General features: G+C 45.5%; 1 protein-coding gene, 1 long non-coding RNA gene and 2 pseudogenes across 2 annotated transcripts; 2 read left to right on the top strand and 2 right to left on the bottom strand.

Annotated features, from left to right (window-relative positions):
* Positions 1-11,550: 11,550 nt before the first annotated feature.
* Positions 11,551-12,029, bottom strand: LOC116596997 (annotated as a pseudogene).
* Positions 12,030-41,460: 29,431 nt separating this feature from the next.
* On the bottom strand, positions 41,461-79,034 carry MARCO (macrophage receptor with collagenous structure). Its single transcript, XM_032353853.1, has 16 exons — positions 78,795-79,034; positions 65,334-65,435; positions 64,249-64,458; positions 63,067-63,102; positions 58,279-58,323; positions 57,924-57,968; positions 57,517-57,615; positions 53,799-53,897; positions 53,667-53,702; positions 53,166-53,264; positions 53,011-53,073; positions 45,810-45,854; positions 44,718-44,816; positions 44,151-44,195; positions 43,417-43,593; positions 41,461-41,735 (listed from the first exon to the last, which is right to left on the bottom strand). Exons 1-16 carry the CDS (start codon positions 78,901-78,903, stop codon positions 41,605-41,607), a joined length of 1,440 nt encoding a protein of 479 aa, XP_032209744.1. The 5' UTR covers positions 78,904-79,034; the 3' UTR covers positions 41,461-41,604.
* Positions 61,542-64,251, top strand: LOC116596757. Its single transcript, XR_004288303.1, has 3 exons — positions 61,542-61,709; positions 63,300-63,429; positions 64,126-64,251. It is a non-coding gene; the product is annotated as an uncharacterized LOC116596757 (long non-coding RNA).
* Positions 79,035-125,054: 46,020 nt separating the features above from the next.
* LOC116597936 lies at positions 125,055-125,185 on the top strand (annotated as a pseudogene).
* The last annotated feature ends 18,994 nt before the right edge of the window (positions 125,186-144,179 follow it).

Raw genomic sequence — 144,179 nt, 5'->3', positions numbered from 1 at the left:
GCCCTCACAGAGCTTATATTCTAGAGAGGGAGACGGCCAACCAACAAGGAAAACAGTTAAAAATATGGCTCATGACAAAGAGACGAAGGGGAAGGGCAGCTAGGGGGCTACCTACATGATCCAGGGGGAAGACGATGATGACTGGGGCCAAGGTGGGCATTGGCAAAGGTGACAGATACTTATATTCTGGATGTGTGGTAAAGACAGAACACATGGGATTTGCTGGTGGACCCGACACAGGGTATGAAAGAAAGGAAGGAATCAAGAATGAGTCTAAGAGCTCTGGCCAGGAAACTGGAACAATGGACTTCTACTGGCTGAGATGAGGAAGACTGTGGTGGCTGTGCGTGAGTAGGGGTAACAGCCAATTATTTATTCATCCATTCACCCACTACTTATTGGGCTTGGCAGTGTGCTAGGGCTGATGGGAGAAGGTGAGTGATGAGTGACATGGGCCTTCCACTCATCACCCTAATAGCCCAGTTGGGATGAGGAACCTTAATCCAATAATCATACAACAAATGCATAAAAATCAGCTGCTGAGAGGTCAACACAGGAGAAGAATGCAGATTTTGGAGGATATGTTGCAGGAAATGTAACTTATTCAGGAGGGGGATGCTGATTGGGGAGGGGGAGATCAAGGGGTGATATGAAGGATGAGTAAGAGTTAACCTGGTGAAAGGGTTGATGTGGGAAGAATATTCCAGTAAGAACAGTGTGTACAAAGTCCCTGTGATTAAAGGAAGTGTGGAGCACAGGACATCTGGGGAGGAGTAGAAGGTACATAGGGTCTGGAGCATAGCAGGTAAGAGAGAGCATGGTGGGAGAAAGTGCCGGAAAGGTTGATGGGGCCAGGTCATGCAGGAGTCACGGGCCACATGCTGGTAATTTTCCATTATTTTAAAAGTAATGAGAGGTCATTAGAGTGCTTTAAACAGAGGGAGAAGCTGGTCCAATTTGCATTTTGGAAGATCAGTCTGGCTGCAGAGTGGAGAATAGATCGAGGAGGACCCTGGAAATGGAGAGCCAGGAGGAGGGGATCATGAAACTCAGGGGAAGGATAGTGGAAGAGTGGAGGGAAATGGACAGATTGGCACAATATTTATAAGATATGAAAATCCGCAGTACTTCTCAATAACCTGGTATAGGAGATGAAGAGAGAAAATAGCTGAGCTATCATTTTAAATTGTGAATATAAAAAGAAAGCAGGAGAGGAGTGCCCGGGTGGTTCAGTTGGTTAAACGACTGCCTTCGGCTCAGGTCATGATCCTGGAGTCCCAGGATTGAGTCCCACATTGGGAATCCCTGCTCAGCAGGGAGTCTGCTTCTCCCTCTGACCTCTCCCCTCTCATGCTTGCTTTCTCTCTCTCTCTCTCTCTCTCTCAAATAAATAAATAAAATCTTGGGGTAAAATAAAAAAGGAATGCAGGAGATGACATTAAGCAAATAGTTGCGTGTTCTTAGTGAGAAATGGAGCACATTTCCTTATCTGTGTTGCCTGGTACTGGTTCCTGGAATAAAATCCTTGGGCCTAAAATTCTGTATATAAGACTTGGGATATCTTGGGTAGAGTCATCTAAATCCAGTGGCAAAGTTAGGAAAGGGGTGGGATGGAGGAAGGAGGTATGAAAAGTACAACATGTAGAGGCAGATATGCCTGGGTCTGCATTGAGGAACAGCCACTGGCTAATTGTATGATGTTGGCAATATTCATCAAGTCTGAACCTCAAGTGCCCTTGCCTATAAAATGAGAATAATAACATAGTACTAACCTTATAAGGCTGTTGGTGATGATTCCATGAACTAGCACATACAAAGTGAATACCCAGGACTTGATATATCATAAATAAATAAAAGGGTGAATGTTGTTATTATTCATAAAAATGTTACTGTTTATGAGACCTTTTTAGCACCTTGGTTTATAATCTACTTATATCAGTTAGCTAATGCTGTGTAACAAAATGTCCCCAAACTCAGTGCCTTAAAATAACAATTATTTCCTCTCATTCTTGCTTCTGTGGATTAGCTGGGATTCTGCTGCTCCAAGTTTGGCTCAATGGGATGACTATAAGATTTGGGTCCAGCTCTGCTCCATAGGGCCTGGGTCTCTGAATTCTCACTGCAGCTGCAGAAGCACAAGAGGACAATCCCAAATGTGCAAGCATATTTTAAGCCTCTGCAAGTGTCATGCTCACTAATTAATGATTCTGGAGAAGCAAGTCACATGGCCAAACCCAAAGCCCAGGAATAGAGAAATCTACCTCACCACCATGGGCAGCAAAACCACATGACAAAAGGTATGGATATAAGGACAATGAAGAATTAGACACACCAGTTACTCAGTGGGTCATGTCACTCTTCAATGCCTTCTGGCTTTCCTTGAGGAATCATTTAGGATCATCAAGGCATAGAAAAATGGCTGCTGAGACCCAACTCCTTTTTCCATTCTAATTTCTTCCATCTCTTTCTTCCTCCTACTTAATGTTTTTCAGGGCTGTTTGACTTCATATTCTTTTGAAAATATTCATCAAGTTTCTCTGATGGTGAGCTACAGAAAACAACTCTGGCTGGTTGTATCAAAAAGGAAATTGAATGGAGGGTTATCATGCACCTCACAAAAACTGGCAAGTAGTTGGAGAATAAGGCTGAGAATAGAATAGATCATAGGACGGCTCTGGGGAGCCAGGCAGTAGAACCTGATCAATTCTCTTTTCTAGGCACTGACGCTGGGGTGAGGGAGCTCCAGGGGTTGGGGTGCTTTTCCATCACTGTGTCCTTGTGCTTGGAAATCAAAGTCTTGGCAGAAAGAGACCCACCTCTTGGTTAGGGCGGGGAAGTCATCATGGTTTACAGCTAGCAAAGACTATTCACAATAAGGAAAAAGGAGGTTGGGACAGTGGAATGGGATGACCCAAAACAATCAGTGTCCTATTCTCAGGCTTTGTAGCCAGTGGATGTGGCAGAAAGAGCCCTGGAGTAGAGGCAGCAGGCCAGATTCTATCCCCTGCTCTGCCCCAAAATTGCTTAGAATACGAAATCCAAGGTGGATTCGTTATTCTTTAGCAAACACTTATATGGTGCTTACAAAATCCCAGACATTGTTCTAAGAACTCAAAAAGCATTAACTCAGCCATCCTTGACTTCAAGGAATCGTTAAGGAGGGTGATGGCATACCTGACCTCACAGCTCAGTTGTAGGGATTAGATGAACAACATGTGTAAAACATCTAGCACAACTCTGACATGCAGAAAATGTTCAGTATATGTAAATTCCCTTCCCTGAGCCATCACCCATTTCTATTCTTCCAGAGAGCTCTATGAGACAGAAGTCTGCCTGAGGTTTCAGGTATCACTTTGAGTTTCTGATCTTGACATTCGGAACAGCACCCCCTACAACAGCATTGCCCAACTGCCCACCAGAACCCAAGAGGAGGTACGGGATGTTGTAAGATGCTGGGCATCCAGAGTAGACTGGTGTGTGACCTCAGGATGCCCTGTTATTGCCAACTTTGGTATTTCTGATGCCAGGGAAACATTTGCTACCTTTTCTATGCTCTTAGGAGTACTGTATTGCATTGTGATGATGGAAATGTCCTCTATCTGTGCTGTCCAATATGGTAGCCAGTAGCCACCTGTGGCTACTGAGCTCCTGAAATGTGGTTAGTTTTAATGGAGAACTGAATATATATTTAACTTTAATCATTTAAATTTATGGCTAGTGGCTACCAAATGGAGAGTGCTGCTAGAGTTTTTGATGCAATGGAGATCCCTAAGGGACCCTGACACCTGGAGTGGGGTGGCAGGATGGTGTTTTAGAGAAGGATGTGATGTCTCACTTTCCATCCCTATGAGGCAGCTGCAGAAGGGTCCCTGCCCTGACAATCTCTGAGCTCTGGCTTCTGCTGACCTCTCCACCCAGGTTTTCTTACTCCCCAGTGACAACCCCAAGCAGGAATCATCCTGCTTCAATCCCGCTCAGGCTTCTCACAATAAACAGACCCAAAGGTTAATGGAGGTGAGATAAATGGGAGACACTTGGAGAAGAATTAATTAATCTGGGGTTTCAGTTGCCCCAGAGTGACTCATCCCTGCAGAACCACCTGTGTCCTGGTTGATTTCACAGGTTGCAATCTACAAAAGAAGGACAACAGAAATTCCATATGGACCAATAATAATATTTAGAATCACAGAATGTCAAAGCTGGAGGGAAACTTTTACATGCTTATTTAATGAAGGGGGGAAACTGAGGTCTAGGGTGGGCAGCCTCCGAGGCTGGCTCAAGTCCCATAGGATGGAATATGGCAAAGGAGGCTGTTTTGGTCTTGCTGAAGAAGCTAGAGGGTGGGTCCCATGGAATTCCAAAGGACTAAGCAGGGGTATAAGCAGAGAAGTGCGTCCAAGGTGGGTCATCTAAGCAGGATGGGGGGAGCAGAGTTGGGAAGCCAGGGAGTCCAAGCGGGGGAGGAAGAAGTGAGCCACAGAAGAAGGGACCCACATTCTGGACAAATAGCAGAGCCATCTCTAGAGCTGTCCTGGTCTATGCAGGCTGCTATAACAAAAATACCACATGCTGGGTGGCTTAACCAGCAGACCTTTGTTTCTCACAGTTCTGGAGGCTGGGAAGTCCAAGAGGAAGACACCAGCAGACTGGATGTCTGGTGAAGACGCATTTCCTGGCTCTCAGAAGGCAACCTTTTCTCTGTATCTCCACATGGTGGAAGGAGGTGAGGGAGCTCTCAGGGTCCCTTTTATAAGGACAGTATCCCATTTATGAGGCTGTACCTTCCTGACCTAATTCCCTTCTACAGGTCCCCGCTCGGAATACCATCCCCTTGGTTGGGGGGTGGTTTTCTGAATATCGGAGGGCACACATATTCAATCTATAAAAAGAACCCACAGCAAAACTTTTCTGGGTGGCTAAGGGTCCACTTCTTGAGCAACTGGGACCCATTTTGAGAACCCAAGGTAAGACACAGGATAGAACATAGTAGAACTTCACCCCACTTGCTGGTGGTAGTAGCCCAAGGCTCATTCCCAACTTCTCTGCCTATCTCTGTGGTGCTTCCAAGACTGTATCACCCTAGTCAAACAGGACACATATTTTGAAAACACTTCCCCATCTAGAGCTGTGTCTGACAGTATGATAATTATAATAATAGGTGTTAGTTGTTGAGCACTTCTTACAAAGGGTCAGGTATAGTGTTAATGGTTTCCTAAGCTATTATGTCACTTGATTCCCATGACAACCCTGTCAAGTACACTTCCTTCTACCCATGTTACAGATGAGCAAACAGACTTAGGAAGACTGAACTTTTTAATCCCAGGTGGCACGGATCGTAGGTGGCAGGGAGAAATTTGAGCTCAGGTCTGTCTCATTTCAGAAGCCCATCCTCGTGTAAGCAGGACAGTCTCTCTGGCTCCATTCGACAGACTTGAAAGTTGAAATGTCACGTGGCAGCTTGGGGACATAGTGCTGGGCAGCAGCCCAGGGTCCTCTCAGTGCTGAGCTCTCTGTGTTTCCTTGAAAGACCGCATTTTCCTGGGTTGGGGATCATTTTTCTCTTGTGACCAGGTGACTTCACAATTTATTTCATTTGGCAGGCAGGGGGATGGTCTCCCCCATGGCAGTCTCAAAGGCCTCCTGGACAGTGAATATTGATTTGGGGGATTAGGAGCGTGGTCTCCTCTCTGAGTCCTTTCTGAAAGCATACCACTTCCTGAGTGGCATACTCAGTTAAATTTCAGTGCCTTGTCCTTTTGGTCAGCTCCTTGTGTGTGAAGGGAGGCGGCTCCCAGCAGACAGCAGGGAAAGGTTAGGAGCTTCACACAGCATCCTCGATGAATGTTGGGGGCCAGATCCAAACGCGTGTCTGAGCAAAGATTAATAGGCACATGCTTTCCCTTGATGGGAGCTGGGCCCACGGAAGGGACTGTTAATCATCTCTCCTGGGTGTCCTGCATGGGAGGACAGGCTCCCAGGGGTAGGGCTTCCATGTCTTAGATGCTCAGGGAGGCCATGCCACAGCTTCCTATCCAGGATCCTACCCAATGCCCCTGGGAGGACTAGGATAACCCTAACTGGTGGCTTGTTCCCCACCTCTGTCACTGTGTGGTTCTTTCTGGTCCTTTCAGAGATAGAAACTCAGATGTCACCCTTGGGTGGTGTCTTCTGCCCTCAGGGTGGGGGTAGGAAGTGGCAAGGCGCTGAATATACCATGGGGGCTAAATTTCCACTGAGGTCAGGGACTTCAGCCCCTTTCCCAAAGGAATAAAAAGAGAGAATACTGTCTTCGGTTTGTTTTCATTTTGTTTGGCTTTACTGTGGTAAAATACGTATAACGCAAAATTTACCATGAGTGACATTTAGTACATTCACAGTGTTGGGCAGCCATGACCTCTGGGGACAAGATATTTTCATCACCTCAAAAGGAAACACATCAGTGGTCACTCTCCATTCCTTTCCATGAGACTCAGGCCTGGACTACCACTACTCTGCTTTCTGTCTCTATGTATTTGTATAGTCTGGACATTTCCTATGAATGGAATCAAATATGGCCTTTTGTGTCTGGCCTCTCTCGCTTAGCCTAATGTTTTCCAGTTTCACCCAGTAGTTTTCATGTCAGTAGATCATTCCTTTTTTATGGTTGAATACTATTCCAGCATTCCATTGTGTGGTTAAGGTAAATTGTATTTATCCATTCAGCTGTTAATGAAGCTTGGGTTGTTTCTACCTTGTGGCTTTAATAAACAATACTGCTATGAACATTTATGGAAAGGTAGAACATCCTTTTACCTGTTTGAAACCAATCCAGTTAGTTCTGTGTTGTTAGTTTTAGCCACATGTGGATATTTAAATTGAAGGTAATTAAAGTGAAATAAAATTAAAAGTTCAATTCCCCAGTTGGACTGATCACATGTCAACCCCTCAAAGCGACACGTAGCTAGCAGTGATCATATTGAATAGCATAGACGCAGGGTATTTTCACCATCACAGAAACAGAATTGGTAAACTTCTCTCTAAAATGTATAATTGAAAATGACCGAAGGAAGTCAGTGGGTACACATTTCCAGTTATAAAATAAGCAAGTCATGGGATGTAATGCATTGCTAATCCTAAATTTCCTGTGTGAAAGGAGTTTTACTCCAACAACTCCCCCTAGATGGAAATATCAGGGAGCAGACTCTCACAATCAGGCTCGCTGCCTCAAACGTGGGGGTCCTTCTCAGTCTCTGAGGCTGTCCGCTTCCAGAAGAGCAGGGAGACAATGCAATGGTTGAGACAGAGCTGGTGATGTTTCATGGTGGCTTGAGGGGAGAGGGCCTGCCTAGGTCACCAGGCCAGCCTCCTGGCGGGAGGGAAAGTGGGTGAACAGCGCTGACCCAGCACTGTTTAGTCAAGCAGGCACAGGCAGGAAAGCAACTAAGAAACAACTGAACCGCTTCCTGGTGTGGGGCAGTCTCAGACACCCCACAGGGGGCCCCGAATGGGCTTTTAAGCATCTGGGGGGAGCACGGCCTTCTGGAAAAGTGGATGCATTCAGGGAAAGATTGACAGACCCCTTATGGCAAGCCCCTGGCCCTCCCCCAGAGGAAGGACAGGAAAAGCAGCCATGTGGGTAATAGGAGTGGGGACTGGGCAGTCTGGGAGGAGGAGTGGAGAGATAGCTGCCCTCTGGCATTTCCAACTGAAAACAGCCTGCACCCCTGTCTTCCACCCCAGGAGGCCACCAGCCACAGGAGAAACCTGGGCTGCTGTACAGTCTGGGGCCAGCCCCGACTGGACCTAAAGAAATCAAACAATTTGCTCTCTTCTTGGAATTCCATTTTGCTCACGTACGTAATCAAGATCAACCGGGGGATGCATGGGATCATTGGTTTTAAGCTCTTTTTTTCCCCATTGAGGGAATTGTTTATTCAAACGGAGTCTTACAAAGAATAAAACAATTCTTTTTTTTTTTTTAAGATTTTATTTATTTATTTGACAGAGAGAGATGACAAGCAGGCAGAGAGGCAGGCAGAGAGAGAGGAGGAAGCAGGCTCACCGCTGAGCAGAGAGCCCAATGCGGGGCTCGATCCCAGGACCTTGAGATCATGACCTGAGCCGAAGGCAGCGGCTTAACCCACTGAGCCATCCAGGTGCCCCAAGAATAAAACAATTCTCACGAGATATAAAGCAAAAAAGAATAAAGCTGCTCTGGTTAAAGATGGCGGCGGCGGTGGTGGTGGCTGTGGCTGAGTGGTGCCCAGAGCTCAGGCATCGCACCCCAGCCGTGTCCAGACTTCTCACCCCTGTGATTTCCCAGCTCTAAGTGCCCACAATTTTAAAATAACATTTGCTCTCCTACCAATTTTGGCGGGGATATTTTGGAGTCAGGGAAACCCTGGGTTCAAATTCCTCTTCTTCCCTTTCTTTTTTTAAAATTTATTTGAGAGAGAGAGAGAGAGAGAAAGAGATTACAAATAGGCAGAGAGTCAGGCAGAGAGAGAGAGGAGGAGGAAGCAGGCTCCCTGCCGAGCAAAGAGCCCGACAGAGGGTTCGATTCCAGGACCCTGGGATCATGACCTGAGCTGAAGGCAGAGGCTTTAACCCACTGAGCCGCCCAGGTGCCCCTCTTCTTCCCTTTTCGTCCTTTTTAATCCTTTGTGATTTGGAATAAGTAACTACCCAGTTGACCCTTTCTTAATCTGTGAAGTGTATCAGTATTACTCTGCAGGAATCTTAGGAGGCTAAAATGCACCCCTGCATGGAGTCTAACAACAGCAGGTGCCCCTCATGTGTGTTCTGCTTTCCCTCCTGCAGGTCGGCCTCCTATGTCATCTCTCCCGGGCCCCCTGACCCTATCCAGGCTCTGTCCTGTGCAATTACGGGCCAGGGACAATGCTGGGTAGTTGGTATTGGGGACTTAAAGATAAATAAGACAGAGTCAATGACTTCATGGAACTCACAGACCAGAAACTGATAATTACCACACAGATGGTTTAAGGAAATGGATACGTTCAAACTTAGATGCAAGACTTCATAGTTATCATGGTTAATGTTCATTTTATAGCTCTGGGCTAAGTCTTCTGGCTTGTTTTGAATCTTATTTCTGTTGTCAAACACAAGAGCTATCTCATCTTTCTTTCCTTTATCTGCAAGTGTAACCAACATAGTTTCTGTATCTTTCCAATGTCATGACCAAGATGGTGACAAGGATTGGAACCAGAGCGAAAGCAGAGCTCTCAATCATCCTCCCAAATTAATTCTGATGTGTGCATCAACCCTGTGTTTCAAAAGTTCAAAAGTCATCTTTCCTTCCTGTGCACACTCCTACACCTTATTATTTTATAATACTTGGTAATAAATTTATTTTTGTATGCACACTCATAATTTTACATGCATGCATAAATATAATGGTTTCATAGACACATATATCACCATACATGCACATTATTGGGTTTTTTGGTCAATTTTCTTCATTAACCTTACATACTTTATCTTTTTTTTTTTTTTCAGTAGTAACTCAAGAATCCTTTCACAAAGATGGCACCGAAGGGGAAGAAGGAAGTCCCTGCCCCCTCAAAGTTGAAGCCAAAGCAAAGGCTTCAAAGGTCAAGAAAGTGGTGTTGAAAGACATCCCACAGTCACAAAGAAAAAATCTACAGTTGCCTACTGCCCAAAGACCCAAGACACTACTTTTCCAAGGTCAGCCCAAATATCCTTAAAAGATCACTCCCAGGAGAGAAACAAGCTTGATCCCTATGTCATCATCATCAAATTCCCCCTGACTACTGAGTCAGTCATGAAGAATATAGAAGACAACAACACACTTGTGTTCATTGTGGAAGTCAAGGCCAACAAGCACAAGATCAAGCAGGTTGTTCAAGAAGCTCTATGACAGGGCGCCTGGGTGGCTCAGTGGGTTAAGCCGCTGCCTTCGGCTCAGGTCATGATCTCAGGGTCCTGGGATCGAGTCCCGCATCGGGCTTTCTGCTCAGCAGGGGCCTGCTTCCTCCTCTCTCTCTCTCTGCCTGCCTCTCTGCCTACTGTGATCTCTCTCTGTCAAATAAATAAATAAAATCTTAAAAAAAAAAAAAAGAAGCTCTATGACATTGATATAGCCAAGGTCAACACCTTGATCAGACCTGATGGCAAGAAGAAGGCGTATGTTCGACTGGATCCTATGATGCTTTGGATGTTGCCAACAAAATTGAGATCATCTAAACTGAGTCCATCTGGCTAACTCTAAATAGAAATTTTTTCACCAAAAAAAAAAAAGTAACTCATGAAAATCACTCCAGCTTGGAGCTCCATTTCATGGGTCACCTGTCATAGGTCTAATGCACCCTGTTAAATATTTGCATAACAGGCTGTCCTACGAAAAATGTGCCATAATTTATTTATGTATTCCTCATTGACAGGAATTTCCTTTTTTTCTGTACAAGCAATAAATATTCTTGTATATATGTCCTTACATACAGGTGCTTTCATTTTTGTGAGATAAACTCTGAGAAATGAAACGCTCCTAATTTTAGTATCTTAATTTTAATAGATGCTGCCAGATCACTTTCCAAAATAGCTGTCATCAATTATAGTTTCACATAGAAACCAGTGGAAGGAATTTCCAGTGTTTTAATTTTTGCATACCTGATAGTTATAAAGTGATAGTTATAAAGCTCATTGTTACTTCTTTTACTGAAGTATAATTGACATATAACATTATATTAGTCTCAGGTGTACAATGTAATTATTCAATATTTGTATATATTGCAAAATGCTCACCCCTATAAACCTAGTTAACATCAGTCACCCTGTACAGTTACAAAATTTTGTGCGTGATGAGAACTTATAAGATCTACTCTTTCAGCAATTTTTAATTATGCAGTATAATCGTTATTAACTATACTCACCATGGTCTACATCACCACTGCTACTTTAATTTACATTTCCCTGACTGCTTCAGAATTATATATATTTACTGTTGTTGATCATTTAAATCTGCTCTCTTGCAGATTATTGTCTTCTTAGTTTCTTTCCTTATTTTCCTATCAGTTGTTTGTCCAATTCTTGTCAATTTGTATAAATTCTTTACATATGATAGATTTAACCCTATCTATTAACTGCAAATATTTCCCCAAATCTATCTGTATGTATTGACTTAATTTTTAGTACCTCTTACTGTATGTAAGTTTTTGATTGCTCTGCTCTGCTTTTAAAACTTCTGGTTTTCTAGGGGCACTTGGGTGGCGCAGTCGGCTGAGTCTTCGACTCTTGGTTTCGGCTCAGGTAGTGATCTCAGGATTGTGAGATTGAGCCCCAGGTCTGGCTCTTTGCTGGGCACAGAGTCTGTTGAGATTCTCTTTCCCTCTTCCTCTGCCCCTCCTGCTCATGCTCTAGCTCTCTCTCTCAAATAAATAAATAAATAAACTTCTGGCTTTCTAGCATCAATTTGGATGGTCGCCTTGTCTCTAGATTAAAGACATACACTCTTGGATGTAATTTTTATTTTTTTCACATTTTAAATCATTAAGCCATCCGAAATTAATTAATTAATTAATTTAGAGGAGGCTGACTGCTTTATTGCTTTGCAGGTGAGGGCAGGGGCTCAGCAGCGCTTGGTGGGGCGGGCCAGCTTCCTCTTCATCATCACAGGCTTCTGGCTACGCAGGATGGCACTGGCTCCGCGAATGACAGCCATGCGCAGATCTGGGCGGCTCTTGTTCTTGCGGATCATGTGCGGAACACTGCTGAGGGTGGACCTGGTGGTCTTGTTGATGGTGGTCCGCACGTAGGAGGTGGCAGGTTTCCGCTGGCCGGATCTGCTGTTTCACGACCACCACCACACCTTTGCCTCGGTCGCTGGCTCCACGCCCATGGTCTTGCGGTGAATCAGCCCGTTGTAGCGGAACAAGTTGCGGGCTTTCAGGTTGTTGGGCTCAGTGCTGTAGGCCGGCTTGTTCCTCTTGATCAGGAAGCTGGGGCAATTCCGCACGACCATCCGCTGCAGGTGGGCCGGCATGGCTGCGGCGGTTCCTCCCGTTAGGGCAGCCAGAGACCGAAAGAGCTGAAATTTATTTTTGTTTTTATTTCTCACAAATTGAAATACCAACTTTATTGCTTTATTTCTTGCTTATTTTATAATCTATTTCTGGATTTTTTTCTCATCTAAATACTTTTTATTTATTTTTATTAACACATAATGTATCATTTGCCCCAGGGGTACAGGTCTGTGAATCATCAGGCTTACACATTTCACAGCATTCACCATAGCCCATACCCTCCCTAGTGTCCACACCCCGCACAATCCCCTGCAACCCTCAGTTTGTTTTGTAAGATTAAGAGTCTCTTATGGTTTGTCTCCCTCCCCATCCTGTCTTGTTTCACTTTTTCCTTCCCAACACCACAACCCCCGACCCTGCCTCTCAAATTCCTCATATTATATTTCTGGATTTTCTATTCTGTTTCACAGACCTATTTATTTACATTTATGGAAGTAACACACTAATTTGTTTATAGGAACTTTATAGCGTGTTGTGTGTGATATTTGGTAAGGCAAATGCTCACTCTTTTTTTTTTAATGTACTATATATATGTATATATAGTCTCAGACATTTTTTAAAAATATAAATCATAAAAAAATAAAGTAAAATATAAAGCATAAGATCATTTAATCCAGTTCAAATAATCCTATTGGGATTTGAATGGGAATTATACTATATTTACAGATACTGATTCTGGGAAAATCAAATTGGCATGATACCAAGTCTCTCCACCTGAAAATGTTTTATCTGTCTCTGTTCTGATCTTACTTTATAGTTATGTTTTCTAATAAAATCTTATAATTTTCTTCACATTGGTCTTTGCCTTTCTTATTAACCTCATTCCTTAGCATTTCCTAGTTTGTGTATGGAACACTTTTTTTCATTTTCATTTGTCATATACATTGCTGGAATAGAAACCATTGCTTTTTGTATATTTACCTTGTATCCTGCTACCTTATACACTTTGGTAAGTTTCTAATTAGAGCTTATTGAATTTTTTAGAAATTCAATAATCCCCTCAGCATAAAAAGAGGACATTTTATCTTATCTTTTCTAATGTTTATAGTATTTTTTGGCTCATTTCATTTACCAGAATGAAATACTTGTGTAATTATAATGAGAACAAGCATCTCTGTCTTGTTACTAACTTCCAATCTAAATATTTTTAGGCATTTGGCATTCAGATTAACAATATCTTTATTTTTTGTTGCATTTGTGTAACCTAGTATTTAATTCTTTGGTGCATTTATTATAATTAAGTCATTATTGTATTCATATTTCAGTAATTTAGTTTACTATTTTACTTAGGTTTTACAGACTTGATATCAAGTGTTCTTTAAGCATTTACTGATGGGATCACATAATTTTTCCATTCATGTATTGATACACTGGATAATGTTAATAAACTTCCAGATATGGAGATAGTCTGCATTCCCTGAATAAATCCTACTTCAGTTTGGCCCATTTTTCTTTTGACGCATCATTAGAGGTTACTCACTAATAGTTTAGACTGACTGTTCCCTTCTAGAGCCTTAAGTGAGATTGGCCTATGGCTTTTATAAAATAGTCTTCTTTTCAGTTTTTGATATTAAAGTTATATTGTCATCATAAAATAAATCAAGAGAGCTCTCCATCTTCTCATAGGGTCAAGAGTAGGTTATCTGACACTGACCTGCTGTGTCAGTTTCAGATAAAAATCACTTGTGACTTTATTAGGCTCTGATTATTTACTAAGTCATAGTTGTCACTTTCATAATTCTTCTACCATAATTGCTATTCAAGTGCTCTGCTTCCTCTGGTGTCAATTTTGGTAATTTGCATTTTCTAGGAAATCATCCATTTCTTCTAGATTTTTAAAATCATTGCCCAAAAGTTGCATATATTAATTTCTTATATTTTAATTTTGCTTGCATTTGTGTTTTTGCTTACTTTTTTTACATTACTAAATTTTTTCTTCCTTAATCAAATTTGTGAAGACATATTTCATGATGTTGTGTTTTCAAAGTACTTGGCTTTAGACTTGTCACTCTCTCTTATTTGAAATGTTTTCCTATTTCTTTAGTTTCAACTTCTGTCTTGGTGAGTTTCCTATTCTAGATTTTTAAAAATGTCTTTTGTGTATTGGTTTTAATTTCTTGAACCCTGAACTGTCTTGATGTTAATTTTAAATAAATAAGACATTTAACACTATTAATTTTTACCAGTATGATTTTTTTCTGACCATGGGTTCTGTGTAACTTGTTCTTTTAATTGACTTCTTCAGAAGTTGCAATATCCCTTTTGATTTCTCTCCCCATCTAAGGATTTTTCTAAGATTAGATATTTTAATTTCTAAGCAGTTAAGATTTGGGCCATTTTTTAAAATTATATGCCTCTAATTTTATTAAGATGATGATTAGAGAATGTGGCTTCTATTTTATAGTTACACAATCTCTACTTCTTAGAATAATTCAAAACATTTCTTTTGGGGAAAGAACATGATCAATATTTTATGTAGTTTGTGAACATAGAATAAGTATATTCTTTATTCAAAGCAATTATAAATTTTACATATAGCCAAGATTATTGAGTTTTTAAATATTATATATATTTATATTTAATTTAATAGGTGTGAAATGTTTGAATGGAATTATACTGAAATCTTTGAGAGAGAAAGAGTGAGCAGGTGTATGTGGAGGGGTGGGGGAGGCAGATGGGGAGGGACAAGCAGACTCCAGGCCTGCACAGAACCCCACATGGGGCTTGATCTCATGATGTCACCTCCCTGAGATCACTACCTGAGCCCAAACCAAGAGTCCACTGCTTAACTCACTGAGCCACCCAGACACCCCTGTGTATAATTTTAAAAATCAAATTCTTTTTACATTTCTAATAGCTTAGCTTTATATGTTTAGTTGACACATTGTTTTGCTCATACAATTTATGAAATATCTTCAAATTCACCACTTATGATATACAGTGTCCCTTTCTTGTCCTGTTTAGTGTTTAACCTTAAATTCTACTTTGTCTAATATTGAATATTGTTCCCACTCTTGCCTTTTATTCGTTTGCATTTGCCTGGCATTCTTCTTCCCATTCTTTTCATTTGAATCTTTCATTGTCAATTTCTTTTAAGTATATTTATTTAAGCAGTTTATAAATGTTTTTGGCTTTTAACCCTCTCTGATAAGCTCTGTCTTTAAAAGATATAATTCAGTTTTTTCCCAAATTATTTGAAAACTTATAATCCTGCTTTTTCTTCACTTTTGTGTTGCTTTATAATTGTGATTTATCTTACACTGTTTTTTCTTTTTCTCTATGTTCACTGGTTTGATCAAATTGTTACGCATCTTATTTTTCCCCTTGTTAATTTGTACCTTCTTATAAACTTATTACATTCTATTAATGTTTTCTGTCACTTTCCTTGTACTTCTAATCATTTATTTTCATATTATTATTATTACCATTGTTATTAGCAAGGTATTATTTTACCAAGCAAGACATTCTATTTTCACATTGCCTTCCCCTCTTTGTTACCCTGTGACATAATACCTTTAGGATACCTTCACTTACCCCTCCCCCCATTTCTCCTTCCCCTTCAGATTCCCCTCTCCCAATCTTGGAAGAGACATTTAGAATGTCTCTCACTTCTGTCCCCACCCACTGCCCCTGCCGACCTAATGTTGCTCAGAGAGTTTAGTGTTTTTAGGTCTGGATGCTGTTAGAATGTCCCTTGAAATGTCTCTTCTCAGTTTTCAGATTCTGAATTTAAGGTATATATATTTCACATTTCCAGAGAACCCATAATTCTCTAACCAGGAATTTTCTCCTGGATTTTGTTGTTGTTGTTGTTGTTCTTTTGTTGTTTTTTGTTTTTCTTAAATTTAGCGATTATCTTTTTGCTATGGGATCCCTTCTTTGTTTTCTTCTAGATTCCCTACATTTGCTCGTCAGGTCTCCTGGTTCCATCTTCCAGCTCTCTAGAGTTTTCTGTCACTGTTTTCATCTCTTTACATTTTTCTCTGCGCATTAGTGTATCACTTGACTCTCAAGTCCACTAATCCACATCTCAACAGTGTTCTTTTCCTTTGCTTCTCTTGCCACACTGGAGAGTGGGAAAAACCACATTTCAGCTTCAGAAAGTCTTTTTGTGTGCATTTGCTGCTCTTGATTGCCAAGAAGTGCTCTGTTTTTCTGTTTAGTCTCAGCGATGAGGAATTTGAAAGCTGACATGGCCAAGATAAATTACAATACAAAAGAATGATATGTGTGACTTTTGAACAATGATTGTGAAGTCTGGAAGAGACGGATCATTTCATAGCAAATAAATTTTTAAAATTGACTGCGGAAGAAATGGAGCAGTTGAAAAGAGCAATTATCATAGAAGAGAAAATAAAGTGATTAGATTGTACACTTCAAATTAATATTACAGTGTATGTTAACTAACTGGAATTTAAATAAAAACTTAAAAAATTTTCTTTCAGGCAACATCTTCTTCCTTTAAGATATCAGTCTTCTCAACAACAACAACAAAAAGAAAAGAAGAAAGAAAAGAAAAAGAAAATGACTAGAGATGTACCCATTTAGTAAATAACTAGGATCCAGTGAGACTACAGCTGGGTTTTTATCTAACATTTAGGGATCAAGAGGAGCTCTCCTTGGTGAAGCATGCATTTTTTTCTGACAGACTATCCTCTCTGGGCCCCCTTAGTGGGGGCACAGGTGGGAGTCTCCAGCAAGGAGACTGAGATGGACAGCAGCCTGCCCATCTATTAGGGGAGTTCTCTTGGGCTCGTCCCCAGAGAAGGGGAAGGAAGCAAGATTGGGGAGAGGAGAAGTTGAACTGTGAAAGACAGTCTCCACAAAGCTTGATTTAATGGAGAGCTGGTCCTGAAGGACTTGTCCAGAGCTAAGATGAGGGGGTGAGATTTTATACTGTTGCACCCCGTCAGGTATAAGTGTTATCTGTCCTGGGAAGTGGGTATGACCTTGGATATGCCAAAGCAATTTCCAAAGAGGGCTGACTAGTAGTTTAGTACTGTCTGCCTACAGGTCTCCCCAGAAGCTCAAGAAAGGAGAGGGAGGGAGGGCAGAAGATCTCCATTCTTACAGGGGAGGCTAGTTGACATACTACAGCATCCACTGTGGATGGGCCATTATTTTTCTTTGTGCCCCACCATCCTGAGTTTCTATCTTTTATCGGAATATCACAAGTTCTAAATTGGTGGTTGGTGAGTAGTCCTGTCACTGTGGGCCACCGCAGCAAGCAAGGTGACCATCACTTTGAGGTGTGTGGAAGACATCTCCTGAACCCTCTTTTTCTTTCAGTCACCAGAGCATGGAGAACTCAGTCCATTTATTCAGCTTTCTCTTGACCAGGAAGATGCGAGCTGGGGAAGGGGAGGGATGGCTTATCCCCTGGTCCCCTGGAGGATGGATTTCTGCAGGTAAGCTCTTCTCATGGCCTGTTGCTTTATGACACCTGCTAGCTTCACCATTCTTTATCCTGGAGGAGAAAGTCCTATATCACTTCCCTTGACCATGATCCCCATGGTGCCTAGGGCTTTCCACAGGACACCACAGGTCCCAGCTGATATTTGACCTGGGAGAGTCAAATTGATGAGAGTTGATAGTGGAGAAGAAGGGGGCTGCAGACAGGCTACCTTTTCCTTGACATCCCTTCCTCTCCACCTTTCTCACCTTGTCCATGAGAACCATGTAAAATATTTTGTTAGTTGAGTAGCTGAAATCAACATGCTAACTCAGGAGCCAGTGACTCCAGTGGGTACTGGGCTGGAGGCAAACAAGAAATGAATGCATTCTGGTCCTTAATTGCATGCCCATCCCTAGGTTAGGACCCCTGGGGATCTCTGAAAGGAACAATTAGCAAGCTCCCGGAGACAGTGCTCTCTGTGTATACTTGCATCCAAAGAGATCAGTGTTTATGTATTTAAGTAAAGCCTTATGTCTTATACATGAGCGTGAGCAGGTGGAAATATTTACTCAGCCTGAATCCCTAGTTGCAGATCTCTCTATGATCCAGACCCTTTGAAATTCAAACATATTCACGAGGCTGAAACATAGATGCTCTTTATTAAGACCAAAAAAGCTGTCTAAAAAAAAACCCAAAAGCCCATCTATATGCGTGGAAATAGACATGTTAATTGAACTATCCCTATGGGAGCCAGGAGTTGGTAAATCCCGGGAAGGGCCACTCCAGCACCTACAGCTGGGGCAAGGGCTAAACCCTGCCACCAGTCCCGATGGTGCCATCACCACCAAGCGAAAGGAAGAAGAGCCATGAGAGGCAGAAAGACAGAGCCATGGGTGCACAGGGAGCTCTGAGCACGGATGTTGGAAAGAGACAGGCAAAAGGCAGGGTCGCAGCCAAGGACAAAAGCTGAAGCGTGCTCTGGGGCGGCAGGAGCAGTATCAGGGAAACTCCGGTATCAAATGAGCTGAGGTTTGGAAGAAAAAATGTCAAGGACACTAGAAAATTAATTTCTTTTTTCATTTCGTTTGGACTTGAGAAGAAATGGATTGGGTGCTGTTTTGGGGGGCTGCTGGCGTTCTCTCCCACAGCTGTCAGGTTCCCCTAGCTGGCAGGGGAGGTGTGTGACAGGCGGGGCTGGTCACAGGGCGTGGAGGAGAGGCACAGTCACCCACACCGCTTTGACTGTTTTCCTGAGGATGTTCACGGGAGTAGGAAGGATGAAGGGCTTGGTGCAAGAGGGGAAGCTCAGGAAACCTGGAAAGATGAAGAGGGTAGAGGAGCTATAAGGGGGCAGAGAGGTGGGGAAGAGTCCACCTGCAGGCCAGCCTGGCCAGAGCCCTCCAGACATTCCAGTCATTCAAGTCCTAGGCTGACACAGCTTATTTCGAACAGGAAAAGAACTTGGTAATGTGACTTCAAGGAATCCACTGTCCAGAATCTCTCAAGACAGAAAGTATGAGAGAGAGAGAGAGAGAGAGAGAGCGAGAGAGCGCCAGCAAGCACTCCCTCAAACAAGGGCAGTGCTGACATGTGAAACTGGAAAACAGAACAAAGTACATTTCCAAATACAAAGCTGAAGGCCATTGACCTCAGTGTTAATCCCCGGAAAACCCTCTGAGTCCCGAGTCCCGTGGTTGAGCAGTCTGTTTCTTTCTTTCTTTTTTTTTTTTTTTTAAGTTTGAGGAAACTTTTTTTTTTTTTAAGATTTTTATTTATTTATTTGTCAGAGAGAGAGAGCACGCGAGTGCACTGGCAGACAGAGGCAGAGGGAGAAGCAGGCTCCCTGCCGAGCAAGGAGCCCAATGTGGGACTTGATCCCACGACGCTGGGATCATGACCTGAGCTGAAGGCAGCTGCTTAACCATGAGCAGTCCGTTTCTAAGTGCTTAAGGAGGAAAGCACTTAAGGAAGAGCCCAGTGAGGGCTCATCAAGTATGCCAGATACAGGTGCTGGTGTTTGCAAAGGGCGAATCCTGGCTGATGAGAGTACCTGAACTTCTGGGAAGCATTTCTCAGCCTCTCACAATAGCCTAGTCCATAATGCAGAAGCCTGCGGGCTGCATGGCAGGAGGATTTGTGGGGGTGCCGAAGACATGCCCCCAAAGAGTGTCGAACAAGAACCTGTTTTTAGCCAGGCTCCGCTTTACTTACTAGGCAGAGAGGTAAGCACAGTGATTACAGCAGTTTTTGACTTGAATGAATGAACTTTGAATGAACTTCAGTGAACTTGGCTCAGTCACTTAGCAGGTGTGTGACTGAAAAAACTTCCTTCCTTTTTGTGAACCTTGGTATCCCCATCTGTCAAGTGGGAGATAATTCTACCCCTACCTACAAAATTTGTACATACACACATATATGCATGTATAAATATAAAAAATGCATATATAAAAATATTTATGTGTAGAAGAAAATATGAAATGCATATATACATACAGAAATGGATGTTATATATATATGAAGATTAATATGTCTGTAAACATACACAACACATGTGCTTAGCACAGGACCAGTTGTTGTTGGGTGCTGGTGGTTTGTCCCAGCACAGAAGTGCCTCTTCCTCCAGGAGGAAGGGGCAGGAGATTATGTCCTTGAAGGGCAGATTGGGGTGGCCCCAGGGTGCGAATGTGTGAGAACAATAAGGACTTTATGAAAGGGGAATATTTAAGGTTGGAGTAAGTCTAAAAGAAAATAATAAATCCCGAGCGATTTGCTAAATGAGAATGGATTGCGGCACTCGGGCCAGAGGGAAATTTAAGAGTTAGTGCGGCAATTCCAGCCCTCCCAGAGTTATAGGGCGCACCGGAGAGTCTTTAACCGATGCCCTGTAGCCGGAAGAGTAATTCACCAGGCTGGGCCGTACATCTAAAGAGAACCCTGCTCGAGACCAAACTGTTTTTTCTTCCAAATTAAAAAGCAATTTACATCCCTAAATCACAGGCTGCTGAGCTCTCCCCAACACCACTATGCAAATCTTATTCTATAGGCAGATAAATTGAGACGGCAGTTAAAAAAAAAAAATCATAGCTCCATACACTTAAACCTTTTCTGCTTTTCTGTTCTCTCTCTCTCTCTCTGCCTAGGGTAGAGCAGAGTGCACACTCCTACCTCCACCGCTTCCAGAGTCCGGCGGTATCTGCCCCTTGCACTCAGTCCATTCACTGGCTAAGCATCTGCCGAGTGTGGGACAAAGTCCTGGCCCCCATCTGAACTGTCAGCTTAGGATGGGAAGCAGAGAGCTAATCAAGTCCCAGGCATGCAGCTGGATCCCAAGGAAGAATTAGATGATATTAAAATAAAATGGGGAAATGAATAGCTATATGGCATCTCTAATGCATGATGGGCTCTTAAGCGGCAATTCTCACAAAAGAAAGCCCACTCAGGATCAATATCTGCATGTTATCAGTGCAGATACTGTCTGTGTGGTGAGACTTGCCACTTGAGACTTGGCTCTGATTTGTGCAAAGTGGCTTATGTGCCCACCCTCTGAACCTTCGTGGTAGTACCCTGATTGGCAAGACCGTGGTGAGCTTCAGCTCCAAGGGAGTATGTACATTTGTGTGCATATGTGTGTGTGTGTGTGTTTGCGGAAGGTATAGTCAGAAGAGAGGAAAGCTAGTCTGACAAAAGCCATCAGGATCACTACGTGTGACATTGTGAAAAGGAGGCAAAGGTGTCTATACAGACCACTGGGGCTGGATTTGGGCTGGGCCGATCTGCTGTTCTCAAATGTGTGGTCTAATGACCGCCAGCATAGGAATCACCCAGGAAAGCTTGCTGAAACGCAGCTTCATAGGCCTGACCTCAGCCCTAGAGTCTGGACTCCCCAGTGGGTCCCGGGGATCTGCCTCTTCAGCAAGCCTCAGAAGGAGCAGATGGATATCTCAACAATTCGGGGATATAGGGGTTGAGACATATCTCACCCACATCTTTCTTGTGTCTGGCGCTGTGCTAGGTGCCTCGAGATACATGAGACATAATTGCCGACTTCCAGAATCTACGGAGGGCAGGAGTTAAGTGTGTTGATTTCTGAACCTTCCCAGAGAGCCTAGGCATGTGTTATTCACAGATTAAATTCTTCATAATTGAGAATGAATGAATGAATGAATGAATGAATGAATGGCGTTTGTAGGACCACCACCAGGGGGCTCATGCTCTGCCCGGGTGAAAGACAACTGCGTCCCCTCCTCCCCTCCAGCTTGCTCCCTCCTGTCTTCTCTTGGCCAAAGAGGATAATAAAGCATGTTGGGTTATTTATTTATTTATTTGAGAGAGAGAGAAAGTGAGAGGCAGAGCATGAGGGGGAGGGAGGAGTGCAGAGGCAGAGGGAGAAGCAGACTCCCCGCTGACGATGGAGCACCATGTGGGACTCTATCCCAGGACCCTGAGAACAGACCCTAAGGCAGATGCTTACCCAACCAAACCACCCGGGCGTCCCCAGATGTGAGTTTTAGAAAACGCTTTGGGCTGCAGGGACTTCATGTTCAGCTCTGCAGGCAGTGCCAGCCCTATAGTGGGCACCCCAGAAATGCTGGCTGAATATGTGGCTGGCAGTCCTGCCAGCTGAGCCCTGATGGGGTCCCCAATCTGCTCGGCCAGTTCAGACCTCCCCAGCACCCACACCCCTACCACCATGGGTGGCCTGACACCCAACACTGTGTCCTCATTTTCTTCTGCTTTCCTGTCCCCCAGGCCCTCGCTGCATTCCCCTCCCGGGATCTGCCCAGTTCTGCTGAGAAGGTAAAGACTCTGCAGCCATGGGCTCTCCCTTGGGCAGCCCCTCTGGGGCATCGGGCTATCTGCTTGCTTCTAAGACATTGGCTTTGCATCTGGGTCTTCTTTGGTTTCCCTCCACGCCCCCTCCCTTCCCCCTCCTCCACCTCAGCCCCTCATGCATAAGGATACAGCCCCCCTCTGGCAGCTTGGAAGGTGCTGCCTAGGTCCAAGCTGCATCTGGGACCTTGTGCCTTCTCTGTGGCCGGATGAGCACAGCCTGCCCATCCCCTCCCCACCCCGCAGATGTCTCCCACCTGCCCTATCCCCACTCAGGGGCTGCAGAGTTTCTGGAGAACAGGGTGAGGGAGATGAGCTTCCTTGGGGAGCTGGGACTCTCTTTGGGAGAGCAGGTCTAGGCACAGCCAAGCCACAGAGAGCCACGCAGAGCAGTTGGGACAGCAGATGGCTGAGGGCTGGAGGGACAGGCCCTCAAGGGCCCTGTGGGAACCTGGGTGAGAGGGGGGCCAGGAAACTCCACAGGGAGGCGGGAGGTTGGTGTTGGAGCTGGGGGGAGGGGAGTTTGCAGGCTCAAAAGGCTGGTGACAGGTCCCACTCAACCTCCCACATCTTTGGCTCAGATCATGGCCCCTGGTGCTGCTGGGGCTGGTTCCTGCTGCCAAGCCTTTACACTTGTCTTCCTCCCAGCTGCCCCTTTCCTCCTGAATTCCTTCATGAGCCTGCAGGGGGGGGCCTTCTCTTCCAAGCCAGAGGACCAGCAGCATGGATCACCCCTTCCTGTAACCGCCCCCCTCCACCCATGCCTCTGCCAGTGTTGCCCAGACTTCACCCGGCTTCTCCATCTCTCCACGGGGTCTCCCTGAGGCCACCCCACATCTTACTTACTCATCCGAGACACCCCCCCCCCGCCTCACCCCCCCCCCCCCGACCCAGCACAAGGCTGGCACACAGGAGGGGCGGACAAAGACCGGCTAGATCAAACTGAGCCACTGGCCACACCCAGCCCACAGTCCCTCCTGCTGCAGATGTCCCCATGCAGGTCCTCTCCCCTCACTGCCCTGCCTCTGTGCTCCTCCACAGTTCTGCTGGGACCCTGCCCCGGGCACAGTGACCTTCGGCTTTGGGCCTGGCTCTGCACTTACCCCCAGTGACACCTCCGTGCTTGGGCCTCGGGTTCCACCCATGGCCTTCCATCAGAATGAGACCCAGAATGAGACAACAGAGTTGATTCGATGCTCACGAGGCCCAGTTCCTGGGCCTCCCAGCTCCCCACTCTCTACAAACACCTGTTTCTCCCCCACTGCCTGACTCTCCTCACTCTCCCCTGTCCCGCTCCCACAGCCCCCACCCAACTCCTTCCATCCTGTCTGTGCATCACTGACACCTCTCCATGGGCCAGGTGAGCCATCTGGGGCCTGGAGGGGCTGGCCCAGACTGGCAAAGCATCCTTAACAGGGTGCTTTGGCATATTTGGTGAATAGGAGGCAATAGACCCGTGTATGTTGTGGCTGGAGGAAGAGGGTCTGCCCAGCTGCAGATGCTCCAACCCTGGAGAGACATGACAGACCTGTCCCGCTGAGGACAGGGGGATGTGTAACAGGTGGCCACACAGGTACTGGGTCATATCCTACTTAGGATACCTCCTCAGCTGTGTGACTTCCAGCAAGTCAGTCCACCTCTCTGAGCCTCATACTGGCCAGGCAGAAAATGAAGACTATGTGCGAACCTTCCTCAAAGAGGGTGGTGTGAAGATGAAATGGAATTAATGCTGACAGCGTGTTTAGCATGGCGCAGGGAACATGGGAAGCATGAAATGAATTACAGAAATTAGTAAATATGTGCATTTTCACAGCTGTGCCGAGCCCAAAGAACAGAATGCTCCTTAGGGTGTATGGGGCCCCAGGAAAATATTTGATTAAAAATGTGTTATCAAATCCATGTGGAATCTAATGATTTATTGATGAGGGCTTAGAATAATGGGCAGAGACGAGGTACTTAATTGTTTGTTGGCCTATCAGCGCCCGGGAAGATTCTTCAGAGAGCCCCGGCACTGCCTCTCTCCGTTCAGGTCCAGGAAGCCTCGCTCTGTATTCTTTATTGACAAGAGCGCATTCCTGACTAATTTCATAGTTCCCACTGCAAGGAACAGGTGTTGATATGTGGAACTCACAATGCCGTGGCTTTCCAGAGCCTGTGAGTCACTGAAGCTGTGTTCAGCTCTCTGGCTGTGCCGTTCCCCAGTGTCATTTCTATAACGCTGGTGGCACCCGTGGTCATGAAGCCGCATCAGCTGGGTGCGGTCCGTGAGCACACTGACTTCACCGACCCCCAGTCACTGTTGTGTGTCTACAAGTCCTGCTCTGGGACTGCGGGGAAACAGGACCAGTGACTCGTTTTCCCGTCATGTTAAAATTGCCACTTGGTATGTTGTTGCACAAACCCACAGCATGACTTCCATCTGCATCTTCTCTTGAGCTCATTAGGCCGTAAGGACTGTACCCCTAGAATGTGAAGGCTCTCGCTCTACCACAGGCGAACCGGCAGCCCAGTGCGTCTGCCCAAAGAGTGTCCATCCCCTCTCTAGTCCGTCTTCAGAGGGCCAGGGGGAGCATGGTGTGCCCACCCCCATCAGACATAAGAAGCTGTATCACAGGGGATATACCAAAGCCTCAGGGGAGATAGGCACCCCTCCCACCGCCCTCGGGTGTCATAGAGCTGGGGCCACACCTTCATGGAAAAGAACCAGTCCATGGGCCCAAGATGGTGGCTCAAACCCAAAGCTCTGTGTTGGGCTGTGGGTAGCTCAGAGTCCCCACATCTATCTTCTGTCTGGCATGAATGAGAGTTACCCCAAATCAGTACATTCTAGAGGCCCCAGCTCATGCATTCAGTGAAGAGAACAGCATGCCAGCCGGCGATAGCCATCTGCTCCTCAGACCACTCTCCTGGAACCATGGCCCAGCAGTGGGACCCTAGGATGATGATCCCCTGAGCATCTGAAACTTCTTCAGATGCTTTGCAGACCCCATGCAAAGAGTAGAGGATCTGAGAGCATCTGGAAGGGGAGAGACAGAGCCAGAGGCTCCTGCCAGTCTAGGTTAGAACACAGGTGCCCCGCATGAAGGCTCTGCCAGCCCTGAGGGTCTCAGATACTCAAGGAGACTTAAGAAAATGTCAAGGAGGGGTCTGCGGGAAGCTGGAACTTATGCAGGCCCAAACCAGAGGTTTGGCAGGGGTGCTTGCCCAAGCAGAGCTCCAAGCCCCAGCTGGTCCCACGTACCCAAAAAGGATTCAGAGAATTTCAAGGAAGAAATCCCAAATGGGACCCCCTGAGGCATAGGGCCATGGAAGCTAGGCCTAGGCCTAAGGAAACTACTTCCCTCCAAAATTAATAATAACCAATGATTGAGATTTTAAATCTAAGGGTCATGAAATACCGAACCACATAAGAAGTTCTGGGCTTCATCCAGAGTTTGCCCTGGCTGCTGTGGACCCGGCTGGGCTGAGGGGGGCAGATGGGTTTGGCTAGGGAGGTGATGGCTCAGGTTCCCCAGGGATGCTGCTGTTTGCAGATTGGAACTCAACAGGCTGGTGCTTCTCCCCCAGCTTTGCCTTCCTGCCCCAAGGCAGGGGTGTCCAACCTGGTTGTACACTGGGGTGTCTTGGTGATGTTTCCAGACCCATGCCAGACTAGTTAAGTCTGAATCACTGGGGGGCTTCTGCATTCAGGGGATGGATAAATGGAGGGAATGAGAACAGCAAGGTCTTTGGGCACATAAGGCTTGAATTCAAATCCTGATTCCTCTGCCTATATGCTGTGTGACGTTGAGCAAGTTCATTAACCTCTCTGAGATTCTGTTCCCTTCTGTGTAAACATGATACTAGGCCTCACAGGACTGTCATGAGTTCAGTGACCGAGACCATGGACTTCAGGCTGATATGTTCTGTACTTTACTGACTGCGTGAAAGTGGCTATTATCTGACCTCTCTTAAACCTAAGATAATATATATAATAATATTCCCCACCACCACCACCCAAGGCTGTGGAGATAGAATAGGATCGTTTATTTTAAATACCTGACAAGTACCTGGCGCACTATTCGGAATTAAAAAAAAAAAAAAAAAAGATCATTCTCCTGCCTATGGAAACTGCCTATAAGCAGCAGATGACCTCAGTCCTCCATCCAGCTTCTGGCTGTCTTCACTTCCCAGCTGCTTCCCTGCCCGCCTGCCCCGCCCCCCAGCCTGACAACACACACCTCATCAATCCTTCTCTCCCCTAACCGCTCCAGTCATATTAATCTTCCTTGTTCCTTCTTATCTCTGAGCGTTTGCTCCTGTCAGGTGCAACGGAATGATCTCCCCTCTCCTCTCCACTGGACTGGGATGAGCTCCTCACTCACGCCTTTGTCAAATTAAAATGTTCTCCATGAGGAAAAAAACAAACAAAAAACAAAAAACAACGAAGGAAAAGGAGAAGCCAAAAGAATATATGTACATATTCATATCCAAGCAATAGGAAGAGCTCTTACAAATTAGTGAAATAGAACAATAACTCAATTAAAAAAAACAAAAAAAGAGGGGTGGAACCCATAGGCAGTTTACAAAGAGGGACGTACAAACCGGCAATAAATATGTGAAAAGAAGCTCGGACCCCCTCATCATTAAAAAATGCACACGAAACAAGGAGATGCCACTTTTCACTATTATCTTGGCAAAAGAACGATGATAATCCAGTCAGGCAAGGGGCTAGGGAGGAAGACACAGGTGGTACTGTTAGGCGAATGCAAGCTGGTGCAGCCTGTTTGCCCTGCAGTTTGACAACTTTACCAAGATTTCCAAGGCTTCTCCTCTCTGAGAGCGGTACCGCTGCTCAGAGCTGCTTTACAGTTTAATTGCTCATGCCTCTCTATTCATTCAACAACTCTGTAGTCAGGTCTGTCTGTCCACAGGCATGGTCCTCGGCATTGGGATGCAGTGAGAGCAGAACAGAACAGCTACACCTCAATTCCTCTCTTCCTGCTGCTGTAACTTCAACCAACATGGATTTAGCACCTTACAGTTCTGCTGGACAAAAGCCCCAGGGTCAAGGTGTCTGCAGGGATGCAATGGTCCTGGAGGCTCTTGGGGAGAACGCACTTCCTTGTCTTGCCCATCTTCTAGAGGCCCCTGCGCTCCTCTGCTCATGGCCCCTCACCCTTTCCCTGACTCTGACCTTCCTGCCTTGTTCTTACAAGGACACTGTGACTACAGTGTTAGGGCCCTCCTGGATAATGCAGATCGATCAGCGCATCTCCAGATCTTTCATGTAACTGCATCGGCAGGGTCCCTCTGGCCACCTAAGGTAGCCGACTCACAGATTCTGGGGATTGGGATGTGGACGTCTTTGGGGGTCCTTGGTCTGCCAACCACACAGCCTCATGGAGTTAATATTCTAGTGCTGAAACACAAAGATATCCATGGTAGCATTATTTGTAACAGCAGAGAACTTGAAAAGCCTAACTGATCATTAATAGCAGCCTCGTTAAATTGGTTATGATGCCTCCATTTAGTGGAATCCCAGGCTGCCGAAGATCTGAGCCAGCTGGAGCTGTTTGTAGTCACAGGGATCCATCTCGCAGACACTTTGCTGAGTGAAAAAGTGACTGCAGGGCAGGATGAAGAGTTAGCTGACAACTGTGTGGAAAGAAAAGTACATACACTTTGATATGCATAGAGTGCATTTGGAAAGATACACAAGAAACTGTTGAGCAGACCAGAATGGGATCGGGGGGTTTGAGTCTGGGTGAGACTCTTAATATATCTTGTGGTATTGCTTTCCTTTTTTGCCATTTGTAAAAATAACTTTTCAATTAAAAAAGGAAATCTAGCTAAGGAAGGGATAGAAATGAGACCATTCGTATCTCAGCGGAGATAGAAATGAGACCATCCATATCCAAGCGGGGGTGGGGGTGTGGCAACTCCCATCACTTTCCAAAAGATCTGTCCCCGGTTCTCTTCAGACATGCCTGCCCTCCAGGGCATCCTAGAGCCTCTGGGGATTGGTCAGCCAGATTTGAAGCCCCAGACAGATTTGAAGCACCTGTCCTGGGAGGGCTGGCTACAGGGCTCTGGCAGCTGGCAGAGCACAGAGGGGGGACCCAAAGGGATGTGAGGGTGGCCAGAGAATAGCCAGGTATTTATTGTTCATTCATTCAACAAATATGGACAGGAAGCCACTGTGTGCAGGGCAGGCAGGGAGAGCTTGGAGTCATCCCTGGGGTATGAGGGGCACTTACAGGAGCCTCAGCTTTTAAAGTGGCCATCTCACTTCAGACCCATGAACTTTGGCCGGCACCCTGGTACTGGGAATTCTGAGTATCTGGGTACTCTGTCTTAGCTTGGCCTGCAGTTTTGCCCCAGGCAATGATGAAGTCAGATTTTATTATATTTTATTTATTTGTCAGAAAGAGAGAGCACAAACAGGAGGATCATCAGGCAGAGGGAGAAACAGGCTCCCCACTGAGTAAGGAGCCCGATGCTGGACTCAATCCAAGGACCCCGGGATCATGACCTGAGCCAAAGGCAGACGCTTAACCAATTAAACCACCCAGGCATCCCCAGATGTGAATTTTAGAAAACCCTCTGGGCTGCAGGGAGACACAGAGACCATAAGGGGCAAGAGTTGAGGCAAGGGACAAGCTGGAGGCTGGTTCAAAGAAAGGACGACAAAGGTCAGGATTAAGGCAGTGGCTGCTGGGAAAAGGGAAAGGGTCTGAGGGAAGCGGGAAGGGTCTGACTTGGTGATAGACTGAAAAGACTGGGGGAGCTGAAGGGAGCCCCTCTGTCTCCTTCCTTAGAGACTGCAGAGAGAGCAGCATCTTCCTCGCCAGAAAGAGCAGGAAGGGGAAAACGGTTCCAATGCAAGTCTGCACCGAAGGCACTTGAGGGGCACACAGAGAATACTGACACTGCCAGGGTGGGCGAGTGGCCAGCAGCCGTGTTGACACCGGAGGGACAAAGAAGCAGCTGTGCATGGAGGGGAGGGACCCTGCTGGCTCAGGTGGCTGGTCATGTACAGACCCCTGATCCTGCTCACCTTATGTCCGTGGAAATAGCAAAGCCTTCTAAGATGTTTTCATTCAAGCTTTACAGAAGAATGAGAAAACACACACTTCTTTCTCTCCTCTTCTTCATCTGCTTTCAAGGTAGCTATGGGAGGAAGCTATGGGAGTTGGGGTAACCACCCCCGGCATCCCTTGGCATCGTTCCTACCAGGAAATATATGGACAGTGAATCAAGAAGAAGATGAATGCCAGGTTTGAAGGGGCAGACAGGAAAGAAAGGATGCTGGGGAGGAAGGCTGAAGGGGGTCCGGGAGACAGTGAGGGGAGGCTCCAAAAAAGGTTAAGAAAATGAAGGGGAGACAATGTTTCAAAAACCAAATAATGCATTCTGAATTTAAAAAACATTTGGGGGGGCAGGGAAGAAGAACGCAACGGTTAACACTCAGATACCTCCTCTCTCTCTCTCTCTCTCTCTCTCTCTCTGTGTCTCATCTATCTATCTAATCCATAGACACTTAAGGCAGTCCTACAAAGCTCAAGGCGTTGTGATAGATTCTTTAGGCAATGCTGTTAAAGTACCTATACTCTAGCTGGGTGAAAATTGAAACGAGCCATAAAATATTTAAGGAACAGCTTAACCCTGAAGCCACAAAGGCAATGATTGATAAATTTGACAACGCAAAAAAAAAAAAAAAAAAATGAAAAGCTTTACTACCAAAACAAAAATTATTCAGTTCAAACTGTAAAGGTATTTGCAGTGCGAATGACAGACAGCCCGTTTCCCTAATGTGCATTGAAAGAACCATCGAAAGACCCCAGATGTCAACAGGAAGTTCTTAAAAATGAAAGTCAGTACAAAAGTATTTTCAACTCATAATTAAAAGAATGTAATTTAAAACAGCAAGGAGACTTCAATAATCATATCTCTGAGTGGCAAATATTAAAATGTTCATTACTATCAAGTGCCATCCAGGGCTTGGGGAAATCGGCACCCTCCTCCTTTCGGCGGTGGTCAGCTGGTAAACCTTTTCAGAAGCTTATTTAGGACCATGTCAGCATTTAAAACACATATCCCATTTGACTCAGCAATGGCCATCGCTAAATACTCAAGGTGTACCAGTAGCAATGCTCAGAACAATACAACCTTTGTTTAAAGATTACAAACTACCTGATAGCCATCAACTGGGGATGGAACAGATGAGTTAGGTCATATCTATGGTGTAGAATATCATGTAGTCATTAGGAAAGATGAGGTATAAGGGAAAGCAACTCAGTAGAAAACAGTGTGTCCAGAATTACGCCATTGTGTTGATAAAAATCATATATAGTATGCTGTATATGGATGATTCTAGATTTTTTTAAAAGATACATGTGAAACTAGTAACCATGTCTGTCTTAAAACAGAAATAAAGGAGCACGTTTTTGATGGAAATCATGAGTCTGGCTTTTGACCGTTGGGTTTAAAGCACATTTAGGAGGAAGACCGAGAGGGGCTCCGCGTAGACAGAAAGGCGCAGCTATTAACGATTTTATGTTTTCAAGTACTATTTGAACTTTTTATTATGTGCCTGCATTACTTTTGTGTTATAATAGATTCTAAATTAATTACAGTAAGGCAATAATTAAGTAGCTGGCCCAAAACCACACATGAGAAACATTGAATTGCTCAGCCCACAAGGGCTAGACTCGGAGGTCTATCTGGTCACGTTGTTTCTCTGTTTTGTGAATTCCTTATGCCACTGCATATTGTTCGTGAATACCCATAGGGAAATCACCTGCAAGGTGCCCATGTCCCTCCCCCACCCCTGCTAGCAGTCCCTGCCATCTTGCCGGAAGATAGAGCTGTGACTACAGTCTGTTCGGAGCAACCTGCATTTCAGGAGTTCCTCGAACATCAAAGTATTGTCTTGGCTAAGAACAAAATTAATCACGAATTTGCACAACTGGGGTGTGTGTGTGAGTGTGTGAGTGTATGTGTCCCAGTGGCACAGCTTCGTGAGCAGAAGGAGCCCTGAACTGGGACAAGGACTCTTAGGCTCTAACCAGCACAGGAGTCATCCCAGCTGTGTCTCAGTGCTGATCTCACGGCCTCTCTGGATCTCCCTCACTTGCCTCTAACATGAAGGACTCCAGCTCAAATCATACCCTCCAAAGATCCTTGCAAGCCAGATATTTTGGTTTTTCTACAAGTCTTTCTAGACCCCAATGCCAGCCTTGGTGATATATTCTTCCATTTCCCTACTTTACCACAGAGTCTCTGTAGGGCTGAGCTAACAGGCGCCTGGAGTGGATAGACCCTGGGTTGGAGATTTTGGGTTCAGAGGCAGTCACATATCCTTGGATTTGAACCCCATTTCTTTGTCGCCTGTAATAAGCCAATGATCTTTTCTGAGCCTTGGTTTCTCCCTATACAGAATCCCTTCAAGGTTGTAATACAGCTGAAAGATGCTTCATCTCAGGGGCCTGGCACATAATAGGTGCCCAGGAAAAGGGAAATGTTTATCATTGCACCAGAAAGCAGTGATAGGAATGCACAGAAGGCATAGACTTCCCTCAGCCTCCTTCAAGTCTTCTCAAACGTCCTTCCTGCAGGCACCTATGTTGCCACACTCTTGACTATAAGAGTCCTTCTCTGTTGAAATTGTACGTTGATATCCCTAGCTCCCTCACTGGGCTGTGAACTTCTTGGGGTCTTGGATCATGACTTTGACCCCCTGATCCCCAGTACTTGGCACGGTGCCTGAGAATGGCTCTCTATACCTTTGTCAATGAGTGTCCCCACGTGTAAGCCTGTGAGCACTGCAGGATTTGGAGCGTAGTTTTGCCTCTGGCCCAAGCTTTTGTCTGTCTCACCTGTCCTAGCTCTGATTGAGCTAACCCCGGGGTGGGGGTTGGGGGGTCCCGTACAGATGGGGACGAGGAAGACTCTCTGGGCAAATGGATAGAAGCACCAGGAAAGAGGCTCATTTCTAATTCATTGCAGCTTCTTTTATCACTGACAGCAGGGGCCACAGTCAGCATCACAGAATTGCTCTAATTGCCTCTGAGAACTCCCCACACTTCAGAGGTCCTGGGAGGGCCTCCTCAGCAGGCCCAGGCAGCCCTGATAACTCCCTTCTGTCCACGCCAATTAGATCCTCTGGGGGGTCCCCTAGGTCAGATTTAAGCTTTCCCACAGCTGGCCCTGTTCCTGAATCCCCTATTTTGGTAAAAGCAGAGCTACCCTCCTGGGCACCCCAGTCTGGAATGAGTCTGGGGTCCACCCCCCAGTCTGGGCATCAACGTCCATCCTGTGCCCTGGCCCCTGTTCCAGACCTTGTCCTCTCTTAGCTACGCTGCTATGGCCTTGTCTGTTAAATGTGCAGCCCCTACAACCCACATGTCCAGCTCTCACTTCCCAGGGCACCTGTTCCCAGGCCTTGGTCCTCTGGCCAATTTCAATCACCCTCCCAGCTTAGTGGGACTCTGCAGGAAGCCTTCCATGAATGTCATCATCCCCTTCGGGTTCACTGTCCCACTCTGGGTCTCTGAACCCCATATGGGATCATCTAGTTGTGTACTGATGGCTCTCTCTCCCCAGCTGGACTGAGAGCTTTTTGAGGGCCTAGCTGCTATGAGACATCTCCTTCTCCCTGCCCAGCACCTGCTACAGGGCCTGACACTTACAATGTGCCTAGGCACGGTTTGCTGGAATTGAGTTAAATCCAGCACACTCACAGAGAAAGAGCCTAAAGAGAGAGAGAGCTTCCTATAAAGGGAGGGGGGACTGCCAAATGTTGGGGGAATCTCCTGTTGTCGAAGAGCACGAGACAAAACCAGTGGCTACAGGCCCACTAAGACCATGGGTGAGCACCTACTTGCAATGACATTTCCTTCCATGCTTCCCTGCTTTCTTACACCAACTGGCCACCATCAAGCAGGCCTTGGGTGGGGGCGCTTCTCAGGGGCTCTGGCTCTCTGGCTCTCTGGGACTCAGACCCCACTTCCCAGATAGCACAACCATGACATAGGTTGCATGAACCCCTCTTGGCTCTCTCTGTCCTCACTGGCCGGTCCTCGGATGAAACCCCTAGTTGGGGAGTCCCGCAGGCACACACTTTCGGACATGGCGGGGGGGTTGGCAATGGCCCGGTATCACCCTTCCTTGTCCAGACAAGAAACGGAGCATTGGAGGAGAACATAGCTGGAGGTCACAATCAATCCAGAAGCTAACTGAGTAGAGACTAGACCTCAGGTCGCCTGACTGTTTGGTGCTTTTTCTGCTATAGAACCATCCGTTTTACTCCAAATTCTTCAGAAGTCCCCCATCACACCTGCTGGAATGCCCACTTCCTCCTGCTCACATTCTTTACCCTGGGCTGCAGTGTGGGAAGGGGGTGGCAGGTATAGGAGAAAGACATGGATTTCTGGATCTGCTTGTGTGCAGACCAAAAGCTCCACTGCAAACTAGCTTGCTGTGTGGCCCTGGGCAGATAACCCTAATCTCTCTGATCTTCAGTTGTCTTCTCAGTAAAATGCAAGTTAGAGACTCTGGTGGGATTGTTCCGGGGAATCAATGCGTGTAAAGAACTTCATACGATGCCAGCTCAAAGCCCGTGCTTGCTGAATGGAAATTTCCCCACATCCTAAGGGGCTGATGCTTAGGTTCTGACCTTAGGTTGACACCCTTTTGAAAGGATTCTGTCCAACGCCAGCTGTAGACTGTTTATTCCTGGGGATAAGGAAGAAGGAAGGAGGAAGGAGTTGAGTGGAGGACCCCGGCTGGGCACAGATAAAAGGCGTGTATTTCTCTGGAGGCAGGAGGGCCCAGACCAGGTGGCACAGCCAGCCAGGGAACCTTGGCGGGACCCGTGGCCTCTGGAGTTCAGGACACTGGCAGAGCGAGACAGAGACTGAGACAGGCGCCTGGCAGGCTGTGCACGGACTGCAGCGCCCCCGCGTGCCGGCAACGAGAAGGCAACCTCCCCAACCACAACCGGTCTGCAGACACGGGCCCCCAGGTCTCCTGCCCTGAAGGGAAAGCAGGGTGCAGCCAGCAGACCCTGGGCCAGAGGCAGCCAGGTTCTATTTGAGGGAAGTGTGAGACCTGAAACCCACCCCTTTTCAGACTGTTCCTCAATACCAGTCCTGCCACCACCGGCAATGGTCAGTCACCGCCCAGCATCTACCAAATTCTCGCCTGAGACCAGAGCTCATTCAGCCCCTCATTCAGCTCCTGCTCTGTTCTTCCCAGTCCAAACAGAAAGGGCGCGAGGGCCAGAGAAGAACTTTCATCGGCTTATCAAAGCACTGCAGTATGAAGATCCAGATTTTTAAAAATGCCATTTTAATGTGTCTCTTAACAAACTTGCAAATTTCTTGTGTTCCCTTTTGTGTCATTTTGAGTGCAATTACTGGAGAGACACCATACATCTGTTTCACGAGTGTTCATTAAGGTTTTACTGTATAGATTTGGGGAGTGGGACTGAAGGAAAGAATACCAGTTGGACCCCAGGCCGGACTGGGGTTCAGAGCCAAGAACCACCCCCAGCCCCGCCCCCACTCCTGGGCCAGCCCAGCCCATCACTCTCTACTGAGAATATATTCACTTGTGCCTTCCCCTGCCCCCCACCCCCCCCGTGGACCCTCACCCCAGGGGACAGGAACTAGGCCTTTAATCTTTGTGGGGGTGACTCCCTCATAGAAGGCACAGGTGAAGGTCTGGCAAATCACAGGGGAAAATGCAAATGTGAGATGGTGAGGTTGGGACCAGGGTGGTGGGGAGTGGAAAGGCAAGCAGAGGTACAGCTCAGTATTAAGTACAGAGGGGCCCTCATCAAAAACACACCCGAACTCTCCCAGTAGGACATGGAAGTTTTGGCAGTGATCAATATAGGAGAGCCCCCCGCCAGAATGTGCTGGTTTCTCAGGAAACAGGACTTGACTGGGAGGTTGAGCGGCAGCCTGAGGTCGGGCCCAGTGGGCAGAAGTGGAGGCACGGCGTAAGACTCCACAAAGGCGTCCTTGGCAAGAGTAGGTGGAGGACCACTTATCTGTGTCATCAGTCATACCTGGGGTCAAATCTGCCTGCTGCCCCTCTACTGGCTGGGTGACCTTGACCACATTCCTCCATCAGTCGCTGGTTTCAGGAATCTTTACCTTGCAGGGGTTTTTTTTGTTTTTGTTTTTTTTTAACTGAAGTATGGTGGACGCACAATGTCCCATTAATTTCAGGTGTACTGTGTAATGATCGGACGGGTCTCTAATGCTGTGCTATGTTCCCAAGTGTAGCTACCATCTGTCACCATGCAAGTCCAGCACAGTACTCTGGACTGTATTCCCTGTGTGGTTCCCTTCATCTCCATGACTTCATCATCCTGTAAGTGGAAGCCTGTACCTCCTACCACCCTGCATCCATTTTGCCCATCCCTTCCCCACCCTGACAACCATCAGCTTGTTTTGTGGATTTACGGTCTGCCTCCTGCAGGTTGTTTTAGAAGATCAAATGAGAGAAAGGGTGCCTGGCACAGGGTAAGCCCTCCGTGGATGGCGGCTTGACTACCCTAAACATTTCTAAGTAGAGGCACCAAGGCCCTCCTTCCCTCCCCGGCCCAGAGTCAAATCCTTCTCCCTTGGATCCCCCAGCACCCTTTCCTTCCCCTGTCACTCAGGTACTGATGTTGGTTCCTGCCCTTGGAGAACACAGAAGTAATCAAATGAGAACTCCACCGATCCTTCATCTTCCTACCACCAAATGCACCGGCTTCCACATACTCATATTTTCGCCTTTCTTCCTGCTGCCATCCAGGAGCTCCCCTCCTCCCACCAATTGCTCAGAACCCCTCTGACCTCTAGCCCTCATAAGGACTTAGCTGCTGATATTATGCCCTCTCTCCTGACTTACTAATTTCTCCCTCCCTACAGGGCCGTTCCCATGAACATACAAACAGGGCTGACTGTTATAAAACATGAAGCCCTCCCCTGTTCCCCCCATCTCCCTCCGGCTACGGACCCATTTCTCTTCACAGTCCATGCAGCACAGACGTTTTCTGGGCCTCATGCCTCTTGTCCTCCTGGGGGTCTGTGCTCCAAGACACAAAGGGATACACGGTAGCACACAGGGGGACCAGAACTGAAAGTCTAAGCCCAGGATGGGGAAGATTCTGGATTCTTTGTTGATGCATATTGTGCTTTGGTGTTTCCTTTAAACAACAATTTCTTTTCTGCTTATAAATATATTCTCATAATAGACAACTCCAACTCATGGAAAAATATTAAAAAAAAAAAGACCAATGATAAAATAAATTAAAAATATAAAATGTAATCAATCATAATCCTGCCGAAGAGAGACATTTTGGTGTGTTTCTTGCCAATTTTTCCCCTAAGCATATACATTTAAAAAACCGTATATTACATATATACATCTTACATACATACACACACGATATATATGTGCTATGCTGAAAAATGGGAGTCCACCAGGACAATCACAGTTCTGCTCACAGAACAGAGAGGCAACGAATAGTTCTAAACTCTGCTGGGTGCCATCTTGCCAGCTGGATCCAGGTGTGTGGGGCTCAGAGGAAAGGAAGTGGGAGGAAAGGCAGAGGGGAAGGAAGGGTGAATGGCCATAGCCATTCTGACCAACACTAAGGATTTCTTTTAATTGCCAATATGACATGCAAATAAAAGATCTCTCTCTTTTTTTTTTTTTTGGCATTTCTTTTATTGAAGGTAAGAATGAACTTAAAAAACGGTTTATTGACCTATGGTCTCTCTTTGACCATCTCTTTGATGGTTTATATTCCTGGTTTATATTCCTGGACTCACTCACCTCTGATACTCTACCACAAAGGGGAACTGAAGAACGTTTAAATGAACAAATTCCTTGAGTTCTGATCCTCTCCTCAACCCCAAGGACTTAGAACATCCCTATCAGAGGGGTGTCATTTGCATGATTTTAATACAGATTCCTGTGTTGCAACAATGCACATTTTCTGAATGCTTCTTGAGTCCAGCATAGTGCAAAGGAAAAAATATTCAGAGCCAGAAGACCTGGAGATGAATTTTAATGACCAAAAAGATTCATTTTCTTCAGCTAGATTCGGTTTTTCCATCTATAAAATGGAGATAATAAGGAAACATTCCAACTCAGTGTTGTTGTGAAAAATAAATAAGATCAGGGTAACCACCGCAATAATAGACCTCACCTCAGAAGATATTGGATTTTGTGCTGATTTTGCCTCCCTTACATGGATGGGTTATCTATCTATCATCTATCTATCTATCAGGAGTGAGTGAAAGGAAGGCTTTCTCTGGAGTGGGTGCTGTCAGAAAACGTTTCTTAAACAAAGTACAATGTGAACTGGGCCAGAAAGGGTGGAAAGGATTCTGATGTGGTGGGTGGAGGAAGGGAAGATGTTCTGGGTGTGGAGACATGGTTAGAGAGGAAGCTTAGAGTCAAGCTGTCCTAGTCAGTGCTGCTGTTATTCAGTTCCCAGTATGTGCCAAGAGCTCTGCAGTTACTCCACACAAAGCCATGTATTATTTCTATTTTTAAGCATCATCATCATCATCATTTCCCCCTTTACAGGTGGGGAAACAGAAACTCAGAGAAGTTATGTGACTTCCCCAAAGCCACACAATTGATCATTGGTGCTGGAATTTGAATCTGATCCCAAATCCCATAGTTTCCAACCCAAAAACCATCTCCAGCAGGCACGGAGGGGCTCCCAACTCCTCCAGCTTCAAGGGAATACCTCCCCTTGACCTGCGGGACCACGAAGGCTCCAGCCTTAAGGTGGTGGTTACTTATCCACCTCTGCTTCCGGGTCAAGGCCGTGCACTTCCGGAGCAGCCCGGCCAGGGACCCAATGGAGCCGAGGGAGAGTCTAAGGGCCTGGCTATTCCCACCCAACATGAGACGCGGCCTCTGGGGGCAGTCTTCGCTCCATATCTCCCTGTGGAATCCCATAGACAGGTGGGGCTGGGCTCTCCTGCCCCATCCAGCTCCTCCTACCTTTTGTCTTTCACACGCCTGATCCCTGTGAGCCTCTCCCGCGGCCAGCTCCGTCTCGTGGGGCCCTGGACAGCCCGTCCTCGTGTGTCCTGCCCCCCGAGCCAGGTGCGGCTGTCAGATCCTTCTGAAAGCCTGCTTGCTGGAACACAGGGCCCAGCAGGGCAGTGCCCAGGCAAGGGGTGGACTGTGGAGATCGTAGTAACCGACCCTGAGCATTCGCCAGGTAGCAGGCACCATGTTAAATGCTTTCTTTTTACTTATGATTTCTTTCTCCTCCTTCTTTTTTTTTTTTAAAGATTTTATTTCTCTGACAGAGAGAGACACAGGGAGAGAGGGAACAGAGCAGGGGGAGTGCGAGAGGGAGAAGCAGCTGGGAGCCTGATGTGGGGCTGGATCCCAGGACTCTGGGATCAGGACCTGAGCAGAAGGCAGACGCTTAATGACTGAGCCACCCGGGCGCCCCTTTCCTTATGATTTCAGTTAAACCTCACAAGAACTCTGCGAGAGAGCAATTGTTACTATATTTTATAGACAAGGAACCCAGAGAGTTTGAACACCTCGACTGTCCAGGTAGAAGCCCGTTATGGGGCAATGTGGTTCCAGAAACCGTGCTTGTAGCTGTGTCTCTCCCCTTGGTTGCCAGGAAGCTCTCCGGGCTTGCCCTGCTGGGCAGGAAGTGACAGGGGGTGTCTTGGAGCACCCGCCATCTCTGTCTTGCTCAGCACAGCTTGCCCCGTGCTGGTGTCGTCCTGTGGGCCTCAGCCAGGGGAACTGGAAGCAGAGGAAGGAGAAGGACTTCCCTGAACAGCATGTCTGGCAGAGGTTGGGAGGTCAGGCCGAACATCCGAGGGCGCCCACCCCACCCCAGTCTGCTCTCTGGCCCTTGCAGATGCTGTCATGCTAATTTTACCCAGTTCCTCATTGGCGCCCACAATCAGCTATCCGTCAGCCACAGAACCAGTGTGTTCATAGAACTATGTGCTGTGCCCCACACCCCACTTCCACCCATGGTTCTGGAAGGGGTGTTTTCTCAGCTTAGCTTGGCCTGAGAGCTTATGAGAGGAGCTGCCTGGCAAAGGTGCAGGGGACAGCAACTCTCCATCGTCTCTTAACCTTACCAGTGTCAGACAGACCTGGCTTCGAACCCCCCTCTGCCCCTTCCGGGCTGTGTGTCCTTAGTCAAATTAATTTCGTTAGGTGGTTATTGCTAATAACCGCCACACCCCAGACTTAGTGGCTTTAAGCTACAACAAACTGTGGGTGTTCACGAGATCATAGGTTGGTTGAACAGTTAGTTCCTTGGATGTGGGCCAGGCTTGACCAGCCTTGGCTGAACTCCCTACTGGGACTGCAGCCAGCGAGAGGCTGGATGGATGGCGGATGACCTCACCTGGGGTAAGTGGACCCTGCTTCACATGCCCACTTATCCCCCAGTGGGCTAGCATGGACCAGTGTTCCTAATGTGCTGGGGATGCCCAGAGAGTGAACCAGGGACAGACTTGGCGGCGAAGTCACGTTGCGAATACCCCAGAGAGAAGGGTGGTGGATTGGAGCCATAAACCGCATCACTTAACCTCGCTGCAACTCTGTTGACTCATTTCTAGGATGGGAATAATATCACATACCATGTGATGCTCTAACGTTCCCAGTCTTTTTAGGGGACGGTCACGAAGGGGCAGCCACAAGAGGGCACTCAAGAGAGGTGCAGGAAAACAAAGCTTATTAAACTCAGGGGTCTTAGAGAGACGGAATCACTGCAGGCTGGGAGAGGGGACCATGTGGGAAAAGCCCCAAGGGACCAGGTCCAGCCATGCATGTGGGGAACTGAGAGACAATGAGGAACCTGTGGGTCAGGGCGGTTACTGTGGGGCAGGGTGGGTACAAGGCAAACGGCCAGAGGGGTTGTCCTTGGGGCTCTTTGGTGTTTGACCAACACTGGGTCACAGTCACAGGAGGTAAGAAGGGGAGCTGGTGGCAGGGACCCATCTTATCATCCTGGTACACTTGGTTCTCCAGATTGGGTGCTCACGACATGTTTGTGGGGATGTTGAGGCAGCAGGAAGAGATGAACTTTTGAAATTTATAATACACCTAGTACGCCAGGGGCTCCATGAGTTTATTTTGAAAGCTAACTTTATAAATTACAAAAGACCAAGTAGTAGATTCAGCATTCCTTTGCACCTTGGAAACTGTTTGGTGGTGGTGGTGGCGGGGTGTCCTTAGCCACAATAATTAGAGTATGAGGCACCAGGATCTGCCCTCCAGCTGCAGGAGACTATGAAGCCATCCTAGTGCAGCAAAGTGGAGTGCTCTGTACAGCATTCCTTCCTCCCTTCCTTCGTTTATTCAGGGAATCAATCAAAAAACAGACAGCAAGAGCCTGTCATGTAATGTGTGGGAGATACTGGTCGTAACATAGGAAACGAAGCATCGAGGTTCCCAGAGGGATGCGTGGGGTTGATTGTCAGGGGCTCTCCCTTGCAAGCCAGGCGAAGAGTGTGGCGCCCTGCCTTGGGGAATGGGGAACCACTGAAGGCTTTAGGCAGGGATCCCTATGGTGGTTTCTTTGTCATTTCAAAAGATGTCTCAGGTGGCTGCCTGGAGAACAAAGAGGTGGTTGGTGAAGTGCAGTGCAGGGAAGACTAATTAGAAGATGTTGGGAGAGAGAGAGAGAGAGAGAGCGTGCACATGAGATCGCACTCAGAAAGTATAGAACCCTGGGGGAAGCCTGGAAAGGGATGGGGGAGCTGAGTTGCTCAGAACATGAGCTGCTCTACCTTCTTGGTTTAATTCGGTCATTGATTAAATACAAGTTTACCAAGCCCCTAGATGGGGGTGAATAAAACAGACAACAGTCCTTTCATTAATGGAGCTCACATCCCCAAAAAAGTCATTTTCATGCTTAAAGGCATGCAGCATGGTGTCAGCTACATGCCCACCTCCCCATTTGCTGGTGAAGGGCTCCAGGCCTGGAGCTCAAGCGGAAGGGACAGGGACGGTCATGCCTCATTCTGACTACTGGCACTCTTCACTTTCCACATCAAATTTAGGACCCCTTTAGTCCCACCTCTCCCTGGCTATAAGTTGAGATTCCACTGTCCCCTTTTGAGAACTCAGTGAAATGTGTCCTTTGAGTGGGCCCATCAATAAGGAACAGAAGGTATGAACTCATGAGTTCAGCCACAGCCAAAGACATTACCAGGTCATGTTTTGAGTTTTATTAGTGATCCCACCTCAGAACAACCCCTCAGAGAATGCTGGCCCTCCTGCAGGGGAGCTGAGTGTCCCTGTCTGCAGACACTTCCGGCCACAGCATGGTGGAGGGACTCTGGGGGGTCATCTGCATTCCACACCAGCATCCTCGTTGTGGTTGCAGTTGTGGGCCCCCCAGTTGTTCTTTCTGCAATTCCAGAGGGTCATCTCTGTCCCCTGACAGGCAACGTTATCCAGCCATATCTCCCCACTGCCTGGATATAGGGAAAGCAGGGAGAAAGAGGGAAGCAGGATTAGCGCCAAACTTACATTTGGGGTAGACTGCCAATTTCCCTCACAGCCACTTGGGCCCCAGGTGCTGATGGCCGGTCTCCTCTCCTGCTATGAGTCTGCCTCCCTTCTGCTTTCTGCTCTTTAACAAAAGTCTCATCCAAAGATTAGATGAGATTGATTAAGATAGATTGAGATATATATCATCTATTTATAATTACTGATACTTAGTCTATGCAGTGTTTGAAATTTCCTCCTGGGGACTTCCCAGTGTTTGTTTCTTTCCTGCTTAGTCCTGCTGCTGTACCCACCTTCCTCAAATGGCCTTTGAACCAGGCCGTTCTCTGGCTCGAAAGCATTCACATGTTCCTCCAAATCCCTTCCTCCTGATATAATCGATTTCAGATCAACAGCACAGAGGAAAACAGCAGGATGGTGGATGGTTCCGACTTACCATGGTTTGATTTATGACTTTCCTACTTTATGATGGTGCAATCATACTTGGAATTTTGAATTGTGATCTTTTCCCAGGCTAGGGGGATGTGGGGTGAGGCGCTCTTCAGATGCTGGGCTGCAGAAGCTCCCAGTCAGCCAGGTGCTCGTGAGAGCAAACGGCGGACCCATGATACCGGGGCAACCATTCCGTATGCAGACTGCCATGCTGTTTGTAACCTTCGGTACAGTGTCCAATCAATGGCATGGTCTAGTGACACTTCATCATAAGTAGGCTTTGTGTTACATGATTTTGCCTAACTATGTTCTAGTGTAGGTGTTCTGAGCATCCTTACGGCAGATGAGGCTAAGCTGTGACTTGGTAGGTGACCTGTTTTGTATTAGATGCATCTTTGACACAATGTTTTCAAATTACTTTCTGTTCATTGAAATGTAACCCCATTGTAAACCCAGGGTGATCTGTATTTGGTTACAGTACTTTACTTTTACACGCAGTTTACAGTGTAGTGATCTATGTAAGTGTAATCTATATGAGGAAAATATATACTTTAAAGGAGTTTTACGAGCCAACTGGTACCTAGATTAAAAACCAGGTAGGCACTGTAGGGTGGAGTAAAGGCAGAGAGCTTTTGGGGCGGGAGAAGACAACCTAATCTTCCTGCCAGGTCAGCTCTTATGGCCAAAGAAATAGTCTTAGTCTGGGGATTTGACTACTTTATTGAAAGTTTGAAGTTTTTGCTGAAAGAGATAGCCTGAGTCTAGCACCCCAGGACGTCTTTCCAAAAGTGATTTAAGGAAGTCCCTGCCCTGATTTGTTTATTTTTCCCTTTGCACCTTTTCCTTGAAGATGATCAAGGCGTGTCCTGGCTTCCAGTTTCCAGAAGTTGAGATGAGCACCTGTGTTTGCCCACCCTGAAACTTTTCTGTTCTTCTAGGACTGGCACCTGGCTGTCCTTCAGAGAGCCATGACTCACAGACACCCTTGGCCATGGAGCATTCTGGCTTTCTATGCTGCACAGAGCCCCACCCAAGCCTTTGCTGTCCAGGTCTTCTTTGTCCTGGGGCAGCCAGCCTAGAAGGCACTGACCAGCAGGACTTTTCAGTTGCTTAAACCAATCTTTTTCTTTTAACCATGAATTTAGATTCATGGAGTCCTTTGCAACCAAAGGGAAAGCCTCCAGGAGAGAGGCTCCTGGCCAAGGACCCACTCACCAGGTGACATGTTGGTAAGGGCCGTTCCGCTGGAGTAGCCCAGCATGCGGCAGAAGACGGTGGCATCGGAATTGTCCCAGTCATCATCACAGATTGTCCCCCAGACGCCGTTATAGAAAATTTCAGCCCGGCCTCTGTTCCTACTGCCGATAATCCTGACGGTCTGTAATGGTTCACCTGGGTGAAAGACACACGTGGGAGAGGGGAAGAGAGCAGCCTAGGGCTTTGTGTGGCTGCAGGCTCAGCCTTTTTCTGGTTGGCAGTTCTGTTATTCGGGGGCAGGGGAAATCCCCCTGCTGGACTGTCACCAGAGCCGGGAACTTCCTGCATGCGGCTCAGCATTCTCTGTCCGCTTGCAGCCAGTCCTGCATACCCAGCTGGCTGCATCGCACCTTGTCTTGTGGGGAGAAGAAAAGGAGCAGTTGAGGGGAAAACAGAAGGAGGGAAAGAAGGGAGGATGGGAGAAAGGGAAGGAGCAGGACTTGGAGAAGGAGGGAAGAAGAAAGAGAAGGAAGGGGGGAGGCAGGAAGGGAGAGGGAATGGGAGCTAAAAAAGCAGTTGCGCTGTGGCTCTAAATCATCATGGATGGGCTTCGCCAAAGGCTGAGTCTGTTAGCTTTTCCCCAAATGAGGCATTTCTCTGAGAACCAGGGTCTGTTCCCTACCACACCTACAGTTTTCAAGCACTGAGTTCCCGCAAAGGCACACATTAAAGAGAATAGAAATAATAATTACCTTTTTGGCCTTTTTCTCCCTGAGTTCCCTGTGCTCCAGAAGCTCCTGTTGCAAGGGAAAAAAGAAAAGAAAAAGAAAGAACCCACACAATTTAAAGGAAGCCGAGCCAGGATCCCTTCCCCCTTCCTCACCGGTGGTGGGGAGGAGAGTGGGGGCAGGGAGGTCAGATTCTCTGCTCCAGCTTTGCCAGTGACCGGGCATCATGGGGACTGAGCACCACTGGTTGAAGAAGACGAAACAGACCTGACCTATGGTGGGAGGATTTAAACTAGATTCCTGAGGAGTACTGAACAGGTAGGAGACAGGGAGGGGCGGCATCTCCTTTGTGGAAAGCTCTGGTGGCTAGGGCTCGGCGGGGCGTCGTGCAAACGCACGTTCACTTGTCTGGCCCCCAGGATGCCCTGGCTGTGCCTCATTCACTTCTGTATCCTCAGGGCTGAGGGCAATCCCAGCACAGAAACTGTCCAGGGAGCCAATAAACCTCTACACCTTTGGTTCTTAAAACTCCCAGGCTCTTTACAACAGGGCCTCTCCTTAGAGCCCATAAATCACAGACCGAGGCCTTACCTTTCACTCCCGGCTCTCCCTTTTGGCCTTTCAGTCCAGGTGCACCTGTGAGGCCTCCCTGGCCCGGGTTTCCCTTTTGTCCCTTCATGCCCTCAGGGCCTGGAGAGGAGAGAGACCCTTCCATCAGATGTTCTGCCCTGCTTTCCAAGGGGGACCGAGGGCCTTGGTCTTTAAAGACTGGGTTGTCCTTGACAAGCGCACTCCCCACCCCCGTGAATGGACTGTTTGGTTGTTGAGCCTGCACCTTCGGTCCACCTGGGAGAGGTGGTGAGGGCGGGCAGGGTCTGGGTACTGCAGTGATCTCCCCCTACTGACTCTCACATGAATGCTGGGAGACAACACACGGGTCACAAGAGCTGACAGGATTCCAGAGGCTTTTGGTCTTCCTCAGACCAACACAATTGTGTGGAAGTTCTGGCCATTCTGGGAGAACTTGCTAGAATGTTTCTAGGCCTCGAGATCTGCTTTAGTAAGTTTAAATGCGAACCAGATATCCAGCTCAGAGGAAGAAAGCCAGTTCAAGAAATGTGTCTGAGAAGTTTCACATTGGCCCTCATCAGGGCAGAGCTGTGGAGAAGACTAGAAGTGCTCTGTGTGAAGACGTGTGCTCAGTGACGGACCACAGGCAGGGGCTTGGAAAACCATGGTGACCATAACAGGCCAGTGGCAAGCAGCCAGAGGAGGACAAGAGGAGCTTCAGGGGACAAACTGAAGATGGAGAGGGACCAGCACAGGCATGGGGAAGCAGAGGTCTTGCAGCCTGGGACCTGGAGAATAAGGCAGCCCAGCTCCACAGAGGCCGCATGCCCTGAAGCCACCAGCTGACCCCAAGCTCTCCAGCCCCTTCCTACCCCTTCTCCACCCTCAGCTCGGTCCCCTCTCTATTGCCTCAGGTCCCTGAGTTCTATCCCTCTCCAGGTTTTCCAGGGGAAGAACCTGAGGCTTGAGAGACAGAGCCCTGGAATCTTAGCCTCAAACAGCCGCTCTAGGGGAAGGTTAAAGCAGAATGTTCAAAGTCAACAAGACCTGCCCTCCGAGCACGAGCCTTTCCAGACATCGTTCTGAGAAATTAAAATGAAGCCGGCCCTTTACCTGGAACTCCTGATTCTCCTTTTGTTCCTTTCTGTCCTTGAAGTCCTAAGATCGAAATACAAAAAAGGGGGGGGGAAGATAATAAAACTTAGATATTAGACACTTTTAATCTTAGACAACCTCTACCTTTTGTCTGATTAATGCAGATGGAAAGACACATTGGTTCTCCACGATTGTTTAAAGCCTCCTTAGCTGAGCATAAAAGGAGACAGACCGCAGATAAATGGGGACACGTGTTGGGGTGAAGTAGAAAGGTAGTGGATGAAAGTCAGAGTTAGACAGACAGACAGACTCTGGATTTACTGGCTGGCCTTCTTGGTCTGATGATAGCCTGACTCGGAGTATAAATTCAACCCCATTCCTTCCTGCCTGCATTTTATTGGAAAAGAAGTGAGACATATTTTGAAAATAAAGGCACCTTTATTTCCAGACGACTGTGGAGGAGACTCCTGGGGCTCAAGGAGTGGGTGGGGGGAGCCCTCATCCACAGCAGATGCTCCATAGAAGTTATTGGTTCTTTTCATCATGGCCCTAAGGTAGCTAAGGATTCGTGTGGCCAGGTCAGAAGCCACAGGAATTCAGAGCCTCTGCTGTAGAAAAGCAGGACATGCTGGAAGGATCTGAGAGGGCAACTAGTTCAGCCCCTCATGGGAAGGATGGGACAGAACTGAGGTTTAGTGAGTTTCCTTTAAGACCTGGAGGAACCTCAGAGGCCAGACCTTGGCAGGCAGGCCCGAGCCCACCGTGAGCCATTTGCACCTGCTCTGGTCCCTCTTTTTAGAATGCCTCACCCATTCTGTTTGCTGGAGAACTCAGATCAAGCCTGTAAGACCTGCTAAGATGTCAGATGTCACTTGACTACGAAAACTTCTCTGGCCTCGCCTATGGATGGCGTGATCCTCCCGAGGCAGCAGAAGGGCTGGAGCCAGACGGCCTGGGCTGGCATCTGTCTCTGTGACCTTGAGCAATGTACTTGTCCTCTCAGAGACTCATTTTCCTGCTCTGAGTCTCCTGGCTGCCTCGGGGGTGGTCCTGAGACTGAAATGTCATCTGTGTCATGGGCTGAGCCTCGTGTCTGGCCTGCACTCAGTAGGTACTGCCCCAGAGACCCCACGGACCCTGTTTGCACGTATCTGTCTCCCCTCCGGAGGAAGCACCTCAGACCCTGGCCCACAGGAGCTCCTGGCTCCTGGCCCAACAAGCCCCCTAACTGTTCACTAGTGACCTGAGCCAGAAGAGGCAGCACAAATTTCCTCTGCTCATCGGCATCTGAATGGTGTGTGTCAAGATTAGAGAGGAGAAGCCGCACTCAGACATCTGTCTTTGGCTGTTAGTAAATAGAAAAATGGTCCAAAATGGTCCATACCTTGACCCAGACAGGTCCATACCTGTCTGCAGCCTAGAGGGCACAATATTGCAGAAACCTCTACCTGAAGAGTCCGTCCCTGGAACCAAGGTTCAGGGACGCCAGGCCCCATGACCTCCCTTTATGGTCCCCTCCCAAAGAAGTGCCCATCCCCAGCTGTCCCCAAAGCACCACATGACAAGCACACCCTGTACAGACAGGAATCACAGGGACTCCCTTATTTGCTGACCTGTGCATGCTGCTAAGGGCTTTACACATAACCTCATTCCACCTTTCAGTTACCCTGCAAGGTCGTGCCCTTTTCCTTTATACCGAAGAGGAGAAAAGACACAGTCACAGATGCTCAGTGATTTATCCAAGGCCACACAGTGACGAAGTGGTGAAACTGGGTTGTAACCCAGGTGGGTCCCCCACTGAGTGCTGTAGCTCCCTATGCCCCATTAGCATAGCAGCTCACATCTTCCTGGAGTTTCCATTTGGCCTGTCCACCTGGTTCCCACGTTCCATCCCGTCCCCTAAATGAGTAGCTGAGCTAGGGGTGCTTCAGAGTCACCTGCATGGGGCTGGCGAACCAAACCGGCTTGTCAGGCTCCACCCTGGAGCTGCTGATTCAGTGGATCTGAGAAGTTGCCTTTCTAGCAGGTTCCCAGCTGATGGTGATGCTGCTGGTCCGGGGACCACATTTTGAGTAACACTGCCTTAAACAAATCTCACTGGCTCTTTAAAGACCAGCTCCCAGCTCACCACCTTCGAGCAGCCTTCCTGTCTATGGGGAAAACAAATGTTGGTTTCTCCTCTAAACCACATCTAACTGGGTTTTTCTGGGTGTCACACATGTATCAAGCTGAGATGACCCAAAATATTTATTTGCAAGGTATTTACTTAGAGAAATAATTTTCTCCCAAGAAAATCATTTTGTTAGAAAGCACATGTCTCTGGATTGTTCAGTGTTCAGCTGGTGTTTTGCCTGAAATCTTAGAATGTTCCTGCTCTGAGGGGGAAATTGCCAGTTTCAAACACAGAGTGCTGTCAAGCTAGCAGGGACCTGGCTATTATTCTAGAATATTCTGCACATTCCACACAGAAGGAAATGGGCCCGGGGCAGGTCTTCCAGCTCTGATTTAATGTAGAAATTTCCAGTACATTAGGAAACTCCTTAAGTAGCATCTTGACATACAGGCTAAGTGCAGCCTGACAAAGTGAGGATGACTTTGACAACTGACAGACGGCGCTATGTGGCAGAAGTAAGATGGCGGGTTGGGGACCGATACTGGGACGGGTGTAGACTTTTGCAGATAACTCTGAGAGATTTAGAAGAAAATGAGGGCAGGTTTTATGAGTGGCAACTTAGAAATGTGAGTTGGTAGAATTTAATAAATTCTGGGACCAACTCAGTACTTTGATATGGGGACTGGAATGAACTGAGAAATTATATTCACAATATAGGGCTTAATTGCTATTATGAATTACTTTTTGTTGCTTACCTTCAAAATAAAATGTCTTCAAATACAGATAAGAAAATGGATTTCAGGCTATTTGCATTTTGGCTTTGCCTCAAGAGGAAAATAAAAGGACATAGAAAATTCAGATTCTTGTTATATTTTAGACACGAAGGCTGCTGAGATGCAGACCTTCTGATCAGATGGGTGTTTCAGAGCTTAAATGTCTTGGCTGCTTCTAATGCCATTTCATGGGCCCCTGGGTGGCTCAGTGGGTTAAGTCGCTGCCTTCAGCTCAGGTCATGATCTCAGGGTCCTGGGATCGAGTCCCGCATCGGGCTTTCTGCTCAGCAGGGAGCCTGCTTCCTCCTCTCTCTCTCTCTCTCTCTCTCTCTCTGCCTGCCTCTCTGTCTACTTGTAATCTCTGTCTGTCAAAAAAAAAAAAAAATCTAATGCCATTTCATGAGGTGTGATGCTAGAAAGCAAAATGCCCACATCATTTCCCAACAAACTTGAAAATGGCCAAGGGATTTTGAGCTAAAATGAATTTTTGTGGGATTTTTGGTTTTTTATTTTGCGATCGTTTTCCCCCAAGTGAAATAACTCCGTAATCCTTTGAAAGATCAAAGGTTAGAAATAACTCCATTTTGGGAGGTTGGTAAAATGCTGTTTTGTGAATGGTGAAGGAAAGGGCCTTGGGAGAAAGTTCTGCCTAGTGATCATGCCGTCTATAACATGTGTGGTTTGTCCTCCCGACAGAACGAAAAACGTTTCCTCGTCACCATCTTTAATCTAAGATGGCTGCTTTCTCTCAAGAGGTGCCAACACGGGCACATTCCACCTGAGTGGGTTGGAGTACGGTAAGCGACCATTCACGACAGCAGGAGGATTTGGTGACTGAGCCAGGATTCACCATCTGCGGGGGAGTGGCAAGGGCAGGAGAGTCCGACTTTCTTAGAATTGTTTACTCTGTGCTATTCTATGTAACATGGTCTGGAAAAGCACAACTTTTGGATCTGGCCCTGGGATTAAGATTCAGGGTACATTACCTGCGAGACCCCAAGGAGAGGATTCACCCTCGGGGAATGTTTGCTCCCTCCACTGTAAGGTAGCGGTAATGGAACTCAGGGACACAGGCAGATGAGTTAGGATCATAGGAGTAAATCCCAAGCACAGTGCCTGGCCCAGAAGTATCGTTAATTATAAACAGATTTCATTTTTTTAAATTAATGCACCATCATAGGAGCTGGCTGTTAGCCTAGGTCAAGCCAAGGCACTATAATTTCTCTGTTTTCATCCAGGGAGTCTTGATGTTCTCTTGAGAGATTAATGATTTTATTTACAAAATAGGAAATACATTGGGTTGAAAAACTGGCTTGATATAACCCACACGAGACAGACACCATACTATCTCCAGTTTGGGGAATACCAGTGTCCTGACATTGAAAAGTAAGCATTATCTTCCACGATCACTACTCATCCTTCCTTTTCCCACTTGAGAAATCTAACCTCTCCAGGAGTTCCTTAACCTCTGACTTCGGGATGATAGGTAGACCGATAATGGACCTGTTGGAATAGGCCAGATAATGGACCTGTGGAAATTCCCTCTTGAGATGGAACCATTAGCTACTAGATCGAGACAAGCATTTGGATTTGCATGGGAAACTGACACAATTTTATGAAAGTTGTAATCAACACGTGCTCCAAATTGAAGATGTAATCAGCATGTTTACTTGGGTAGCTGGAATTAAGGAATAGCCTTTAGAATTTGCCTGGTTGGTATTCACCACTGGGTCTGATTGATGGAGATCCCCCAAAAAGTGTTCAGCAAACATGGGAACTTGATAATAGGGTTAAAACTATCCCTCGTCTGTGAGCCAAAGGTCTCTGGGCTCTCAGGGAGGTGGGTTTTGGGGTAAATAATGAAGAGTCATAACAGGGCCTGAGAACATCATGTTTCCTTCTTGGAATTGAAGAAGAGCCTGCTGTAGCCTCAGCTTTAATCCTTCCTGACCTGGGATGGAGAGGGAAGGTGTCGTTCATTAGAATGCCTGATGGGGGGGTAAGGGTATTCTCAGGCTGCCTAGGAAGGAAAAGAGCATGACAGAGTGTAATGGGTAAGGCCCCAGGCTTTGAGCCAGCCAGGCTACGATTCCAACCTTCACTGTGCCTCCTCCTGGCTCCTCAAGTGTGGGCAAGTTGCACTAATGAGAGTGCTTATCCCACTAGGTTATCATGAAAATGCTTGTTATCGGAGTGACTCTTCCGAGGTAAACCGTCCCAGGGTACAGCGTGCAGGGTAAAATCTCCTACCTCCAGAGAGTTGGAGACACAGGCTGGGGGCCTGGGAAGGGGGCACAGTGTCCCTTGTGGGTAAAATCATGTTTTACTCCTGATACCCTTACTTAGTTAAGAACTGCTAGTCTGGCAATCGGGGGAGGGTGGGGAAGGGTTGGGATAGAGACTTGTTTATAACTGAGGGTTGAAAGCTGTCATCACTATGAAGCCAAGCAGAAAACTCAGGGGTAGGGCAGCCTCATGCCCAGAAGTCAGACCTCCTGGGATCTGGGAGCAAGGAAAGTGGAAATATTTAAGATCGGGAGGAGGCAGTCAACAAGGCAGGGAGAGCTGACCACCACACCAGAAGGTGAGACCTTCCTGGGGGGGCCTTCAGGTAGCATCGATATGGCCTCAGGCAGCAGATCCCTGGCCCTGGCTGACACAGTCGTGAAAAAGAAATCAGCTCAGAGGCTGGATGGGCTGAAAGGACAGTGGGTACTTTTTTTCTTTTCCCGAAGATTTTATTTATTTAATTGATAGAAAGACACATAGTGAGAGAGGGAACACAAGCAGGGGGAATGGGAGAGGGAGAAGCAGGCTTCCTGCGGAGGAGGAAGCCCGATGCGGGGCCTGATCCCAGGACCCTGGGATCATGACCTAAGCCAAAGGCAGATGCTTAATGACTGAGTCACCCAGGCACCCCAGGATAGCACGTACTACAAAAGCCTGTGCCATAACTCTCAATGATCTTCAGGAAAACCCCAATGGTTGAAGGCTCAGAGTCCAGGGCCAGCCAGGACGTGGCCCCCACCCACCCCTCTGGCCAGAGCTCCTGACGCTCTCTCACACCCCAACCCTAGATGCCAGGTACAGAAGCCTACAGAGCCCCCCCTCATTCTTTCATGACTTCGCTTGCTCTCTTCCTTCTCTCTAGATTTCCTTTCCCTTCCTCCCCATGGCCAGCCTCCACTCCTTCCACAAGACTCAGCTCAAGCTCTTACATCACTCATGTGCTGCTCTGCCTTTCACCACCCCTACCAGAGAAGTGACATGATGAAACTGAAGCATTTAGCTGAGTTAAGTCACATTTGTTTAAGGAATCGATCCATCTACTAGTCAACTACTTGATCAATGAGCCCTAAGAACACCTGCCCCTCATGTGGGTCTGCACATGGCTCTGCATGAGGGCGTCAGGCTAACACAGCACGACCTGCGGCATGAGACACAGACCTGCGACACAGCATGAGAACGGCCTGCAACAGACTGTCCACGGCCACCCGAAGCCACTGCCCAGCCTGCTCTCTTGACCTTGCACTGTTACAATGCCTCCAGGCTGCACTTGGCTTTCTAAGGGGCATTCAGCACTTCTCCATGCAAACGGTCATGACAGAATGCACCTGGCACAGTCTGGCAACAGTCTGTCTGCCTGTCTCAGGCACCAACCTGTGTGCGTGAGGTCAGGAAGCAGGTGTTACACACCATGGTGCACCAGTGCCCCCCAAAAGTGGCCCAGAGTTTTTAGACCATTGCCCAGACTGACTTAGTGACTAGACAAAATTGGTGTGGAAGTTTAATAAAGTAGGCCACATTGGTTGACTGGTTTATAACCTATACTAAGTTGGCACAATGGTTTATAATGTAGACTAAGTTGACAGGAAGGTTTATATAGTGGTCACTGTGCTCTTGGTTACTGTGGGTCACTCCCCCCAGCCTGAGGCCCTTTGGGAGAATGTGCAAGAAGGGGTTTCTTGATCTTGACCCCCCCCCACCGAAATCCAGAGCCCTGACCCTGGGGGCCCCGTTATAGGTTAGCTGGAGAGAATGGAAACTATGTCCAGGGCTAGAAGGCAGTCCAGGAGACAGCGTGGGTCAGCTGCCCTTCTCTTTAATGGAGGAGGTTCGGTCATGGCTTTGGGGCCTTTCAGGGGCCCTGGGCAGAGAGAGGACAGCCCTAGGGCTTTGAGCTCAAAGGGCCCTGAGAGAGGAAAGTGTCCTCTGGGGCCTGAGTGCTGAAGGCCATCTCCCTCCTTCTGGTGGGCTCACTGGGAGGGGGTCCTCCTCCCTGCCCACCCCGACACCCAGCACCCCGCCCGCCCCCAACCACACCCTCTGTTACCTGGGTCTCCCTTGCTTCCTTTCATGCCGTTGGCTCCAGGACTCCCGGGTGTCCCTGGTGGCCCTGTACAACAGATGCCCAGATGGCATGAGGGCTGAGCTCCGTGGGTCTTCAGACATCACTCCCTATACCCACCGCAGTGCCGAGGACCTCACCTGCTAGTCCAGGGGAGCCAGCAGTGCCAGGCTCCCCCTTGGGCCCTGGGGATCCTGCCGCGCCCGGAGAGCCGGGAGGACCCTTCACTCCAGGTTGTCCTGCAAGCGACAAGGGCAAGGTTGGGTGTGGTCGCCAGAGAGCCTCGTTGCCACCCCTCAACACACCTCTCTTCTCAGCAGTGACACATGTATGTCCTACCACCTTGTATGTTCCCTGGGCAGCTTTAATCAGCTCCCTTTAGAGGCTGCGGACAGGCCTACTCTGCAGGAGAAAAGTTAGAGCCTGAGGAATTTGTTCATCCGGCCATCACTCTGCAGGGTCTGGGGTTAGGGACCCGCCAATCAAGCCGGTTCCTTTCAGGCAGAGCTGAGTTTTAAGTGACTCCGGGTGCTCTGGGTTAACACAACAATGAGATAAAGATAGTGCAGTCATGTCCTGGACTTGGCTTTGCCCAGGGACAGTGGCAGCTCGAATGATACCTGGATTCCCAGAGTTCTTACCTTGATCTCCTTTTATTCCAGGAAATCCAGCTGCACCTGAAAGGAAGAGGGACTTTTAGGGATTTTGTGCCCTTATAGCTCAGTCCACCAGGCAGAAAAGGAATAGCTGTAGTCTGATGGACAGCCTCTTACCTGGGGTGCCTGGCTTCCCTGAGTCACCTTTAGTCCCCTGGGCTCCGGGGGGACCCATAACCCCTGTGTCTCCTTTCATGCCCATGTCCCCCTTGCTTCCTGAAAAATCAAGGAGTCGTGGTCAGGCACAGGAGGAGGGCAAACCCAGCCAGCAGATCTCACGGACACTTGTCCCACCCAAATTACAAACGCAAACTCTTTGAGCTCCTGCTACCTGGTGTCAGAAGTGGAAGATACAATAGCTGCCCTCTAGAAGCACACCACCTTGCCCCTTGCCTCACAAGACATGAACTTGTGAAAAACGGCCAAGGTCAACTGGCCTGAGTGATGGGTGGGCCAGGGAAGCCAGGCTCTCAGGACCCTGGGCAGCACGCTGGTCCCCTTGGGAGGGACCACAGTCCAGGCTTAACCAGTGCTCATTTTCGTGTCTGCATTTTGGATAATTACTTTTCAAGCCTCCCAAACCGAAATCTGAATATTCCAGAAAGTTGATCCCAAATGCTGAGAATAGAGATTCAAAGGTACGGGTGGGGAGAAGAACATTGCGGCAGCTGGAATTCCTGCCAGGGCTTCAGTCACAGCCTCTCTTGGTTCCCGAGGTTTCAAATTTTCCACTTGTCATCTGCATTCAAGGCTCGTCCCAGCCTGTCCTCTCCTCGGTCGTCCACTGCTCCCTCCTCCTTTCTGCCACTGCTGGGTGCATATCAATCGAGGGAGGCTTCTGGCAGAGCAGGGCCTGGCAACCCCTTCCCAGTCCACGAGTTTGGTTTTGGAGCCAGCTGTACGCCCCTCCTAACCATGCCAGGCTGGGTCTGCTCAGCAGTAACCCAGCAGTGACCTGCTGTTCCGGGAGCCAGTCGAAGCCCTACCCAGAGCAGCTCGCTCTGCCCTGGGACCGCTCAGCACTGTGCAATTCGGTTAAAAGGCTCCATTTCCTTACTTTCTTGATAGGGAGGGGGAGGACTCAAAGGGATACCAGCCTTCTCTCCAGTGAATCAGGAAAGGAAACAGAAAGTCCTGAAGCAGAGGGAAAGAACCATGGGTCATGCAAAGCTTTCTGGATCAAAGCTGGGGGTGATCTTAGGGGTAAGGCTTAGGAAGTAGATTCTTTCTTGTTTAGATACTTGAAGGATGATTATTCCTTCATGGGAAACAAAAGAACCAGAGAGAACTTGGTTACAGCTGAGATCTCTTATAGCCTCAGGGGCAAGTCCCAAGGAAGGCAGTTCTTGGGCATTGAGGGTGTCCTCTTTGGCAGAAGGCACAAATGGGATTTGTTAGAAGGAACTAGGAATTACTTCCCTGGAGGAATTGGTTGGTGCCCGATTGCTCTGGCCAGCCCAAACCATCACATGATAGAAATGGCTTGGCTGTACAAGGATTTTGGAGCGTGGTCTGGGCCGGGGTCTGTGTGTGGCTGTGTGTGGCTGGGCCCGCTATGTCTCCATCAAAGGGGACAGCCCTGACTCTCCCGGTGTTCCTGGTGAAACGACCAGAGCCTGGCACCCACCCACGGAGGAACCCCGCTGTGCCCGATGTGTGAACCTTCCCATCACAGCTAAAGGTGAAGTGAGGCAAAAAAAGTGAGCGTCCCCTGGATCTCCACTAGGGGCATTACCCATCCACTGTGACAAAGAGCACCAAGCCTCAGTACCACCAAAGCAGGGCCCTCTTGGTTCGCGCGTCCCCTCTGCGGAATGGAGATAGGGGACCAGTGGGTGAAAGAGATCTTGTGATCTTGGGAGACGAAATTTGGGAAGAGGAGGGTTAAAAACTACTGCGGTTCCCCTCGCAGGCCTGGCCACAGCGTTTCCAGTCCCGAGTCCGCCTCCGAGTGCGGGCTTCGTGCCCTGCTGCGGAGTCGCCGCAGGCCTGTGGCCGTGGGCGATGTGGGACGAGAAACACGAGGGCGTAGGCTCTACGGGCAAAGCGCCGGCTTGTCACACCCCATCCTGGGGTGGGAGGGGAGGGCCAGCTTGAGAAAGCCGGGGGCCTCCTTCCCTGCTGCAGAGAGCACTGCAGAGGGCCGCCTTTGGAAGCATCCTCAGTGGTCAACGGTCTCGGTCTAACCAACTGCTTGGTGCAAAGGTTTGGCTCAGTCCTGAGCAGAAGAATTCTGCGGCGCCGCACCTGTCCCTGCCCCTGCCCCGCCTCCGTGGCTGCCCCCGCTGAGAACCGCGCATGCGTGCCCGGTTCATACCTGGGGTTCATACCTAAGTTCTAATGCCTTCCTACTTCCTTACTTCAGCACAATTGGCTCTCCTGAAATCCTTGATCATCGCTCCTCATTCTATTGATGGGCACCCAGAGGGAGTCTGTTTTCTCTTCCACAAGTGCCTTTCTAATGTTTGAGCATGGCTGACACATCCCAGTAAGGGCCCCCTTCCTGAAGACAAGCACCCCAGTCTCTTACAATGTAAATATCCTATTTGCAGGTATAGTGCCACACATCTAATGGCTTATACTCCTGTTGTAACTAATCCTTATTAGAAGTTGCTCTTATTATCCCCCTTTTACGGGTGAGTAAATTGAGGGTCAGAGAGGTTGAGTCATTTACCCCAGGTGACCCAGCTAGTGAGCTGTATTAGGACCCCCATGTGTCTGATCTTAGAACTGAAGTCCTTCCCTTTTCTACCTTAAAGGATCACAAAGGCTAACAGCTATCATTCATTTAGTGTTGAACCATATGGCAGATGGTTTGAAAACATGATCTCTAGCCCCCCTAACTGTCCTACAAGATATGCATAATTTAATTATGATGACTTTAATGGCCATTCTTTTCTGAAATGAAGAAACTAAATCTCAGCTGGTTAAAAATGTGCCTAGCAAGGCATGTGAACAGGTGCAGAGCATGGTTGCGGTCCCAGCCCATTAACTGGGGCGCCAGTGTGCCGCAGCTGGTGGAGCATCCAACTTTTGGTTTCTGCTCAGGTCAGAATCTCAAGGTCGTGGGATCAAGCTCCGCCTCCCGCTCTGTGTGCGCAGTATGGAGTCTGTTTGGGATTTTCTCTCTCTCCCTTTCCCTCTGCCCCTACCCCCGCCATGCTTGCTCGCTCTCTAAAATAAATAAATCTTCAAAAAAAAAAAATAATGATAACAAGCTCACTAGCTGCACAGCTCTCATTCTCCCTATGATGCGATACCCCAGAACCCCCCCCCAAAGAGGCCTCAAGAGGCCAAGGGGCAAGGGACATGGAGGTGCTCGATCATGGCCAGAGCCCCTGGGGCCGTGCTTCTCAAAGAGCGCCTGCTAGGCTGTCAGGGTCAAAATCACAAGACTCTTGGACTTGGAACAAGTGCCCTAAAAAGTTCTGAGGTAGCACCTCCTTCTGGAGTCAATCCCTTTCCCCTCCTTGCCAGCCAGTCTCCCCTCCTCCCTTGTGCCCTCCTCAAGTCCCACTGCTGTCCCTCGCCTTCCTCTCCTCCGAGCTCCCAGCATGGCCTGTGTCCCCACTCATCCTTCGTTATGCCTGGCATGAGACTGTGTCTCCTTGCTCCCCACCCCCCTGCTCTCAGCTTTCACATTCCTGGCCTCTGCTCACCTGGACAGAAGGGACCTCATGTGTGCTCCCATGAGACTGGTAGGCCGAGCCCAGCTTTGTCTGCTTTGTTCTCAGTGGGACAGAACAGACTACACTTCTGCAGGATCGGGGCCCAGCCCTGAGCCACCCCCCACCCCCAACACACACAAGCACCAACACTCCCACTGGACCCTTACCTGGAAGACCCAGGTCTCCTTTGTCTCCCTTGGCTCCAGGTTCCCCTTTCGGGCCAACGAGACCCCCATCGCCTTTGCTGCCCTTCTCTCCCTGCTCTCCTGGGGTGGGCAGAGAATGGCCAATGAGGTGGACTCCCACCATCCTCCTGGGAGGGACTCCTAGGCAACGGGGCAGGGGGCGTTCCAGGAGAAGAGGAAGTCTGGGGGAGGTGAGGTCATCTCTTGGGTGTGTCGATGAGGCACAATAAGACTCCAGAGCAGAGGACTGGGGGAGGGCAATGCCCCTCTGAGGCAGCGGGGGTAGGGGATGGCCGTTGGGGGATAGCTGTGGGGAGAAGGTTGGGGGGTGCTGGCTCAGCCTCTCGACCAAGGCGTTGCTGCACCCAAGCAGAGGAAGCACACATTACCAGGGGCTCCTTGTTTCCCTGGAGCACCGTTGGGTCCTTGGAGGCCTGCGAAGAAGGAAAGAACTAGTCACAGGGCTCTTGGCTCCTCAGTCAGCTGATGTTCTAGAACGCCTCAGAAGAACAAGATAGATGCCCAGCTCGAGGTGAAGGGCCTCTCTGTCTCATCCGCTCCCCTCAACTTTGCCACACACACACCAGTGACACAATTTCACTCTTCAGAACAAGAAGAAAAAGAGAGAGAGAGAGAGAGAGAGAGAGGAAATAAGAGGCCGAGTTTCTTAGGCATAGAGGTATGAATGAGCCGACGCTCCTGCTTCCCAACCCTCGGCTCGTGCACACACCCACCCCTACCCACCTGCCTCTCCCTTGATTCCAGGCGGGCCTTGGAGTCCTGGAGGACCTGGAAAGGAAAAGGGATTCAGAACAAAGCTTGGACAAAGAGGAGGAAAAGGATTATAGGGCCTGTAGCCAGAGGCCAGCATCCATGGCTTGCCTTGGCCCGTTGGCCCCTTGGCCTCAGTCAGCGGTCTTGGCAGAAGTGGGATGTGATGCCAAGCCTGCCCGGGGCCCCTTTTGACCTGGGAGACTTGAAGCACAGGAGCAGAGACCCAGGAGCCAGCTCACAAGGTGGGGTGACAAAGCCACTTATCACACCACTATTTATCCAACACACTGCCAGTGAGATCCAAGAACAAGCCAAACTGTGCGGAAGAAGGAAAGGAAGAGAAGGCAGAGCTTTTTCCTTCAAGAAGCTCAGGGCCTAACAGGTGAACCGCAGTGGTGCGGGTTCAAGGAGCAGCACCGCCCCTTCAGCTGGGTGACGTGGTTCAAGTTACTTCTTCCTTTTGAGCCTCAGTTTCCTCATCAGTAAAATGGGCTTAATATACTAGCTCTGCAGGGCGGTCCTGGCCGCAGGCTCTGGACTCAGGCCACCTATTTTTACTGTCACTCACATATGGTTCTCTCCCTTTCCAAGGGCTGCTTTGCAGGTTCAAGACTCACAACAACCCAGGAGGGTTCCTTGTCCTGTCTTAATCCGTTCCGGTGGCTATAAGCCTCAGGGCAGGAGGCCTATAAACAACAAAAATGCATTGCTCACAGTTCTAGAGGCTGGAAGTCCAACATTCTGTTGCTAGTGTGGTCAGCTTCTTCTGACTTCTTGCTGTGTCCTCACTTGGTGGAGGGGGTTGGTGAGGGATCATTGGGGTGTCTTTTATAAGGGTACAAATCCTATTCAAGAGGGCCCTGCTCTTAGCACCAAATCACCTCTCAAAGGCCCCACCTCCTAATACAGTCAGCTCAGGGGTCAGGTTTTCAACACAGGCATTTGGAGGAGATACACTCAGACCATAGTGGGTATCCACATCCCCACAGAGGAGAACAATTTTCTGATAGGCATGGCTTTGCCTGAGAGAGAGAGAGAGATTTGGAGAGAGGCTGGCTGGTTCCAGGTCTCTCAGGGGCAAAGCCTTTTACCCATGTCAGGACACCACGATGACAAAGCCCTTGACATGCTTTCTATTTCGGAGTAGGACCTCAGTCCAATTTGTGGAGTCCATAAGGCTGTATCCATCCTGTGTGCATGAGGGATGGAAGCAGCATGGAGGGCTAGAGTTCCTCTCAGACAAGCCCTAGGAAAGGGCAGTTGAAAATCAGTTCAGGGTTTGACAGCAGGCCCCACTGACAGGGAGGAGACTTCTACTCCCTCCAGGGTCTGATTCTGCTCCTCAGCCTCGCCTGAGTTAGCTTGAGCAAGTCAACATCCCGGGGGCCCTGGGGCCTGTTTCCTCATCTGTGAAATGTGGGTAATAGCAGCAGCCACATGGGGTTAGTGTGCGGGGTCCACAAAACATAGGTGAATGTGCCTTGCATGTAGCTAGGACCACTGCCTTCACCCCACCTCCTGACCCCACCTCCTGACCCAGCTCCCAGCCTGTCTCCCACCTCTGCTCCTCTCATTCTTGCACTTCAGCACTAGGTCTTATTTCTTTTCTTTTCTTTGCTCACCAAATCCTCCTTTCTACCTCATACCCCAGGGCCTTTGCATGTGTGAGTCTCTGCCTAGCATCTGTATTTCCCGGCACCTTCCACTCACACTCAGGTCAAGGCTGAAAGTTCTCTCTGGGAACCTTCTGTGGCCCCTGAGGGGGTTAAGTCCCCTCATACTCTCCTTACCTAGGGGGCTGCCCCAGTCTCTCAGAGCAAAAGCCAGGGCTGGAACCGAATAATGCTTCCCTGAGGGCAGGGATTCTGTCTTTTTCTGTCTGCATTCCCAGTGCCTGTGGAGGTGTCAGCCTTGAGTGGCTGTTTGTAAATGTCTGTTGAGAAGTCTGGAACACAGCGGGGAGGGGCAGAGAGGTGTGGGTGGGTTCCACATCACCGTTTCCCAAACTTGACTTAGGTGCAGGATCCCCTGCCCCTACCAGCACTGTTTTGGAAGCCTGGGCCAGAGGGCAGTTTCAAGGCAGGCTGCTTTGGGGCCAAACCCATCACCTCTGGGCCCTGCACCCAGCCATCCTCTGGGACCCACCTATTGGTCTCCAGAGGCTGGTGCAGGAAAACGTGCCTTTCCGGGAGCCTGACCAGGCAAGGCAGGCCTTGGGGGAAGGGAGAGAGATGGTGGGCCTCCCCTGGGTGGCCCAGGGTGGTGGGGGAAGCTGGGAAGGGGTTGGGGTTGTGCCTGAACCCCAGCTGCTGGAATCAGTTTCCTGCCTCTGTTTTCTGGGCTTCAGAAGAGAGAGACAGACAGAGACAGAGACAAAGAGGTAGTCAGAGACTACCGTGACTGGAGAGACAGAGAGACGAAACTGGAGATTACAAACACACACACACACACACACACACACACCCGCACACATACAGGTCTTCTTCAACTTACAGTGGGGCTACATCTCAATAAACAGAAGAGAAATTGAAAATATTTTAAGTGAAAAATGCATTTAGTACACCTAATCAACCACACATCACAGCTCAGCTTCGCCTCCCTTAAAGATGCTCAGAACACCGACATCAGCCCACAGCTGTGCAAAATCATCTAATGCAAAGCCTGTTTTATAATATGGAGTTGCCTCTGTCCTGTAACTTATTGACTCCTGTACTGACAGTGAGAGCAGTGTGGCTGTCTGGGGACAGAGTGGTTGTCAGCGGATCAGTTGTTTGCTCTTGGGAGTGCCTGGCTGAAGGGGAGCTGTCCCGCTCGGGATCATAAGAGAGCATGCCCCACCCCCCACCATGTCCCTAGCCTGGGAGAAGATCTATATTCAAAATTTGAGGATGCCTGGGTGGCTCAGTGGGTTAAGCGTCTGCCTTCGGCTCAGGTCATGATCCCAGGGTCCTGGGATCAAGTTCCACACTGGCCTCCCTGCTCAGTGGAGCCTGCTTCTCCCTCTCCCTCTGCCTGCTGCTCTCCCTGCTTGTGCTCTCTCTCTCTGACCAATAAATAAATAAAATCCTTAAAAAAAAAAAACAACTAAAAACAAATTCAAAATTTGAAGTACACTATCTGCTGAATGCGATCACTTTCTCACCATTGTGAAGTCAAAAAGTCATAACTGGAGCTGCTCTGCATCAGGGGCCATGTGTACATTCACACAGAGAAAGAGCCAGAGAGACAGAGACAGAGGGACCAAAGGGAGGCTGCTCCCTGCCTGGAGGTGAGCTGAGCTCTATGTCTGGTCCTGGAACACTGGGCCTGGGGCAGGGGCTAGAGCAGACTTTCAACGTTAGCTAGGTGGGTGATGGATACTAAAAGAGGGCACTTGCTGTGATGAGCCCTGGGTGTTGTAGGTAAGTGATGAATCACTGACTTCCACTCCTGAAGCCAATATTGCTCTATATGGTAACTGAAATTAGCAAGCACAAACAACAGACAAAACACTGGGTTGAGAAGAGGTGTCAGCCTCTCCTTGGAGGGAAGGAGCCAACATCCATCCGGCTGGAGTTCCCCAAGCATTAGCTCCTTTAACCTTCCCCACAAAATAAAGCAAATAACAACACAGAACAACAAGGACATGATTGAATACTCACTCTGAGCTGGGCACTGGACTACACATTTTTACATTCATCATTTTATCCTCACTTCAATCGCAGGAGGTCCTATCATTATCTCCATCTTACAGCGGGGGACACAGAGCTCAAAAGTGTTAAGTGACTTGCTCAAGGCACCTGGTTCCAGAGAGAGCCAAGGTCTGTCCCCAGGAGAGCCAGTGATGCAAAGGGACCCTCATGTCATCGTGCAAGGCTGCCTCGAAAACTCTCCCTCGCCAGTGGCATGTCTGGTCCATCCATGAATAATTATGAAGCCAAAGAGTTCTATCCCAAGAACGCCGTGCAGAGTTCTTTTCAAGGTGACATTCCAACCACTCCGCTGATAGAACGCGGTAGGGGTGAGTGTGTGTACATGTATGTGCATGCACGTAGCCAAAGCTGTGTGCGTTCAGGTAGAAAGAAAAAGCAGTGAAGGCTCAGGTGTTTTCCTCAGAGAGCACCTGTTCTCATCGGACATTTTTTTGCACATCTGTTCATGTGCATCTTATAGCCACCCTGGGAAGTGAGCAAAATTATCTCCATTAGTTTTTACACAGCTGAGTCGCTGAGGCTCCAGAAAAGTGACATCACTGGTCCAAAGTCACACAACCAGGAAGCAGCTGGGCTAGGATTAGAACTCAGTTCCCAGAGGCTGCCCCTCCCGTTATGTGCTCTAGGAGGCATGAGCCGTGCACCCCGGAAAGGATCACAGACAGATGGGGGGACAAGCTCAGTGTTGGGTAAGAGGTATCTGGAAATAGTGCTTACTGGAGACTGAGGGGGAGCCCTGCGCCTGCAGCTGGAGTGCTGGGGGAGAGGGAACCTGAGGGCCACGCCCTTGAGCTGGCCTTGGAAGGCAGCTTAGATTTGGTGGGGTGGGGAGGATGGGGAAGCCATTTCCCACTTCAGGCGAGGAAAGGGTAAAGGCCCAGAAGCCAGGAGTCCCAGCATGGTCAGGAAACAGAGAGCCGACCCAATGGAGGACCAGTGAGTTTATGGGGAGCTTTGGGGGCCTGTGGAAGGTAAGCTGGGGTAGGGGTCCAGAAAGGCATAAGCCCAGGAGCCCCTGGGGGAAGGCCTTGGTGAGCGGGTGGAGTCAGAGGGGAAATGAACATACCTGGAGCGCCTCGTTCCCCTTTGACCCGGAACAGCTCTGCAAGGGGAGGAGAGAGGGCTGTAGTCTGGGCTGGGAGGGCATGGACCCAGGGCACCCAGCTCTAAGTTGGGGGACTCTGCCCTCCAGCTGAGCAGCAAGGGTTTCAAGTGGTTGGGGGATTTGGCCAACAGGAGCCAAACACCTGCGTATTTTCCAGAACTGAGCTTTGGAAAAAGCCAGATGTTTCGTTGCAGCTAGTGGTCTGCTCCAGGGAGCCGTAGATCCCCGGGAGCTGCGTAAGTGGGGAAAGAAGGTTGAGACTTCCAGATTTATCCTATATCGTCAGAAGACTTGGGAGCCCAACCCCTTCAAGAAGAGCCTCAGGTTAAAAGTGGGGCCCCTCGGGCTGATCACAACCAGCTCCGCCATATCTCAAGGGAGGGGGTGAAGGTCCCTGCATCTGAGTATCTAAACATCTGAGCCTGGGCGCTGCCCATCGGTCACAGCTGTCTCCTGTCCCTGCATCCTGGCTTGGCCTTCATCTGTGCTCACTGGGAAAACCATAGCCTCTGGGGAATTCCCCCACGGGGACCCTGTGCCCATTGAGTACATGTTCCCGTGGGCACAGAACAGCAGTCATGGGATCACCCTTTAAACACTAGCTCACTCCAGACATCGGGGCCGGAGCACCTCGCAATAGTGAGGTCACACGTAGGAGCTACTTTGGCCCAAATCAGTTCTCCCTGTTCTGGCACAGCCAGTCTTGGGTCCCGAGAAAACCGAGGGGGGGGATCCCCAGTATCTCCACCTTGGGTTCCATTTTCTCCTGCCAAGGGCCCTATCTTCCAAGCTGCCACACTTCCCCAGCAAGCCCGCCACCCTGTCCTTCTGAGGTCCCTATGTGGCCCGGACTTGTTGCCTGCTGTTAATCTCTCTCTAGACATGGGGCCAGTATTAGTCGATTGCATAGGAGTGATCCTGGGACTTGCCCCAGGCTCTGTGTTTTACCATCCTCCCAAACATTCTAGATCCATCTCATGGCTACTCCATATGGCTTTCATTCCTTTCCTTGTGCCCCAGGATTCTGGAATGCTCTCCTTGCCGGGGAAGGGGATTTGGACCCAAGGATCCACTTGCCATGAACCCGCAGCCCCTCCTTTCCATCCCCTGAGGAGTCCTGGTGCAGAGGGGAAGGGGCCGAACCTGGGCTCCGAGTGAAGTTGTCCACCTTCCGTAGCAGGTGTTCTTGCCTGGTGCGGACCTGGGTGATCTGGGCCTGTAGGGCCTGCAACCCCAGCGTACCCCCAGGGAGGTACGGGAGGGGCATTGACTGGAACATTGACTGGTCCTCGGCGGCCAGCGTCCCATTGAAGTGAGTCTCCAGCACCCGGAGCCGCTCCTGCAGATTCAAAACTGGACACCCCGTCCCCACCCCAGAGCCTTCTTTTAGGGAGACCTCATTAAAGCTCCAGGCATCTGAGCACATCCCTGACGTTCTTGTGTTATATATGCATGACTTCTGAGGGTCCTGGATACCGAATGTGCATTTCATGTTCTGTAAGGACCTAGTGTGAGCACAGAGTCTTTCTATATCCTGCATGTGGGCACTACACACTGAGGCATGACATTACCTGTTCATAGAATATTCTTTTTTTTTTTTTTTTTTTTTTTGTTCATAGAATATTCTTGAATGGCCTAGGGATGTACCCACAGCATCATGATCAATCTTCAACCTTCCTGCAGGCTCTGGGCATGAACGTATGACAACCAACATGCTGGTCTGATGTGATCACACATGGCCTGAATATATGTGTGACGGATGTTTACAGCAGCTGGGCACACAATGTTTTTGGGTGACCTCAGTGTCTGCAGATGGGAATGTTTCGTGACCTTAACATTTGGACCAGGCTGCATTTTGCAAGTAAAATCATGTTAATATGAACATTTTGATCAATAACATCGCTTTCTGCGAGACACAGGGAAGTCTTGATGAAAGACACATGCAGCGGACCCATGTGAAATTAAAGTATTGTTCACTTCTCTGACATGCACAAGCTCGCATGGGCTCTCTCTCTCTCTCTTTCAATCTGTCTCCATGTCTCTCTCTCTGTCATACACATACTCTGCTGTCCACTTGCCCCCACCAACCCCCAACCATGTGACTACCTGGCTACCCATGGAATACGAACCACCTCTCAGCAGGTGGGCAGCAGTGGCCCCAGGGCTCTCCACTCAACCTGAGCCCTGTATCACCCCAGGAGGCACCAGACAGGACCAGACCTCTTTACCTTTCACCACCAACAGCCCAGTACCCGCGGTGAGCAGAATGAGGTAGATGGCCACCATGACCATGAAGTAGTTCACCCCCCTTCTCTTCCTGGGGTTTGAATCTGAAACACAACACCAGCAGAAGGAGGCTGCTATAGGAGGCAGAGACTGGGAGGTCCCAACCTGTGTGGGAGTCCCCTCTCTGTGCGAGCAGATGGCTCCCCGGGAGGTCGAGGATAAAGACACAAAGTCCCACTACCCTGAAATCTTCCCCCTGGTCCTCTCTTCCTCCCACAAACTGAGAAGAGCCACGGTTGGTCCCTCACCAGTGGGGCTGGGCAAACACCCGCACCCCTACCATTACGTGGCAAGTACAGTCCTGAAACCAGGTGCACTCTCGATGCCCCAGCACAGCGCCTGACGACAGAGGGCTCTCAAGAGATGTTTATCAAGTGAATGAATGAATGAATGGACTTAAGTTTCACGACTTTGGGAGGAGAACGATTGTCTCTAGTTTATCAACTCCAAGCGAGGTTTGGAGAAGTTGAAATTAGGTGATGAGACCCTGATCTAAAACTCAGATGCGGGCTTTTGTTTTCTTTTTTCCTTAGATCATTAATTATACATTAATAATAATACTAATTAATTGATCGTTTCCTTTTTTCCTTATATCATTAATTCTACAAATGAAACATACTTATATAATTTATCAGACAACACAGCATTACAAGGGTTAATAATCTTTTAATCGGGGGCTTTGGAGGACCTCAATTCCCTGGCATCCTAACCTGCTGACATAAGTTTTGCTGGCTTTCTGGGGTGTGGCCTTGCTCTCAGCCTGCTTGCTCATGGAAACTGACAAACCCATACGTACACTGCTGGACAGACTTTTTTTTTCTTTTGCTTTTACACAAATGGTATCATATGACATATAATACGGCACATTTTTTTCTGCAATGCATGATTTCCCATGGACATTCCTCTGGTTTGTTTGTTGTTTTGTTTTGTAGAGAAAGATTTAACTCTTCTTTTAATAGCTGCCTAATAGTCCTTCAAGACAAGGGCCACAATTCATGCAGGCATTTCCCCATGGGCAAGCTGTTTCCGGTGTGGGGCATTGCAAAAGAGACCACTACATAGGGGCGCCTGGATGGCTCAGTGGGTTAAAGCCTCTGCCTTCGGCTCAGGTCATGATCTCAGGGTCGAATCCCACATCAGGCTCTCTGCTCAGCAGGGAGCCTGCTTCCCCCTCTCTCTTTGCCTGCCTCTCTGCCTACTTGTGATCTCTCTCTCTCTGTGTCAAATAAATAAATAAAATCTTAAAAAAAAAAAAAAAGAGGCCACCATGTTTCCAACACCAACCCTCTCCAACACCAGCTGTCTTCCCATTTCAGGGCGTCCAAAGGCAGGGAGCCAGACAGTAGAAGGTCCTATTTTTCCCAGCACTCTTATTGACAGAGCACCTCCTCCGTGCCAGGTGTTGTCTGATATGGTCTATCACGCTTCTGACAATCCTGGCAGGTAGGTGTGAACATCCTCTCCTACAGACTTGGGGTCCAGAAAAGTTAGGGCAACACAACAGGCATGTGCCCCTGGGCCCATCTAACCCCAAGGACTGAGTTCGCCTTACTCGGCTATACGAACCATTACCCTAGGAAAAATGCAGTTGAAATGAGATCCAAGGGCAAGTGTGAAGGTCAAAGAGGTCATCTGTGGACATCCCAGGGGAGGGAGTCGGGGCTCATGAACACATGTTTTGCTTTGTGGTAGGTGATGTTGGGTTTTCAGTTGACTCTCATCATAGATCCATATGAACCTCCAGTCTGTGGAGCCTTCATCGTTTTGCTGATACTGCTTCCAGCCACGTGCAGAACAGAAACCCCTGCTTTAGCATCGCCCGATGCATGGTGGTCTCGAGATGGCTTTGGCAGCAGCGAGGGGAATGACTTCTTGGTTGGGTGGTTTTTTAGTTAGTGGCACTTGGGTACGCTCAGTGTCACACCATGCCTCCCAATTTGGGGCCCACACAGCAACCCAAGTAAACTCTCTAATACACAACCTGGCCAAGTCACTTCCTTGCCTTCAGTGGTTCCCGTGGCTGTTCGCTGTCCTTGGGACAGACAGGAAGACTTGCTGCCTGCCAATTTGTGGTGTGGACTTCCACACCACACCTCACGTGGACCCTGACCCTCAGGCAGGCCAGACCACTCATTGTTACACCCATCTCACTCGAGGCCGTGTATCTTCTCTGACTACATAACCCTCCTGCCTCCCCACTGCATGACTGAGCAGCGCGGAGCTTCTCCAGGATACAGTCTCTGACTCCGCTGGGTCAGGTGGGATGCTGCTCTGCTGCCCCGCATCACTCTGTGTTTCCACTTAATACGGCGTCAATCATCCTGCCCTGTGTCTCTTTGTGTCTCAGTTTCCCTCCTCCACCCCCAGTATTCCAGAGGCCTCTAGAGTGGACTTCCAGCGCCAACACGGTATCTACCACACAACGTGGGCTGGGAAGATGATAAATGAAAGGATGAATGAGTGGCTGCAGGGGTTTGGGTCCTGAACACATGCAGAGGGCAACAGTGCCAGCTTGGAAGGGTTGGAAAAGCATCGGGAAGGTGATGTCAGATCTTAGGCAAGCATACAATTGTGGCGAGGTTGGGTAATGAACAAGGGAAGCTTGTATTTCACAGAAGATGGACAGAGGAAGAGGAATACGATGTCATAGGCAGCACTAAACGTGAAGTGATGGGAATAGATAGATAGTGTTATCTTTCCAGAGGCACAAGTGTTACAGCAGTTGGAGGTGGCAGTGAGGGCCAGCATGGAAAATATAGATATTCTCAAACCAGATGGTAACAAAAATGGAAGGCGTCTGAGTGAAGACAGTGAGAGGACAAACAAACATGGTAGTACAGATGGGAATCGTTCAGAGGTGTGCACTAAAGCCTAGAATACTTTATTAAGTCAGAGCTCCCATATAACGTAGAGGCAAGGTATCTTAGAAACTGGGACTTTTGGATCTGTGGGCAAATGACAAATGCTTTTCTCATCTACAATGATTTCTAAAAGTGTCGAAAAACTGCAAAGGAACGTCTACTCTCCAAAGTGGATTTCACCAATGAGGAAGGGTCATCCAAGATGAGAGAATGAATAAAGCTTCCAGTAAACAAGAATGAGCATCCCTGGAGTAAACTAGGGTTTGTCCAGGTGAAGATTTTAGGAAAGCAGTTTTCAAAAATATGACAGCTCTATTGTCTGAGACACAGTGAAAATGTGGCTCCAGAGGGAAATACAATTTCGATTCCGTAAATGATCTCAATGAAGAAAACAGTCTATATACAAACTCTAGGGTCTCCAGGCCTGCCATCTCCCAACCCCTTGCCCACTGGCAGAAGGTGGTTTTGTGCAGGCAGAAGTCCCCTCTCCTTGCCCCTGCCACTGGGCAAAGTGGTTGCTGCCCTGTTGGCTCGATGTCTCCCACCCCTGACCCAGGATCACTGGGCAGTCTGGAAAACTACCTTCTGTCCTGGCAGGCAGCACCAGCAGGGAGCAAGGAAGAACACCAGTAGTGTCGGTTAACAAAGCAGACCAGGATAGAATAGTCAGCCCTCTGAAAACTAAGTTGTTATTGGAACCACAGCCCACAAAAGTGGGCCAGAATTTATGTGATAAACCTAAACAGTATGATTTAAAATAGAAAATCTGAACAGGATCTAGAGTGTCCTAACAGACCATACACAATGTCCACAATACAATGGAAAAGTACTCATCCTACCAAGGACAGAGAAAATTACAACTTGAGTGATGAAATACAATGAACAGGGCACCTGGGTGGCTCAGTCAATTAAGCGGCTGGCTCTTAATTTTGGTTCAGGTCATGATATCAGTGTCCTGGAATTCAACCCTGCATCAGGCTCTGTGCTCAGCAGGGAGTCTGCTTAAGGATTCTCTCTCCCTCTCCCTCTGCCGTTCCCTGCATTCCCTGTCTCTCTCAAATAAATACATAAGCCTTAAAAAAAAAAAAAAAGAGAGAGAGCGAAAAGAAAAGATAATCAACAAGTGTCAGTATGGAGATGACACATGTATCAGAATTATTCAATAAGGATTTTAAAGCAGGCATAACAAAAATGCTTGAATGAACAATTACAAATACTCTTGAAACAAAAATATTTTTTTAATCTACCAAGAAATAGAGAATATAAAGAAGAACCAAAGGGAAATCATAGGACTTAAAAGTTCCAATTAAAAAAAAACTCACTAAATGGGCTCAGTAATGAAATAAAAGTGATAAGGGAGAGAATCAATGAAATAAAGGATAGAACAATAGAAATGACCCTGTCTGAAAAACAGAGAAAATCAACTAACAAAAAAAAAAAAAAAAAGAACAGAGACTCAGAGATCTATGTATCAATAACAAACCACATAATATTCATATCCTTAAAGTCCCAGAAAGATGTAAAGCTGAAAAAAAAATTTAAAGAAAGAATGGTGGCTGAAAACTTCTCAAATTTGGTGAAAGTCACCAACCTGCAAATTTAAGAACTTGAGCAAACCCCAAACATGATAAATTCAAGCAATCAATAACAAGACACATATGAGTTAAAAATCTGAAGAAAAAAACCCTACATACCAAGAAAATTAAAAATCAAAAGAAAAAGAAAAAATCTTGAAAGCAGCCAAGAGAAAAATAGCCCATTACCTATAGAGATACTACTTTGAATTGCAGCAGATTTCTCATCTGAAACTGGAATTGACATGACATTTTTCATGTGCTCAAGGAAATGAATTATCAACTGTATCTAGTGAAAATACCCCTTAACAATGAATGGGAAGTAAAGAGATTCTCAGATGAAGGAAAACTAAGCGAAAGTTTTTGCTAGTAGGTCTACCTTGGAAGAATGGCTGAAGAGGCGCACCCGGCTGGCTCAGGCAAAGATATGAAACTCTTGCTCTCAGGGTCATAAGTTCAAAGCTCAGTCAGTTAAGCATCTGCTTTCAACTCAGGTCTTGTTCCCAGGGTCCTGGGATTGAGTGCTGCATCAGGCTCCCTGCTTCTCCCTCTCCCTCTGCCTGCAGCAACTCTTGTTTGTGCTCTTCCCACCCTCCCCATCAAATAAATAAATAAAACCTTTAAAAAAATAAAATATCAAAAAAAAAAAAAAAAGGATAGCTAAAGGAAGTTCTTCAAACAGAAGGGAAAAGATAATAGCAGAAGGCATGGCACTTCCAAAGGGAAAGAAGAACAAGAATGAAGAATGGATAAATATGGAGATATGTTTAGACCATCCCTCTCATAATTTTTTAAAATCACATTTTAAAAAATATTTTATTTATTTATTTGAGTGTGTGTGTGTGTGTGTGTGTGTGTGTGTGAGAGAGGGAGAGAGAGAGAGAGAGAGAGAGAAACAGCAGTGGGGGGGGCAGAAGGAGAAGCAGACTCCCCACGAACAGGGAGCTCTACAGGGAGCTCCATCCCAGGATGCTGACATCATGACCTGAGCCAAAGGCAGACACGTTTAACTGACTGAGCCACCCTGGTGACCCTAAAATCACATTTGATGGTTGAAACAAAAATAATTAAGTGATGCCTAGTGCATGTAGAAGAAATGTTTAAGACAATTATATTTCAAAAATGGAAAGGTTCAAAAGACATAAGTGGAAATTAGTTTTCAAGACTTGACTCAAAGTGGTATAATGTTGATGTTGATAGACTGTAATAAATTATACATGTGTATTGTAATGCCCAGGAAAAAAGTAAGAAAACTATTTCAAATGAAGAACTAAACAAACAAACAAACAAACAAAAACTATAAATAAATCAAAATCGAATTCTAAAACAAGCTCAAGTAACCCATAGGAAAGTAAGAAAAGAAAAGCTGGTAATGGGAAACAGAGGGACAAAGAGAAAATGCATAATAATGTGGCAGATTTAAGCCCTAACACATCAATAATTACTTTAATGTAAATGGTTTAAATACACCAATTAGAAGGCAGAGAGTGTGGCAAAAGTAGATTAAAAAGCATGACTCCACTCTCCGCTGTATCCAAGAAATCAACAACAGAGTTTCTATTTATATGCAGCAAACACTGATGTAACTGAAAGGAGAAATCAATATATCCACAATTGTATTGGGACCTTTAACACCCCACTCTCAGAAATCAGCAAAGCTATAGATGAAATGAACAACACCATAAACCAAAAGGATCTAATGAATAATTATAGACTACTCTATGCAACAACAGTGGAATAAACATTCTTTCCATGCACTTAGGATAGTCACCAAGACAGACCATATCATGGGTCATGAAACAAACCCCAACAAAATGGAAATGAATTGAAGTTGCATAGAGTGTGTTTCCGGACAATGGGATCAAAATAGAAAATAATAACAGACAGACAGCAGGAAAACCTCTAAACACTTGGAATTTTTTTTTCAAAAATTAAATAATACATGGGCTATAAAGTCTCAAAGAAAAAATTTTAAAAATAGGACTGATTGTAAGTGAGAATAGAACATACCAATTATTTGATTCAGCTAAAGTAGTATTGGGAGGAAAATTTATAGCAGCCCTAGAGGCTCACATTACAAATCAGAAATGATCTCAAGCCGATAAACTAGGTTCCTAGCTCAAGGAACTGGAAGAGAAGAGCAAAATAAACCCTTAGTAACAAGAAAAAATAAATAAAAATTAAAAAAAAAATAGAGGTCAAAGCAGAAATCAATGAGATTTAAAATAGGAAAACAAAAGAGAAGCTCAGTAGAGGAAAATGCTGATTCTTTGAATAAAATTGATAAAGTTCTGGCAAAACTGATGAAGAGAAAAAGAAAAAAAGACACAAATCACCAATATCGGGAACGAAACGGGTGCTATTTCCACAGATCCTGCAACCCTTCCAAGAAAATAAGATTCTATCACTGACTTCATGCTCACAACTTAGATGAAATGAAGCGACTTCTCCAAAATTACAAACAAACTACCAAGACTCAACCAATATTAAACAATATGAATACCTACATCTATTAAATAAACTGAATGTATACTTAAAACCTCCTATAAAAGAAATATCCAGGCCCAGATAATTTTAATGGAGTCTTTTATCAAGCCTTTAGGAGAAGTAACGCTGTTTTATCCACTTTCTTATGGATTATGGAAGAGTAGAGAACACTTTCTAACTCATTTTAGGAGGTCAGGATTACCTTGAAATGAAAACCAAAGACAGTGCAAAAGAAAAAAACTGAAGACCAGTGTCTTTCATGGAATTTGACACAAAAATCCTTAACAAAATATTGGTAAACCTTATCAAGCAATGTATAAAAAGAATCTATATACCATTACTAAGTGGAATTTCTAGGTATACAAGCTGGTTCGATACCCAGAAATTGATCAATATGATCAACCATATCAATGAGCTAAGGAAGAAAAAATCACATAACCATATAACTGATGCAGAAAAAACACTTGACAAAATCGAATTCACAATAAAGCTCTCATAATTAAAATTCATAATTCTAACTCTCATAAAAAATAATAAATTCATAATAAAAACTCTCAGCACACTAGAAATAAAAGAGAATTTCCTTAACTTAGAAAAAAAGGAGCATCGGGGGTGCCTGGGTGGCTCAGTCAGTTGAGTGCCCAACTCTTTTAATTTTGGCTAGGGTCCTGGGATCAAGCCCCGTGTTGGGCACCATGCTCAGTGTGGAGTCTTCTTGTCCCTCTTCCTTCACTCCTCTTCCTACTTGCTCACTCTCTTACTCTTGAATAAATAAATGAATAAAATTTTTTTTTAAAAGGAGCATCTAAGAAATATCTAAAGCTAACATTATCCAGAATCATTTTGTCTGAAGATTGGGAACGAGGCAAGGATGTCTCTTTTCACTCTCTCATTCAGCCCCATGTTATATACTATTGACAAATAAGTGGAAATCACCATTAAAACATAATGGCATTCACAGTCACTCCAAAGGAAATGAAATATTTCAGGATAAAGGTAACAAAATGTATATAGGATCTGTATGCTGAAAGTTATAAAATACTGATTAAAATATTGATTAAAAACTGTCAGTTCTCCAAAACTGATCTGGAGGTATGACACAGCTCTGCCAAAATCCCTGCAAGGTTTTCTGTAGATATTGATAAGCTCATGCTAAAATTTACCTGGAAAAGGACAAGCCACAGAATGGCTAAAGTCATCCTGAAAAAGATGAATAGAATGTGACGAATAATGACTTGTTGAAGCTCACAATAGAGCCACAGTGATCAAGACAGTGTGGGATGGGAGGAGGGATAGACATACAGAGTTATGTAACAGAATAAAGGACACAGAAATAGTCCTTACACAGCTATCACCAACTGGGTTGTGTTGTTTTTTTTTGACAGTTACAGAAGTAATTTAATGGAGGAAACATAGCGTTTTCAGCAAATGGTGTTAGAGCAACTGGACACCCATAAGCAAAATAATAAATAAATAAACAAATCTTGACATGAGTGAAATTCAGGTCAAGATTTGTTTGTTTATTTATATATGTAGATATAAATATATATATATATATATTACAAATACATATACATATCATATACCTATTATATACACATATACAATACAAATATATACATTACATGTATTACATTCATATAATACATGCTACAAACATATATAATACATTGTATATACAATTATATACATATATTACATGTATACATTACCTATGTATTACATATGTATATTACATATATACATTACATATATTTTATATATATATACAAGTATATGTATATAATACATATAGGAACCATGGACTTAATTATAAAGTGAGAAATTATAAAAAATTTTAGAATTAAACATAAGAGAAAAATTGGGTGACCTAGGGCCAGGTGAAGAGTTCTTAGATATGACACCAAAAACACAATCCATAAAAGGGAAAATTGCTAGGTAGAGCCTCCACAGGGTTAAATGCTTTTGCTTTGAAAAAGACTCTGTTAAGAGGATGAAAAGACCCATTACAGACTGGGAGAGAATATTTGCAAGCCACCCATCCAGCAGAGGACTTGTATTTGGAATAAAGTGCTCTCAAAACAAAATAGGAAAACAAACGATCCCATTAAACATTGACAAAAGACACAAAGAGGCATTTCATATACAAATGGGGAAAAAAACAACAACATGTGAGAAGATAGCCAACATTGTTAGCCCTTAGGAAAATGCAAATCAAAATTACAATAAGATCTCACAATCGTACACATATCAGAATGGCTAAAATAAAAATAGTAATGATACCAACTGCTCCCAGGAAGTCAGAGAAACTGAATATATGGTATATCGCTGGTAGGAACGTAACTGACACAGCCATACTGGAAAAAATAGATCGGAGCTTCTTCTAAAACCAAACATATACTTAGAATCCAGCAATTGCCATTTTGGGGGCATTTATCCTAGAGAAATGAAAACTTAGGCTCATACAAAAAAAACTTCTACATCAACAATCACAGTGGCTTTATTTGTAATGGCCCCAAACAGGCAACAACCCAAATGTCTTTCTGAGGGTGCCTGGTTAAACAAACTGTGAAACATTCATATCGTGGGATAATACTCACGAAAAATACTCATTAATAAAAATCAGTAGTGATACATACAACAACTTGGGAGGATTTCAAGGGAATCATGCTATGTGAAAACAAGCCAAGCTTTACAAAGTTACATACTTTCTCCATTTAGATAACAGTCTTTACACAACAAAATTATAGAAATGGGGAACTGGTTGGCGATTGTCAGGGGACAGTGATTGCTGGTGGGGGAGTGAGGGGACATGTGTGGCTAGAAAGGCAGTCTGAGGGATTGGCGCGGTGAAGGAACAGTTTGGTATTCTGATATTGGGGGTGATGACACAGATATATGCATATGGTAAAATTGTAGACAACTGTATTCCCACACACAAACGAGTGTCTATAAAACGAATGAAATGGAAATAAGCTCCATAAAGTGTAGCAATATCCATTTCCTGGCTATGATAGCGAACTGTAGCTACGCAAGATGATCTCACTGGGAGAAACTGGGTGGGGGTCACAGAGACGTCCCTACTTCTTTTTTTTTTTTTTTTGCAAGTTTCTGGAAATCTATAATTATTTCGTAACAAAAGGATAGGGGAAAAAATAATACTAGGGTAAAGCAGGACATCTAAAAGGTGCTGAGAAATAGTGACATGACAAAAAGCAAAGTCAGAACAAGGACCTGAAGTGACACTGAGCACGTCAACAAGGGTGACTGTGAATTGATTCCAGGGTCAAGGTCTATTGGGAGAATGTTTAAAATTATCTTTTGAGCAGGAAGAAGAGACAGTTAGACCCAGAGCTGGGAACCAGGGCTTAATGTTAACTTCAAACAAGCAACAACTTCTCTATCTGTCTTTTGGGGGGTGCTCCCTGTCAAGAGGCAGGTTCTTCAGATCAAAATTGGTGGGAAGACATATCAAGAAGTGAGATGGGAAGCCTGAAATAGTTGAGGGCTCAGGGGGAGGGGTCCAGACAGATGAAGGGTATTGCCATTGGGGACAAATGGAGATCTTCGCACTCAAGCCCAAATGCCCCACTGGAGGGGTAAGGTGTTGCAGATACTGGTCCATGAGGAAAGAGTTGGAGTTTAGTTGGACCTTCAGGGCAGTGAAAGGAGCAGTATGTCGAACCTCTTCAGAAAATGAAAGCAATCTTCAGCAGAAATAAGAGAAAGGAGGGAGGGTGGGAGAAAGAAAGGAAGATGCTTGAAGCCATTTAGTGCTGAAGCAAGTAGTTTTACTTATTTCAGTTAAGCCCTGAGGGGGTACTATGTTACAGAGCCTCACAGTGAGTACTGTCCATAATGGAATTCATCTAGAAAGTTCCATATGTTCCAAGATCTTTGTGTAAGAAGACTGGAAGTTGTGAATGTATTTAGCAAAATGTTCCTTCCAGGGTACCTGCGTGGTTCAGTCAGTTAAATGTCTGCCTTTGGCTCATGTCGTGATCTCAGGGTCCTGGGATTAAGCCCCATGTCAGGCTCCCTGCTCAGCCTGGAGTCTGCTTCTCCCTCTCCCTTTGCCCTTCCCCACCCCCCCAGCTTGTGCCTCTCTTTCTCTCTCTCAAATAAATAAATGAAATCTTTAAAAAAAGAAAGAAAGAAAGAATATTCTTTCTAACCAAGCTGTTTTGGTTTTTGGTTAGTGTTTTAGTTAATGATATCCATAATCCAAGTCAGAAATCTGGAATTCCCCCTTAAGCCTGGCCTCCCCCTCACTTGCCTTATTCCACCATTATAGTCCTATTGGCTTGACTTCTAATATCTTTCCAGAACATTCTCTCTTTTCCATCCTTATAACCACTGCCTCTTGCTGCCACATATCTCTCTGTCTAGCTCATTCCACATCTACGACAGTGAGTAATCTCAAATGCAAAGCAATGCCTCTTAGCCCAACATCCAACTTCCAAAGCTCCCCATTGTCTTCAGGACAAAGTCTAAATTAATTGGTCCTAGTGACAGTCCCCACTGAACTTCCTCCACTCAATGTTGGTTAGCCCCACTGCATGGAACTATTTGTACTTCTCTAAAGATTCCCTAGGAATATATAATAAACCGGTGGTCTTCTATTCCTGCCCCAGCCAGCATCTTATTTTACTAATTCTCTTTATCCTTTAAACTTTAGAAGAGGTCTCACTTCTGACCTCCAGTTCAGACCGGGTTGCATCTGCCCATAGATCTATCTGTCCTGTGCTTACATAGAGGTAGTTTACAGGTTCCAGGGTACCTGCCAATCTCCTGCCACCGCCAGCATGACTGAGGACTCTCCGTGTATTCTTGTGTTTCCTCGGTGCCAAGAGCAATGCCCAGCAGGAGCTGAATATGTTTGATCAACTGACTTTGCTTGCACATTTTCAGTAACTTAAAAAGTCACCTATCCAGAAGGCTGCATTCCCCAAAGTTCTCAAAAGCTAACAATTATTATATATTTTTTAAAGATTTTGTTTATTTATTTATCAGAGAGAGAGAGAGAGAGCACAAGCAGGGGGAGCAGCAGGCAGAGGGAGAAGCAGGCTCCTTTGAGCAGGAAACCCAACATATGACTCGATCCCAAGACCCTGGTATCAAGACCCGAGCTGAAGACAGACACTCAACTAACTGAGCCACCCTGGTGCCCCTAAATAGCCAACAATTATTTTAAGTCACACATTCTCTGTTACTACACCGTAAATCCCTAAGGGCAGAATACTCAACCTTGTATCTTTGTACCGCCTTAAATTCTAGCCAGTGACCCACTCAAATACTGGGTGAGAGGGACTGTTCAGACTGATGGACAGAACTGCAATTGATCTGAACATATGATTTCCAGAAAAGACTGGAAGTGGGAATGACTCGTCAACTTGGAAGGCAATTCCTAGAGGATATTCTGGCATGGGAAATCAGAGATCCCCCGTGGAAAATACTCCTCGGTGACTTTGAGTTCTAGAAGATTTAAAAAATGCATTACCTGTAGAAGGATGAGGGAGAAAAATAAAGATGACAGAGTTGCCTGAATTTTTAAAACCTGAATTGAATCTAAGACAAACTGATTATGAAGCTTTGAACATATCCTAGCCAGCACAAAATGAAGAAAGCACTCCCTGATCAACACAGCAGATACAACGGAAGTCACCTTAAAGAATTTTAAAGGAATTATATTAAATAAGTATGTGGCACTTGGCTTTCGTTTTGTGGAACTTTTTCATCCCTCTTGGCCTGCTTTGCCATTTTGTCGTACAACCTGTGTCAAAATAAAACACTAATAGAAGGGGGCACCTGGGTGGCTCAGTGGGTTAAAGCCTCTGCCTTCGGCTCAGGTCATGATCCCAGGGTCCTGGGATCGAGGCCCGCATCGGGCTCTCTGCTCTGCGGGGAGCCTGCTTCCTCCTCTCTCTTCCTGCCTGCCTCTCTGCCTACTTGTGATCTCTCTCTGTCAAATAAATAAATAAAATCTTAAAAAAAAAAAAGACACTAATAGAAGGGAAGGGCGTGTGATAAGTACTAGCATTAATCAAAGAGCACATATTTTTTAAAAAGATTTATTTATTTATTTGACAGACAGAGATCACAAGTAGACAGAGAGGCAGGCAGAGGCGGGGGAGCAGGCTCCCTGCTGAGCCAAGAGCCCGATGCAGGGCTCGATTCCAGGACCCTGAGATCATGAGCCGAGCCGAAGGCAGAGGCTTAAGCCAGTGAGCCACCCAGGTGGCCCAAAGGGCACATAATGAAATACAATTTATTGTGAAGCTAAAAAAAACCCCAACTATACGCTAAAGATATAGTGTCTCTTCCTAACATTACATGAGCTCCATATTGAAACATTCCAGAAATGTATTAGTGAGAGTCTATGGTACAAACCAAGGCTTCCTATCACCTTGTCTATTCTTATGTTGCCAATAAAAAAAAGTACATCACCAGGCAATGTCATTACTGGGAAGCAGTACTTTACCATTGATTTCAAAGGCCTCCATTGCAGGGATCATGGTTTGGTTGATGGCTGTTCTTTCTCTAGTGCTCGCCAGGAACTCTTCCTCCTTGAGAATTTCCTTCTTTTCCATCGTGAAGCTTTATAGATGGCCCAAAGTTCTGGAGCCAACAGAAATGCTGTCCACAAGAGGAACCACTTGGGAAAAGATTGTTCTCATTTAACTACTGCAGCTCACTGGAGACCACACAGCACTTCCCTTTGGCTCGGACTTCTGATTTTGCAAAATGTTTCCTGACACAATCAGAATTGGGCATGTTGCAAAAACGGGCTATTTGCATGTGGAACTCTTGTTCGTCGCAGCTGCTTGTTAAGGGCAGTGACTTATGCTTTGGGGCATAAGTCAATAGTCCTTGGAAACACCCCTCACTCCCAGATCCCTGAGAAGAGGGAGTTGGGTGACCCCAGGGGATATGTTTCTCTCCCTCCCCTCTACCCATCCAAGGGCCTCCATCATGCTAGACCCAGAGCAGTATCCCAGGACCTCTGCAGTTCACACTGAAATCTCCCTCCTCTGACCTACTTTGGCCTTAGAGTTCATCTTTTCTCCTCAAAGTGTGGACCTTAGACAGCAGCATTCGCATCACCTGGGATCCTGTTAGAAATGCAGAATCTCGGGTCCCATCTCAGTGAATCCAGATATATAGCTGAAGTAGCTTTCCAGGTGATGAATGTAGGGGATGGAGAAACACTGCTCTAGACCACACATTGTAGCATCTGCTTACACTTCCGTGTGTATCTTCCCATGTTACATCTATTGGGGGTGGCACATGTGTGCTCTCTCTGGCCCCAGTGAGACCTGAGGTCCTTGAGGGGACAAACCCCCACACTAGCTCCTTTTTGTCAGGCATTCCCTGCCAGAAGGGACACATAGCGTGGTAGTGGACATACAGACCCTACAAGCTCAGAGGCTTGGGTTCAAATTCTACCTGCTCCCCACAGCCACTGTACCACCGTAGAAACATCACGTGAGCTCTGGGGGCCTCAATTTCCTCGTTTGTCAAATAAGGGAGACCAGGGTTATTATCTGTTGCATGGGCCGAATGAATTAAATCACATCCAGTGGTGATTAAGATGGCGCCTGGCGGGCTGAGGGCACTGAGGTCCTGTGGTTGCTAGAGATGCCATGAGCCTCCTGGTTTGCGGGGAGATGAAGGCAACGGCTTTTGCCTTAAAGGAGCTCACAGTGTGGTATGTAGGCTGGATGTGGATACAGCTGAATTCTAGAAACTTGCTGTCATGTGAGATGCTGGAAGTGACCTGGAGGCAGTGGGGCCAGGGGTGGGAATACTCTGTATCCGAGAAAGCTGCTGGTCAGCTCTAAGTTCAAGGGAGGACAGAGGGTGAGGGGGTGGATTTGCCTGGAGAGAAACATGGGGCTGTGGGACCTTCGAGGCAGGAAAGGCAAGGGCAGCCTCCCAGGTGGGGTTTCGGGGTAAAGGAACCGCAAGACTTTGGGGCTGTTGGAACCTGAGAGGTGAGGAGGAGAGGTGGTCAGGGAAGAGGCTGCGTCCCACTCATTCACTTTGTTTGGCCTGTGGTGTGGCAGAAAACAGAAAGGGCAAGAGACTCAGGAAGAAGAGTGATTGGTGGTGCCCCCAAGGCAGAGGTCCCCGTGGCACCCGCGGTTTCAACATGCAGGAAGTGCCTGCTGTGGGCTGAGGTCCTAGGAGCAGAAACCAGCACAGAAAAGGTTAAAGGAATTGGAGGTGAGGAAATGGAAACAGCTGGCCATTCTTGTCCGAAGTGTGGGCCATTGGAGGTAATAGAAACTTCAGGGGGCTTCCCCTGTGGGAGGGGAATCTCCCCGCAGCGTCTCCTCTCCCTGCCTGGCAACAAGCAGTCCTCATCCAGGACAGTGGGGACAGGGCTCATTGGAAGTGCACTGGGCTAGTGACAGAGGGCCGCTGGCCTTGGATGGAACTTTTAGTGGACATCAAATATGGTGGCTTTGGCTCTAGTTATCAGCCCAGACAGACCTGGGGCACAAATCCAACTCTTTCAGGAACTTGCTGGGTGACTGTGGTGTGTTACTTCACTTCTCTGGGCCTCAGCACAAAGTAATAGCTCCTAGAACCATTAGCGGTATGGAGGATTTAGTAGGTAATCAAGCACTGTGATGGGCACTTATACACATTACTCACCACTCACAACAACCTATAACAGCCTCATATCTTGTGGTTAGAAAGTGATGCCGCCAGAATTTGAATCCAGGACACTCTGCCTCGACAGCCTGGTTTAAGCCTAGTTTGATCCAAAGGCTGTAATGCAGAGGTTCACACTGGAGGAGTTTTTTGAAAACACACGTACCATTTCTCCATCCCTGGCCTGAGATTCTGGTTTTCATAAAAACCCTAAGGTTAGTTAAAATGTGCAACCTGGCTGAGGACCTCTGCACAGAAAAATGAAGCAGTCACATGTAGCGCAGAGACCCATGGGAGCCCTCAAGACTCCCTTCTGGAATGATCCATGAGGTTGAAATATACGCCATTACTGATATTTATCCCTTCTTGACATGCAGTAAAAGATACTTCATAGGATGCAGGCTAATCCATCCAGCCTGCAGGGCTGGGACTAGATTAAGGCAATTAAGGCACTAGATTGGGGTGCAAAAGATTCAGTATCAAGGTAGGTAGCATTTTAATGGAGCATTTTAAAAATCAAAGTTAATGCCAAAAGCTCATGATGAACAAAATTTTAAAAAGATGGGATCTCACAGTGCACTTGGAATGACCCGTCACTTGCTCTCCCTCATCTCTGCTCTGCTCTTTACTCTGTGTTTCAGAGTCTCCATTTGCAAAATGGAATACCAGTAGTTGACTTGGCCCATAGGGTGGGCATGAGGGTCAAACAAAATAAAACCATAAGCATGTTTATAAATGAAAGGGCTACCAGTAGAATGGCATTTTCCATCAAGCCAGCATGTAACATGAAACCCCTGCATTGTCAATGTCACCCTTAAAAATCCCTTAAATCTCCCATAAAGTATAAGACACACAATTTGGGGGAATATCGTACAGTCTCTTCCTAAGTGTCTTCCACTCAGACACTGTTATCTCCGGGGAATAAGGATCTAGCAGTTTCTTCTCTTGAGCACCAGATGAAATGGTTGACTTGCCTTTGGGACCATGCTGTTCAAGAAATGCAGGGTTTTGCTTTATTTTTCTAGCAAAGTGCGTATCATTGGGTTGGAGAGTTTAAATGTGTGTTTAGAGTGGCTCTGATGTAGTTACATCACATTCCATTGTTCTCCAGAGTGACAACCAAGTGGCTCACAGTGCTCTTTTAGACAGGGGGATTGGGGCTGGAGTCCCAAGCAGAGGCAACCCCGAGCCTCATGGTCTCGGCAGAGCTGGGCTTTCTATGAATCAGTTGACCCCAAACAAGTCTAGTCAATGGGCCACCGGGAAGATCAGGAATGCTTGAGCAACCCCATTCTAGCTGAATGCTAGGGCAACCGTGGTAACACATGATTTATAAATCACCAGCACAAACCCAAGTGTTCAAAACAATCAGAACCCACAGCAAGTAGGCAAGCCAATGGAGCTTAATAACAACAAATCTTCAATGAAGCAGGAAAAAAGACAGTCTCTTCAATAAATGGTGCTGGGAAAATTGGACAGCTATGTATAGAAGAATGAAACTTGATCCATTCTCTTACACCATACACAAAGCTGAAGTCTAAATGGATGAAAGACCTCAACGTGAGGCAGGATTCTATAAAAATCCTAGAGGAGAACATAGGCAGTAACCGCTTCAACATCGGCCACAGCAACTTCTTTCAAAGGGAGGGGAAACAAAACCAAAAATAAACTTTTGGGACTTCAGGATAAAAAGCTTCTGCACAGCAAAGGAAACAGTCAACAAAACTAAGAGGCAACCCACGGAATGGGAGAAGATATTTGCAAATGACACTGCAGATAAAGGGGTGGTATCTAAGAACTATAAAGAACTTCTCAAACTCAACACCCAAAAACAAATAATCAAGTCAAAACATGGGTAGAAGACATGAACAGACACTTCTCCCAAGAAGACATACAGATGGCTAAGAGACACATGAAAAAATATTCAACACCATTCACCTTCAGGGAGATACAAATCAAAACCACATGGAGATACCACCTTACATCAATTAGAATGGCAAAAATTGGCAAGGCAAGAAACAACAAATGTGGGAGAGGATGTGGGGAAAGGGGAACCCTCTTACAGTCTTGGTGGGAATGCAAGTTGATGCAGCCACTTTGGAAAACAGTGTGGAGATTCCTTAAGAAATTAAAAGTAGAGCTACCCTGTGACCCTGCAATTGCACTACTGGGTATTTACCCCCAAAGATACAGAGGTAGTGAAAGAAGGGCCACATGCCCTCCAACGTACATAGCAGCAATGTCCACAATAGCCAAACCATGGAAGGAGCTGAGATGCCCTTCAACAGATGAATGGATAAAGAAGATAGGATCCATATTTAACATGTAATATTACTCAGCCAACAGATAGGATGAAGATCCATCATTTGCACTGACGTGGTCTGGACTGGAGGCGATTATGCTGAGTGAAATAAGGCAAGCAGAGAAAGTCAATTATCATATGGTTTCACTTACTTGTGGAACATAAGGAATAGCATGGAGGACATTAGGAGAAGGAAGGGAAAAGTGAAGAGGGAAATCAGAGGGGGAGATGAACCACAAGAGACTTAAGGACTCTGAGAAACAAACTGAGGGTTTCAGAGGGGAGGGAAGTAGGGGATGGGTGAGCCCGGGGTTAGGGGTATTAAGGAGGGCACGTATTTCAATGAGCAAACAAGCAATGACTCATGGAACACTACATTAAAAAAATTAACAAAATAAAAAATAAAATAATATTAAAAATTTTTTTTAAAAAATTACTTGTTGATCAATGTTAAAAATAAGAAAGCCCTGGGGCACCTGGATGGCTCAATGGGTTGAGCCTCTGCCTTCGGCTCAGGTCATGATCTCTGGGTCCTGGGATTGAGCCCTGCATCAGTGTTCTGCTCAGTAGGGAGCTTGCTTCCCCCTCTCTCTGCCTACTTGTGATCTCTCTCTCTCTCTGTCAAATAAATATGTAAAATCTTAAAAAAAAAAAAAAGAAGAAGAAAGCCTTACCAACACCAATGACCGTCAATGTGTAAATAGATAAATAAATGGCAGTACAACCATTCAGTGGGGTACTAATCAGCCATAGGACAAACACAAGCAAATTTCCTAGGGCACCTCAACGTCCTTTATCAAAACTACCTCTTTCCTATTGTCATTCAGTCCACTGCAGTCATAAGTGGGAACCTGTAGTAAATCTAGGGTGGGGGGCAAGCAAACATTTCTAAGCCAATGGTGTGGTCCCTTACTGGTATTTTGTGAGCTCCCAATAGCTTTCCAGTGATTTCCTTCTCAGCTTAAATCCATTAGATTTTCACCTTGGTTGCTTGCCATGGGTATTTCAGACCAGTACAGGGAATAAAAGTCGGCATCGCCAAAGCAGACCTTCAGGAGGCGCAAGTGCGAAGATTTTTGGAGAGTAATCAAGTCCAAGGGCCTTACTGCTGGGCAAATAAGAACCTCTGTGATTGTGCCAGAGTCTCCCCTCGAATCTCTTACTACCCTCTCCACCACCCACCCATCTTTCTCAGGTCATCTTGAATTACTAGTTTACCAAGACTGCGCCTTCAACTTAAAAGGACGTTCCCACTCCCAAATCCCTTCTGTTGAATGATGACCAGTCATCCTAAGGACACCTTTTCTAGCAATCCTACTGCCCAGTAGAACTGACCCCTCACACTCCCAACCCACTTTTTTTTTTAGTTTTTTTTTTTAATTTATTTTCAGCGTAACAGTATTCATTGTTTTTGCACCACACCCAGTGCTCCATGCAATCCGTGCCCTCCCCAATACCCAGCACCTGGTTCCCCCAGTCTCCCACCCCCCACCCCTTCAAAACCCTCAGATTGTTTTTCAGAGTCCATAGTCTCTCATGGTTCACTTCCCCTTCCAATTTCCCTCAACTCCCTTCTCCTCTTCATCTCCCCTTGTCCTCCATGTTATTTGTTATGCTCCACAAATAAGTGAAACCATATGATAATTGACTCTCTGCTTGACTTATTTCACTCAGCATAATCTCTTCCAGTCCCGTCCATGTTGCTACAAAAGTTGGGTATTCATCCTTTCTGATGGAGGCATAATACTCCATAGTGTATATGGACCACATCTTCCTTATCCATTTGTCCATTGAAGGGCATCTTGGTTCCACTTTTTCAATGTATATTCTGCACAGAGATTCCTCAAGAGACCCATAGCTCTGCTGCTGGTTGTTTCCAATGGTCTCCTTCTTCCCTCGAGTTCCCCAAGAGCAGGAACCACACATCACACTGCTTGAACCTCAGTTCAACCTCAGCTTGAACCTCAAGCAGGAATAAAGAAGTGAAAGGATGATCAAGAAGTATCCAGATGCTGAAGGGCAACCCCCACGTAGCCTTTGTGGGAGAAGGGCAGAAAAGAGCAGGCCAGAGCCTCTTTTCTTTTCTCATGGACTCTGTTAGATCAGGTTTCAAAGAACAGTGATCGAGAAAGGCAGGGAACTGAGGTTATCTTGGCTTATCTGGCAAAGACTGTAAGAAATTTTATGGCCAATCCCACCTGAGATTTACGCTTCAGGGTCCTTAATCTCAGCCCCTAGGTGTTAACTACTGACCCGGGGTATTTACCTTCTCCAGCATGGGACGCCTTAATAAGGATCCTACACTATCAATGGGCTAAATTTCTGCAGAAAGGAGGGTTGGGGGGAGTGGAGGGCTTTGGCTGAGGCCATCCCTCCCCTCTGCCTTGTCCTTGCGGGGAAACAAAGTGGACACATAAGGGCATTTTAAGCCAAATTTTGCCCCTCCCTTCTTTTAACCATTTTTCAGTGGGAAGAATTGCAGTAAGCAACATAATGCTAACTCTTTCATCATTTGGTCTGACTCTGCCCTTTACTCTAGAAGAAGCTGCCATCTGGCTACTTGCAAGCCTAAGTGCTCTACTAGGTGCGGTGAAGCCATCTAAAATGCAAATGCAAGGAGTTCCACTGTTGGTCTACAAAATTCCCAGGCCATTATTATTTCTCTTGTGTCATTTCTGATTTTACCGAAAGGAGTTAACTCGTGGTGATTGTACAAACTGGATATAAATAGAAAGGGAAGCAAAGTCCTGAGGCAGAGGTTTCAAGGTCTGGGTGGAGAGGAGCTGAACTGATTGCATTTCCGTAGATTTACTTCCAGAATGGTCGATTTCTTAGAATCACTTCCCCAGGATGTACCCGTCATGCTTACACTTGAGTTCCCACTCCAGGCTGGGCACAGCTAGGCGTTTACATAGGCTCATTCTTCACAACAATCCTTTTTAAGTGCAAATGTTATTTTTCTTTTTCTGCCGATGAAGAAACTGAGGCCCAGGGCCAAGAAAAAGTGTGTACCAGAGGTCACAAAACCAGGTCTGTCTGACTCCCAAGACGGAAGTGGCCACTACACATCCCCTGAATCCTGGACTCCCTGGGCACTGAAGGGGGACAGAGTTATTTAAATGAGGCATACTTTAGAGGACTTTCGTCTGAGGCAGTGAAGCTGATGTCGTTCGCTGCAAACAATACAAAGAATCGAAAGCAGGTGAGCCCACAGAAAGATAGGGCAGGATGCCCTTAGTCCTGCCTGTTCCTGTGAAAGAGGCTGTGTCCTCAGCTGAAACTTACCCTAAGGACACTCTCACAGAATGTCATAGCAAAGAACCAAAGTCATCTGAATGGTCTTTAGTAGGGGACACTGAGAATATTATGCAGCTGTCAACAAGAACAGGATAGATCTGATTGTGCGGATTAGTATAAAAGTTGTTATTAAGGAGAAAAAAAGAGGGGCAGAACAAATGAACAGTTTGATTCCAGGGATACAAATTAAAAAGCATACGCATAGGTACCCAACATGATAGGTCACTTATAAAAGATTTTAGAAGGAGAATAGTGCACAGAGACCTTTCAACAGTGGCTATCTTTGTGATAAGGGGCCGGAAGTGGGAGGGCTATGATTTTTAAATCATTGTTAACCATCATTTCACAATAAAAAATTTTAATATATATGTTATGTTTATATCATCCTTGTACTGTCCTACATTTTTCGTGTCTTTTAATGTACTTGAGCTACATGATAATATTGCAACAAAATCGGTATCATCAGGTCCACTTTGTACATAGGGAAATCTAGTTGAGAGAAGTTAAGTAACATGCCCAAAGCCTCCTTGCTGTTAACTGATAGAGCAGGGGTTTGAGCTCAGACCCTCAGGCTCTGGAGTTTAGGCTTATAATCACTGCACTACAACCCTTTCCAGAATAGTGTAATACAAGCACATATATTACAAAGGAAATATTGATAAAAGGCTAATATCTAAGAAGGACCGTCCACTGACCCACATGACCTCTTCAGGGGCAAAACTTACAATTTTCCTTTTCTTTCCTTTTCTTTCTTTCTTTCTTTCTTTTTCTTTTCTTTCTTCCTTTTTTTTTTTTAAAGATTTTATTTGTTTATTTATGACAGACACAGAGAGAGAGAGTCAGAGGCAGAAGGAGAAGCAGGGATCAAGCAAGACTCAGTCCCAGGACCCTGGGATCATGACCTGAGCCGAAGACAGCCGCTTAATCAACTGAGCCCCCGAGGTGCCCAAAACTTTCAAATTTTTCCAGCTATTTCTTCTGATTATCTCCCTATTTTTATATGCTGCTATTTTTCATTTAGCAATTCTAGAATAATCTATTGACTTCATGTTATGGAAGATAAAGACTTAGCTCTCTTCTATTGCTACTCCTTACTTCCCCCAATCCTGCTTTCATCAGATTTAAGCAAATCTATAGTCAGCGCTTAAATCTCCATGACCACGTACGTATGTTCATGGGTTAGGCAAGTAATCAGCTATACCTGTCTTTGTGTGTGTGTGTGTGTGTGTGTGTGTGTGTGTGTGTGTGTTTCTTAACAGTTGGCTTACTTTTTTCATTGGTTAAGTTTCCTATGAATCCATTCTTTAATTTTCCACATGTTCTATCAGATTTGTTTAAAAATGATAATTATTAGTTCTCAAGCAATCAAATATATTTGCTATTCTATGAATTCCATTTTTCTGAGAGAACTCTCTCCTGAAGTTCTTAATCAAATAATTTTCACTACTGTTTGAATTCTTTTTATCATGGGCTTCTACTGCATTAAAAATGCTAAGTGAGGGTTTAAACTAATTTTATTGAGGTGTAATATATAAAGTGTGTAATTTGAGACATTTGGAATACGTATTCATTTGTGAAACGATAACCAGAATCAAGATGTCCATTAGCCCAGAATGTCTCGTTGGGCCCCTTTGGCAGACATCCTGCCTGTCTTCACAGACCACATCCCCAAGCAACCACTCATCTACCTTCTATCACTAGATTAGTTTGTATTTTCTAGAGTTTCTATAAACGGAATCATAGAGTATGTCCTTTATTTGTTTGACTTCTTTCATTTAGCATAACTTCTTTGAAACTCATTCACGTTATTGCATGTATCAGTAATTTATTCTTTTTTTTTTTTTTACTTTGTAGTTTTCCATTGTACAGATATACAACAATTCGTTTTTCTGTTTATCTTTTGATCATTATTTAAATTGTCTTCAGCTTGGGGCTATTACAAATAAAGCTGTTATAAACATTTGTAAGCAAGTTTTGGTATGAACACAATTTTCTTTTCTCTGGATAAATATCTAGGAGTGGAGTGCCTGGATCATAAGGTAGGTGCATATTTAACTTTTTTTAAAAAACACCAGACTAGGGGTGCCTGAGTGGCTCAGTGGATTAAAGCCTCTGCCTTCAGCTCCGATCATGATCTCAGGGTCCTGGGATCGAGCCCCGCATCCCGGTCTCTGCTCAGCAGGGAGCCTGCCTCCCCCCTCTCTCTGCCTGCCTCTCTGCCTACTTATGATCTCTCTCTCTCTGTGTCAAATAAATAAATAAAATCTTCTAAAAAAAGATACACCTGACTATTTTGTAAAATAATCATACTACTTTATATTCCTATCAGCAATCTATGAGAATTTTAGTTTCTCCTTCCCTTGCCAACTGTGATGGTGGGTTTGATGTGTCCGCTTGAAGGGGGTTAAGAGTTGCCCAGACAGCTGGTGGAACATTATTAGTTCTGGGCGTGTCTGTGAGGGTGTTTCCAGAGGACAGTAGTATTTGACTCCAGACCCAGTAAAGATCTGCCCTCTCCTCACCAAAGTGGACAGGCATCGTTGAATCCACTGAGGGTGGAGAGGTACAAAAAGTTGAAGGAAGGGCAGATTCCCTATCTTTTATTCTTGAGCTGGGACATGCATCTTCTTGAGCCCTTGGACACTGGAGTTCCTAGTTCTCAGACCTTTGGACTTGGACTGAATTAGACCACAGACTTCCCACCTTTTCTAGCTACAGATGGCAGATTGTGGAACTTTTCAGCTTCCGGAAGTGCATAAGCCAATTCCTACAATAAATATCTTCACATATTTCACCCTAACACACCAACATACTTGTTATGGTCACTCATTAATTTTAGCCATTTTAATAGGTATATAAGAATATTTAATTGTAGTTTAAATTTGCATTTCCTGGGGCACCTGGGTGGCTCAGATGGTTAAGCATTTGCCTTTAGCTCAGGTCATGATCTCTGGGTCCTGGGATCAAGCCTCATGTTGGACTCCTGGCTCAGCAGGAAGTCTGCTTCTCCCTCTCCCTCAGCCTCTCCCCTACCCGCCCCTCTCTGTTTCAAATGAATAAACAACATCTTTAAAAATAAATAAATAAAAATAAAGAAATTTGCATTTCTCCAATGATCAATAATATTGAGTAGCTTCTTAAGTTCTTATTTGCTATCCAGAGATCTTCTCTTGTAAAGAGTCCCTTTAGAGGTGCCTGGGTAGCTCAGTCCATTAAGTGTCTGCCCTTGGCTCAGATCATGATCCTGGAATCTCCACCCCACAACAGGCTCTTTGCTCAGCCAGGAGTTTGCTTCTCCCTCTGCCCCTCCCGGCCACTCACACTCTCAGGAGCACACACCCTCTTTCTCAAATAAATAAATAAAATCTTAAAAAAAAAAAAAGTCTGCTCAAACTTTCGTACCATTTTAAATAGAGTGGTTTGTTATCTTTTTGTTGAGTTTTGAGAGTTCTTTATATTTTACTGTGGAGAGCCATGCAGCAGGAGCAAGGAGTCACGTACTAAGCAAGGCATGAGAGGCCAAGGCTGTAGATAGTTTGCCTAAGGAATGCGAGCAGATGCAGGGAGTCACGCACTAAGCGAGGCCAGAAGAGTGGGAGGAGTGAGAGATTAACCCAAGGACTGTGAGTGCATTCGCGGGTGACGTTTGATAGATACCAGGAGTCAAGGGAAAGGCGCATGATCTGTAGAACAAAGAAAACCTATGGAGTCACATACGTGCTCACGAGCACGATGCGTGCACATAGATAGTCCTTCTGATTGGTAGTTTTGTTAGTCGTGGTATACTCTGATTGGATATAGTTCGCACTTGGTGGAGATATACTTGGGGGTCTTAGACTGGGGGGGGTCCCCGGCTGAAGATTGTGAATAAAGAAGTTTGCCACTCACCTCGCCTACGGGTCGTTCTTGCGGGTCGAGAGCGACATTTTACTACCACAAGTTCTTTTTTTTTTTTTTTAAGATTTTATTTGTTTATTTGACAGCGCAAGTAGGCGGAGAGGCAGGCAGAGAGAGAGAGGAGGAAGCAGGTTCCCTGCTGAGCAGAGAGCCCGATGTGGGGCTTGAGCCCAGGACCCTGGGATCATGACCTGAGCCAAAGGCAGAGGCTTTAACCCACTGAGCCACCCAGGTTCCCCATTACTACCACAAGTTCTTTATCAGATACCTGGTTTGCAAAGATTTTTCTCCCAGACTTGGCTTGTTTTTCATTCTTTTAAGAGTTAAAAAAGGAAAACTATAAAAGAAAAGCCACATGGTTATCACAGATGAAAAAAAGAAAAGAAAAGAAAAGAAAAAAGTAGTTAAAACAATCCAACATCAGTTACTGATAACCACCCCTACCTACCAAATTGGAATATAAAGGAACTTCTTTAACCTGATGGAAAGAATATAAAATCCCTAAATTAAATATCATATTTAATGACAAAAGACTGAATGATTTCCTCCTAACATCAGGAACAGGGCAAATGTGTCTGTCCTCACTGCTTCTATCCAACTCTATACTGGAGGGTCTAGTCATTTAACAAGGCAAGACAAAAAGTTCAAAGGAATCTCAATTCTCAGGAGTGGAAAAAGTAATACTGTTTTTATTCACAAACAACATGATCATGTGTATAGAAAACCCAATAGTATCTACATAAATGTTATTAGAACTAAAAAATGAATTTAGGAAGGTGCAGATTACAAGATATGCAATTAAATTTCTGTATGCTAGAAATAAACAATCAGTAACTACAATTTTTTAAATTATACAATAGGTAATAGCATCAAATCTGACAGATGTATAAGACCTATAGATTAAAACCTATTATTATTGTTGAGAGAAATTAAATAAGACCTAAGTAAGTAGAGAGATGTAGGATGGTCATGCATCAGAAAAGTCATAGTTAAGATATTATATCTTCTTAAATTTGAATAAATTTCTTACATTCTTAAGTTTGATCAACAGATTCAGTGCAATCTCAATCAAAATTGATAGGCTGACATCAGAAAGGATGAATATCTACCATTTACATCAACATGGATGGAACTGGAGGGCATTATGCTAAGTGAAATAAGTCAATCAAAGAAAGACAATTATCATATGTTTCACTCATATGAGGAATGTAAGGAATAGTGCAGAGAACCACAGGGGAAGGGAGGGAAAACTGAAGAGAAGAAATCAGAGAGGGAGACAAACCATGACAGACTCTTGACTCTGGGAAACAAACTGAGGGTTGCTGGAGGGAAGCCAAAATTACTTGAGAAGAAAAACAGAGTTGGAGGATTTACACTATCTGTCTTTAGCTCATCTTAATCTTAAAGTTACAACAGGGGTACCTGTGTGGCTCAGTCAGTTAAGCACCTGCCTTCAGCTCAAGTCATGACCTCAGGGTCCTGGGATCAAGCACAACATGGGGCTTCCTACTCCGTGGGGAACCTGCGTCTCCCTCTGCTTCTCCCCCTGCTTGTGCTCTCTCTGTCCCTCTGTCTCTCAAATGAATAAATAAAAATCTTTTTAAAAAGCTACAGCAATCAAGACAGTGCTAGGTTTGCAATTTAACAAAATACTTGTTCAAATCTTTTGCTTATTTTATTATTGAGTTTTGAGAGTTCTTTTATATTCTGGATGCAAGTACTTTATCAGATACTTGATGTTCAATTTTTCTTTCTAGTCCTACAACTTAATCTTCTCATTTTCTTGAGAGTGTCTTTTGAGGAGCACAAATTTTAGTTTTGACCAAAGCCAATTTATACAGTTTTTTTTCTTTTATAGACAGTGCTTGTCTAAGAAATTTTTGCTAAAAAATTTTCTCCTATGTTTTCTTCTCAAAGTTTTATAGCTTTAAGATCTTGAATTAAAGTCTGCAATTCATTTGGAGAAACTGAGAAGCCCAAGGCCCTTTCAAGTGATCCTGACCACACAGCCAAGACAACCTTTAAGCTCAATGAGTTTGAGTGATTCCTGATGGTCACCTGTAGGCTACAATGTGTTCAGTTACAAGTCTCAGAATAACAACTTAGATCGGCTTAAACAATTTTTAAAAAATATATATTTTTAAAGATTTTATTTATTTATTTGACAGAGAGAGATCACAAGTAGGCAGAGAGGCAGGCAGAGAGAGAGGAAGGGAAGCAGGCTCCCTGCTGAGCAGAGAGCCCGACGTGGGACTCGATCCCAGGACCCTGAGATCATGACCCGAGCCGAAGGCAGTGGCTTAACACACTGAGCCACCCAGGCGCCCCTCGGCTTAAACAATTTAAGCCAATGGCTCATCAATTGCAAGTTTAAAGTTTAAAGCTACAGGTTTTGTTTAGTTCAGCAGCTCAGTGATGCCACCAAGGTCAGTTTCTCTGCTATCAGCTGCTTCCTGATTTGAGTCCTTCTTGGCTCACAGGAAGGTTGCCTACATCTCCGCAGAGCTCAGCGAGAAAGGGGAACTGCTGTCTGGATGCCCCTATCACAACCCAAATCGGGCCACATCTGTAACTCAGTGTGAAGCGGTAGTGAAGTGAACTCAGCAGTGAAGATGGGATTATCATGATTATTCTAGATATGAGCCATGTGCTTCACCACCGGAGGCAAGGGACAACCACTTCCCTAGTACCACGTAGACCATGAGGGTAAGGTGGGGATGGTGAAGTATTAATTGAGGTAACTTTCAGAAGAAGAGGGAATGGATGTTGAAAAAACAGCTTCAGTGCCCGTTACAGATGGACTTGGGGGCAAGTGACAAGGCAGTTTGGGTGATGCCCTGTATCTGAAAAAATTAAAATTTTCCATAGAAATTACTATTATTTGCAGATTTGTGTTTATATGCCTGGGAAACTCAAAACAGTCAAACAAAATAATAAATACATTAAGAAAATCTGGTAAGGTGGCTGATGGCAAAATTAACACGCAACTATGGCTTTCCTTATATAAGCTACTATCAATTAGAAAATATAACAAACATAATATAAGAAAATATGTCATATATATGGCAAACGAAGGGATGAGAAGCCTAGGAATTAATATATTTTTTTTAAATGTGAAGGCTCAGTGTGAGAAACACTTTCAAATTCTATTGATGTACATTTTTGGGAGACTTGAATAAATGTCTTGGATAAGAAGATTCAATGTTATAGCAATGCCACTTGTCCCTAAATGAATCTCTAAATCTAATGGAAGCTCCATAAACATACTAACAGGATTTTTCTTAAGCATGAGAAATTAAGACAAGTTCTTTCTAAAGTTTACATGGAAAATAAATAGGCAAGAGTAGCCAGAAAAAGGAAAATTAAAAGTTACAAGGGAGGACTCATCTTTATCACAAAATATCATAAAGGTACAATAATTGAGTTTGCCCTTGTCTCCCTATGACTAAGCAAAAGCCGTGGAAGAGAAGAGAAAGTCCACAAATATTGACCTTGAAATTCAGGGTACACAAAGGTGTATATTTCATATCAGAAAAAAGGTAGGCTTTTTGATAAGTTATGCTGAGGCAACCAGTTAGCAGTTCCTTACCAAAAATCAAATACTGATAAATCAAAGATGTAAGTATAAAAAATGTTTAAAAAACTGGCAATCCCAGGGTCACCTGGGTGGCTCAGTGGGTTAAAGCCTCTGCCTTCAGCTCAGGTCGTGATCCCATGGTCCTGGGATTGAGCCCCGCATCGGGCTCACCTGCTCGGCAGGGAGACTGCTTCCTTCTCTCTCTCTGCCTGCCTCTCTGCCTACTTGTGAGCTCTCTCTCTGTCAAATAAATAAATAAAATCTTAAAAAACAACAACAACAACAACAACAAAAACTGGCAATCCCAGAAGAAAGACTGGTCTGTTTTAGTCTATTTTATCATTCTCAGAACAGAGAAGAACTTTCCAAGCAAAGCCAAAGCACAGGGACTATAAGTTACAATTAGCTTTAGGGGGAGACAATACTGTAAAAAAAAAAAAAAAAAAATTTAAAAGGATGAAAGTCAAGAAAAATATTTAAGACGCATTTCCCAAAGAGTTAATTTCCTGAATATGTAAAGAATCTACAAAACAAATAAAAAATACAAGAGGCAAATGGACAAAGCACACAAACAAACACTTTGTAGGGTGCAAAACAAGTCATGAATGACAACGCAAGTCATAGTTCCATTTTTAAAATATCAGGTGGGAAAATATAAGTAAATCTGACAAAACATTACTGTCAAAAGTATTGTCATTATTGTCACTCTCATGCAAAATTGAAGTGTAAATCATTGCACCTTTTCTGAGGAGCAAATTGGCATCTGTCAAGATAGCTCTGTTTTGACTCAATGACTCCACTTCTAAGTATTTGTTTTACTGATATTCTTGCACAAGGGTGTTCAAAGAAACAGTGTGTGTAAACAAAAGACCAAAAACAATGGGAACAGTCCTCATTAAGGAGTGAGTTAAATAAATCACAATCCATTTATACAGTGGACCTTGCTGTAGCACAACAATGATGTTGAAATAGCACCCAGTGTATTTATTTTCCTGCTTGCTAATTTTTGTTTTTCCTTTTCCTGTTTTCCTCCTCTGTGCTGGGGCCCTGAAGGTGAGGCCTGGAGGCCCAGGCTTGGGAAAGGCACTCATACTCCCTCAGGGTAGGGAAGGCTGATGCAACCTAGGGCACAGAAGTCATTTTTCAGCTTTGATTTCAGGACCTTAATAAGGTTCAGAGGGAAGCCATGATCTTGAAGGCTTGCCATCTCCTGAAATAGAAAAGGGACTTCTCAGAACTCCCAGAGCCAGATTTTTCCCATTTCCGGGACCTAAGTTTGGGGGAGAGGCCACAGAGTAAAAGAGAATAAAATTACATATAAGGAGTGACTGTGGGGTGTCACCTGCCTCTGCAAGAAGTAGTCAGCAAGGAGATGCTGGGGAGGGGAGGGAGCAGCTGGGTAGGGTGAGTATTCAGAGGGGCAAGTCTGGCTCCCCTTCTAGGGATCATGAAGATAAGATGCGGCAATTAGACCATCTTGGGGCTTTTTATCTTCTTTTCCAGAACAGTCCTACAGAGATGATAAGCCTTTAGCATAATGTCATGTCCCCCTTGACTTGGGAGTGCCCAGGGGCCCAATGTGAAAGAGTAGTTAAGCATGACAGCAGTCCTCAGACCCCGAGATCCCAGTGTGATGTGGAGAAAGCACCCAGGAGACCCCAAGGAGCTATGGGGGCACCAGTGGACCAGAATTGAACACTGAGAAATGCTTGGGCTTAACACAAAAAGCCAGAGGGTGGGATCTTGATTCTGAAGGCATTGGTAATCTCTGAGTATGGTGACAGAGGGTGACAGCACTTGGTAGGGCCAGCCAATCTCCATGGACACCAGTGGGGTTGCTCAGGGCCAGGAGCTGATCACACTGTAGGAGATTCTACCCAAAAAAGAAAAAAAAAAAAAAAGAAGAAGAAGAAGTACAGAACTGGGTAACATTGTACTTGCAATGCCTACCAATAGAAAGAGGCCTAAAAAAGATTCCAGTAGTTATACCTGGGGGAGGAGCTTACAGCATTGAAGGTCTGTCAGGGTCTATGCAGACTCAGGGCAGATGTGAACTCCCCAAGGCAAGGGTCAGTTTTGCTCCCCGTTAGACTAGGGACTCATTAAGCTCAAGGTCCTCACCTCCCCTAGCAGACTGGGCTCTATAGAGGCAAGAAATATGCCTTCCTCAGCAGCTGCTGGGTCTGAGGGCTTCCTAACTGTGTCGGTCAATACCTTTGTGATGACTTCACCAAGTCCTACCCCTCTGGCCACTAGTCACCCCCTCTCAGACCTTAGCAAACTTAGTCTGAAGGTGATGGTAAGTCATGGCTGGATGAGGACTGAATAATGGTTGAAGAGGTGGGTTCACATGTGAGCCTCACAAGCCTTGTAGAGAGGAGAGCTGGTTTATGCCCATTGTTCCAGTGGGATTATTAGTATAATCCTTCTGTACTCTTAAAAGTGTCCTGGTTTCAATGAGTAATTATGGTCGCCTCTTCCAAATAATTTGCTCATCATCCCCCGAAACTTCTGGAAGGGAGAGTCAAGGCTGTCCTCCCTTTGGTCTCCCTAATACCTCCACTCTGGTTCAATAAGCACTCACCCATCATCTACAGCAAGAGGGGTAGCGGGGTGGGCTCCTGGGTGGCTCAGTGGGTTAAGCCGCTGCCTTCGGCTCAGGTCATGATCTCAGGGTCCTGGGAACGAGTCCCGCATCGGGCTCTCTGCTCAGCAGGGAGCCTGCTTCCTCCTCTCTCTCTGCCTGCCTCTCTGCCTACTTGTGATCTCTCTCTGTCAAATAAATAAATAAAATCTTTAAAAAAAAAAAAAAAAGAGGGGTAGCGGGGTTATTCCACGAGGTCCCTGGCCTCAGGGGGGGCATCAAGTCCAGCCAGGGAGGAGGTGGGGAGGCAGACAGAGAAGTAATACCACAGAATGGGATTCTGTCCAGTGCTCATCTACTGTTACCATAGCTTCCGAAATCCTAGTACGTGTTCTCCAGGCTTTTCCCTAGAAAACATGGTAATTACAACAATGATTAAAAAATAGCAATAGCTATCCATTTTGTGGTAGTCTTAAAAGGGAAGCACCCCCCTTCAGGAGTTCCCAGACCAAGGTGGGGAAGTGACTTTGCCTTTGCTCCCTGGAAGAGGCTGGTCTGAGGGGAAATGGCAGAGCTTCACTCTTTCCTAGCTCCCAGATTGATGAGAGAAATTAGTCAGGCACATCACCAAGAGACTGATAGAAATTCTGTACAAAACTCTGCAAGGTAACTGTCTTTATCCCCATTTTACAGACAAAAAAAGCTGAAATTCAGAGAGGTGATATAACTTGGCAAGGTCATACAGGGACTGTCATGTCTAGTATTCAAACTCCGAACCTCATGATGATGTGGCAGATGATGTAGGAAACAAAAGTAGAAGAAAAATTTAAATTTCCTTACCACCTACAGCCCATCAACAAGTCCTTGAAACTGGCAGAGTGACATTCCTCTAGGGACTCAACCACCTTGATGTCAATACTTTGCTTAAGACAAAAGGCAATCCTAGCCTGACACCTCCTCCCCCCAGGATTATGTAAACCTACTTTAACATATAAAAATTCCTCTGGAAACTTCCTTTATCTCTAAAACCCCCAAGATACAGATTGGCAATCATCTCCCAGGCATATGGCCCACTGAGATACATCTGAAGAGTCTCCTGACTAAGGTTTTATTAGGTGGTAATAAATGACCTTTTCCCAACAACCGCTAAGCCCCTCCTGGAAATCTTGCTTCCAGAATTCCTTAGGGACTTCCGCTATCCCTAACCCCCTCCCAACTTGAAAGTGTATAATGGGCTGCTTCTCCTGGTCCCCTTGCAGCTCTTTCTGCCCAGGGGTCCTCTCCCCATGTTTTCATAAAACCACCTTTTGCACCAAAGATGTCCCAAGAATTCAAAGACGGCTTCAAACCCTAATGTCTTTCTTACATCCGTGGATAATGCAATTCAGCGACAGAATTAGGGGATCCACTGTTACGTTTTAAATCTATTTCCATCCAGAAAGACACAGGAACTGCAGCAGTTCCCACGCCTGGATACCTGGTGGCAGTTTATCTGGCATGTGTCCTGCCCACATGGGCTGCTACATCCACAGAAGCACCACAAACCAGTTCTCAAACATCCTCGCCTGGCACCCAGAACAGAGGGAGACTGTCAGCAGCACCAGGAATGAGGGTCCCTCCCTGAGGTTCTGTTGACCAGGGTTCCTTCTAGAATGATGGCCAGATTTCCTCGTCTTATTAATTTTTAAATTATCAGTGTATCTCTGTGACGACTCAATGTTTGGAACAAGTTGAGAAAGCCATGGAAAGAGAAATAGATAGGGAGCCAGGTAGTTGGGGGAAGGGTCCATCTTGGATCTGCCTCTTGACATAAGCCCCCTCCTCACACTTCTGACGGGCATCCATGATGGAAGAACTCTGATTACTGATCAATATCCTCCAGTGCTCTGGTCTTGCATGCATGAGCCAAAACCCACCACCATCCTTAACCATTTGCTCCATCTAGAGTGCTAGGCACAGAAAAACGAACATCATTCCCCCACCCAAGGTACCTGTCAACTTGTTAGACAAGAACCTAGGCTGGAAAAGGTCAAAGTGATGTATAAGGTAATGTGTTTTTTGGAGTGGTTGATGGTGGTGATGCCATCCAGGGCCAATGGCCAAGAAAGAATTCCTGAGAGATGTTCTCGGTTCAAAAAAGGTGGTTTGGTTAAAGCCTGGGGACAGGACCTGTGGGAAGAAAGACGGTTAGCTATCCCCAGGATTGGAGGGAGCAACTGATCATATACTTTGGGGGCGGGGGAAGTAAAGATAAGGGAAGTTCCAAAAGGACTTTCATATGCTCAAGAAGACTAGGGGGATCCTGGAGGCCTGCCTATTGTCCAGCTAAGGTTGTTTTTCCCTCTAGCAAAGCATTAACCTTAAGAGAGTTGGGAGTTTCCTGGGGGAAGGTTATAATCTGTCTACTTCAAGTATTTGTCAATGGGCTGCAGTTTATAAGGACATTTAATTTAACTTCATTTCCTTCTGCCTTTGTTTCCCGCAACATATTGGACAACCCAGTAGCAGATAAAAGCTATTATATTTTGAGAAGAACTTTCTTTACTCCCAAACATAGTTGGCAATGGTGGAGCCAGAACCTCACACCAGGTACCACTGGGGGATTGAGGATGCTGCTTTGGCTTCCTGGAGACCGCCGCCCAACCCCCAGAGCACCCATCCACACTGATCTAATGACTCAAGTGAATCAAAATTCCTCTCCTTGAACCTGGAGACCAGGATTGGAGGCTTCTACAAACCCCAGATGTTGAGTATTGATGGGCAGAGTATCCAGCTATCTGGCCGAACTTTTCCTTATTCCGGCCGATGTTTTAGAAGAAGATACAGTGGGCGGGGTACCTTGGAATGTTTCAAAAGCCTTCACTTTCAATAGGCGCTAGATCTTTTCCAAGTTAGGGTGTGCCAATATCCGCTCATGTCTTCTTCCTAGGTCTATGGGGTGTTTAGCACTCAGCCCCCTTGATTGTGTTGGAGCCATCAGACTAGCCATTAGTCTATGAGTACAAGTTACATGTAGTTTAAAGCTGATGCGAGTGCTTCATGTTCTCTCTTTCTCCACCACAGTGACTCAGGAAAGGCCACATGTGAAGATGGTAGAGCTCTAGGATAGAAAAGTCTGAATGGCTCAGTCATCATGTGGACGGGAGCTGCGCATAAGAATTCTATGAGTAAGAAACAAATTTTGCTTGGGTTAAGCCAATGAAATTTCATTATTAATTTGTTGCTTTAGCATGACCTGGCCTCTTGACTCTGAAATATTCCAGAGTCCTAATGGGGAGTAAAGGCTGGGAGAAGGCAGAAGGGAGAGGCTGGAAATCCTTTAGTCTTCTAGAGCTCTGTCCTTATATTCAGTGCTCTTGCGCACCCTCTTCCTGTTCTCCCCCCATCCTCTCCCCCCCTCAGTTATCCTAAGATCTACCATAGCGTTTCCCCCTAGGTCTGCCACTATAGACAAGGGTAAGACTTACCTGACCACCTTGTTTCATAACCTACTGTCATTCAAGAAACATCAGGCCCAATGGGGATCCCAGAGCCTACCCAGTTCAACCTGTTCATTGAACAGAGAAAATCGATAGCTTAGGAGGTGATGCAACTTGGCCAAGGTCATACAACACCTAGGTGATGGGACTGGTACCAGGCCTCCTGATTCCTAGGCCCAAATTTTCTCCTCTGTCTCTGTCCATTGACCAGGGTCCTAGTTTCACCCCAGGGGTGATAGGCATGTTATTTTACATTTCTTATATGAAGAGAAAAATGATCAAAATCTTGAAATCTAAGGAAAGTACACATGTCCTTCAATGTCATACTGGGACATTGTTTAACAAGCCCACTAAAGGGTTATTAATTTTCTGGGAAAATATACCTGTGCTTCATACTATTTGCTTAGAGTCTAGACTTTGTGAAATTATATTTATGGCTGTAGATTTCTGTCTGGCAAAAGAAGATGACCTCAGTGGTCATTAACCAGTTTTTATCTAGCTTGATAATTTTTTCCCCCTCGGCCTGCTTGTCTTTGTTTTTATTTGTTTTTAATTTTTAAGAAGATGTTATGTATTTATTTATTCGAGAAAGGGGTGAGAGATAACGAGTGGTGGGGAGGGGCAGATGGAGAGGGAGAAGCAGCCTCTCCACTGAGCAGAGAGCCCGATGTGGGACTCGATCCCAGGACTCTGAGATCACAACCTGAGCCAAAGGCAGACGATGAGCTGACTTAGCCACGCAGGCTCCCCACTTTGTTTTTTAAAAACACCTTTTTTGATGGGCCATACCAATCTAAGTTCCACATGTGCTCTTGGAACTAGTTTTGCCATCTTACTGGTTCTCTCACTCATTAATGAATATGTTGAATAAAATCTGTAACACATATGTATTCTATATTTGTAAGGAAAGTCATGTTTATAACTTCGTCAGAATTGTATGTTGATGCCTGAGAGAAGTGTCCACTGGTTCTCAGTTTTGTCTTTTGGTGGCGTAGTGCCTGACCTGGAACTGGGAGTTTAAGTATCCACTTCATGAATAACTAAATGAGAGCCTATCCATTACCATCATAGCTCATTGATAAGGATCGTTGAAGACTTAACTCCGAAGAGAAGCTCTGGGTAGGAACCTCAGGGACAAAGAGAATCTGTAGGGAAAATGCCTGGACTTTTATGAGCCTGCCTGATAAGCCTCAGAAGCACTCCTTCCATCTTCATACAGAAACAAGGTACTTCCTTCCTGTTGCTCTTGGGGCAACACCTCCTAGCTCAGCAGGAGAAGCTGGGGTAGACATATTCCCCTGATCCCCCTCAGACAGAACCAGCAGTGACATGTATGTGTTCCCCTAAGTTAGGAGGGAGAGTCAGTCTACAATTCCACTCAGTCTTCCCTCTCTGCTATATCCCATCAGCTTAGCTGGCCATTCCTGGTTTTCAGTGAAACCCCCATGAGGCAGCCAGGAGCCAGAACAATCTGCCGGGTCCCTCTCCTACCTGCTCTAATTATAGCCTTTGTACCCAAAGCCCTGTCCTTCAGAAAGACAAGGCTTAGAATTATGCTGTTCCCCAGAAACTTCCATACGGGTTTCAGACTTTCCTTCCACCTCTAGGCACTCCAGGTCCTCAAACACTTCAGGTCAGTCAACTTTCCACTCTCCAATAAACAGACCCTGATACCCAGAGGAAGGTCCTCTGGTTGCAGCTGAACAGGAGTTTCTTCATAAACGGCAGTGTCCTTCCCTTGTCCAGGAACTTAGCTTGAGCTGAAGGAAACAATTCGTTTTGCCTGTCATGATTTATCCTTCCCAGCAGCGGCCCAGTGTTTATCATTCAGCACAAGGCTTGGGTAGGACTGAGTGGATCGGAACTAAAGCAACTGATTTATATTCAGAGAGAAGTTTAAATTAACTGCACAGAAGTCAAATCTCGCCTTGCCCGTGTTTGCTTTTTCTGAGCAGTGCTGAGGACTTACGCTTGGCTCCATCCAAATTCCTAATGGGCCAAGTGCTCCAATTACAGCTGATTCTGTGAAACTCCGTAGCTTCTGAGAGCTGAAACAAAGATGATTCAGGAGAAGGCTCGGTGTCCTTTAGCTGGTGGTGGGCAGGTGACCCTGAGGAAAACATGGCTCCCGTAGGCTTGGCAGAGATCTGCCTGGGTTGAGTGGCTGTCACCATCCTCCATGATCCTCGCCCCGCAGTGGGTTTCAGAACACAGCATACCTTTCCAAGGGATTGGGTGGTGCTCTTGAATGGGATGGATGCTGCGCAGGGGGAGTGGGTCCTGCTTTAGATGAAACAGGACTAGTTTGTTTGGATCAGGGTATTGATCATGTTGCGGCTCTGGAGGATGAATATCGGGGGACTATTAGACCATTGTCTCTACTTAGAATATGCTTGAAATTTCCACAAGTCAGAGTTGGTTTTGTTTTAATGGAAGAGAATTTTATAGGCCAGAGACCTGAGAGAGAAGCAGAAGAGGTGAGACCTTGCAAGTTCATACTTAGAGAAGCCCCCGAAATCCAGGCAGACCCCACTGTTTCCTGATGCTCTGCCCTGTGGATCACGAACCTGCTGGAAGAGCCAGGAGTCTGGACCTAGACTCGGCTGCTGTTGTCATGGGGCAAACTGCTTGAATGGGAAGTTTCTGGGTGGCTGACAATTTTGCCTGCCTCCCTAGCAGTCATTCCCCCTTTTGCCCTTGCCGGTAGAAGGCCACTGTGTTCAGCACCATGCTTGGGGGAAATGGGCCCAGACCCTGGGAATGAATCATGTCAGGGATGGGTTTAGGGGTGACCATGAGACCTAGTTATGACCAGCCAGGTTCAAGGAAAAGTCTTTGGGGTGGGCCTGAATGCAGGGAACTATTTTCCTCTCAGATGAACAAAAAAGTTGCATTAGAAGAAATCTTTCTTTCCTTGGTGATTTTGTAGGCTGGTGTCACCTTTCAAGCATCTTAGGCCTCGGTTCTTGTTCTGACCTCATGTCCTATGGGTTCCTCCTCGATAATACCTTTCCAGCTACACCGGCCTCCTTGCTTTTCCTAGAACATGCCCAGCATACTCCTGCCTCAGAGCCTTTGCACTTGCCATTCCCTCTCCCTAGAATACTCTTCCTCTAGATTCTTACTCTGGCTCCTTCTTTCACCTCTTTTAGGTCTGTTCGCAAATATCAGCTTCTCAGTAAGCTCTTTCCTTGTCACCATTTTAAAAATTACCCTTATCTTTTTCTTCTTTCCCCTTTATCCTTACTCTCTGTTTTTATTGCTCTCCATAGCACATATTATGTTGCTTAGTTTTCCTATTTATTTTATTCTTCATTTCCTTTTTACCCACAAGAATGGAAGCTCCTTGAGAACAGGAATTTATGTCACTTATGTTCATTGTTGTGTCCTCAATCCTCAGAAATGTGCCCCACATAGGAGCACTTAATAAATATTTGTTGAATGAATGAATGGATGGATGGATGCTGTACTTCAAGCATCAACAGCCATCTCGTGACCATGAGGACAAATCAAGAACATCCCAGAGAAACAAACCTATAGCCTCATCATCACCGAGCTGCTGATTTAACAACTCTACCTGAGGAATGATTGTTATTGAAGTAATGATGGTCTAATAGTTTAAGACCCTGTTGACTAGGGAATATTTTTTACTTGTGACTGAAATCATCTTGGATGATATACCCTTCCAAAGATGTTAGGGTGAGAGCCAAAGAAAGTTTCATCATGCCATCCTAAGAGGATTTAGGCACAGGCTCTCAGTGGGGAGGAATAGGGTATCTGGTCTCTGGAATGTCTGGGGCATTATCGGTTGAGGAGTGGTACAGCCATAGACCTCGTGGCTATGACACTTGTGGTCTACTCAATGCCCAGCATGGAATAATGCTCAGTAGCTGTGCTGAGTAAATAAATAAAAAGATGAATGAATGCTTCTGTTCACCTCTGCCACAGCATCAGACCGCCAGGCCTCCACAGGACTCTGACCCAGAGATGCCATGATGGCTCCGTACAAACCACAAGTGTCATATCCACGAGATAGTGATGCTCCAATTCAGTTCAAAGGGGACGGCACAAGCCAGCCCACCCTCCAGGGCATGCTTCCACTTCCGGCCATCACCCCAATTCTGTCCAGAGCAAGGCTCAACCTTCTGACCACAGGTGAGTTCTGTTTTCCCAGGTTTCCCCCACCACTCATTGGAGGAAGCAAGGCCTGGCCTCCTTGCAGCCAAGGGGCAGTCCAGCAATGACTAAGGGGCAGCCGCTGGGGCAGCACCAAGCAGCAGTTTTCCCAGGAGTCTGCCTGGGTCTTCCCTGTGCTGGCTTGTTTCACGGGAACATAGTTAGAAGAGTGTCCCCGAAATCAAGAATGTTGGGGAATTCCAAAGGGGAGGAAGTGGAAACCCTCACCTTGTATAAGGGGTAGAGTTTGCAATATTAGAAAGATAACTGGTAAGGTCACATGACCCTTGCTCCTCATACCCAACCCCAGCAAGGAAATGGCTCACACATGCACACACACACATGCAATATACACACATACACACACATATACACAATACACACACATACACGGTTACTCCCACAAAAAGACATCTTTCCCTCTCTTTAGATGTATTTAATGTTTCAGGGAAAGTAATTCTCAGATCAGAAACTCCCTGGCCCATATGCTGATGATTCAGGTGGTCAGAATGGCCACACCAGGTCGGCCTCTTGGGGAGGGACACAGGCCCAAATCCTGTCTCTGCTGCAGATCTCCAAGAAATGGTTAATGCAATGATAGGGATGCTTTTCCTGAAATCAGATTCTGAGTGTTCCCGATGTCCCCAAACATTCAGTTCCCCTTAATATGTTCCAATCTGGGTCTGTCATCCTTGTCTTAAATCTAGTTATAATTTCAGCTGTCAGTTTATTTCCCAAAGTGAGAGTAGTAAACAAGACTTTAATGAATCCATCAGCAATTGCTGCTGTGCAAACGAGAGCTGGGGAAGGATGGATATTGCACCAAGAAGCAGAAGTCCTGGGTCCAGGGCCTTTGCACCACTCACTGGCTGAGAACCTGGGAGGTGACGACCTCAGGGTGGGTCTCACCGTCAGCATCTGTACATGTGAACAAGATTAATACCACTCTGCCTAGAGAGGGGCCTCAGGTCCTCCATGCTGGTGAATTGTCTCCGTGGCACTGCTTCTGACAGGGAGGAGCATACGCAAGACACAGCTCTTCCCATCCGGGAATTTCCTGGTGGGTCAGAGGAAGTTCTGAATTTCTCTGTGCTTATCCAGCAAGTGTCAGGATTAAGCACCATCAGTCCTTTCTCCTAACTCCTGCAGAGGAAGACTGCTATAGACACGGGATCCAGGATCACCTTTCTAGCAAACACTACTGGGTGGTCTCCTGCTTCAGGGGAGGATGGGACTCACACCCGGTCTCAGGGATAGCATTTGCTTAGTCTAACAGAGACTGTTGATTCCTGTCCCCTTGACAGTTTAGGGGACATGTGTCCCAGTTCCGGCTAAGGTGGCTCATAGGAAACTTTGTTGGAGGAAGGAAGGGAATTTCTAGAGAGGTTATGTTCTTTCTCAAGAAGAGAGATTCTCTCCTCTGACCCCCTGGATATTATTGGGAGAGGATGTGATGGCCGGTGCTGCTGATGCTACTTTGCCCCGCTGAGGGGAGGAATGAATGTGCTGAGGTTGGCAGGTGGAAAAACACGTGGGTCCTTGAGGACATCACTGAGCTTTGGAATTGCCCAAACAGGGGAGCTACAGACTTTGTGTTATAGGAAATAATAAATGTCCTTGTTGTTAAGCCATTTTCTTCCTTTCTTTTTAAATGTTTCATCTTTAAAAAAAAAAAAAAGACTTATTTATTTATTTATGACAGAAAGATACAGAGAGTGAGAGCATGAATAGGAGAATAGGAGTAGAGGGAGAGGGAGAGGGAGAAGCAGACTCCCTGCTGAGTGGGATCCCGATGTGGGGCTCGATCCCAGGACCCCACGATCATGACCCAAACCGAAAGCAGATGTTTAACCATCTGTGCCACCCAGGTTCCCCTGTTAAGCCATTTTCTGATGGATATTTTTTTTTTCCTGCAGCTGGAAACCTCTTAACTATATTAGGATAAGTTAGGTCACATATGATAACAAACAACGCTTGCCTCTCAGTGGTCTTCTCACTGAGGCCACATGCCCCTTGGGGTTGGCAGGGAACTCTGCCTATCGTAGCTCCTGAGGGACCTGACCACTGGGGGCTGGGAAGAGAATCCTGTGAATGGCACCCTGGCCCTAAAAGCTTCTGTCCTGAAATGACATCTATAGCTTCCCCTCACATGTCACTGGTTAATGCAAGTCGCATGAATGTGCTTTCCTTCAGAAAGCCAGCAGGAAGTACAATTCTGCCATCTATCCCCAAAACGGGAAGACCAAATTATCTGGTGAATGACACGAATGTCCACCACACTCGCCAACAGAAACTCTATTGACAGGGAGTCGAATGGCCTCAGACCAACAATCTTCCTTCTTTGAGACTTACTTTCTTTAATTGTAAAATTTCACTACTTTGCGTGTTTCCTCTATTTCCTACTGTTGTGAGGATTATACTGAGTAATAAACATGAGGATGTTTTTTAAAGCATAGCAAAGCCTACTTGCGTAGGCAGCTGAGGGGGCTGCTTTGTCAGCAAAGATCACTGGCTGGCTCCAGCAACTGTTTGCTTTAAGCATACAACTTTCCTCATCCTACCCTGTCTACAGCCAGCCCACTTGGTGGTGAAGACATGGGCTGCTCTCTAGTTCAGGATAAAATAGGCAAAGAATGTTGGTTTTGGAAGTGGATGTGGGGGATGGTGGAGGAAAGGGGGTGTGGTTGGAGACAATTTTCCCCGTGGCTCTTGGAGGCTGTCTCAATCAGTTCGGGCTGCCATAACAAGACTGGGAGACTCAAACAACAGAAACTTCTTTTCTCACAGTTTTGGAAGCTGGAAGTCCAAGATCAAGATGTCAGCAGGTTTGGTTTCTCTTGAGGCCTCTCTTTCTCCTTGACTTGTAGATGGCCTCCTCCTCTGTGTCCTCACATGGTCTTCCCTCTCCGTGTGTCTCTGCCCTAATGTTGTCTTCTTATAAGAACACACTGTATCTAGAACTACCCCAAAGGCCCCATTTTAACTTACATGCTTTTTTTTTTTAAGATTTATTTATTTATTTGACAGAGAGAGCACAAGCAGGGGATCAGGGGAAGGAGAAGCAGGTTCCCCATTGAGCAAGGATCCTGATGCCGGACTTGATCCCAGGACTCTGGGATCATGACCCAATCCAAAAGCAGACACTCAACCAACTAAGCCACCTAGGTGTCCCAAACTTAAGTACCTCTTCAAAGACACTGTCTTCAAATAGGGTCACACTCTGAAATGCTGGGGGTTAGGGCTTCTACATATGATTTTTGAGGCCAGACTTCTTCCAGTGAGAAGCAGTCCACAGGAAAAACACATTCTGATTTCCACTGCAAATGAGGAAAGAGGGAGAAGATAAAGGAGGAAGAAGAAAATAAGAAGGAGAAAGAAGAAAAGGAGAAAGACAAGAGAAAATGAAGAACAGAGGTATGCAAGTGCAAGGCGAGGGGTCCACAGAGAGATTCAGGGGGCACTGCCCGACTCTACGGGTCTCCCCACCCGGACTTCTGGGTCATGTCTGCAAATGACAGCAGACACGAGGAGTGAGGGAAGGCAGCTCCAGCCGCTTCTGGCCAGTGGATGTTGCCAGCTTGCTGTGTGCAGAGGGATTGGTGGTCTAAATGAAACCCAACACTGAGGAGTTTACTTACAGATACAGTCGTAGAAGGTATTCATAATTAATTGTGTAGGTTTAAATGCTTGTGAAAATTTATTTATCATCTTAACTGGAGTCTCTACCTGAAGTTCATCTTAAATAGAATCCTAATTTGGGGAACTCAGTGAGATACGAGTCATAATTCACATATTGAAATCAGGGAGAACTCTACTCTCCATCTGAGCTCCTACAAATCCTACCTACTGAGCAAAGAACAGTGCGTTCCAAGAAAGAACCACACAAGTAGGAACTGTTACTGTGATGTGCTCCAGGTGAATAATAAATGTGCTTGCCTGGCTTTGCTTTTCAGTCCTCCCTGCTATGGACTCAGTTCCAAGACCTAGAAGAGATGACAGTGAGCAGCTAAAGGAGCACATGCAGACAAGGCAGCTGGAGTGCCCATTTTTTTCCACCATCATTTCCACCACTGCTGAGTGACAGACAGAGCACAGCCTCGGACAAATGCAACACAGATGAAAAAAATTATCTTGAGAACACCTGGGGTGGCTCAGTCAGTTAAGTGTCTGCCTTCAGCTCAGATCAGGATCCCAGGGTCCTGGGTTTGAGCCCTACATTGGGATCCCCGCTCAGCAGGGGAGTCCTCTTCTCCCTCTGCCTCTGTTCCTTCTCCCTGCTTGCACTAGATGTGTGCAGACTCACTCTCTCTCTCCAATAAATAAATAAATAAATAAATAAATAAAACATTATCTTGAAAGCACTTGATTTTGCATCTCCCCCCACCAGAAGAATTCCAGTGGCTATCTGAGGTCAAAGAGGATTTTGTTGGACCTTCTTGACGTTATTTTATAACTTAGTTTGGGGCTAAGGGCCTCTTCATCACCATTAAGGCTTCCAGAAGGGCTCTTCTCTTAAACGAGGTGGGTGAGTCTGTACAGAGTCCGTGAAGTAAAGAACTGGGGTGGGGTGGTGGGGATGATTCAGTCAAATCAGGCCTCAAACGGTCAATTCTGCAGAATATCCAAAGGCATGTGTATTTTCGGCTCGGTTCCTCTGCGTCTCCAAGGGCAGCCTCAGCCCCGCGCTCACTCACGAAGCGCTTTGTCTGACTGCGGACACAAAGTGAGGACGAAGCGATTTTTATTGTTATTGTCATCATTAATCCTTTAATTAAGGTCTCTTTTATTCATGTCAATATCCTGCCCCTCTCTCCCCTCCCACTCCTAAATCTCATTCGTTGGGCTGGTTCCTCCAAGCTCTCTTAGCTCAAATTTTAATTAAAGTGAGCCACAGGCCTTGAATCTCTAATGAGCCCCTCTTCCAGATTCCATTAGAAATCAGCATCGCCACACTCTCACCAGTGTCGTTTATTAGCATGGTATTATTTCTCAAATACAGACTGCCCCTGTTGTGCAACTTTCTGCATTAAGCTGACATTCGGACGTGAAATTGTCCCTTTCTCACATTTGTGCACAGGTCCGAGTGGTAATGTCACTGAGGATATTAAAGTGAAACAAGCAGAAGTTGTAGGATGGGCCCAAGTTCATCTCCAGAGAGGAGTCACGGTTTATCTGCATCCTCAGAGACTGGGAGTGGTAGGCATTCCCTACTGGGAGTGGGGTTGGTTTCAGAGGATGGAGACCCCTCCTTCTGGATATCAAGACTTCCTTTGTTTGCAGTTACTATAAGTTTCCTCTTCTTCAACAGAGACAATGCTTTTTTGATGCTTCAGACCCATCATTATGATGCATGGTCGGCCAAGCTTTGGTCTTAGGCATGCTGCACTCACATGCTACATGGCAGTCCTGCTCCGGGAAGTGGAGCAGGAAAGTGGAGGTTCCCCCAAATTGGACATCCAGGAAAGTCAGCAGGAGTTGGTTGCTAGCCAGGAGAAAGCGGTTTGCTTATCCAAACCGCTTGTTGAAGGTGAGCTCTGGAGAGAACCTCAACCATCAACAACTCCGATGCCATAATTTTACAGATTAGGGGAGGCAGGCAGATGTTCTTTTGCGCAAGACCACAATGGAGCTTCAGCCAGTGGGGGGCGCTGTGCTTTTCCAGATCCAGAGTAGAGAGCCTGCCATATATGCCTCTTCTGCCACACACAGTGGTGGCCAGTCCTTTTTCTGAACAGGTGCAAAGAAGTGGATCATCACCAAGGGTCTGCCAGCCCAGAGGCTGGTGAATGGATTTATACGGCTTTGACCAGATGATCCTGGAAGAGAATCACATTATTCTTGGTTCTCTCATCGAAAATACATGTTTCCTTGTCTCCAGTTCCTCTTCGAAGACACACTCACACCTATTATTATTTGCTATAATAATAATTATTATTATTTGTTAATGTCTTATATATTTGTAATTCATGTAGTCCTTAATCCAAGCTCATTGTACTTTTCGTTAAGCTTTTATAATACAAATCATCCAGCATATGTAAAGAATAGTGTAAGGGATCCCCGCATGGCATCCCATGCATGGCCCAACTTCCATCTATTTCTCCGTCCACTTTCCAGCCGGGGACAGACATGGTACCACTCCCTCTGAAAACAGTTCAGTGTGCATTATTAAAATCCTGCTGTTTCTGTTGTCTTGTCTTCTAACAATGAGTTCTTTCTTTCTCTCTCTCTCTCTTTTTAAAGATAAACACAGTCATTCTTTCTTCTGCTTTATTTTGGTTTATTTTTCCCCCTTTTCCAGGTTTTTTAGTTTGTCTTCAATTTGTTTCCATGTTTTCATTTCCATCTATAGTGATATGTAATAGCGTAAATTTCCTTGTGATAACTGCTTGCCTGATTTTATGGAGAACTCTAATATCTATTCTGCAGACTCTGCAGAGAATCTGATGTGTGACATTTTAATTATTTTTAAGACATTCTCTAACTTTGTTTTGTATTTCTCTTTTTAGTCAAAAAATATTTAAGGGCAATTTGCTTTTCTTTTTAAATTTCCAGGTGGAAAACCTCTGAATCATTATAAATTTCTAGTTTTCTGCATTATGATTGAAGAATGTTGTTTTTATAAAATGTCTGTTTCTTCAGATATATGGAGGTTTCCTTTGAGGTCCAAGACATGGTCAATTACTGTGAAAGTTACATGTGTATTGTAACAGGCTTCATCATTTGACACCTTTCTTTAGGTTTATCTTATTAATTATGTTGTATAATCCTTTCCAGTTTTTGTCCATTTGATCTTTCGTATACTGAGAGTGATATATTAAAGTCCCCCTGGGAATATGTCTACTTGTCCTCTTATCTCCAGTTGCTTGTGCCTTATAAACACTGTTGATGTGTAATTGGGCATGTAGATATTAGTTCCATTCACCTACATTGTGAATTGTAGACTTTAACACAGTCATAGTCCTGGGGTTCTTTTGATGCATTGTGCTATGATTTCTACTTTGTTAGGTATCAAATTGCAATTATTAATTGCTTTGATATGCAAATCTCAATATAATAGTCCCCTTTTCTATTTTAAAATGTCTCCACTTTTGCTTTTAACCATTCTGAACCTGTTTTAAGTGCATCTCTCTAATAAAGTATGGCACTGGATGCTGCTTTATTAGACAATCTGAGATCTTATGATACATATATCTGGCCTCCGCTCTGTTTCATCGATTGTGAGTTTCTTAAGAATGGTTTACTATGTGGCCTATTTTATTTGCTCTCTTTTGCAAGTATATCTTTTTGTTTTTAGGACGGTTGGCATTTTTGTTCTACAGGTTACTATATTTGACTAATATCTTCATATAATACTGCTAGCCCCCCCTCCTTTTTTTATCACTTCTTCTATGTTGGGTACTTCCTTTAAATAAGATTGAAATTGGCTAGTTTAGTGTTTTCTCCTTCTTTTCTCTATCCTCCAGCACTGATCTGGGGGTTGGAAATATTTTTGTACTCTCACTTAATAACTCCAAGACAATTAGCAAGTTTATTCTATTTTTTACATATTCTTCCTGTCCCCCCCCTTTAAAAAAAAGATTATTTATTTATTTATTTATTTGACAGAAACACAGAGAGAGAGAGGGAACACAAGCAGGTGGAGTGGGAGAGGGAGAAGCAGGCTTCCCGCCCAGAGGGAGATCAATAGTGGGGCTTGATCTTAGGACCCTGGAATCGTGACCTGAGCCAAAGGCAGATGCTTAACAACTGAGTCACTCAGGCGCCCCTTCCCGTCCCCTTTTAATAGCTGTAATTCAATTGTCAGAGCTGATAGTCATTACACACTGCGCTGTCTCCTAAACGTCATTTACTTTAGTCAGAATATACATATATTTTAATATATCTCTATATATTAACACCACACATCCTTGCATTGATGTCTCTGTAGGCAACTATTTCAGTTGTTTAACGTGGCTTTCTAATGCACTCCTGAAAAACAGACTGTGAGAACAATATCATCCCTGTTGCTACATGGTGAAAACAATGGGTTCTAGTCTCTTACTCAAAGTTCAGTTGGGCCGAATATAGAAGCCTACAGTGTTGGTGTCGAAAAGTCCAATGACAATTTGATTTTTTTTCCCCTTATATAAGGCACTGTTTTGTTTCCCTGGATTCCCAAAGGACTATTTTTTCCTTTAAAATCCGGTAGTTTTTCTTGGCTAGGTCTCAGTGTTGTCATTTTGGGTCATTTTTCCTAGGTTTTGTGCTATGGCCTTTCGGTATATGATTTCAAATCATTTTGTTTTCTTACCTAGAAGAATGTTTGTTGATTTGTAGATTACAGTATTTGTTCTGTTCTGTGGCTTTCGTCTTCTCGATGAACTTCTTTTACACATAGGTTGAATTTTCTTTCCATTATCTTCTGTATCTTCAGTTTTCTTTTCTTGAATACGCTAAACAATTTTTTTTCTTGTTTTCTTTCTCCTCTTCAAAATTTTCTACTTTCTATTTTCTTTTTGTTCTAAGGCACGATCCGCTGTCCTTTGCCACTCTTGTGCTCACTTTAATTCATTTATAACTTATTTCTGTGTTTTGAATTCTTTTCTAAATGTTAACTTCTCTTTCCAAAACTTCTTTCTCTCTAATGACCTCATTTCTGGGCTTTTCTACTCCATTGTTATGTTGTCTTTTCTACCACTTTATTTATTTTTAAGGATTTTATTTATTTACTTGAGAGATGTGCATGCATAAGTGGGAAGAAGGGGCAGAGGCAGAGGGAGAAAAGGACTCCCCTGTGAGCGGGGAACCTGATGCGGGGCTCGATCCCAGGACCCCGAGATCACAACTTGAGCCAAAGGCAGACACCTAACCACTAGAGCCAAACAGGTGCCCCTTCTTACCCCTTTAAAAATTATTTCAGCTCATTTGGAATATTAGGGTATAGTCTGCCTGGTTTATGGGCATGTCTTGTAGACAGCTTTCATCATTTCTGAGGGAACATTATTTTGATCCTGTTTGTTTTTATTTTTTTCTTATAATTACTTTGCAAGGTTGTTTTGTTTTTGTTTTTGTTTTTGGCTTCCCTCTTGTGTTATTTTTATGAAGGAATAAAAAACATCCCTTCTATTTTGCAGTATCTACCCCTTCACTTCCTTCCTGTTGGACCTTTTGTTTCCTCTGCTTCTAGCATCCCTGTCTTACTCAATTTGAATTCCAGCCTCAGCCACTTCTCCTCAGAGGAGGGTTTTTCCTGGAAACCATACCTTACTCATATCTGCTTAGTTCATAGCACCCACACCACACCACTCCAATACATTCAGACCTTATCGAGGTCTCTGTGTGCTCACCCATAAATTGGATTCTGCTGAACCCCCTTCTGGGCTCAGCTGTTATTCTCAGATCGGCCCATTGTGTTTTTCTCGGGAGTACCTGTGGTGATTCTGAGCTGTGTCCTCAGGGCCCTCAGATGCCCTTTGTCGGTACTCTGAAGAGAAGAGATGCTGATCGAAGAAGTCTTTGCCGCTGTCCCCAACTTATCTCCATCTACTCATACTTAGAGATTTGTGAGCATACTTTTTCACTCAGTTTTTTGGTTTCTGTGCTTTTTTTTGATTTTTGTTTTTGTTTTCCAATGAAGTTTTTTTAAATTTAAAATCAATTAATTAGCATATAATGTATTATTAGTTTTAGAAGTAGAGGTCAGTGATTCATCAGTCTTATTTAATACCCATTACAACCTGTGCCCTCCTTAATGTCCATCACCGACTTACCCCATCTCCTACCCCCTCCCTTCCAGCAACCCTCAGTTATATCTTTTCACTCAGTTTTGTTATAGACATGGTTGGCCTGTTTTAAATACGGCTATCCTGGCTGTCATATATGCATTAATGAGGAACTTGCAGAAATTTTAAAACTACGCTGCTACAGCATCTTGCCAGAAGCCATCCCAAGTCGTTTTGAACAGATTTAGGCTGCTGGTTCTTGATCACAAATTCCTCAAAAACAGGAAGAATGATCATCTGTGTCCAAGAGCAGGGCAGAGAGTACCATACATGGATTGGTTTACATTCTTCTTAACAGCTTATAAAGGTAACATCTAGACCATCTAGTCATTCTCCCAAATGTGGAAACTACAGAATAGTGTATAGGAAGAAAATTAATATTACCAGTCATACTTCCACCATAGAAATACCCACTGGAGACAACCTGGTGGTTTCTCTTCTAGTCTTTTCTCCAAACAACTTTTAAAAAAATATATACGCATTTTAATTGAGATTATAGTTTACACGACCATGTTTTTGCCACAACAACTGGAGATTCACTTCATTTGCCTTAAGGAGAGGAGATTATTGTCAAGTTATTTCAAACTGAACAGAGAAATTTCATGGAATACTACCAGCAACTTTGGCTGCTTGAGGGGCTGGTGGTTCCCATCGTTTCTCTCCTTGACCGCAGTCTTCTCTCTGACTTCTCTATTTCTCTTGTGCCTGCTCTACTACAACTTTCAGATTGTCTGCGGTCTGTCTTGGCTTCTCTCAACATCATAGTCTATCAGCCTTAGCTCCTACTAGTAATGGGCTCATTTTAAAAAATTAATTAATTAAATTTTTAAAATAAACATATAATTATAATGTATTTTTACCCCCAGGGGTACAGGTTTGTGAATCGCCAGGTTTACACATTTCACAGCACACATACCCTCCCCAATGTCCATATCCCCACCACCCTCTCCCGTCACCCCTCCCGCCAGCAACCCTCAATCTGTTTTTAGATATTGAGTCTTTTACGGTTTGTCTCCCTCCCAATCCCATCTTCTTCCATTTTTTCTTTTCCTACCCCCCAAGCCCCCCACATTACACCTCCACTTCCTCATATCAGGGAGATCATATGATAGCTGTCTTTCTCCGATTGACTTATTTCGCTAAGAATAATACCCTCTAGTTCCATCCACGTCGTCGCAAATGGCAAGATTTCATTTCTTTTGATGGCTGCATAGTATTCCATTATATATATATATATATATATATATATATATATACCACATCTTCTTTATCCATTCAACTGTTGAGGAACATCTAGGTTCTTTCCATAGTTTGGCTATTGTGGACATTGCTGCTATAAACATTCAGGTGCACGTGCCCCTTCAGAGCACCACGTTTGTATCTTTAGGGTAAATACCCAGTAGTGCAATCGCTGGGTCATAGGGTAGCTCTATTTTCAGTTTTTTGAGGAATCTCCACACTGTTTTCCAGAGTGGTTGCACCAGCTTGCATTCCCACCAACAGTGTAGGAGGGTTCCCCTCTCTCCACATCCTCGCCAGCATCTGTCATTTCTTGTTGATTTTAGCCATTCTGACTGGTGTGAGGTGGTATCTCATTGTGGTTTTGATTTGTATTTCCTTGATGCCGAGTGATGTGGAGCACTTTTTCATGTGTCTGTTGGCCATCTGGATGTGTTCTTCGCAGAAATGTCTGTCCATGTCCTCTGGTAATGGGTTCATTTTATAAACATATCTTAGCCCAGATTCCTCAGGGAGATCTGATTGTCTCAGATTATCTTTTCCTTCAGAGGCCCCATATAAACAACCAACATACCATAGAAGAAATCACAAGTGAAGTTAGAAAATATCTTGAGATAAATAAAAATTAAAAGATGAGACACTAAAACTTACAGGATGCAGTGAAAACTGTGCTCCGAGGGAAATTTCTAGCCATATAGGCTTACATTAAAAAAAAAAAAAAAAAAAAAGAAGTAAGAATTAAAAAATCAGTAACCTGACTTTATAACTTAAGACCTAGGAAAAGAACAAACTAACAAAAGGAAGGAAACACTAAAACATTAAAGAGGAGATAAATGAAACAGACAATAGAAAAACAATAGAGAAAATCAGTGAAACCAAGAATCGATTCTTAGAACAGATCGAGAAAGCCTGTATCTAGAGTGATTAAGAAGAAAGAGAAAAGATTAATCTCAGTTTATGCAGGAACAACATTTGACAACATTGAACACCCTTTTATGATAAAAACACCCAGTAAACTAGGAATAGAAGATGCCATCTCAACATAGTAATGCGTGGGCCATTTGTGAAAAGCCCACGGCTAATATCATATAGATGGTGACAGACTGAAAACTTTTCCTCTGAGGTCAGGAAGAAGACGAGGATGCCCACTTTTGCCACTTCTAGTCAACACAGTCATGCAAGTTGTAGCCAAAGCAGATAGCCAAGAAAAAAGAAATAAAAGGAATTCAAGTAGAAGAAGCAGCAGAAATATTCCTGTTCAACAGATGATGTGATTATATGCAGAAAACCCTAAAAATTCCAATCACACACACACACACACACACACACAATCTGTTAGAACTAGTACATAAATTTTGTGGGAAAAGTTGCAGGATACAGAATCAACATACAAAATCAATTGCATTTCTACATACTAATGGTGAACAATCAGAAAAGGAAATTAAGAAAATAATTCCATTTACAATAGCATCCAAAAAAAGAGAATAAAACACTACGAATAAATGTAACTAAGGAGAAGAAAGATCCATACCCTAAAAGCTATAACTTACTGATCAAATAAATTGAAGAAGAAACAGACACTCTGTGTTCATGGATTGGAAGACTTAATATTGTTAAAATGTCCATTTTACCCAAAGCAGTCTATGGATTCAGTGCAATCTCTAAAAAGATCTTAATGGTATTTTTTTTCATAAATGGAAAATTACATCCTAGGAATTCATATGAGGGCTCAAGGAACCCCAAATGGCTAAGGCAAGAAAAAATAACAAAGTTGGAGTTCTCACACTTCCTGATTTCACAACTTATTACACAGCTACAGGAACCAAAACACAGTTGTGTTTTGGATTAGAATGGATTAGAAAGTCCAGAAATAATCCCTCACATGTAGGGTCTTGATTTTCAGCAAGGTGCCATAATCATTCAAAGGGGAAAGGCACATCAATTCAACAAATGGCACGAGGAAACTGAATACCCACATGCAAAAGAAGGCAGTTGGACCCTTACCTTACACCACACACTTAACTCAGGATGGATCAAAGACCTAAACATAAGGGTTAAAACTATAAAACTTTTAGGAGAAAAGAGAGGAAAATCTTCATGACATTGAATTTAGCAGTAATTTCTTGGATATGATGTCAAAAGCATGGGTAACAGAAGTAAAAATATATTAACTGGACTACATCAAAATTAAAAACTTCTGTGTATCAAGGGGCACAGTTAACTGAGTGAAAAGACAACTTACAGAATGGGAGAAAATATTTATGAATCATATACCTGATAAGGAATTAACATCCATAATATATACAGAGCCACAAATCAATGAAAGAAAGAACAACCTAATTACAAAATAGACAAAGGACTAGAAAAAAAAGATACACAAATAGTTAAAAATAAAAACAAAACTAAACAAAGACCCACATGAAAAGATGCCTGACATCACTGATCATTATGGAAATACAAACCAAAACCACAATGAGAAACTGTCTCATGCCCATTAGGATAGTTACTATCAGCTCTGTGTTTCCATGATTTTAAGAAACGTGTTTAAGTGGATTATATTTTCTCAACCTTGGCACTACTGACGTTCGGATCAGATGATTCTTTGTATGGATGTGGCGGGGGTGGGTAGGCTGTCTGTGCATTTTAGGATGTTCATCAGTTTCTCTGGCCTCTACCCCCTAAATGCCAGTAGTATTCCATTAAGTGTGCCAATAAAAAATGTCTCTAGGCATTGTCATATGTTCCTTGGGGGACAAAGCTGTCCCTAGTTGAGATTAGATTATGCAAAAATAAATGAAGAGCCTGCTTAGTCCGTCAGATATTTGAGAGATTCCACCTTAATAAAAGTATCCTTAATGGGCGCCTAGGTGGCTCAGTTGGTTGAGCATCTGACTCTTGACTTCCACTTGGGTCCTGATCTCAGGGTTGTGGGATCAAGCCCCGCATCCAGCTCCATATTCAGCAGGGAGTCTGCTTGAAATTCTCTCTCCCCTCTGCTCCTCCTCTGTTTGCATGCAGGCTCTTTCTCGCAAATAAATAAATAAATCTTTGAAATAAATAAATAAATATGGCCTTACAATACTTTAAGTCAGTGCATGAAGCTATTTTACATTCGTCATCAGCAAGAGGCAGTTTGCCTTCAGAATTCCCCCGTTCCCATTCAGAATCTCTTTGTATTTTTCTCCTGTAGGAATTCCCTAGGAATATGGAATTTCTTCCCCCACTGCCATTCAAACATGATCTCAAGAAAAGAACTGATAGGGGATTTAAAAGATGCTATAAGAGCAATGGATTCAAGAAACACTGGGGTGTCAGGCGACCTGGATTCTAGTGCTAGCTTTGTCACAACCAGTCCTACAGCCCTCAACAAGCCAATTAGTCATTCTTGACCTCCATCATCTCCTCTACAAGGGTTGAGTATTAGATCAGATGATCTTTCTGCACTTATTCTCACTAACAGGTAAGTGACTAATACAGCAATCTTTGTTAGTTACACATTTGTTGCAACAACACAATGATATGCACTAAAGTGGTTGCACATTTATTGGTCATGACACTTTTATTAGGGCGGGGGGAGAAAAGAAAGCTAACCTTGAATGCCAGACTGAAGATTCTATATCTCTGTAAGATGAGAAAGTATAGAACATTCTGGAACGTACATTCAGACATGAACTTTAAAACTTTCATAGCCTGAAGGTATGTTAGAGAATACCTTATCCTACCCTCTCATTTTATAAAAGGAGATCCTGAGGCCTAAAAGGAGAGATGACTTGTCTACTTATTATTACAAGTGGTGTAATCAACATGGTTTTAAATACTAGAAACCTGAAAGCAGAGGGAGAATTGCTTTTTGGAGACTATATGCCCTTTCAGGGTCATTTATCTGAAACCACTCCACACACTCACTCACGTCGCCTGCCCTTATTGGAATAAAAGAATTTATTTCTGGATGTATTTCTATAAACAAGTCCACGGATACACAGGGCAAACACAAAAAGAATATCAAGAGCAGAAAGATACTGAAAGACAAAGCACTTTCCCTGGTTGGGACAAGAGACCAAAACCACACAGGATTTTAAACAGAGAAAGTTAAGAAAAAAATTATTAATTAATTAACAGCAGAATGTAGTAACAGGGCATTGACTGCTAAGGGTAAGGAGAACTTGGAAGAATCCAGATTGGCAGATACAGGGAGCAGGCCTACCCGAGGGCTGAGGCAGCATATCCTAGGTAAAAACAAACTTGGGAGCACCCTCCAGCAACCCCCACGCGAACACACACACACAGGCACACAGGCACACATACACGCACAGCCACGCGCACACACGCATACAGGGCTGAGACCCAGAGCTTGTGGGAAAGGGTGGAGCTGTGGCCCGTGGGATGGTGCAGTTTGCTGAGGTTGACACAGGTGGACGCAACCCAGCAGGAAACGGACCCCTGGGGTGACAACGACTGTCCAGGAAATTGCTGAAGGAAATGCTGTTGACTTTTCTGGAAAGCTAGCTGTGGCACCCGTGAGGTTCATCAGGAAACTTCTGGGAATCTGTCCTCAGGGGATGTTCTTGAGCTCACTGGAAGTCAGATGAGCTGCTTGCAGAACTCACCGGAAAGCCACACAGAGCGGTAGAAAAGGCTCCACGGGCACAGGCCCGAGTAAGGAGGCAGAAACAAAGCACGGGGAACGGGGAAGAAAAGCCCCTTCCTCCTGCAGCTTGCCTCCGGCGCCCTCTACTGGCAAAGTGTAGCATCGTGCCCGTTGCCAGATTGCAAGATTCACTTCCAGGATCGCGAGCTGGGCAAGCAAGCATTGGGAGAGGTGAGGCGATAAACTGGTAAAGGGCACATTCACAATCAGAAGCATGATCATTGAGGTGGTTCACACACACACACTACACACATATATCGAAGTAACACCACACCTGCAGCTGTCCAGGTAAAAACTATGAAAGAAGCCCTCCTCTTCTTGTGTCCCCCAGATGCACAGAATCACCGGGATCACGGGTAAGGCACACCCTGCCTCCATGGCCCCGGGCAGTACTCCAACGTACAGCCTTTCTAGTTTTCTTACTCTCCTTCCCCCAGATCTTCAATTAGGACTGCACTGGATGATCTCCCAAAGTCATGAAAGCTGGGGGAAAAAAAAAGAAGAAAAAAACCTGCTTAAATCTCAGAAGTTCAGGAACCTGGGGTACTAGAGAGAAAGATAACGGGTTTTCACCTGTGTGGGGTTCATACCTGTTGTCCCAGCTACTGTCCAGTTAGTGCCCCTCCTCACTCATCAAAGTATCCTGCTTTAGGCAATAAATTACCTAGCCTCCCAGTGTAGCCAGCAGTCAATCACCTGGCCTGGACAGATAAGGAACCCTCCCACAGAGACGACAAGAGGCTTCTTGGGGTCATGGAGAGGATTGGAGTTGGATCCACATTGTGATTTTGGCCAGTTACTCGGTGTCCCACTAAAATGGCCCAACAGGGCAGGTGCTAGTGTGGTCAAAGGAGAGAAGGTGTGCAGAGCATCAGGCAGGAGTTGTGGCCTGAGGGATGTCCATCACCCATCACCCAGCTCCTCTACCTGCCCACCTCCCCATTTCCTATCACACTGCTCCCCAACCGTCTTTCAGACCAGGATGATAACCTGTATTGTTGTAACAGTGGAGCACTGTAACTATTCAGAATAATCACTGCCAACAGGGAGGTTGAAGTGGGATCTGGGTGGCAGGTGTTCCAGACTTGCTAAGCAATAAGGGGACATTGAACCATTTCTCCAGTTTATGCCTCCTTCCTTGCAAATTCCCTCTTCCTGAAACTTACCAGGTGCCTAGAACAATGGCCCCGCTGCCGCTGGACTTCGAGTATAGCTGGGAAAGAGCATCTAAGGCCGCCATCTGGTGGCCACACTGTAGAACACATAGCCTGGCCAATTTAATGACCAGTCCGGTGGGTAGCTACCCTATGGCCATTCATAAGAGAAGAACCGCAGGCTGGGGCTTCTGGTGTGGGACACCCGGTGATGGTTGCTAATGAGGGCTGCTTGGGAGCAGGGATCTGTGAGGTCCATCCTCAGGCCACACTTTGACACCAAGTCAGAGGCTGTTTGGCCAGGCTTGCTGCCCTGCATTCAGGACACGTTAGGTTACTCCAGGGTTTCTCAGCCTCCACTCTGTTGATATTTGGGGCTGGACAGTTTCCTGTCATGGGGGACTTCCCTGTGCACTGTAGGCAGTCTAGCAACACCCTGGCCTCTGCCCACTAGAAACCAGTAGTAACGCCAGCTCAGTTATCAGTCCTATCAACCAAAAATGTTCCCACATGCTGCCACATGTCCCCTGGGGGAGGGGAGCGAAATCATCCCTGGTTGAAGACCACTGGGCTGCTCAACGAATTGGCTGTTCATTTATCAGAATACCAGTTCTTAGGAAAATGGCAGAGGGCAGCGGTGACTCTGTCAAGTCCCCAGCAGCCGTCCCCAGGCACCCACGGTGTGTGTGTGGGATAAATCAGTCCCAAGTCCCAGTTTTCTGGAGCACCCCTCCATAAGGCTTTGTCCATGGGGCACCCCATTCGCCATACACCAGTGTGGGTACTGTGAAGCTCACCCCTAGTTTAGGTTGTAGGTCCTTCCTCTAAACCTCAAAGGAAAACAAAATCTGTTCATATGAGGCTTAGGCGTGGTCCTATCATAATTCTCAGAACCAAGAGAGTCTGTTAGTCATAAGAACAGCTACTGTTGTTTTTTGTTTGTTTGTTTGTTTGTTTTATCAACACAAAAGAAATGTCAAGGCCCATGGTCAGCATTTTGCTGCCATCTTATAACTCTAAGGCACTTGTCCAAGACCATGAAGCTTGTACTTGGAAGAGCTGAATTTTGAACTTGGGTTCCACATACCCTTCTGCAAGTCCCTGCTGTCCCCAGTGAGCTGACTTCTCACACGCCATTCAGAACTTGTCAGCAGTACATCCTGGTGTAGGTTTGACCAAGTTCTTATCCTCTGTGTTGGGCAGGCTTACTTTGTCTCCTTGAGCAGCTGGAGGCACCTCGAGGAAAGGGACCATGCCTTTTGCTTTCCTTGGGCTGCTTCCAGAGCCAGCATGGTGTTTGGCATAGAGGTGCTCAAAAGCACCCAACAGGCCCACCCAGGCAGCCCCCTTCCATGCAGAGGGGGCCCTGCTTAGAAGCCCCCAGAGTCCCACAGAATTCCTATTGGCTCCTCTTTCCTTAGAACCATACCTAATGAAGAGATCTGTCTCATCTCCACCTACATCTCCCTCCGGTGGCAATCTAATTAGGCTCTCTCTACAATTAACCATTCGTAATTAAAGAGGAGCAAAGCCCATGTGTCATTCTTAAACTTCATCCATTAAACAACAATGTCCAATTTTGAAATCCCTCTTCAGACAAGGAGAAGTGGTACATGTGTGGGATAAGAATTCTCCAGATATGCTAACCTAAATTTAATTATGCAAGGAGAACAGAGGTTTAACTTCATTCTTCCTGGAAGTGCTATAATTAAAACTCAATTAGGGGCAGTGCTGGCCAACATCGTTATTTCAGTGTCACCCTACTGAAGGCACAATCAGCCCAGTGCTGCTCATGGGGCTGCTGGGCTGAAGCCTTTTCCGGGGAAGGGGTCATTTGGCCCATCCTCAGTCTTTCAACAGTTTCTGGAAGCACCATTGGTTCACTTGCTTTTCTCATCATTTGTAACTTTTTTGAAGACTTCTATCCAAGCATCTAGATCAAAGGAAGTAGCAGCATTCAGATGTCTCGTCTGGTAACATTTATTTAATATGGGCCTCATGTTTCACATACAGTATCTTGTCTAATCTTGTCTGCAACTGAAGAAAGTAAGTATTGTCCTTATTTAAAGACAAGAGCATCAAGGTTCAGAGAGGTGAAAGAACCTGCCTGTCACTCCATCATGAAATGCTGGGACCGACCAGGCTGCCTCCAGGGTCTGTGTTCATTACATTATAGTGAACATTTTGAAATAGTTTTCCAAATATCTGATGTTTGACATTAGAGGCTAACTTACTCTGTTTTTAATGTCAAGCGAACATACAGAAAGCAAAAGCGTGGGTTCTGAAACTCTTCTCCCTTGCATTGTGTTAGCAAGAAGGCCAGTGAGCTTTCCTTCCTAAACCCTTGCCAGGAATCTGGGTGATTCTATGTGGCTTGGGATCAATCATAAGGGAATTATGGTGTTTCCACCACTTACACGGGGAAAGGACCCAGACCCCACCCCATGGTTAGAGAAACACAGCCCAGATACAACCCACGTCTTGGGTGAGACTGTCTGCATAGACCACCCATGTCAGGAATAATCATGGGTCCTTCTGGAGATTGCCACTGAGAGGACACGTCAGCCAGGCCAGGCACCTCACCCAGGGCCACCACTTACTGGACAAGTCGGTCCAAGATCCAGCTCTCATTTTGCTCCAGACAAAGAAAGGTACTTCTTCTCAATTGCTCAGAAGTGCTGATAATGGTGATGTGACCCTGCTGGTTTCAGATCGCCTGGCCCACAGCCCACTGGACATGCTGCTTCTAGCTCTTTCCACACAGAAAATAGAATACATTCAAACCTCTGGAGGTAAGTCTGAGGATCTGCTCCGATTTCACTCCTTTTTCTAGAGATCCAAGACCCTTTCCACTCATTATTTTCTCTAATTGCCTTGTTCTACCAACCCCCGGGCCTCTTCCTTCTGGGCTCCCTCCCCCAGGGAGTGGAATTCTTTTACTTTAGGTTTGGCTTAGCTGGGTGTTCTGCCACAGCAGATGGGAAGGGCTGGGGGGGGGGGGTAACCTTGGCATAGTTTGCTGCACGAACTAGTTGGAGAAAGGCAGTGGGATGAGGCCAGTGAGCTGGGGGCTTCCACTGGGCACCATGTTAGGTCAGAGGGTGAGTGGTTTGTTGGCCCATCCATCCATTCCTTTAACACCCACAAACTCCCAAAAAGTACTTGAGATGGTTTAAAAAGTATGTACTATTGAAGCTGAAACCAAAGAGAACACGATACAACCACTTTGGGAAACCATATGGAAGTTTTTAACAAATGTAGACACATACCTACCCTCCAACTGAGCAATTTTATTCCTAGGTCTTCACCTGAGAAAATATAAGTCTCTGTGTGTCCGTGAAAGACTCGATGAGAATATCTGTAGCATCTTTTTTCCGAGTAGCCAAAAAATAAAAATGTCAGTGGATCTATCAAAGGACAATAAAGAAACAAACTATGTTATATTCATATAAGACATTTCTATTCAGTAATGAAATGGAATAAATTTCAGATAGGTGCGGTAGGGATGAGTCACACAGAAATTATGCTGGATGAAAGGAGAGAGCCACAGAAGTATCTGTATTAATGAATCCTCTTCCAGGATCCAGGTCAAGAAGCAAAAAAACTCATCCATGACAACAGCAGTCAGAATACTGATCGCCGCAGTATGAGTTGGGGCAGCAGGAAGGATACTGAGTGAAGAGGCCATGAGGGAACTTTCTGGGACGCAGGAGATGTTGTAAACCTTGATGTGTGTGAGGGTTACACAGCATATGCTCTTGTCAAAACTTATCAAACTGTACTCTTAAGACCTGTGCGTTTTATTCTATATAGAATATACCTAAGACAAAGCAGAATGAGCTACGAAAACCTTCAAGACTGAGTGAGAAACAGAGAAATGATCTAGAGAAACAGAGGAGCTGCTTTCAGATGCCGGTCCAGCTCTTACCAGTGATGGGACTTCAGTCCCGTTTAGTGGATGGTGAACTCTCAATGCTCTGGCAGTATCGTAGCCAATGAGGTTTATCCGAGGCGCGATTATTGCTAATTAAAAGATCTCAATATTTCTGGAAACTTACCTTTTCCCTGGAGACCATATATGGAGGTCTCCAAGATGGGGCTTTAAGAAAGGGCTCACAGGGGCACCTGGGTGGCTCAGTGGGTTAAAGCCCCTGCCTTTGGCTCAGGTCATGGTCTCAGGGTCCTGGGATAGAGCCCCGCATCGGGCTTTCTGCTTCCCTCTCTCTCTCTGCCTGCCTCTCTGCTTACTTGTGATCTCTCTCTCTCTCTGTCAAATAAATAAATAGAGTCTTAAAAAAAAAAAAAAAAAGAAGGGGCTCACAGACTTCTCAAAAATGTGCTGAGCATAGTGTGCATTTGTGTTGGGAGCAGGATCATGGTTTTCCACGAGACCCCGCCCCCAGGATAACTTTTCCACAATCCCAGAGTGAGGGGATTCACAAATGAGCAACAAGGTCAAACACCAAGCTTTCTAGTCCCTGGAAGTGAGTCACTAAATCCAGCTTCCCTTAAGGGAGGAGGTTACACTGAACCTGGCCCTCAGAGTTGCCTCCAAAGAGGGCTGGAGGTGGGGTGTGGGGAGGAGTAACAAACATGGCTTCTTGGGCTTCAACTAGAAACAAGGCCAAGTCCTGTGTTTTCCCCATCTTGTAAGGGCAATGATGCTTATCTGCATGGACCACTGAACCTAGGACACATAGAGTAGGGGGGCAGGGCTGGGCCATGGGAATGCAGACAAGAGAAAGCCTCCCGTGTGTTGGGAAGCTATGATCAGACTTTCTGGAAGGAGCAAAGTTTGCTTGAAAAGCAGGGTGCCTGGGAGGCTCAATCGGTTAAGCATCTGCCTTTGGCTCAGGTCACGATCCCGGAGTCCAGGGATCGAGCCCCATGTCGGGCTTCCTGCTCAGTGGACAGTCTGCTTCTCCCTCTGCCTCTGCCCCTCCCCTCAACTTGTTCTCACTTTCTCTCTCACTATCTCAAATAAACAAATTTGAAGAAAGAAAGAAAGAAAGAAAGAAAGAAAGAAAGAAAGAAAGAAAGAAAGAAAGAAAGAAGCAGGGTGAACTATGGGGTGGGAAGCCAAGCCTAGGAAGAGGCAGCTCCTACCCCCTCCCTCCCCCACCTCCCCATTCTCCTCCAGCATCTCCTCCAGCCTTGCCTCCTGGCTTCCTGCTTCAACAGAAAGCTGTTGGAGTCTCTCTTCAAGGCAGGAGTTCTACTCCAGCAATGAACAATGGCAGGAATTAGAGCTTGGTCCCGCCCTACTGTGAGGTGTGAGACAAATGGTTCTTCTTGAGCAGCCGAGCAGGACAAACTTGGGAGCCAGGCAGACTGAGATTTGAGGGCGTCTCTGCCCTATATTCCGTGGGTGACCTTCAGAAAGACTTCACTTTTCTGGGCCTCAAGGCATCATCTATAAAATTGGGATAAAAATCTCTCCCTTCACGGGGTGCCATCAAGTTCGAACTGGCCGGGGCCTGATGCTTGGCAGGGCTCCGTACACAGTAGGCACCCCATTAAAGCTCCCACAGCTACCACTGACCCCCTGGGAGCTTCTGACTTCCTTCCATCTCATGAGTTCAGTAAACAGCATTTGGATGTTTTTGTTCAGTCAGTTCAGAAGCCATGAGCCCCAGCTGAATGCCAGGTGCTGTACGAGGACCCAGGAATGCAGTGGAGAAGCAAATGGGCCTGGCACTACCCTCATGGGCCCCACAGGCATCTTGGGGTTGAAGCAGCTTCTGCTTGCATCCAGGCCCTCCTCGGGAGAGACACTGGCACTCTGCTTACATAGCCTGCTTGATGCACTGGGGCCCATGGGGCGGGGGACGGCTCACAAGCATCAGCAGTTCCCATGAGTTCTGGCTGACGGCAGCTCTGTTGAACGTGCCAGAGTTAATCTTCTTGTTATCTGATTCCTTGTGATTCATCCCTGCTGGGAGCCCCTAGCCACCCTGGCATCTCCCCAGCTTTGCCTGGGGCCTGGAACTATAGCGCACCCTGCAACCCAGTGAGAGGAGCCATGATATGCATGTGGGCTGGGACAGTGGGCACAGTTCTAGGGTCCACTGTCCCCCGGCCCGTGGAATTGGTCCTGGTTCTGGCTTTGAGCGCCGACAATGGTCTGTCTTAAGACCTGTCCATCCAGCAGCTGGGTAATAATAGTGTCTGAGAAGCATCAATTCCCAGCACAGCAGTTGGGGGGGTGTGAGGGGGGGCAGTTGGGGTCTGCAGGGGGCACACCCCCCACCACTGCTAAATAAAACAACATTGACCATCATTCTTGTCATGGGGCTATGATGCCTTATCCAAAATTCTGGGAACCAGATGAATTTGGAAACTCAGAATTTACAGAGTGGTTTATCAAGGAAAATGGTGGAGATACTAGGTCTTTTTTCTTTTTCTTTTTTTAACATTTTATTTATTTATTTGTCAGAGAGAGGGAGAGAGAGAGAATGAGCACAAGCAGAGAGAGCAGCAGGCAGAGGGAGAAGCAGGCTCCCCACTGAGCAGGGATCCTGATGCAGGACTCAATCCCAGAACCCTGGGATCATAACCTGAGCTGAAGGCAGACACTTAATCGACTAAGCCACCCAGGCGTCCCAATATTAAGTTTTATCTGAGTCCTGAAGGGGTTGGGGGCAGCACCCCCATAAGCAAACACACTAATTGGATAAGTTTTCAAAACAAGGCAGAGAAATAAAGACTATAAATGATTACACATTCGTTTAGGAAGGATTTACTGCCAAACAAGGTAGGCAATAACATGGTTTTCTAAGCCCTTCCTGGATTCATGATCACAAAGGAGGGATTGTGGAGAAGTGCTAATTACAAGAACAGTTATAACAACAATAATATTGCCTCTACAATTGTGTCCTTGATCCTATCCCATTGGGAAAGAAACGCCTCTAGAAAATTACATTTGTACTGGTCAAACATATGCACTTTAAATAAAAATGGCATTGTGCTAGGTAAAGGCTCCGCCCTCCCATTGCATACCTAATACCCCCAGTGTGGAAATTCTGGACCTTCCCCTGCAGAAATGTCCACGGGAAGGTGCGTGTGAAGAGACGCCTGGAAGGACTTCAGGTGTTGAGCACCTGCTCCCCAAGGTGAACGGGACCATTGGAAGTCGTAGTGAAACTCCAAGGGCCAGCCTGGTACTTTTGCCCAAAACAGAGAAAGAAAATGTGTGAGGGCCATTTCTCCCCAGCTTAAGGTGATTCCAGGTGTGTCTGAGTGGAGGAGGTGTGAACATAGCCTCTGGGAGTGGACGTGGGCACAGGGTTGGGTGGAGAGCCTGCAGGAGGCCTCTTGGCTCCAGGGGCAACATCTTGTACAGCAACTGGCTGGAGGGGCAAACTTAACGTTTTTGTCTTTGTAAGTCCTTTCCATTATCCCTGACCATGAACAAGGGCACTCAGAGCAGAGGCAGAGTCCCTGCTCCCGCAAGAGACTCAAAGAGCTGTCAGTGTGCTGGCCACCGCCCACAGGGAGGCCCCTCATTGTTATAGATGCATCTCAATTGCCTGGGGGCCAGTCCAAGGACTTAATTATTAACTTCACCACCAGAAGGCATTTATACCCTAAAGATAAGGAACTTGTTGCAAAAGAGAAGAGGTACCTCTGAGCTGCAGGAAGCTGAGAATGACAGGTGGTCCTCCACCATTGCCAATCTTGGAAGGGCTCCCTTAGAACGACGGCTTCGTGAACATACGCGATACTCCCATGATACTGTATTGTATTAGCAAACAAGCCTTCAAACAGGGTGCTGTGGTTCATTTCCTATTTGCACACAGAAAGGAGTGAGGCGTGTTGGAGCTGGGATTTGAACTCCTGTCTACTGAGTCAAGGCTTCAGTCTCCTGTTGCTGTCCATAATACAACAGACACGGGAACAGTGTGGCATCTCCACGGTGCTTATACCCTTATACTGGAGTGAACAAGGGAGTTCATGATAAAACCAAAAGAATCCTGGGAGCCTGCTTTCCCTCTGTTGTTTAAATAGTAGATCCAAGGCCACTAGTGCAAGTAACACTGCCAAGCATTTGTACATAACTTACAGCTCACCAAGTCCTAGTCCATGTTGCATCTCATTTTGATGCTCTCGAGGCCAAGACAAGAGCTATAGAGGAAGACTTCATGCGTGTATTTGATGAGTCTGGGGACGAAGGCTCACTGAGAAACATGCACCATCCCCAGCTAGCAGGCAGACAGCAAGGACTCGAATGCTTCTTTATGATTTATGTGGTGCCTATCAGCCCCCCTCACTCTACTTCAAACTTCCTTCCCAGACTTCCTGACATCCTCAGCCTCTACTGTTCGTGCAGGTTTACCGCTTTGGGTTCCAAGAACCAAAAGATTTATATTGCCATGATTGATTTATACTGTCATAAATAATTGCATCCTAAGAGTTAATTTTGGAAAGTTGACATCAAAGGATCACTGCATGTAAGAGTAATGTTTCTTGACTTTGGGGACAAAGAAACACCCACTGAGGGATTGTTCCCCTATCAAACCAACTTCACTTCCACGGTCTTTAAAAGAAAATCTTCCTAGGGAAAAATGAGCTCACGTGAAACCCAGGAGTCTGGTGTCTTGCCATGTGTATACCTGTTTACTAGTTGACTTCATTTAGGAGTTCATTGTGAACTTTTTTTTTTTTTCACTTGAACCTCCCTACTCTAACCTACAAAGGGCACAAGTATTGATTTCAGTCTATACAGTGGAGTAGCTTCTGTGCATGTCTGCACTCAGCTTGGAGGCAAGTTGTAGCTGGGTGCAGGGTACATACATTTCCATCTTGCTGCTGGGGCCCCCAAACTCCCGTCCAGCCTACTGTGTAGGCTCATCTCTGTACCTCCTTAACCTCCCAACAGTGTGATCTCACATGTTATGCCACTGATTAAAATATTTTTTTGATCCGGGGCGCCTGGGTGGCTCAGTCAGTTAATCGTCTTCCTTCAGCTCAGGTCATGATCTCAGGGTACTGGGATCATGCCCCACATCTGGCTCCCTGCTCAATGGAGAGTGTGCTTCTCCATCTGCCTCTCTCCACGCTTGCGATTTCTCTCTCTCAAATAAATAAGTAAAATCTTAAAAAAAATTTTTTTCGATCAACTTAGCAGCTACAGCAGAGTTTTATTCATATGTAATTCAAAATAAAAGTTTTCATGAACCAACTCTTAGCACTTAATTATGAATGCACTCTGAAATTTTTCTTCTCTTATTTCTTTGTTTTTAATGCTGAACATCTTCCACTGAATTGATTTTATAATCCTCTAATAGGTTCACATCTACAGTTTGAAAAACACTGGCCTGGGTGTCGCCACTCACTCTCTTGTGTCTGATCTCCTCCTCTATATGAGATGAGCTGCTCCTGAATGTCTACTTGTGGTTTTGGTCTCACTCCTGAGCTACAGATGACTCCCCACCTGTCTACTGAGTGTGGTCAGAACTCAAGCGAAAACCAACACCTTCTCCCTCCTCCCCACTAAAGTTTCTTTCCCTTATGTTCCTTGGGTGGGATCATTTGTGATCCAAGGGGTCAAGCATGGTTGGTGCTCTGCCCCCTGCCACTGCCCGTATCCAATCAAATATCGAGTCCTGTCCAGTATCCTTGCTGAGTATCTCTTGCTTCCATCCACTCTTTCCAATGCCATACTCTGTCCTCTACCTGAGGCCATCACTGTCCCTGAATCAATTACCCAACAGTCTCTAACTTTCCAGTATGGTCTCCACCCACCCACCCATGATCCCAGGAGAGGAGTCCTTCTTCAGTGTGACTCTTATCAGTCCATCTTTAGCTTAAAAGCTTTCTCCTGGTACTTGTGGTAGCATGGTTCCCTTTACCTAGAACCCTCTTCCATCCCCTTACTCCAACCTCACATCAGCCTCTGCTTAGCTCCCACCCAGCCTTCAGGACTCTGCTAAGATCTCACCTGCTGTGGGACATCCCCTACTCTAATGTATACAAGGAATGCAGGTGAAATCTGATCCAGTCACCACTGTCCTGCTGTCTGTGTTTCTTTAGCACCTTCCCCTCACCTATCCTAGCACCCACCACCCTGTACTATAACTGCGTTTTTTTCTTTCTGGAAGCCTCAAAAAGTAAACACTCTTGTTTACTTCTCCACTGTAGCACCAGTGCCCAACCCAGTGCTGGGCAACGAATATTTGCTGGGCGAGAAAATGAATTCTGGTATATAATCTATTCTTTTCATTCAATACCTTGTAAAACATCCTTCTACTACATCATTTTAAAGAAAGAGTCTAGTATATTAAATTTTATGAAAGTATGGCAATTTACTTAACTATGTGTCAGGTGTTCAGATAGTTACATGTTTTTCTGATTATATACATTATTATAGTGAACATCTTTGCACAGTTTTCTCAACCCATATTCTTCATTATCTTCTTGGGCTGAAATTCTTCTTTATTAATTATTTTTATTAATATATAATGTACTACTTGCCCCAAGGGGTTCAGGTCTGTGAATCCTCAGGTTTACACACTTCACAGCACTCACCATATCACATACCCTCCCCAATGTCCATAACCCCACCACCCTCTCCACACCCCTCCACCCACCCCCAGCAACCCTCAGTTTGTTTTGTGAGATTAAGAGTCTCTTATGGTTTGTCTCCCTCCTGATCCCATCTTGTTTCATTTTTTCCTTCCCTACTCCCCAAGCCCCCTATCCTGCCACTCAAATTCCTCATATCAGGGAGATCATATGATAGTTATCTTTCTCCGGTTGACTTATTTCGCTAAGCATGATACCCTCTACTTCTATCCATGTCATTGCAAATGGCAAGGTTTCATTTCTTTTGATGGCTGCATAGTATTCCATTGTGTATATATACCACATCTTCTTGATCCATTCATCTGTTGATGGACATCTAGGTTCTTTCCATAGTTTGGCTATTGTAGACATTGCTGCTATAAACATTGGGGTGCATGTGCCTCTTCAGATCACTACATTTGTATCTTTAGGGTAAATACCCAGTAGTGCGATTGCTGGGTCATAGGGTGGCTATTTTCAATTTTTTTGAGGAAACTTCATGCTCTTTTCAAGAGTGGCTGCACCAGCTTGCATTCCCACCAACAGTGTAGGAGGGCTCCCCTTTCTCCGCATCCTCTCCAACATCTGCCTTTTCCTGATTTGTTAATTTTAGCCATTCTGACTGGTGTGAGGTGGTATCTCATTGTGGTTTTGATTTGTATTTTGGGGCTGAAATTCTTAAAAAGTGGGTTGCTAGGTCATAATCCATGCCTGTTTTAACAAGTCTTATTTTTTATTGCCAGACTGCCCTGCAGGAAATCTGGGCTAATTTGTGGTATTACAACAATATAAAAGAGTGCTCATGCTCCTTCACCTTCAACAACACTGGTTTTAGTGTTTTTTTTTTTAATATTACTCATTTTAAAAGGTAAAAAATAACTTCCTGTTGTTTCATACAAAATACTAGCATTGGCAGCTTTACAACATCCTTTCATGAGTTGTTTCTCCTATGACAGAGCACAGCCTTACACATGATCACAGCTGTTGTTTAAAGAGTGTCAGCTTGGGGGCGCCTGGGTGGCTCAGTGGGTTAAGCATCTAACTCTTGGTTTCAGCTCAGGTCGTGGGATTGAGCCCTATATGGGGCTCCACACTCAGCATGGAGTCAGCTTGAGATTCTTTCCCTCTACCCTTCCCCCACCTGGCTCACGTGTGCTTTCTCTCTCTTTCTTTCTTTCTTTCTAAATCTTAAACAAAAAGAGTGTCCACTTGTAGACAGTTAGAAAATTGTATTTACATGATGCCTCACCAAATCCTCACAAAACTCTGCAAGGTGAACAGCATTACATCTCTTTTACAAAGGAAATCTAACTAAAACAACAATAAATTACAAATCAATAATGACAAATGTTATAAATGTGAAAATGTTTATTGTACAATTATTACGTGCCAGTTATAGATGCTTAGAGCTTTCAAAGTTTCATTCAATTCTCACAACAACCTTATCATTCATATATATATATATGTGTGTATATATATGATATATATAATCAGTCCATATATATATTATATATAATCATATATATCATATAAATACACATATATAATTTTTTACAGAGAGGCCAAGGTGATTCAATGGGGAAATGATAGACTTTTCAAAACATGTGCTGGACCATCTGGAATTCTATACGCAAAAAAGTATTTTTCAACCCTTATCTGATACTATAGACAAGATTTAACTTGTAAGGAATCATAGACCTAAATGTAATAGCTAAAACTATGACAATTACTGAAGAAAATATGAGAATAAACTCTGTGGTCTTGAGATAGGCAACAATTTCTTAGGTAAAACACAAAATAAATAAACTATAAAAGAAATAGAGTAACAAATTGAACTTCAACAAAATAAAAAATCAATCTGTGCCCTTCAAAGACACTATTAAGAAAATAAAAAAACAAGCTACAGCCTGGAAGAAAATATTTTCAAAGTACATATCTGACAAAAGACTTAAATCCTGAACACATAATGAATTCTTTTAACATAATGAGAAGACATCTCAATTTTTAAAAGAGTAAAAGATTTGACCAGCACTTAAGTAAAGAAGATATTCAAATAGCCCATAGGCATAAGACAAGATAATTAAAACCAAAATGAGATACCACTATACATTTCTACAATTGGCTAAAATTTAAAAGATTGACAATACCAAGTGTGGGTGAGGACATGGAGGAACTAGAACTCTCATACATTGCTGGTGGGAAAGCAAAATGGTACAACCACTTTGGAAAACAGTTTGGCAATTTCCTATAAAGTTACATTATACTTACCATGTGACCCAATAACCCTACCTGTAGGTATTTATCCCAAAGAAACTAAAACACATTTCTATGCAAAGAACTGTAGCAAATTTTGATAGCGGCTTTATTGATGAGAGTCCCCATATAGGAAAAAAAAAATTCCAACCATCTATCAAAGGGCAAATGGGAAAACAAAATGTGGTCCATCACAATGAAATATGGATCACTCTATAAATAAAAAGAATTGAACGCTATTCACATATGCAATAACACAGAAAAACTTCAAAATAATTATTCTGAATGAAAGAAATGAGACACAAAACACTATATAGAACATCTGGTTCCATTTATAGGAAATTCAAGACAAGGCAAAACCAGAGTGACAGAAATCAGATGAGCGGTTGCCAGGGACTGGGGATGGGAAAGCAATTCCAAAGGATCTTTTGGAGAAAAGAAACTGTTGTTTTATATTTTGATGACAGTGGTGGGTACACAACTATGCACATTTGTCAAAACGCATCTCACGTACAGTTAAAATTGGTGGGTTTTCCTGCATGTAAATTGGACCTCAATGATGCCAATTTTAAAAAGAAAGAAAGAACATTCAATGCTTATTGTAATGCAGAAATTTGACTTCTGTGTTCATATCAACCTCAGGGTGCACACAGAGGCATTATAAGGGCTGCTCAGTGATGTTCACAGCCATCTTCTTTGTAATAGCCCCAAACTGAAAACACCCAAAATGTCCACCAGTGGTAAAATGATTTGTGGCATATCCTACAATGTATTCTTACACAGCAGTTGGAATAAGCAAACTACAGTGACATGTAATATCCCAGACTACTCCCACAGAGGTAACGTTGAGCTGAAGAAGCCATAGGCCAAAAAAAAGAGGAAAAAAAAAAAGCACATGTGACATAATTCAATTTACAGGAATTTCAGAAACAGGCAAAATGAATTGGTGGTGACTAAAGTCAGAACAGTGGCTGCCTCTATAGGGCAACATAACTATGAGGGGCATGAGTTAGTCCTCTGGGGGCGGGAACTGTTGAACAACAGCCCTGGGTGGGGATTGCACAGGTGTATGCTGGTGTAAATGTTTAGGAAGCTGAGTACTCCAGTTTCGTAAACTTACTGAATTTAAGTTACACCTCGATTAAAAAAAATTAAAGTCATACCTTTAAGAATAATAAAGTACAGTTCATTCCAAAGCTTCACTTTTAAACTTGGCAGATAAACAGACCAGCTGGGTTGTGGTTTCTAACTGTTGTCAATGAAAACAAGGAAACGGGTAGTACACACAATGAACATGCTGAGCCTCCTTATGAGTGAAGACTTGTCTGAGAATTATCTCCATGGTTTGGAAGATTACTGTATGCGCAATCACTGTGTTTGCATTGAATGTGCTAATTAGAAGTATTTTATCTGTTCATCAGATCAGATTTCCCAACCACTGCTTCAGGAGGACTTGGAGGCTTGTGAAGCCCTGATTGCCATCTCTCTGAGAACATATTTAAAAGAGCTGTGAGCGGGACGCCTGGGTGGCTCAGTTGGTTGGACATCTGCGTTCCGCTCGGGTGGTGATCCTGGAGACCTGGGATGGAGTCCCGATCGAGTCCCGCATTGGGCTCCCAGCTCCACGGGGAGTCTGCTTCTCTCTGACCTTCTCCTCGCTCATGCTCTCTCTCACTGTCTCTCTCTCAAATAAATAAAATCTTAAAAAAAAAAAAAAAGAGCTGTGAGCAAACGCTCCAGTGGCAGGAGGCCAGGAGGCGTGGTGTGGACTTCAGAGGAGCAGGTCCCCTTCCGCTGCAGTCCTGTCACTCTGCTGGATCAGGAAGCTTGCTGTAGTCAGGAGTCTTCTTTATGGTGTTTCTTTCTATTAAAATATTTTTTTAACATTTTATTTTTACTTAAAAATCTCTACCTTCAATGTGGCACTTGAACTCAGAGCCCTGAGATGAAGAGTCACAGGCTCTATTGACTGAGCCAGCCAGGTACCCCGTCCTTGGAAATCTTTATCACAAGTGGGTGCTCTGTGAATCCAGAGTTCATGAGCTAATCGCAGTGTCAATGGAGGAACATTGGGCACTGGGCCAAGAATGTTACGTGGATTATCTGATTTAATCCCCACAGTGACCTTCTCTGAGAGAAGTAGTAAGTATTCCTCCTTAGAGATGAGATGATAGGGCCTCAGAAAAGTTAAGTGACTTGTCTAAGGGCACAGAGCTAGACAGTGACAGAGCTGGGACTCAGACTTAAGCCTTCTGACACGTGGGTTTGACTCATCTAAATCCTAAACCAATTCCTTTCCTCAACCTTCTTCCCTTGATGCACAGTCCCAGCTCCTCCCACGTGGATCTTGTGCTGAGAGAAAAACCAGAGCCACCCAACCGCGTGTCACAGATCAACCAAGGGCAGAGAGATTTCTCTGCAGCACACACTCCCCTCTCCTGGGAGTCTTAAGACCTTCCTCTCAGCCCATACCTGACACCCTGCCATCAAGGGCAATCCAAGCACCCATCTACAAGGGATAGATGGCCAGGACAAAGGCCTCCCCCAAACAAATTAATGGTGCAGTCTAGCTGTTTAGAGCAAGGACTTCTGGGTAAAAATGGCCGTGGGTCACAATGGTGGCTCTTTCACAGAAGTAGCTGTTTGACCTTGGGAAACTCACCTAACCTCTCTGAATTTCATTTGTTTCCTCTTCTGTAAAATAAAGATTAATTGGAGACATATCATATGTTCATAGATAGGAAAACTCAATAATTTGAGCATGTTGATTTTTCCTAAGCCAATTTACACATTCAGTGCAGTCCCCATAAGTCCTCAAAAGGATGCTTTTCATAAAACTTGACAAGATGACTTTGAAGAATACCTGGAAATCCAAAGGATTAAAAATAGTCAAGACATTCCTGAAAGCAGAATAGGTTGGGAGTAATTTGATACAAAGGCTTATCACGATGTTATAGATTACATGACAGATGAAACAAGCCAGACACATCACTAGACCTACTCCTGTATGGAACTGTGACACAAGATGGGGACATTGCAGACAGCAGGGGCCAGGCACTGGGACCAAGACTCCTGGTTATATAAAAAGAAAACAATAAAATTGAGTCTTTTCCTCCTCCATATTTGTGGACTTTGTGTAATTTCCCGATGAACTGAGCACTTACAGGTGAAAGGCACAACTTCAAAACTTGTCAAAGAAAATACAGGAAGTATCTTTCTGCCTGAGGGCAAGAGAATTGCTTCACCAAAACCAAAGAAAAGTGCTAACTACAAAAAGGAAAGAGTAAGAAACCTGGCTACATTCCACTAAAGACGCCAAAAAGGAAATAAAAAGACAGGTCATAAACTGGGAGAAGATGTTTGGAACATCTGCGACTGGTAAAAGATCAGTATCCAGATTATATAAAAGGGTCTCACTAATGCATTAAGAAAAAAAAAAAAAAAAAGACAACACAACAGAAAATGAGCAAAAGCCACGAATAGGCATTTCTCAGGAAAGAGACTGTGATAAACAAGTATGTTAGAATAAGGGAAACACAAAATAAGAATGCAATGAGATGCCACTTTAGAAAAAATGCTAAATTCCGGATGAGATATCAATCAACAGGAACTTCTGTGTTAATTCATTTTTGCTGTTTGTTTGACGCAGTCTCTTCATAAAACAGTTGAGACTTTGGATACAATAGCGTTCTGTTTCTAAGTATATATGCTAGAGCTGAGTCAGCAAACCATGGCTGAAGGGTCATTTTGTCTCTGTTTTGTTTTTGCTCAATAAAATCTTGTTGGAACCCTACCAGCTCACCTGTTTGCATCTCACTGCTGCTCTTACTCTATGTCAGCCGAGCTGAGGAACCACAACAGAGACTGTAAGGACCACAAAGCCTAAACATTTCCTCAATGGCCTTTTACAAAGTTGGCCGCCAACCCTGATCTACAGACATTTTTTTAAAGCCTCATTTTGTTTTTGCCTATCATTCCTTTTTAAGCCACAACTTTTTTTTTTTTTTTTTTTTTTTTTTTTTGGACAGAGAGAGAGGGACAGTGAGAGCAGGAACACGAGCAAGAGGAATGGGAGAGGGGAAGGCAGGCTTCCTGCTGAGCAGGGAGCCCAATGTGGGTTTCAAGGACGCTGGGATCATGACGTGAGCTGAATGCAGATGCCCAATGACTGAGCCACCCAGGTGCCCCTAAGCCACAACATTTTTAAAAAGCTTTATTTCTTAGAATGGTTTTAAATGTACAGGGAAATTAAAAAAATAAAAAACAGTACAGAGAGTTCCCATATGCCCCCTCACCTACTCTCCCCTACTATTAACATCTGACATTAGTCTGGTTCATTTCTTACATGTCCATATAGTGTCACAAACTAAAATCCATGCTTTATTCACATCTCGGTGGCTTTTAGTAGCTTTTACCTTTTGTCTTCTTCTCTTTCAGGTTCTCATTCCAGATGCCACATCACATTCACGTGTCTTATCTCCTTTGGCTCCTCTGGGCTCTGGCAGTTTCTCAGACTTTCCTTGATTTTGATGACCTCGACAGTTCTAAGGAGTACTGGTCAAATATTTTGTAGGATGTCTCTCAGTAGGAATTTATTTGATGTATTTCTCCTGACTAGACAGGGCTTATGGGCTTTAGGGAAGAAGAACAGAGAGGTAGAGGGCCATTTGCGTCATTTTATCAAGGGTACATACTAACGGTGAGACTGACCTTGATCACCTGGCTGAGGGAGTGTTTGTCAGGCTTTGCCACTGTCAAGTGCTTCTTCCCCAGACCCCCCACCGCTGTGGGCTGCACGCTTTGAAGGAAGTCCCTGTGCCGAGCCTACACTTACAAGGGTAGAGGTGCATGTGTGGTTCTAGTCCTTGAGGCTGGAATATGGATAGAAAATATTTAGAATTTTTCTGCAAGGAAGATTTGCCTCGTTTCTCCTGTTCATGTATTTATTTGATCATTGATATCAGTATGGACTCATCAGTATTTATTTTATACTTTGGGTTCAGGATCCAATATTAACCTTGTTTTGTAACTTGGATTGTTCCGGCTTTTCTCCTGGGGGTTCTTTCCGTTAGCTCCTGGGTCCCTTTGACAGACCTGTACCAATGCAGGTTTTTAAAATTCTTTGAGCACTTCGTTACTTTCTAGCACCATGAAATGCTCCAGGCTCATATTTATTATGTCCTGCCGGGTTCCAGAATCAGCCGTTTCTCCAAGGAGTCCTGGTTCCTTAATAGGAGAATGGTATTAGGACCCAAGATGGGGGTGCCAGTGTGCTTATTGTTACTGGGGTATCATTGCTTCTGGGCTTTCTCAGTGGATAGGGCAGGAACTATGTCTGTGTGCACTAACCTGTATCAGACCCGTCCCTATATATATTTCTATATATCACCATCTGAATTTATATTAAGTTAAACATGGGTTCATACCAGTGTCTCCAAGTATTACCCATTGTCTCATGGATCATTCTGGCTTCCTCCCCTTGATTATCCATAAATCCCCACTCCAGGGATGCCAGGGTGGCTCAGTTGTTAAGTGTCTGCCTTCGGCTCAGGTCATGATCCCAGAGTCCTGGCATCCAGCCCCACATCTGGCTCCTTGCCCAGCGGGAAGCCTGCTTTTCCCTCTCTCACTCCCCCTGCTTGTGGTCCCTCTCTCGCTGTGTCTTTCTCTGTCAAATAAATAAAGTCTTTTTATATATATAATAGAAGTATTTTAAAAAATCAAAAAAGCAAAAAACTTCCCACTCCAACGATGAGACACTAGTCTCCCACCCACTGTCATCCCTTTATTCCATTGTTTGATTCCAGCATACGTGTTTAGCAGTATCACAATAATTACTGTGTGAAACAACTTCACTAACCAGAATATGGCATTTTTGTGCACTTCCTTTACCATAGCCTTAACTTATTTCCAAAGTCACTTGAGTTCGCACTTTCTTCCCATTCCCTCCAGTGGGGTTCATTCATTTGCCAAACAGTTAAATTCTCTCCTCACCATCAGCATTTCTTCATAGGATCCCCTGTCCTCCTAAATGTCTTTTTTATTTTTTTATAACGGGGAGGGGCAGAGGGAAAGGGAGAGAGAGAGAATACAAAGCAGGCTCCCTGCCCAGCATGGAACCCAACACAGGGCTCAATTTCACCACCCTAAGATCATGACCCAAGCTGAAATCAAGGGTTGGACATTTAACCCACTGAGCCACCCAGGCATCTCCGTGTTCTAATTTTTTTTTTAATTTATACATGTTAAGGTTCATTCTTTGTGCTGTGAACTCCTGTGGATTTGATAGATGCCTGATGAGTATCCAACATCATGGTTTCCCACTTTGAGGTGGAGAAACTCTTTAGTAATACTTCTGCCACTCGTTCAAGAACCATTTTACCGCTCTAAAAAACACCCGATGCACTTCACCAGTTCACTCTCTCCCCACCGATCTTTTTATTGTCTGCTAGAGACATGGTTACATACAGAAGAGACACGAATGAGCATGCTCCCAGAAAGAACTAGAAGCGACTCAAATGTCCACTGACAGGAGGATGGATAAATAAGTTGAAGTATATCCCAATAATGAAGTCGAGTACATCCATGACCACGACACTAATCCTGTTAGAGGTCACACGGGTGAGTCTTGGACAAATGGTAGTATACATGTGAACTAACAAGTCCCAGAGGACCGCAGATGCAAGCAGAACGCAACAATATAAAATAATAACCAGTTTTTAAAGAGCAAACAAAAAACACAGAATTGGGAGTAATAATTATTGGGTGCAGACGCAGAGGAACGAGATGGGGGAGGGGCACAAAGGCATAGAAGGAAGTCAGCAGTGATGCTCTACTTCTTTGGGGGAGGGTAGTTCATAGCTATTCCTAGTAGTATTAGGATTTTAAATTTATACATTCGTGTACACACATAGAGTATATCATTATAATATTAGTAAACACTTGAATTTTAATTCCAATTTTTAAAAGATTTTATTTATTTATTCATTTGACAGAGAGAGAGAGAGAGAGAGAGAGGGAGCACAAGCAGGGGGGAGTGGAAGAGAGAGAAGCAGGCTTCCCCACAAGCAGGGAGCCTGATGCAGGGCTCGATCCCGGGACCCTGGGATCACAACCTTAGCCAAAGGCAGACACTTGATGACTGAGCCACCCAGGTGTCTTTAATAAACATTTTTAAACTGACCTGATAACACCTAATCTGTGGGATGCTGTGAGGATTCCAAGAGAGAGTGTTCATGAAGAACTCATTCCCACAAAAGGTAACAATTGTGCTTACGATGAACATTCTCACCTCCCCCCAAATCACTGTCAGTCACGTCAGCTGCCTGCGGGTCACGCTCCCTGCCTTGACCTTGAGTTACGCCCAAGTCTGGGCCTTTCTTGTAGGTCACTAGCAGTGAGGAACGTAGTTGTCAAAGCCTCCCCACAAATGCCTCAAAATCCATCCCGAGACTCACAGATTTGGTGAGCCAGCAGTGAGTTTAGAGGTCAAGTGCTATCATCTTCTATTTTGCACATGAGGGAAAAGGGGACTCAGAGAGGTTGAATGGCCTTCCTAAGACTATTCGAATCTTTTGTGAAGTAGCTGGCCGTGGGTGCCTAACTTCCAGCTGAGTGTAGAGCTGGTCCCTCTGTTAAGAAGGCAAAGCCCCCAGTGAGTTAGTACATCAGACCCAATGCCGCAGATGTAGCAGAGCTGAAAGGAGCTGGAGAGTAAAAAGAGGACAGATTAGGACAGACAAGAAAGACTTCCCTCTCCAAGCCTAGGATTTCTGATTTATTGGCTCATTCAGTGTGGGTCTCTCCAGCAGGCAGCCTGTAGTTGGTGTAGTACCCAGGCGTAGCCACACGATGTCGCCAGAACCCAGCATTTGGAGTGGAGTCCACTAGGGCTCCGGACCATCGCCTACCGCCTGGTTCCCATGCGCAGAAAGGATTTTACTGTGGCTCTGAGCCTTCTCCATTCATGTCGCTAACAAAAGAAAGGAAGGAGCAAGTCCTCAAAACAGTTTCAGAAGGGCAGGGATTACCTAGACCGGCACTGTCGAGAGAAAGAAAATATGAGCCCTATATGCCAAATGATATATGAGTATATCATTTAAAATGTTTTAATAGTCACCTTAAAAGAAAGTAAAAAGAAACAAATATGAATTGTAATAATCTATTTTATTAGGCCCAATATTCAAAATATTATTTGTCAACATATAATCAATATTTTGAAAGTTAACAGGACACTTTATATTCTTCTCGTCGTGCTAAGTCTTTGAGACCTGGTGTGTGTCTTACTTTGACAGCACATCTCAGGTTGGACCAGCCGTATTTCCGGAGCTCAACGGCCACTCTACAGGGCAGAACTGAGACAAAGTCCACAAGCAACAGCTCTGAAAGCACTTTACATATAATGACAGGCTATTGGGATCAAGGAGAATTCGTCCCAAGTGCAATGACTGATTTATCAGCTAGCCCTCAGAAAGCCTGGGCTCCCCACCACCACCCCAGAATCTTTGCCGCCTGCTTGATAATGTCTGAAGTTCCACCATCAGCTCCCTGTAAGCTTCATATCCTTAAGCCTTAAATGTGACACACTCTTAGCCTTTTTCATTCACAGGCCAGAGATCTGGGAAATGAGTTTACAAAAGGCTGTGGGCCACAGAATCTTCCCTCCACGGAAAGACAAAGAGAACGGAAGAGAAGTTTCTCTGGCCCACAGGAGATTTGTCATAGTAAAGGGAGTTCCAAGACCTGTAACCCTCTCCCCCCCCACCCCATTTCATCCCTCAAACTCTGGACCCTCACATGGGGCCGAGACATCTCATCTAGACCCAGCTGGGGCAGGGTCCACTGGACAGAAATGGGAAAGTCTCCAAGAGAGACACCCTTCCACCCCAGCCCCAGGCCAGGCCCTGCAGGCTTAGTGAGTATTTCAGTCTAGTGGTTTCTACAGACCTTTGACCCACTCTACTCTGTGGACTCCTGTGGAGAGGGGTAAGGTGAACCCAAACTCCCAGGCTATTGCAGGACCAGCTAACATGCTATTATCTGGAGAAAATGCTGAACATTTCAGATCTCAGAGCCAAACAGCCTCTAGGGTGGAAACAACTGAATTTCTGGAGGGATTGGTTTTCAGTGTCTGGCACTGTGCTAGCGACGGCCCATGGAGGAGATGGGGGAGAAAGGGCTTGCCACCTCAGAAGAGAAGCCCCGTTTCCTGAACGGTCTACTCAAGGCAGAGTGTTTTTAAAGTTAACCAATAAAGTGCGTGGGGACGCACAGGGCAAGCACAGCACCCAGGCTAGAATTCCAGATGTCAAATAAAGATCGGGAGTCCTGTGTGTGTGTGGAGGAAAGCACCAGTAAAACTGGCCAAGCTACCATGCTCTGGGCAGCCTCCCAGGGCTGGAGCGGGGCGGGGAGGTGGGAGGGTGGGAGTGGGGATGTGGGGGCTGTGGGGTCTGGGGGGTGTCCCGCTACAGAGCCCCATCCTCTCCTTGCTTCTTCCCTGTAATCAGTCTCCTCAGCTCCACCCACACTCCCCTACCACCAACCAAGGGAGCCCAAATGCCAAAAAGTGAAACACACGTTTGCTATGAAATTCTTGGAGGACGGAATGTTTTCCAGTGAACAATATCTTCATAAAAACACCCAGGCTGACTCCACAGCTGTTGTAAAAACTTATCTGCAGCATCCAGTGTGTCTCCCGTGGTGACTTACTGGATTTGGAAACAGATACTTCATGAGGCAGCAGGAATCTCGGGCGGGGCTGAGTATACCAACAACCACAAATGAACTTGTTAAAAAAAAGTTACAGAAGTGATGGGTTAACCTCTTAACTCTTGCCCTTTTCCCCCCAAATAGTCTTAGGCCACACAGCTCCCACTCTTGTGCAGGGATCACTGGGGGTGCAAAGTCAACCCAGAAAGTGAGCCAGGGAGTGGGGAAGGGACACTGCTGTCACTTCCCACTGTCCGGGACAGTAACTGTACCATCTCACCTAGAAAGGGCCCGAATGTGCCTGGGAGGTTGCCTGGGAGGCTGGGGGTGTCGGTGGGAGAATCCTATTTTCCAGCTGCAGGACCTGCCCATTCCTAAGGTCACATCTGGGAACCAAGAGGAATTTTGCACGCAGAATTTCCTCCTTATCCCAAGAAGCAGCAGGCAGGATGGCCTGGCAGACCAGGTCATTCAGCCTGCCCTGAACCGCGTGTCCCATTTCTCAGCTAGAACATAAGTGAGAAGGCTGGGCCCAGTGGCACCAGGCTTCTCATTACAAAGAAA

This window comes from Mustela erminea, chromosome 8 (assembly GCF_009829155.1).
Source record: "Mustela erminea isolate mMusErm1 chromosome 8, mMusErm1.Pri, whole genome shotgun sequence".
Classification (NCBI taxonomy): Eukaryota; Metazoa; Chordata; class Mammalia; order Carnivora; family Mustelidae; genus Mustela; species Mustela erminea.
This window is presented reverse-complemented; position numbering and strand designations above follow the sequence as displayed.

Coding starts and splice junctions, on each gene's coding strand:
- MARCO (XM_032353853.1), bottom strand. CDS start 78,903: ATGGAAAAGAAGGAAATTCTCAAGGAGGAAGAGTTCCTGGCGAGCACT. Junction 58,324..63,066: donor AGGGGAACGAGGCGCTCCAG/GTATGTTCATTT, acceptor TTTCCTTTCCAG/GTCCTCCAGGACTCCAAGGC. Junction 43,594..44,150: donor GGGAGAAAAAGGCCAAAAAG/GTAATTATTATT, acceptor TCTTTCACCCAG/GTGAACCATTACAGACCGTC.